This window comes from Adiantum capillus-veneris, chromosome 23 (assembly GCF_014529385.1).
Source record: "Adiantum capillus-veneris isolate H3 chromosome 23, ASM1452938v2, whole genome shotgun sequence".
In the NCBI taxonomy this organism is placed as follows: domain Eukaryota; kingdom Viridiplantae; phylum Streptophyta; class Polypodiopsida; order Polypodiales; family Pteridaceae; genus Adiantum; species Adiantum capillus-veneris.
The window spans coordinates 57,719,644-57,863,822 of record NC_140953.1 but is presented as its reverse complement, the minus strand read 5'-3'; the positions used below and the strand labels follow the sequence as shown (position 1 = coordinate 57,863,822).

The following is a 144,179-nucleotide window of genomic DNA, read 5'->3' as shown; positions in this document are numbered from 1 at the left end:
ACTTTGGTCCCATAGGTCATATTTGACCTCCGAGGAAGATAATAAAATCTATCTATCTATCTATCTCTCTCTCTCTCTCTCTCTCTCTCTCTCTCTCTCTCTCTCTCTCTCTCTCTCTCTCTCTCTTCTCTCTCTCTCTCTCTCTTCCCAACTTCTCTCCGGGAAAAGTAAAACTAGGCATCATTTTCTTGAAATCTTTCTATGTCAATACGGTAACCGGAAGGGCTAAGGGCCATCTATTGCCACCTATTTTTGAATGGATACTCGCCATCTTTTTGTAATCCATCCAGTTGAGTACTTATCGATTACAATGGACAAACAAGATTCTTGCCATTAGTGATTTTTTGGACACTACACACTTTACTTGTGAATGTCAAGTTGAGTTTTTATCTCTACCACGGTGTATGGATGAAGCCAACAGCACGACTGTTCACCAAAACCTAAGATTATGGTTTTTAAGGTGTGAAAAAATCTAGTTGTGAATATGATTCCAACTTCAGTGGAGCTCTTATTAGCACTAATAGTGTCTATATGAGTATAGTTTTGGGATAAGACCCAACTCGTGATTACTAACTCATTTAGTAGGGGTTGATGGTCCCTTCTTGGAACTTTCATACTTACAATTTTAAGGAAAGATTCAGTCCACAAACTGCCAAGGGGTAGTGGAAATATTTCAACTTCAAAGGTAATAAAATGCCACGGGCACACCCAAGGGGGGTCACGGACAAGGGCCAAGGGCCAGCTGCTCGTCAAGCAGTTTTCATGCAACGTTTAACCAAGGGGTCTAGATTGCAAAGGCAACACCCAAGGTTACATGTTCAAACATATGCTATACTACTTGCATTTTCCTAATTTTCAATTAGTGTTCCTAGGCCTTTGCGGGCAGGAAATTTGGACAGATGCCTACAAATAAATGAACACTATGTTCACCCTCCAAGTGCACATTTGCTTTGGTTTTATTTTTTTGGTTTGTTTTCCATTTTTGCTCTTCATAGAGATGACAAGGTCATGTAAGAGCCAAGACTTTGGGGCCGTAGTGTCCAAAATAAGTTTTTGAATTATGCAGTTATAAACCCATTTGTAGGGTTTATTTGGCACATGTTGTCACATGGGATGTAACATGGTCTAGGAACTCAAGGAGTTCGGTTTAGCCAATGCGGAGTAAGGCTAATGAGGGTCCCTCTCACTCCCGTCATAGAGTGTTTGCAGTTACCTCCACGCACAAGTACATTTTGTACTTGAAGGATGTTCTTTTTTTCTACATTCTTACATGAGACATCTTCCCCATGTGGAGAATATGAGTCTCTGGGACTGGCACTGGCGCCAGCTATTCAAGTATGTGTCACAACAACGTCCCTAGGTGCTGGTCAAATCTGTTTTCTTGACCATTTTCAGCACGACATATCAGGAGTAATTTCGATGGCTAGAAATTGTCGGATACTTAGAATGACTTGTTCAGGTACAAGTATTGCTAAACAACATTACAGATGGTTGTTTATACATATAGCAAAGCTATGAGTTGTTAATGAAAAAGTTTCATTGGTTCTACCTAGAAGTGATTACTATTTCACCTTCTATTATGGTTCAAACGTTTTAGCAAGGCTTGCAAATGATTGCAGCTGAACGTATTTAGTTTCTTTTGCAACTATTTACACTCCTCTTCAATGTGTGCTAGGAGTATCACATTCGCCATAAGTATTGGCAAGGATGATTATGGATATACAGGTTCGGATTAGTTTTTTGCTAAATGCATGCACACTAGGTGTTATGGGCCCTAGTGTTTAGCAAGGCTAATTTGGAACGGCATGCGTATTCATCAAGTTGTTGCTTATGAAGCATGTTGCATGAATCACGCATCGTCTCTCTATGTGTAGTATCTCTCTGAGATTACTTTTGGGTCTACTAATCACCAATAGAGGTCATGGCTCGGTTTGGGTGCTTGTGGATTTTTCAAGTTAACCAAGATGGTTATTCAGGACATTGTTGTTTGCTCAGCAATGTTGTATGATATTGTGATCCTCGTTTACGAGTCATCTGGGACGACTGTCTGTAAACCGTGGGGATAAACACATCTCAATATTGTCAGAATCCAAAGAGGATAGGCAGATTACAAGTTACAAGTGTACTCTTGTGTTGAAGGATATGCAAAGCACGTACGTTAGTACCAAGCAATCTAATTCACAAAAATGTATCAGTCTAGTTGGTGTTGCTTACAATAAGGTACAGCATGTTTGTGACTCGGTTTAGTCCCTTCATGTTTAAGTCAGGTTCTCAACCTTGAACACTAGTTATGGTGGGGTTGTTTACTGATGAAATTTGAGAACAAGTCAAGAATTTAAACTTGGCTGATGAGTTATGTCAGCAAGTTACTTTCATGGAAAGTGATACTCTTTCAGGTATAACTTTGTTGTGATAACTCGTTTAGCATGCTCATGTGCATTCTAAATGGAGTCTACACATTATGATTGGATTGGAACTGGCAACACAACAGGGTTGTAAATGGACAACAATGTGCACTATTGAGATGATTATTCTTGATTTCATTGGACCTCCTATTGGATTGTGTTTCGCTCACACAAACAGCTGGTTCCTTTAGGGATGCCACTATGGAAAACATTAGTGTTCTTATGAAGATCCTCCACTTTTGTTTTCGAGGACGAAAACGCTTCTCCAAGGGGGGAGTAATGTCAGGCCAAGGGCTAGAGGGCACGGCCCAACCTAGGGGGGTTAGGGACCTAGGCCAAGGTCCGGACTGAAGGTGTGGACAGGGGATCCATTTAGGACAAAGGGCCATGGGCCCTCCTATAAAAGGTTGGTTGGGAGGAGGATCCGGCATTCACTCTTCCCGCAGTCTCACATATAGTCCCTTTTTAATCATGGTGTTGCAACCCTTGATCCACTCATGTATGGATTACCTCAATGTACCCATGATTTTATCATAATTGAGATTGTGATGATATCTAAAGAGGTGACTCTAGACTATTGGCACTACTAGTCCCTAGTTAGGTTCAATAGTATATGTGTATGCATGTGTATACATATCTATATGACTATGTATATACATCTATCTACCTCTCTCTACACCTAAGCAACTTCTATTATGTGTAGACATATAAAGGTGCATAGATTAAGTATAGGTGTAGATTAGGTGTAGAGAAGTGATGTACATTAGGTGGATAGTAGGTCCTTGAAAAGCAGTGTCGATTGGGTGTAGACATTTTTAGAGGATGTAGATCCAAGTATAGGGAGATTATAGAGAGTCTAGGCCCTAATACCTACAAACTAATCTTTTGTAGATTTTAATTGAGAGACCACCTATTGGGGAGTAGCCCTCGCATTCTTCCTTTGGTTGGTTGATGTCCCAGATGGGTCCCTATCTAGGGTGTACAACCCCTCCAATGGACTCAACTCTTGGGGCTGTAAGTCCAAGCAATGGATTTAAGTTTATCTATAGCTAGTGTTTTGTATACATGAGTGTAGACTTGTTTAGCTTATTTGCAGGCATGGCCCTCTTACGACTATGGATATGCCGATCCATCTACTTAGGTTCCTATGCAAGTGGTAGATCTTGACCTACATTGTGCACTATCTTTACGAGAGGAGTACCTTTGTTTGATGCAAGGATTGTCTGGATGCTACACTCCACAACAACTAGCAGCCTATGATCTTTCATAGTAGACCGCACCAATGAGGGTTAGGGAGGGACTCCATATGTCTAGAGTCTCGCACCAATGGCACCTCCTTCTATCGCACATTCTTACTGACCCACCCCCCTTCCATTGCACAGACCCATATAATTCCATCCAACTCCTTCTTTGCCTAAGCCTCATTAATAGTCCATAAGTGGTCAACAAACATCTTCTAGCAATGCACACAAATGTTCTTCTCAAGGTAGCAAGCATCGTGTGACAGGTGTAGGGGTGCGGGCCCTTGTTGGGACACTAGTTTTGGAGGTGGAGGGGGACATGGTTACCTGTTTCAAAGCATATCATTCCACTGTAGAGGAGGAGGACATTGATGCATCCATGCCAGATACACACAAGTGCTACTATAGGGTCAAGTATGGTCGCAAGGTTGACTTTGGTACTGTGCAAAGTAGTGTATTTTGGTACCACCTATAGATTCTTATACACTCAACGTACAAGAATTGTTTAATTAAATTCAAAACAATCAAGTGAACGGCGTGTAATGGCCAACCAAGTCACAAATCTAGAGCGGAGCCATTGTGGCAGCAACAAGGTAGATGCAGAGTGGGAATGGGCTTTAAGAAAAGGGCAAGAAATCTGTAACGGGCTCATCCCACATTCAACAACACAAAGCTCAAGCCAAACAAACTCCTACGCGTACTATGGTTCGAAAGGCAAAGTAGCTTGAAAAGATAAATATGTAAGTAATTTCAATTGTGCAAGTTCTTTATAGAAGATGTTTTAGCTTATGAAACTTTTTTGGTTATTGTTAACTCAAGAAAATATCACTCTGTCCCATTCTACTAGAGAGGTAGTCAAGTATCGAGTCGGACACACGGAGTTTGATAGTTGGTGATGGTTGTTGAAAAACCATATATCTCTCGCCGGGGATGTGATTCAGCAGCAGTCGGATTGCTATAAGCGGTAAGTGTAGATAATGAATATTGTATTAATTGTTTTGGGTTATTGATTTATCTAATTTTTTTTGGTTGTTGTAGAGTTAGAGCGATCAAACTTATGTACCTTTGGACAAGGACGAGGAGGACGAGAAAGAGATGCACTTTGGTTGCTCATGGTTTTGAGCGTGTAGTCATTTTGGTTATTGGTTTTGTAGCCGTTTTGCTAACAAAACTCTGGCGACATTTTCGCAGCAGTTTTATGTGCATTGTTGGTGAGATCGAGATTGCAATTTCCTGTAGCACTCAGGATTTGCGTGCAATGTTTTCTCTTTTGGGTGGTGCATCGCGAGCGTGTTTTGCTTTGCATTTTTGGTTTTGAGCTATGAGAGTGATCGGCCATTTGGAGCTTCCAGTTTTGACTCCCAGCTATAGGTTGAGTCTAGTACTCCCATAGGTGTTTCCATTTGCAGTTGAAGACATCTTCTGCAGTGTTTTAGCTTGCATACTGATTTTGACACAGCAGGTGTCTTGAGCTTTTGCTTTGTGTATGCTTTTGTGGGATAGTGGCTAGAGTTTACTTGCCATAGTTTGTGATCGAGCTTAGCTCTCACATTGACAGGTTTATAGGCAAATTTGAGGGTCATTTGTGAGCTGAATTTTTCAGCCATCGTTTCCTCTTTATAGGTGCCTATGTATGGCTCAAATGTAAGCTAATTTGTGGCACAGTTGTGACCTGTTTCTTCAGCTATTTGAGAGATGAATTTGGGGCTGATTTGTAGCCATACAAGAACTTGTTTTCCTCTACAAATACATTTCTTGTTACTCTTGAGAATGGTTGAGTTTTGACTCCCACTTTTACACAGGTTGTGTATGCTTACGGTTTTCTGGCCACATATTGGCAGCAATTTTTTACTCACATCATATGTATGTCATTTGTGGCGCCGTTGAATGATACTGAATGATACTCCGGTTAGAGCAGTTTGGATTTGTGTATGACTTTGTGAGGTGATTCTGAACGAGTACATTCCCGGATTGGCCATCTGGGAATTTGTTGTTGTCTCCATTACAATTTACTGTTGAGTTTTTTGCTCCAATTTACAGGGGAGACTCTGCCAAAATTTTGCCAGTATGTATGCCTATTGCAGAGGCTAGTGAGCTTGATCGTTCGCTCACCTTCTTTACTTGAGATAGTGGTTTGCTCTTGGGTGGGAGAGTCTTGTGATCTTGAGCATTGTTCTCCATAGTTTTGGCATGAATATGGAGATGCTTCACGTTAGAGGCGGTTCTCGCTCACGATCGCGAGACTGACATGTTGGCACTATGGCCATGATGGGCATATTAGGCGTCGTTGCTTCAGGCGTATGAGGCAGTGGAAGAGGCAGCTGCATGGTGCTACTATGAGGACGGATGCTAGAGAGTATGCATGTGACGGGCATGTCACTTTTGAGTCTAGCTTATCGCTTATGCGGTTGGTGCATTTGCAGTGGGAGTTGTTAGTCATGCGATGACTGACACTGGCATTGTGCATTGTGAAGCCATGTAGGTCGTCTCTCGATACCTGCATCGGGAGTGTCATCGTAGCTCTAGCCCTAGTGGTATGCATGTTGCATCTACACTAAAGTGGTTACAGAGTGATCCAGTGGGCATAGGTTGAGATCCGCCTTCTCTCACCTCTTGTATATACTAGTTGTAGGCTAGTCTTCTTGCCACTTTTCGATAAACAGCCTTTAGTGGAAGAATGTTGGGTAAAGACGGTGTACCTCATCGTGATTTTCTTGTGTCTATTGGCCAGTGTCTGTCGGCCCACATTTATCTCATTATTCTTTATACATACAAAGAATAAGGAGCTCTCACTCATTCTCACATTGTGCTCATACACTAAGATTTGGGAGCTCCACCCACATTTCTGTGTTGTGCTCTCTCTCATTTTTTTCTCTCTCTATTTTACTTTGTTAATCCACCGCAATGCTGGAAGTTCTAGACTCTTTCCCTTATAGTGCCATGCAATATATAAGAGGTGTGTGTGTGTGTGTGTGTGTGTGTGTGTGTGTGTGTGTGTGTGTGAGAGAGAGAGAGAGAGAGAGAGAGAGGTTGTGGAAATGTATTATGGCAACGCTTGCACATATAAAAGGGAAGCATCACAAAATATTGCAATAATGCATGGCAATAGCGACCCTCATTTCTAAAATCTAGCAAGCTTGGCACTACAAATCCTTATATATTGGAAATTTGCATCAACCGCCTCCAAGGACAATTGGTAAACATTCATTAAAATGAGAAACCTTTTTCCATGAACTCCTATGGAGAAGATAAGAGATGTCCCAATTCAGCAATAACACTGACATTTTGAGAAGACAGTTTAATCAGTTCAAAACATATTTAGTACTTATCTATACGAAAGTAGGGACTTAACAACCATGAGGAAACCTTTGGGCTTGCCAAAGGATGTGTACCTTACCTCAACCAACTGGTTGCACATATGATGAATGGTATGAACAAGGTCTTACGAGACTTTATTCCTCAAATCACAATGCCTTTCATTGATCATTTGCCTTTCAAAGAATGTGAAGAAGGTGAGAAAGATGAAACATTGGATTTGAAAGGGTAGATAAAACTTTGGCAGCTTAGACTCTCAAGCGCCAAATGGATTAGTCATCAATTTTGGAACCATGTTGTAGGGTAAGATAGGGATGCTCTACCCGCTAGAAAAAAGGACTAATGAATAGCTTTATCTTCTCTACCCTATAGTCGAGGACGACTATGATTTCAAGAGAGAGATAATATCATAAAATTAATATCTAATTCTCCTAAATGACTTTCTCATGTTAAACTGATTATTTAATATGGGGAAGTACCAGGGGAGAAAAAGCTAGATTATTGGTAAGGCTAGCAGACTGGTCACATTAGGGATCCAAAGGAGGGAAAATAGGGATCCAAAGGGGGACCATCCACAGAAGAGCAAATGTGCAGGCAATGGGCTTCAAAGACCTAAGGTTCAGCCCATTAAGACTTCCAAAATACTAAGGTTCCAAAATTCAAAGGTTAAGTCCAATGGTCATTGCATAGGAAAATTGGATGCTTGGTAGTGTGCAAAAAGTCTTCAAAGACTCAAAGAGGAGGGGGCGAGCTCTGTTTGTAGGGGATGAGAGAGAAACACACACACACACACACACACACACACTCACAAGCTCCCTTACACAAAAGGAATAGAGGACACATAGCTCCGTAGCCCAATTGTCCCCAAGGTGCATTCAAATCCTATTGGTGGATGGACATAGAGGTGGACCAATGAGAATTAGGCTAGAGTAAATTTAGTTTACTTCATTTCAAAACACTTGATAAAAGAACCAATAGAAATTAATCTCTCTAGAAGACTATTGGACCGTTTCCCAAGGGGTCCAATGAGCATTCAGCAACCCAATGGCTTGCCTAATTCCTATTAGCTAGAAGACAAAGGGGTCCAATGAGAGTTTAATTGCATTAATTAAATACCTAAATCTCTCACAAAAGGGGAAAGGGGGACACATGTCAAAATGCTATGACTTATGCTTCTCAATTATCATTGGCTAAGCTTTGCAGAGTCCGATGGGGTGCCAGCATGAGTAAAATCCAAGAGGGGTCGACCAAGAGAGAGAGGGGGTTGATTTTGGCAAGGAATTAACACAAAGACTCACACAATCTCATGTGTTAAGAAAAGAAGACTCTCTCTCCTTCTCAAACTTTAATGGAAAGCTCATTATCTACTCCAAGCTTGTGAGAAAGGAGGCCTACACCAACAACTCTTGGCTTTGTGATGCAAATCCAACCAAGATCCAAGCTCCAATGCATGCTCATCTCCTCTCCCATGCTAATTTCTAAGCTATGCTAAGATTTTATGAGTGATTATGTGAGGAGATAGAATTCTTTTGTAAGAATACTCCTTCTTCCTCTCAATCTACTCTCATACCCAACTAGCTCTCACCATCTTTGAAGGTGTGTGAGGTCTTGGGTCTGAGAACATGAGGGAATTGATGTTGTGTTTTACAAGTGTTAGCTTGGTGCTCGAAGCTTCCATCTTCATTGCACCAGCAAGTTATTGAAGGAACACAAAGTATTGTATTGTAAAATGTCTCCTTTGATGGGGAAAACCTATAATACAAAGCCTTTTGGAGGGGGACCGGATCCATGAAAATTCGGTCCTCAACCGTTGTCAATAGCTTAATTTCTCTCTCTTAAATTTGAAGTATTGTTCATGCCTATCTAACTAGGTGTTATGTTTTTTGTTGCTCTCTCCATCCAAGCACTCTTGCTATGCTCATTAGGAATCTATTCTAATGAAATGCTCACTATGTTTATGTTATTTTCCGCTACACACAAGTTACTAGGCCATTAAATGTTACATTGGTATCAGAGCACAAGGTTTCTCTTTTCTTGCTCAAGAAAGGAGGTCCTCAAGCTAGCTATAAATGGTTGGTATTATTAATTGCAATTGAGTAAGTAGAATAGGGATTTTTTAGCCTTGCAATGTGTCTGCTTCGTGCAAATAACGGGCCACACACCATATCTGCGATCATACACCACACTATGGTGGCTCATGATTCCATTTCCAACAAGGGGCTAAGAAAAATCTCAAGCCCACGGAGAAAAAGGACCATAATAATGAGCCTAAGGGGAAGGACAATGTCCAAAAGTCTCATAAAGGCAATGCCAACAACAACAAAGCTAAGGAGAAGCGAGATTAAAAAGGCAAAAATAAACTCTCTCCTGAAGAGCTTGAGCGTTATCGTAAAGATAAATGGTGCTTCAAGTGCGGGGAGCAAGGGCATGCTTATCGTGCTTGCCCCCACAAGAATACACAAAACGAGCCTCCTAGAGCTACCTTGGTCAAAATCCAAGAAGAGGAAACTCACCACAAAGGATCTCCTCTATGCCATGCTTGGGGAAAGGTAAGAGAACATGATGCTTTAATTCTCTTTGACCCTGGTTCTACTCATAATTTCATATCCACAAAGTTGGCCACCAAGCTAGGCATCCAAGCCTATGAGATGGGAGATGTCCTACCCACCAATGGTGCTTTCAAGGGGCAAGAAGCTTCAGTCATTCCCTTAATTGGGAAATTGAGGCTCCATGTCCAAAGCTATGTGGACAAACAGGACTTCTTTATCTCTCCTCTCAAGCACGAGGATGTAATCCTAAGGGCACCATGGTTTGATCGCATGGCTGCCAATGTTAAATTCCCTGAAAGAAAAATCTACTTTAGGTTCAGGGAAAAAGATATGTACATAGATGCTAAGGAGTTGGGTAACACCATACCCATTGTATATACGCAAGCTTTCAATAAGTCAATAAAGAGCTCTATTTCCGTGTATGTGATTTTTGTTAAAGATGATCAAAATCAACCTAATGCTTTAGCAAAAGAAAATATAAATAATCACAAGGAATTTGAGTTATCCAATTTTTTCAAGGGATTTCAAGATGTTTTTATTGACAACATCCCTTGTGAACTACCTCCTACACGAGGCAATGATGACCATGCAATTGAACTTCTTCTAGGAAGTTCACCGCCTAATAAACCTCCTTATAGATTTTCTCAAGCTCAACAAGAGGAGATTACGCGAAAAGTGCATGAGTTAGTTGAGAAGGGCATGGTTAGGCCTAGCTCATCTCCGTTTTGCTCACCCGTATTATTATTGCAAAAGAAAGACGGCACATATCGTATGGGTGTCGACTATAGATCACTAAATAGGATCACTATCAAAAATAGGTTTCCCGTTCAAGGGGTAGAAGACCTATTTGATAAGCTACAAGGGTCGACCTATTTCAATAGAATTGACCTAAAGGTGGCTACCATCAAATAAGAATAGTTGATCAAGACATTGTAAAGACCACATTTTGCACTACGTTTGGTCTTTACGAATACATTGTCATGCCTTTTGGCTTGACCAATGCACCAGCCACATTTAACCGCTTTATGGAAAATCTATTCAAGCCTCAGCAAACCTTTACTGGAGTGTTCTTTGATGACATTATCATCTACTCTAATTCATTAGACGAACACAAGCAACACCTCTAGGTAATATTTCAAGTCTTACAAGAGAATAAACTTTATATTAACTGAAAGAAAAGTGAGTTTTTCTTACAAGAAATTCAATATTTAGGTCACATTATCTCTCAAGATGGCATCCAAATGAATTCATCAAAGCTAGAGGTAATAAAAGAATGGCCTAATCCAAGGAATCTTCATGAACTAAGAAGCTTTATAGGTATGTGCACATATTATAGATGCTTCATAGAAAAGTTCTCACAAATCGTGGGACCATTACATGATCTAACCAAGAAAAACTTTATGTATACATGGTCTGCCAAGGAGAACAATGCTTTTGAAAAGCTTATCTCTCAACCTGTGCTTACATTACCGGATCTCTCAAATCCATTTGAGGTCCAATGTGATGCTTGTGGTGATTGCCTTGGAGCTGTTTTGCTCCAAGAAGGACATGCCATAGCTTATGAAAGTTGAAGGCTTGACCCTGTTGAGCAAGCTCTACATATATGGAAAGTATCTATCTTCTATGATAGATGAGTATGCTATTGATCCCGATTTTAGAGATGTGGTTTTAGCCCTTGCATTAGGGAAGAAAGAGGAACCATCTACTTTACAAGATGGTTATCTTCTCTATGGCAATAGACTATACATTACTAACGCACTACGTAAGAAAGTAATGTATGAATCTCATGCCCCTCCTTATGCGAGGCATAGAGGGATTCAATCTACCCTAAAAGGGTTTGAAACATTATTTCTATTGGCCTGCCATGAAAGAAAACATACAAGAGTATGTTTCTAAATGGGTGGTATGCCAAAAGACGAAGTTTGATAGAGGGAAGCAACTTGGATTGCTTCAACCTTTGCCAATCTCTAATTCACCATGGGAGAGTATATCCATGGATTTTATCTTTGGATTGCCTAAGTCTATCCATGGCAATACATGAATATGGACAATAGTAGACAAGTTCAGCAAACAAGCTCATTTTATACCTGTCAAAAAGATAATCAAAGCCCATCAAATGGCAACCCTCTTCATATCACAAATCTTCAAGTACCATGGCTTGCCAATGTCCATAGTGTCGGATAGAGATCCTAGAATGACCAGTAATTTCTGGAAGGGTCTCTTTGAGAATTTAGGGACAAGGCTAAATTTCTCTTCGGTCTATCACCCACAAACGGATGGCCAAAGTGAAATAGCTAACCTAACAATTCTTGATCTACTAAAAGCCTATGTAACGGAAGTAGATCAAACGTCCCAATGGGAGAAGTAATTACCCGTAGTGGATTATGCCTACAATAATAATGTACATCAAAACGTAAAAGCCCGGCAGGCCTTTTGTGGGTTTCCATCAATCACCTTGTTTGTGATCATGTTAAGTGTGATTATGTAAATATGTTAATGAAACCTTGTGATCACACAAAATTTGAAGTAATTACGTAAATATTTAATTCTTGTTGATGAACAACCAAATGCCTTGCGCAAGGCAATCTATCCAAACAACCATCTTCTTTTCCCTCAATATCATTTTCTTTGCCATTTTCTATGAAAAATATCATGCTCTATTTTGTTTTGAAAAATAGAAATACGTACCTAAATTTGAATATTAGCTTCAAAGTGTTGCACAGTCATGCTAGAGGTAATAATGATAGTTATAAACACGATAATAAGAGCAATAAAAGATATGATAATTATTTTTAATTTACAAATCGATCCCCTCTCTCCTCTTTGGCCATCCCATTTTGGACTCTCTCACTACAAGACGCGGTAATAGCCACGAAAAAATTTGAGAAAGTTTTATAGTGTATGGTCTAGAGTTCAATTTTCTACGAGACAATTGGTGCTCAAGATGCCATTCTATTCAAATAGGTTAGTGGATGCATAACTGAGGTGTATCCACCAATAGTAGACAACACTTTTGGGGTATCCATGGTAGTTTCTTCATCTCTCTACATATGTCCACAATGAGCTGCAGAGAGGGTGTTAAAGTTATATCATCTCAAATAAATAGCCCAATGTAATCCTAGTCTTTATTTTGTCTTTAGACCTATATATTTTACTTAGTTAACTAGACTTTGGTTAGGGAAATTATGTGAGGAGGTAGTAAAGGCCCCCATACTGGTATATAAGAAGGACCCAATGCTCATTGTATTGTCATCTATTTCATTGCCCAGTTGGTTAGTTCAATCTTCTCTCTCTCTCTCTCTCTCTCTCTCTCTCTCTCTCTCTCTCTCTCTCTCTCTCTCTCTCATATAATATATTCCCAAGTTAGTATATAAGGTCCCCATACTCGTATATAAGGAGGACCCAACCCTCATTGTATTAGCATCTTTTTCATTACCAAGTTGGTTTGTTCAACTCTCTCTCTCTCTCTCTCTCTCTCTCTCTCTCTCTCTCTCTCTCTCTCTCTCTCTCTCTCTCTCTCTCTCTCTCTCTCTCTCTCTAGCTCTATGCTTCCACATCCTCGACTCTAACACAACCCTTATTGGAAAACATTGCAAAGAACCTTCTCTTTTAATCTTTCTGTTTGACTACAATAGCAAAGTTTGAGAATTAGAACACAAGCATCCACTGCAAAGGTCACAACATATGATATATATTAGGCTTAAAAAAATTTAATTTGGAAAGATAGATAGAAATCATGAATAATAGTGCAAGTTCGGCACTTCAAGAACATTTTAAATCTCAAGATTTCATAAAGATATTTAATACTTTAATCATGTGAATGAAACTTGAATACATGCATCATATATACATAATACTGCCAATGCTCTCATGAAAGGGCTTAAAAATTTTGTAGATGCAAAGGTAGCAATGTTATTGAGAGGAAAAGAGAAGAAGAGAGATTTAAGGTTGTAGGAATAATCCCAAGCCTAACCTTAGAGATCTATCGCACGGAGGTGGAGAGTAGATGGAGCTGAGGTTTCTTCTTCTTCATCTTTTTCTCTAGCCTACCCCGTGTCTGCAACCATGTTGTTACCATATACATGTGGTAGTGATGTGTGTGAACACACTAGGACCGCCGGGGCATTTTTTCCCGCTTTAGGAGGTTTTTTCCCCTGTGCATTGTATATACGCCCATCACTCTAGGGATATCTATCTTTCCATTGCACACTAAGTAACACACTCTCTATTGTGTGATTTGAGCTTCCTTCATCTTCTCCAAGTTGTGTGCGTTTCTTTGCAACCCTAATTCCAACAATAGGTATCAGAGCAGGTTACATCCTCTCGGCCTCAGTCGCCAGCTGCTCCAGCACACGCCTGCTCACTTTCACCGATTACAGAGAGGTTTGGTGAGCGTTTGCAGGTCTGCTCAGATTTCTGATTCTGGCTTGTTTCAGCCTCCATTTTCACTACAGGCAGGTTTGCACAAGCAATTTTGTCATTTTGTGTAGAATTTCTGTCAGTGTCGTTTTCTGCATAACAGGTGTCTTATAGTCTCCTACGGTTTGTGCTATATAGCATGTGTTGTTCCAGATCCGTTTCTCCTATTTTTGGGTAGTTTTCACATCAGGTGCAACATTTACCATTGCTAACAACAACACTGATGTGTTCAAGATGTTTGCTGCTAAGGACAGGTTGGATGGGGACAATTACCCTATGTGGACTTACATGATGCAACATGTTCTTGTGTCAAAGGGCGTCTAGAATATTGTGCAGGGCATTGATGTACGTCTTGGTTCTGAGGATACAGGCGATGTTGAGGATGTTGCAGGTCTTGCTGCAAGGATTGCTGCTATTAGAGTTGTTTTGCCTACGGCAGAACAATCTCGTTGGGATGTAAAGGATGCGCAGGCTCATTCATTGATTGCGTTGTCTGTGAAGCGCACCATTGTTCCTCACATTCGTTCAGCAAAATCTAAAAAACAGGCTTGGGACATATTGGTTGGTCTTTATGCAAGTTGTAATGAGGCTAAACTTGCTTTGCTGCGTAAAGAGCTGGAGTCGAAGATTATACATGAGGAAGATGATATGGACACTTTCCTTGCTAGTGTCAAGGATATCAATGAGCAACTTATTTCTACAGGTGAAATCATTTCAGGCAGTTCCCTTATGCAGACTGTTCTTGATATCTTACCAGACTTTTGCTAGTACTTGGAGACTTATGACCCAAGGAAATCCAGAACTTGTTAAGTTTGATGCATTCTGCACATTGCTGTTGCAAGAGTCACTTTCCAAAAAAATAGGACTAGACAGCGTGCAATTGAACAGGCTTATATTGCTTCTCAAAGAAAGGGTGGTAACAGCAATGCAACCACTTCTTATGGTTCTGCTGCGAGTGGCAAATCTTCTGTTCCCAATGCTTCTGCTGGTAGCACTTTGTCTAGCAATTCTGGTGATAAGGGAAAAAAGAAGATGCGTTGCCATTATTGTAAAGCTAATGATCACTTGATCAAGCAGTGTCCTAAGTTGAAGGCAAAAGAGGCTAAGAAGAAAGAGGGTGGTTCCACTGCAAATGCTGGTTCCACTACAAATGCAGCCATTGTTGAGTCTTCTGTGAAAGGAGACTGTAATGCTGATGTTGATGCAGAATGGGATTTTAGTGTAGAGTGCACTTACAATCCTTCTGTCCATGACGCATGCATGTCAGTTTGGTGCAAATTCACATGTGTGGTATTTCGACAGTGGTGCTATAAAGCACATTACCTCACATAGTGAAGTGTTCACCTCTCTCGAGTCTGTCCCTCATGGGAATTCAGTCACTTGTGCCAACAATGCCTCATATCCGATTTAGGGAGTCGGGGAAATTGTGCTTACTGCTTCTAATGGCAGTTCTTTCACACTTGTTGATGCACTTTATGTACCTGGGATCAAGAAGAATCTTTTGTTTGTATCCGCACTTGCTCGACTTAGACTTGTAGTCAGCTTTGTGGATGACAGATGTACAGTTCATGATCTCAGTTTTGGTGATGAAATTGTTGCATCTGGCCTTTTGTGTCGTGGGCTGTATAAGCTCACTTTGTATGACAAGTGTGGACAAAATTTTGCAAATGCAGTTCAGATTCAAGGGCTATTTCAGATGCAAAACTTTGGCATGCACATTTTGGTCATCTGAATTTTGCCAGTTTGTTGCGTTTGCAGAAATCTGATATGGTTGCTTCTTTGCCTCCTCTTGAAGCACCTATCAAACATGTTTGTGAAGGCTATATTCTGGGTAAAATGCAGCATTCTAAGTTTTCAAAGGATGGTTCAGTTAGGGCCACATGCAGCTTGCAGCTTGTGCATAGTGATGTTTGTGGGCCCATGCAAACTCCGTCCTTGGGCAATTACATGTACTTCGTGACTTTCATTGATGATTACTTCAGGCATGCATGGGTATTTCCATTTAAAGCAAAGTCCGAAGTTTTTATGTGCTTCAAACAATTTCTGGCTATGGCTGAAAATGTATCAAAATGTACTATGGGTACCCTCCGTTCCGATCGAGGGGGGAGTATATGTCTCATGAATTTAATGCATTTTTGGCTAGTCGTGGGATAAAACACCAATGTACAGTGCCTTATATAGCTCAAAAAAATGGTGTTGCTGAGAGGAAAAACAGGTCACTTACGGAAATGGCATGATATATGGTCAAAAGTCAAGGTTTGCCGCATTCTTTTTGGCTTGAGGCAATCATGTGTGCCATTTATGTACTAAACAGGTGTCCTACAAAAGCTTTGCATTCTATTACTCCATATGAAGCATGGCATGATAGAAAGCCTTCTACTAAGCACATGCGTGTTTTTGGTTGTTTGGCATATGCTTTGGTGCCACAAACACAACACATAAAATTGGATGAGAAGGCTATCAAATGTATTTTTGTTGGTTATAGTGCTGAAAGCAAAGGTTACAGGTTGTATCATTCGCAAACAAAGCGTATTCTGGTTTTTATGGGCTGTAGTGTTTGTGGAAGATTTTGTTCAGCCCTTGTTGTCATGTACTAGAGACAATAATGTAAGCTCATAGGACATTTATGACACTTTGTTTCCTCTTTTCAATGGTCGAAGTTCGAATGTAAATTCCAATGAGGCAAATGTACAGCCTATAGGGGTTTCCGAAAATGTTACAGATCAGCCTATTACTGATGCAGATGTACATGATGTACTTGATGATAAAAGGGTTGAAAATGAGCAGGCTGGAGGTATGCCAAAATGGCAGGTGCATACATTGCATGACAGTAAATTGGATGCACCTTTGTCTAGTCGTACTCGTTTAGGCTCTCGCCATGCATCAGATTGTTATGCTTTGGCTGTGTCTAGCTTACATAATGTTGAGGAACCTCTATCTTTTGATGAAGCACAAAACTCAGAAAATTGGATGGCTGCCATGCAATCAAAATATGATGCACTTATAGAAAAGGCCATAGGTACGAAGTGGGTTTACAAGTTGAAAGGGAGGGGGGTATCATATTGGGGGCGGGGGGGGGGGGGAGGGGGGGGGGGGGACGGGGAGAGAAGTGAGTAAAGGGAAAAATGAGAGGAAGGTTTTGTGTTCCAAAATCATGGCTTCCCAAAAGAGTCTGCTCCCGAACATGTGAGTCATTAGCTACAAAGATACATGTAAGAACTAACACTGCTCTGTATCCATTGCTTGTTTTGTGATTATAGTTTATTTGTGGAGGGATGAAAGCTATAAAGAGTTTGTATAGATGCAAGTTTACACGGAGAACCTAACACAACTTTATAGCCATGTTTTTTAAGTAATTTAGATGGGTCAAAATTGGACAAGTAGCCAGAGTGCAGGCTGATTGGGCACATAGTCTGAAAGTCAAACTAAGACACATTGAGGATACGTCTAGTTATCAATAGAAGTGGTTCCTTAGTACATTGCCAGCCATTATGCTACACACTCTTTGACTAGTTTTACTCTATTAGATTATGCAAGACCTAAATTTTATATATAAGATAGGGGTATGATAGTTTTATTCATTGATTGTTATATAAGTGTAGAAAGGGGGTCATATTTCCTAATATGATTTGTATATACGGGTTTTATCAAAGTTTTCTGCTCACAGGTGGCATCCCGTTTTGTATATAGAGTGAATCCCCCAGGGAGCGAGTGGATACCCACTTTTCAATACAATGGACTACCAACCCATGATTCCGAGGCTAAGGATGGCACATTGGAGTTAGGGATATCCCCTTTCCTCTATCCCATAGGAAAATACAATTACCAAGGTGAAATGGGATTTAGCGAGTAGTTAGAATGGTGGGAAAATTTCTTTTCAGTATACACATTATACAAGCCTTATTTGCTCATGATGGTCAAATTGAAACAAGCTATCATGATTGCAAACTCCACCAATAGCACATTCCTACAGAGGGACATTGATAACTACAAATGAATACACAAGAATGCATCTATCCATGATACAGTGAAGCAAATCATTCAATTCAACCTCCCATTAACAATGTCAGGTGCTCCGTCGTGGCATCGATGGAGCTTGAGAGACCTCATAACAATGGTGGACACATGGGGACTCCCAAATTTGTTCTTGACATTCACTTCCGATGAGGTTTCATGAACTTGATGACAAGAGGTCATTACTATTGAGAAGCTTTCTCAAGGCTACAATCCAAATTGAACAATTGCCCTGTTGAGTGTGCGGCTCTATTCCATCACTGCTTGCACACATTCCTAAATAGATACGGCATTGGCAGAAGCAATATGCCGGGATGTGTAGAGCATCACATGGAGGTCTACCAGATTTAGAAGTGAGGCTCATTGCATGCACATGTAATATTATGGGTTTTCAAATACAATTTGTCTCGAGTAACAAATGAGATCACTACGTACATACCGGAAGAATCATGAGAGGGCTTCTCCACCAAGCTACAAAATATCATTATCACAAAACAAATACACAAGTGCAAGGATTCTTGCAAATTAACTAAATGGAGAACGAAAAGTGTGTAAATACGGCTTTCCATTTGAACCACAATACAATACAAATCCTATTAGGTAAAGGCGGTGTGCATCATCGTGCTTTGCCCATGTCCGTCGGCCAGTGTCCGACTGCCCTCATTTATCTCCTTATTCTTTATACATACAAAGAATAAGGAGCTCTCACTCACATTCTCACATGGTGCTCACACAGTGAGATTTGGAAGCTCCACCCACATCCTGTGTACTCTCTCTCCCCCCCTCTCACTCTCCGCACACGCACCACATTCGCACACTCACAAATGGTATCAGAGCTTTGGCGATGCACGTGCGACGGCTTTCCGGCAAGGCGGAAGCGACGGAGCTCGGCTATGGCGGCTTGAGCTCGGCGGAGGTAGATACGGCTTGATGGTGTCAAATCTCAGGTTAGGCTTGTATATTCAGCTTGAGTAGAGCTTGGGTAGCAAGCCATTGCTGAATTTTGTAGAAAAAGAGTAGGAACAAGAAGTGTTGCAGCTCGTTTTTTATGTTTTTGGCTCCCGAAACAGTGTGTTTTGCATATCTCCGTCACACAGAGTCAGATGGATATAGTTCAGGAGTCTAGATTGGGGTTTTGGCACATTTTGCATGTGATGGTGATGTTCATTTTTTGAGATTCTGCTCTGAATTATAGCAGGTACAATAGTAGCAAGTTTATGTTGCGTTTTTGGGCCAAAAATGAAGGTTTTTGACATATCTCTCACACCTAGACTCGGATACATGTGATCCACGAGTCTACCCTGAGGGTTTGGAATGTTTTGAACATGCTGGTCATATCAGAATTTTGAAATTTTGAGCGTTGAATTTTTTGCAGGAGTCTCTCAACAATCTCGACATATCGAGGTTTTGTAGTTTGATTCCTACATTGTAGAGAGTGATGCGGTTTGCATCTTTGGCTATGTATGGCACACTGTGGTGCTATTTGAGAGAGAATTCACCTTGTTTTTGCGTATTCAAGTGATGCTTTGGGATGTGAGTTTCGGATCGTTACATATTCGGATGCGGTTTTATGTGCATTGTTTGACTGTGTGGGACATTTCAGAGAGCTTTTTTAGCACTATTTTGTGCAATTTTATGCTATGTATGCATTACGTGGATACAGTTTGAGCTAACCATAGCTCACACGTTGAGCAGCTATTGCAAGTGTTTGCAACGATGTATGCAAAGTGTGGAGATTGGTGCATGCATTTGGCGTGCGGTTTGATCCGCTTTGGTTGCTCATGGTTTTGAGCATGCAATCACTTTGATTACTGGTTTTCTCACATATGTATGTCATTTGTGGCGTCGTTGAGTGATAGTCCGGCTAGAGTGGTTTGGCTCGTGTATGACTTTGTGAGGTGATTCCACACAAGTACATTCCCGGATTGGCATTTGGGCATTTTTTGTTGTCTCCATTACGATTTACTGTTGAGTTTTTGCTTCAGTTACAGAGGAGACTCTGCCAAAATTTTGCCAGATATGTATGCCTATTTTTGCAGAGGTTACTGAGCTTGACCGTTTGCTCACCTTCTTTGCTTGAGACAGTGGCTTGCTCTTAGGTGGGAGAGTCTTGTGATCTCGAGCATTGTTTGCCATATTTTTGGCATGGATATGGGGACACTTTAGGTTAGAGGCGGTTCTCGTTCACAATCGCGACTGACATGTTGGCAATGCGGCCATGATGGAAATATTAGACGCCGTTGCTTCAGGCGTATGAGGTAGTGGAAGAGGCAGATGCATGGTGCTACTATGAGGACAGATGCTAGAGAGTATGCATGTGACGAGCATGTCACTTTTGAGTTTAGCTTGCCTTCAAACTACTTTGTGTCTTAGGATAGCACACTGTCTATGCGTTTTCTACTAGACGAGCATGCAGTTTTCACGTGACGCCATGTCATGATTTTTTTTGCTCTTTCTCTAGTGGGAAACTTGGTTGTGTGCAGTTTGCTAATGGTTCAGCATATGACATAGAGGGTGCTAGAGATATATGCATGTCTTTACCTAGCGGTGCATTGCTTACGCTACGAGATGTACGTTATGTACCAAGACTCAGCCAAAGTCTCATTTCAGTGCATCAGGTATAGAGTAGTGGATATTGTGTACTGCTCGGAGAGCGGTCATTTTAGATGCATAGGGGATCATTGCTGATAGCCAGAGGAGCTAGGAGTGGTCTGGTATACCCTTTGCATATTTTTGACACATGAGGCGGTGTAGTCTCTGTGTATTTGCAGCCATGTTTGGAGCGAGAGACGAGGCGTGTCTCTTTTGCAAATATGCTGCATGGAGAGCAGGTTGTGCATTTGTCTTGTGGTGACGTTCACGCAGACAGTGGTATCTTTGGGAATGCACAACTTTGTCAGTCATCAGTTGAGGTGATATCAGTTGAGCCAGAGACCGATGCATTGTTCTATGATGCGTCTGATACATTTGAGGGTGACAATGTCCTTCAAACAGTTGTGTGTGATTATAGTGGTGCTGATTTTTTGGTTTTGCAATCATTCTCATCAGATATGCCTTTGCCAGACGATCCTGACATAGTAATGCATAGTCAGGTGGTTCCTGATGAGGATGCATATGGCTCTAAGGTTGCTAACAGGGATAGGTTGGCACACATAGTGCATGTTTCGTCGATTTCAAGTATGAACAAGGGTCTTCATATCATTACATGTGTGCCAGGGTGCAGAAAGACATTCCTCATCAAATACTTGACTTCAAGGTTCATAAGAGATAATAAATATGTTATCCTCACTACATCCACTGGCAATTGGCCGACTCAGTAGCCTAGAAACAATTGTTCACAATCAATTTAATTTTTCCATCATCAAAACAACATTTTCCACAAGCAATAATCCCACTAACAAGATATTTGTGTCCATATATGGTTCCAATGTCATTATCATATATGAAATATCAATGTTGACAAGTACAGTTTTCAACATGATCGTTCAACACATTGTGAACATTAGTGATGGAACATTACTTGACCCATTCTTTCAAAAGCTCATCCTATTGTTCAGGGATTTGGTACAGCTACCACCAGTGTGCCACCATCAGATATGGTTATGCCATGTATGTAACATACAAAATTTGGGATACATTGCTGCGGCGGCCACCACCCACAACATGACTTTCTCTGTTTGCAATGCAGTGGACCCCATGTACATTCAGTTCTTGGACACAATCAGTGTCAAGCAACCCACAAAGGAACAAATAGTAGAGATAGTGTCATAGTGTGATGTCGAACTCCTAAGAACAATTGATGACTCACCCACAATAATATGCACACATAGGGAAGATGTCTATAAGTACAACAACTTGGTTCTACAAAAGTCTTTCCCAACATCCGATTTGGTCACTGTTGCACTCAAGACCAATGCCCATGATGAGCCATTTTTGCAGTATCGGCTACATGATAAGGCTTTTTATCAGCTCAATAATTTTGTGATTGGCGCTAAGTGTATGATTATAGAACACATTAACTTGGCTATCGGTGCAACAAATGTTTTTTGCAAAAAAAATCAAAGCTTTTAGGTAGGGGACTCATAAGGTGAGTTTGGAGCTTCAAAATTTGCATTTCTGGTCATCATTGATCTTGGAAAAGCTATAGCAGCCTACGGGTAAAATCAAAAGCCAATTTTCAAAGTTTGGTACAAAATGGGCTTATCATCTCCCCAATGATAGATGCATGCTAAAGTGAGATTTGTTGGCCAAAAGTACTTACAATAGAATGTGCAAGACCTGAATGCCATCAAAATCCCAAAAAAGTGCAGATTTTGTCCACCTGTAGATAATAAGCACTTTTTTCTCCAAGCTTGAAATTGAACCTTTTTTCACATAAACATCTTGTTGGTGTGATATGCTAACACTTTTGTGAAGGCTCAAGAGATTATAACTCCATTTGGGGGCAAAATTGGGCCAAAACAACCTTCACTCTGAGTAGACAGACAACCAGGGCTAAGAACAGTTGATTCTGAACAGAACGAACTGTGAAAAGTGAAAAAAAGTTACAAAAATTGGCAGCTAGATAATAAGCACGCTTATGATCTTAGAGCTTAAAAGATAAAATTTTGACAATTCCTCAGATATCACTAAAACTAGACTATAGACACAAAATTTGGCCTAGGAACTTCAAAATTGAACCAAATGTCATGATTAGGATGTATCTAAAAAAGTTGAAAAATTTCTTCATTTTGACCCTAGAGATAATAAGCGCGCTTAATATCTCCTATCCTAAAAATTCAACTTTTGTAATTTTTTCCAAAGGGCATTGGATTTAGAGTAGTAAGAGTACTTGAAAGAAGTTTCAAGTATTTAAGACATCAATTGACTTGCATGACCACCTAAATTGCAATTAAAATTGCTAAATATTAAAAAAAAATGAGTGGACCGAACTGACCAAAAATTGAAACAACCTCATTCAGGGCTTATTCGATACATGATTGACCAATGTGAACCAATAAAAGTGAAAAATGATCATTTTTAGATAATAAGTGCGCTTATTATCTCCTCTTAGCTAGAGAGTCCTTTTTTGACATTTTTTGGTTCGCAGGGCTGACAAACACCTTGTACAAATAGCCTAGCAAGTTTGAAGTCATTTGGATATTGCTTGCTACTTGAAATTGAGTCTTTCCAATTTGAAGGTTGCAAATTGACTTTGTGGCTACTTTGGCAAGATTGAAGCTGAAATTTTGACCAAGATTCCTTGTATATGCTTACTGATCAGTAGATTGACTTTATTACCCTTAATTTACAAGATTGATCAAGATCTATCTTGGAAATCTACCAAATTAGATTTACAACAACAAAAACGAGTTGGTATTGGTATTGGTATTGGTATTGAAGACAAGGAACTTATTTCCATTCAGTATTTTGAGTCTTTATGTACCTAAGGTCAAGCCGTATTGTAGCAATTCAAGGCTATAATAGAGAGACTGAGAGTAGAGTATCTATAGAGGAGACTGTAAACCAAAGGAGCCTATTAGAGACTATAGTGGAAAAGTGTTTGATACTTACTCTGACTCAAGTTCCAAAGTTTCTTCCTTATCGACTCAAACGGGGACTGGAACCTCTCTCAGGTTCAAGCACATTTTGACCTTTCTACGATACTAGCAAGCACAGGGCTTAGATTTACTGAGAGTGGTAAGTCTAGTTGGGGCTTAAGGGGGGGATTTTTGGGTTTCAAGCCCTAGTATGGTGTCAAACCCATGGGAACATGCCTTATAGCATGCAATTACATCTCCAACCCATATGTGGAGTTAGCATGTAGTTTGCATGGCTAAAGATTTTTATACATGTAACTTAGCCTCTTTTACAAATCAATACAAGCAATATAGCACATTCAAATTTTATATTGTGTCAATCTCTGCTCTCTCTACTCTCTCTCTCTCTCTCTCGCTCTCCCCTTCTCTGCACATCCTCACCTGCCATGTCTTTTTCACAATGGCACCTGCCACAACTTCCAAAACCTTTCACGCGGAATGTACTTTCTTATTAACGAGGTGATAGAAATGTTCTTAACGAGTTTATGGTGATCCATAACAAAATCGTGCCCTATCATCCTCGCGCAAATGGCGAGGCAGAACATAGGAACAAGATCTTAAGTTCGGTACTTACTAAGATTGTAAGCTCGAGAAGAACTGTCTAGGAGATGAATCTTCACTCAGCTTTATGGGCTTACAAAGTGTCATTCAAAACGGCTTTGAACACCACTCTATTTAACTTGGTCTATGGACTTGATGCTATATTACCGATGGAGTTTTTGTTGCCAACTCTTAGAGTTTCACATGACCTAGAGTGAAAAGGTCATGAACTATCAAAATGACTTGAGGATCTAGAATAACTAGATGAGTAGAGACTAGCCGCTATTGCACATATATATGCTCAGAAATGAAAACAAAAACAACTCGTTGATTCACATTTGTTGATGAAATTCTTAAAGCAAGGAGATTTGATATTGGTTTACTTGCTAAACAAACACATTCCTAACGTCAAGAAAAAAGGACACGGTCCTTTTTTAATTGGGAGTGTCTCACCAAGCGGGGCAATTAAACTGATCACCTTAGATGGAGAAATAATGGAAAATTGAATTAGTGGATGTCCCTTAAGAAAGTACCATCTGCCATTGACTAATGATCTTTTGCAAAGAATGCACACAGCTAAGGAACACAAGCTCAAATGACAACAAGTTATTGAGAAAGTTCAAGAGGAGATACACATTAAATTATTGAAGTGAAAAGCCACCATGGGACCAATCCTTGAAGTTTTTCTAGTCAATACACGTCAAATTCACCCTCAACACTTTAATGAGTCTTTAGCAAAAGATGAAGTAGAGAATGAATGGCTAGATGGGTTGGACATGAGAACAACAATCACATTGAAAGATGGATTTAAAGTCAAAGCACTCGTAGACACACGTGCTTGGCTCAATGCAGTAAACTATTCAACCTACAAAAAGGCGACCACCCAACTATTGGAGTACTCCAGGGCTAAATTCAAAGGCTATCATAAGGAATTCACTCCAACATCGATATTGATCAATCTCAATCTCTTTATGCACAAATTTTTGTGCCCACATACGTTTATCTGCATTCTTGATCAGCATATGAATGAAGATATAATACTAGGAGTTCCATGGATGAAAACGTACAAAGATGTCCAGGATTGGGATGACAAGGTTTTCAGTTAACACTTAAGGGGGGACATTTGTGCGTACCATTTTCTCACGGCAGAGAAGAGTGGAAAGCCGCTCTTTGAACTTATAAGTTGTTAGAGAGACTTCTCAATTCACACCAATGTCAACTATTCACCATCAAATTCATCCTCATAGCACATGCATGCAAGGAACCAGGCAATTTTGGGTACCAAAATCTCGGCTACAAAACAACCCTAAGCTGATTTGGGTGCCCAAATAGTAGTTGATCAACCGAAAGCAATCACAATAAGCACCTCCACAACCTCAACCAAATAATGTGCAGTAGTTACATTAACCTAAGTGGATGTCTAGATACCTAAGAGGTAGCTTGCAACCACTGTACAAATGGAAACCTAAAGCTATTTTAAAGTCATTGACACCAAGCTAAGTGGCTTCCAAATGGATACCAAAGCTTCAACAACCACCAAAACAACAACCGACCTCGTTTCAAAACGATCCAGTGAAAATTGATGGTTGTTCGCCACAGACTACCAAAGAACCAGCAAAATTGCTCTAGGAACTACTTTTCAAGAGAGTTAGCCAATAGGATGCTTCGACATCGACAACCCTTGAGCTATCTGCTCAAGACCCTCCTCTTGCATAGCATAGTGTTTTGAATTACATTGGCATTGGTAGCATGGTAGAGCCAATCATGGCTATGCATCGACACAAATTGACCACCCATGCATTGCACTACTCGGGCTACACCCTATTGTTCTGGAGGACTCCGATAATGGGGGGAGGGGGGGGAGGGGAGGCATTATGAATGCGGACCAAGATAGATGAAACAGACTAGAAAAAGGGCAATGTTTTGAAGTGTTTGTATTTTATGTGTGAGCTTTTGCAATCTAAGCAAGATGCACTTATAAGTAAAGAGAATGGGGATAATGTAATATGGTAACCCACATGTGTGTGTAAATAGTGTAAATATCACCAAAAAAGCCATAAATATTATAATTTTTACTCATTTTACGTATTTTGGGGCCAAAATAGTGATAAAAAGGGGCAATTCCACAAAAAGTGTTTATGTGTGTTTAGATAATTTTTGGATTGGTTTTTTATTTTTTGGGTTAGCCTCATACTTTTCTTTTAACTTTTTTACTAAAAAGGGTCAAAAATAAAAAGTAAATAGTAAATAAGCTCAAATGGAGAAATGGATGATACCCTGCGGATCAGGAAGGTAAGACGGACAAGCATGTCAAATCCTGTCAATTTCGACGACGGTGACAAAAAGCCTAAATTGGGTCTGCAAAGCCTAATTTGGTGAAAGTCTTAGAAAAGGAGTAATCAGTGTCCAAACAAGGAGATTTTTGAAAGAAAATGTATTTCCTAATTGCTTCAAAAAAATTAAAAGGTATTCCTAATTCAAAGATTCTCTCAACAAACCACAACAAAAAAAATGATGCGCTAGTCTATAATAGCAATGAGCAATGACAAAGCACGTAGATTTGCAACAATAATAGCTAAGAAGGACGGATATAACATTGAGAGAGAGAGAGAGAGAGAGAGAGAGAGAGAGAGAGAAGAGAAGAAAACGCTAAAGAGAAAATAAAGGAGAAGAGAAACACCTCTCTATATGGACACAAAAAGTATTTTGACTTTCAACCTTCATATGCCTTTTGACTTTCCACCTTCACTTGTCTTTTCATTTTCTAAACTCGCCCTTCACTTATGCACTTAATATGTTTTGAAAGAATTTTTATTTTTTTGAGATTGGGGAGACCTAATCGGGGAGTTTGGGAGAAAATGAGTCGGGAAGCCCAGGTCTGTATAGCCAAGGTAGGCCAACACTACTCTCATTTCTACTTTGTCTTTTTACAGAGAGCCTTGAAAGCCCTATTTCATACATGTTTTTGACTTCTTCTATCGGCTTCCACGCTACACACTTTTGCACAAGACATGAGGAGTAAGTTCCTAACTTATTAATGAGCCTGTTTGAACTTACTTTTGAGGTTGGGGTAGCTTAGAAAAACCCTAGGGTAGCAGAACCTTCTCAGAAAAGAACAAAGTGAAGAATGATTGTAGCAACCAGATCTGTGGACCAAACTTGAAGGGGGTCATAGAGGGTTCTAATAGAACATTTCCAATGACTCATATAACCATTTGACTCAAGGATAGGGGGTCTATAGATAATAAGCTGAAATTTGGCCCGGAGTCGGAATCACAATCTGACCTCATAGGAGGCTTCCACAAAGTTATCATAACCAATGTACCTAGGTGGAACCAAAAGGAAATCCAAGTTGGGGCCTTGAACACAAGAAATCGGCTCGGACCACCACAAAACATCATTTTTTAGCCAGGGACTCAAAACCACTCCAAAAGGCACCACAATTGACAGGCACACTCTCAAGATATATGGGACACCACCCCAAACTTGGATGCAAGAAAAGTAACCCCATCAAGTGTCGGGAGAAACTAGGCTTGTAAGACAAGTGTGTAGCATTATAAGTTGAATAGGCTAAGGGTAGATAATAGACGCGCTTATCATTTTCCGACCCCAAAATGATCCAACTTGGCATTTTCTCCTCATGCACCCTGTCCACATGATGCATCAAGGCTCTGAAACCCCTCACATATCAAAAATCATTCATATTATGATCACACCAAAAAAAAAAAACCGCACAGACCTTCTAAATTCCAAAAATTAGTCCAAAGGGATCACTTTCAAACCAAAAAGTGTAAAACTACATTCAAAGTAGGGAAACATCAAGTGTAACCTCTCCAAGCCAAAAAAAATTACAAAAAAGATGAAAAAATTGCACTATAGATAGTAAGAATATTATATATTGGTGCCAAATGAGTCCAAATTTGCAAATTCTTATGCCACTCAGCTTTGTCATGGCCTCACAAGGTTGCACATCAATTTTGGGACCATTTGGACACAATGAACATTTGCACCAACACTTAGTCATTTTCAGAAGCCTTTCAGGCAAAAATTAATTGCAACCAAGCATACATGCACCCAAATTTGAGATCCTATGTATTTTCAATGTCTACAACCCCTATGCACAACCCAACTCCATTTTTGAAGCCAAAATCATGTCCTAGATAATAAGCACGCTTATTATCTTTGATGTAATTTTTTTGCGAGATTAGATTTTTGATGTATGCAATTTATATTTATGGATTAAAGTAGTAATTATTTGGCTTTAATTGTGAAATTGATCTGCAATGTCTCAATTCTGACTTAACAAGATATTTTTGGTGTACTTACTCCAATATCAATTCAAAATCAGTCGTCTACACCAAAAAATAAGACCCAAAAGTAGAGGCTTCTCGTACTTTTCGAGAACCAGCTGAAAGAGGAGTCAATCAAAGAGGTGAATAAAACTTTTGTGGGTGATCTCCTTGACAAGAATCATGTGACTATCTTTCACGACCGATTCAGAACATGAATAACTAGGTAGTAGAACTACCGATGATGCCAAACGCGATGTACAATGTGGCTCAAGCTCCAAAGCTTAGAGAGGCCCACGCGAAGCTTGGCCTTGAATTATTTTACCAGATGGAACCCTGTGGAGTAGATTTGAAAATATCTTATAAACAACTCAACTCCATACAAGAAGATGGGACAACTCAGGTATCAAATTCTACGGGCTAGCCAACAGAAGTAAACATCTCAAAGGACATAGTGGCAGAAGCTCTAAAGCTACCAACTGAAGGGGAATCAATGAGGTCCAAGGAAAAGAAAAGAATGGGGATATTTACAAGTAACACCACTATGGTAACCTTTTATGATGTGATGCACAAGCCTATGGAAGAATCCACTTGTTTGTTCCACCAACGTTTCCACTTCTCCACCAAAAGACACCAAGATACACGTGTCTGAACCATGCAATAGCCTTGGCATTTACTATTTCCTTGAAGATCAAACTACCCATGCTGATAGATCATGCCTCCTACATGCTCAACACATTGAATAGCACCAAAAAGACAAAAGTATCAAGTACTTGTTGGCACCAGAGGTCCTAACTCGCATTACCTACCATGTGGTGGAAATGGCAAATAGTTTACCGCCAGCATCAGTCCAAAACACTTGGTTTGAAGCAAGATTGAAGAATGAAGAAAGAAAGAGAAGAAGATGAAGATGAGCCATCACCACTTGTTTGGAGGTCCAAGAGAAAACTGGCTCAACAAGCTTTGGTCGAGAGTGATAGGGAAAATGATGAGGATCCCATGGAGGAACCTAAAAACCAAGTTATAAAGAAAGTGATCATGATCCAGAGTTAGAAAAATAAAATAAGTGAATGGCCAAGGGAAGAGAGAAGATTGATTAACGGCTAACAAAAAGAGTTTGAAAGCCACCACATGTCATTATTGAAGAGCCGTCACAAAGGGCAGCCATACTAGAGAGAGAGAGAAAGAGGACTACAAGGAGACTTTGAGGAGTTTCGGCAACCCAACCCTCTTATGAAGCTGCGAACGAGCAATGCTTTCTACAAAATGGATGCTTTGGCCAAATTAGAAAAGATTTACCGAGAAGAGGATCTAGAAATAAAAAAGGAAGATGAAGTTGGAACCTCTGATCAGGCAAAGACTCGATCAGCTGACCAACCTCCTTCTCCCATCACTGTAGATGTACCCTCTCCACACCATATAGAAGAGAACAAGTCAGAAGAAACCTGGCAAGAGGAGACCTAACATGAAGAGAAGTTGGAGCAACGAGTGCAAACAATAGCAAGCATTGTTGAAGCAATAGAATAAGAAGGTAAGATGGAAGTGATGACAAACATAGAGCTAACAAAAAATAGACAAGAATCTGCCTAACAAGTGGAGAGTCAAGAAGAACTCAAAGAGGCAAGTCTCAAAGATATAGCACTTGCTTATTTGAAATAAGAAAAAGTCGAGAAAGATACATAGGAGGAAGATCAGCAAGACAAGGCTAGCACCTCCCAACCTACGAGCTTCGAGGTGAAGGAGTACGAGCGGAAGTGCGACGCGAGAGAGAGTACGAGAAGAAGAGCACGACGATATGGTGAACTCGCTCTACTGTAATGTGTAGAGCATAGTGAGTTCTTATTAGGTTTTTACAAAAGAATATGTGTACATACCTGGCGGCCCGCCCACTTACCTGGGCAACCACATTGGGCTTTATACCCCAACAACCTTCCACTTAAAGTCCAATGTGGTACTTTAAGTGTGAGAGAAGCTACTATACAAGCTAATATACAAGAGATGTAGAGAAGTGATGTACTACCCTACACCTAACTGCTTGCAAAAATGCGCAAAGCTCTCTGAGGGAAGTCCTTTTGTAAGTAGATCAGCAGGATTTTCTGTGGTGTGAACTTTGACAAGCTGAAGTTGCTTATCCTCGAGCATTTCCCTGATGAAATGATACTTCACATCCACATGCTTTGTCTTTGAGTGATAAACTGGATTGCGAGCCAATTGTATAGCACTTTGACTATCACAATATAACACAGGCATCTCTTCTTTGATTCCCAAATCTGTTACTAGTCGATTAAACCAAATTGATTCTTTGCATGCCTTTGATGCTGCAACATATTCAGCCTCTGTAGTAGACTAAGTAACACAATCTTGTAATCTAGAACACCATGATACTGCTCCACCAGCCAATGTAAAGACATACCCTGACGTAGACCTTCGGTTGTCTAAGTCACCTGCATAATCTGAGTCTGTAAAACCCTTTACACTTAGCTCCTGACTCCCATAGCATATACGCATACTCTTTGTAGCTTTCAAGTATCTCAATATTCCTTTCACTGCCTCCCAATGTTTCTTGCCTGGGTTTGATATGTATCGACTTACTACTCCCACTGCAAATGCAATGTCTGGGCGAGAAGCAATCATTGCATACATCAAACTACCCACTCCAGACGCATATGGAATATTATCCATTTCAGCCTGTTCTTCCTTAGACACAGGACAATCTTGTTTGCTAAGTTTCACATATGGTGGCAATGGAACACTCAATGCCTTTCCCTTCTCCATATTGAAACGTTGCAAAACCTTGTCAATATACTCTGTTTGAGATAACCAAATCAACTTCTTTGATCTGTCTCTCTCAATGCGCATACCAAGTATATGACTTGCCTCACCCATGTCTTTCATGTCAAACGATTTTGCCATCTTTGACTTCAAAGCTGAAATTTCTTCCAAGTGCTTGCCAGCAATCAACATGTCATCCACATACAAAATAAGGATCATCCAACTACCATCCTTAGCCTTCTTTGTATATAGACAGTGATCGAACTCACTACGTTTGTAGCCTTGAGAAAGCATAAACTTGTGGAATTTATGGTACCATGCCCTCGGTGATTGTTTTAAGCCGTAAAGACTCTTTAACAACTGGCATACCCAATCTTCCTTGCCTTTCTCAACAAACCCTTCTGGCTGCTGCATGTAAATTTCCACATCTAAATCACCATGCAAGAACGCTGTCTTGACATCCATTTGGTGCAACACGAAATCTAATATGGCAACCAATGCAAGAAAGCATCTCAATGTAGTCATCTTGACCACCGGAGAGAAGACTTCATCAAAGTCAATGCCTTGTTCTTGCTTAAAGCCCTTGGCAACAAGCCTTGCTTTGTACTTTGGCTGACTATCATGAGTGGTGATCTTATACCTATAAACCCATTTACAGGGTAGAGCCTTTTTGCCCCGTGGTAATTTAATTAGCTTCCATGTCTGGTTTTTATGCAGAGCTGTCATCTTTGACTGCATGGCCAATTGCCAATTCCCAGAGTCCTTCATTTGCACTGCTTCCTTGTAACATGAAGGCTCATTGCAATCAGTCAACATGACATAGTTCATAGATGGAACAAACCTATCAAGAGGTCGCGTGACACGTCCAGATCTACGCACAATAGGTGGCTCAGGCTTAGCCACAACCTGTGGTTCCACTCTATCCTGTCCTTGCTCCTCTTGAGCCCTGACATTTTTTCTTGCACGTGCACATCCATCTTCTTGGAAGACAACTCTTCTAATCTCCTCAACCCTTTCTGGTTTAGAATGATATTTGGATTCATTAAAGTGAACATCATTGCTACGGACAACCTTTCTGGATTCGGGATCCCAAAGTCTGTACCCCATCTCACCAGAATTACCATAGCCTAGAAAGATGCACTTTCTACTCTTTGGCTCAAGTTTGTTCCTAAATTCCTTTGGAACGTGAGTATATGCCTCACAGCCAAAGACTCTGAGATGCTTGTATGAGGGCATTTTGCCTGACCATACCATCTCTGGCACTGAATCCTTCTGCAAAACCTTGCTAGGAGATCTATTTACAAGATGAACAGCTGTTGATACAGCTTCAGCCCAAAACCCATTTGGCAGCTGTGCATTAGACAACATACTTTTGACCTTCTCTTGTATGGTCCTATTCATCCTCTCAGCAACACCATTTTGAGGAGGATTGTAAGAAGCAGTAAGTTCACGTTTTATACCTTTTGACTCACAAAAGTCCTGAAAGGCCTTTGAAACATACTCTCCACCATTGTCAGTGCGTAAGCATTTAAGCTTCTTGCCACTCTGATTCTCCACAAGTGTCACAAACATTTTGAAAACACTAAACGCTTCATCCTTGTGAAGCTCCCCCTAGAGATACGTTAGGCATAGGTCCACACAAATCACTATGAACAAGTGCCAACTGTGTATCTCTTCTACTGCTTCTATGCTTATGTGGCTGCTGTGTTTGCTTACCATACAGACAATGTTCACAGAATTCAAAATCATTAAATGAAAAGCTAGGAAAATAACCAGAACGAGACAAGATTTCCATTCCCTTCTTGGACATATGTCCTAACCGGCTATGCCACAAAGAAACGTTCGGCTGCTCGGTTACATTGATTACATTTTTAGAGACATTTCATACATAAATCATGTAAAGTCCTCCAGACTTTACTCCATGTGCTACTGTCATAGAACCCTTGGATATCTTCCACATGTTCTGTCCAAAAGTGGTGACGTAGCCAGCATCATCAAGTAAACATGTGCTGATTAAGCTCTTTGTAATTGAGGGAACATGTCTCACATTATTCAGCGTGAAAGAAGAGCCATTCTGAAACTTCAATTGAACATCTCCAACACCTAAGATCTCACATGTCTACCCATTGCCTAGCCGAACATGATCTTTAGTGGTCACATAAGAGGTAAACCACTCCTTGTTTGGAGACACATGAAGTGATGCTCCTGAGTCTATAATCTAGTCACTCAGTGTATTTCCATCAGATGCTGTAAGAAGAGCTGAGTCCATTGTATTCTTCAAGAAGTAGATATCTCCTAACACTAGACTGTCATCCTCTGCAACAGTGTTTGTCACATTTATTTCTTGAATCTTCACTGAGGACTTGTTCTTCTCACCATGGTCTTCAGCTTTCTCTTTGCCTTTTTCTGCTTTCCATTCTCTGCAGTCTCTTTTCATGTGACCCTTCTTGCCACAATGGTAGCATTCTATGTCACTCTTGCCTTTAGCACTGCGGGACTTGCTACGAGACTGATTCCTCTTTCCACCTTTGTACTTTTTTTTGGTCCTTCCCCTGACAACTAAGGCTGTTCCTTTGCCTTTGTCCATTGTCTTTCTATTGGTTTCTTCAGTAAGCAGACTTCCTTCTACACCTGCTATGTTCAAACCATCTGGAGGTGCAGAATTACTCAAAGCTGTGCGAAAAGTGTCCCAACTTTCCGGCAATGTGATCAACAGGAACATAGCTCTAACAGGTTCATCAAACTTGACACCTTGAGCTGACAATTGATTGTAGATTGTGTTGAATTCATTCAGATGATTGGACATAGGTGTCCCTTCTTTCATCTTCAAGTCAACAAGCTTCTTAAGCCAGTATACCTGTGAAGCTGCACTCTGCTTCTCATAAAGATCACTCAGCTTTAACCATGCTTGATAAGCCGAAATCTCGTCTGCTACATTGAAGTAAACGCTTTCTGCCAAAGTCAGCATAATGGTAGAAAGTGCCAATTCATCCATTTCGCTCCATTCATCTTCGTCCATATCTTCTGGTTTTATCCCCTTGAGCTTTATAGGTTTTATCTGCTTCTTTTGTACCAACACGTGCCAAATCTGCTTCTTCCACAATGGGAAATTGGTTCCATCCAGCTTCTTGATATTGTAAAGAGCAGTGTCCTGTGATCCAGCCATAGCTACGCTTCACAATGGTTTACTTTCCTGGGAAAAATTCGGCAGAGTTTCCCCTATAAACTGACCTCTGAATCAATATCAACCTGATGAACTAGTGGATGTCGCCTACGATCTGTGTGTAGATGCACCCGTGTCGTATGTGACACGCCTCCAAGAAATGTGAGCCGTCCTTCGATGTGTAGACAGCCACAAATCAACACTCTGGGAGTGTCGATATCCTCAGCACCTGCAGTCGTAGGCCGAAAACCCCAAATTTGCAGAGTCGGATCTGCACCCGTCGAGACCACGTAGTCGAAAATGGCCTGCGGAGACCTTTGTGGAAGTCGAACAGTGGCCGAGATGACCTCAGAATGAAATTCTGAGAACACCAAGCCCTTCGGGCTTACCACAGGATTTGGGGCCGTGTCTTCGCCTGTCGAATCTCACTCCAATCTGAGCAGGTGACTTTGGCTACCTGCAAGTGCTGCTTTGAGCCTCGATCTGAGCTCTGACACCAGTTGAAGGAGTACGAGCGGAAGTGCGACGCGAGAGAGAGTGCGAGAAGAAGAGCACGACGATATGATCAACTCACTCTACTGTAATGTGTAGAGCATAGTGAGTTCTTATAAGGTTTTTACAAAAGAATATGTGTACATACCTGGCGGCCCGCCCACTTACCTGGGCGACCACACTGGGCTTTATACCCCAACACAAGGAAATAGAAGAATATGCACAATTTTCTCACCATATAGTGGAAAATATGAAAACATCAGTATATGCGAAAGGGGAAAAGATCAAGCAAGTGGAGGCTGCTAATATAGATTTGACTGCCAAGATTGAAGTAGCTTATGCATTTGTGAAAGAGTATAATAACCTATACAAGAAAGCACGAGTAGAGATTGGAAAGCCAGCACTCGCCAGCTGGATAGAACTACAGAACATGACCACATTAGTAGAGTAGTTGAAAACTGCAAGTGAAGGCGATGAGAAGAAGTTACAATGGGTCAATGCCACTCTGCTAGATGACAATGCTCATGCTCAATGGATCCAAACCTAATTCGATGTAGAAAACCTTCAAGCAGCACAATCAAAAGCCATATTGAAGGACCAAGTGAGCTGTTAGACAAACTAAAGGCGAATTCTCAAGTCCTCACATTGCAAGGATCCAACCTGGCATATCAAGCCATGGACAAAAGAAACAAGGACCTTGAGACGAAGCTCAAGCTGGAGCATATGTAGAGAAGAGAGCTCTCACACTCTTTTATGACAAACGAGGAGGCTTATCAAAAGCAACTAACTGACATATTCGTTAGTGAAATATGAAATCCTCAAGGTAAAAGAACGACTAGTCAAAGATCAATCCGTAGAAACTGTAGATCAACACCCGGCTTGGAGGATGTATTAAGCACTTGGTCATCAAAAATTACAACAGAGCATGTGTAGTTTTGAATGCTACAAAAAAACTCAAAAATAGCAAAAGTCAAAAAATGAGCTTTTAAGCTCGCAAGTTTTTTTCCAAAAAAAAATATGGCTAGGAAAACTTAAACTTTTATGTCATGCTTCATTTAACAATGAAAGATCTTGAAAACATTAAAAGATTGACAAATTTATAATCACATGTTTAACTCAAAAAGTTTACATCTCCATAATCACATCACTTTTTGACCAATTAATAAAACATAAATTTTGTGATTTCACTGTTGTGATAAAAAAATGCAAATGACTAACGAGCTTATAATTTACAATCCCCAAATCTTGCAAATAATTTTTAAAAATGGTAGCTAACAAGATTACCTCTACTTTTGAAACAAAGCTTCATAAACAAAACTAACAACTAAACTTAACTTTTAATGCAAGATATATTTAAACTTGCATAAAAACTAAAGTTTTTCTAAAAGTTAAGAGAAACCATTACAATAAAAATAGGCAATCTATTTGCCAGTTCTTCACACCAAAAAAAATTCAAAACTTGGGCTTAATACTAAATCAAGCCCCAAATATCTATGGATTGATTGAAACTCTTATTCTTCCTCTTTGTCTTCCTCATCGTCTTTATGATTAGTTGGAGGAGAATCATCTTCACCACCACCACAATCACATGACCACTCCCATCTTCTGTATTCACCACATTTGGCTCCTCATAAGGTTCCAAATCAACAATCTGCACTGCTTCATCTGGTCCCAAGGGAGGTTATGGTTCGCATGATGTATCCACAACCCTTGGATGTGTTGCCATGTTTTTCATACTAACTTCTTGAAATTCATCTCGCAAATCCTCGAGTGCAATAACACATTGCTGGATGAATCTTACTTGTAAAGAATCCATCTCAACCGCAACAACATTTCTAGGCCTTTCTTCAAATCACTCACTGTAGTTGTCCCTATATCAACAAATATACAAAACATGACATACCATTATTAAAACAAATATCATCAATGTATTTATTTTAAAATTGAGTAGTACCTTTTCCTACAGAAATATCTAAGATCCATTCTCCTTTCATTAAGATAAGATCAATAAAATCCATCATCAACAATTGTGGCTTTTGATATGGATTCATGATCTCACTAGAATCACAAAAAAATCTCGAAGTTTTTTGCACACCCCTAGTCTATCAAAAATATTTGTGCGATTTGGTTTTGCAGCAAAATTAAAGCTACCTCTACAATCAAGACCAGAGGGAGAAAAGAATCCCATTGTAGCAAACTCTATAGCAAAGGATAACCTATCCAATTGATAGCCTTTTATGTTAGGTTTTGTCATGTCAAAAAGACAAAATTGTGAGGTCCCCAACCCGCCGACACCAAAGGCGTGATGGGATCCTTGACAGGTCTCTAGGCCTATTAAAGTCACAGTCGCCAAGTAAGAAGGGTCCAGGGAATAGATCTTTACCATTGACAATGGCTTGGGTCTATAGCCCTAGAAGAAGACCTAGTCCTGTCTCACAGCGGAAACTAGAAAACCTCAAAACTTTTTTGGCCCTATAACTTCCACAAATTGGGCTAAGGTATTCTCAACCAATGCTTTTTTCACCCTAATAGATGTGAGGGCACAGTGGCTCGTGAACTCCTCTTCCAAGTGGAAAAGTTTTCTAAATGTTTTTAGCGCACGGGGATGGATAGTTACCTGATTAATCAGGTCCATTCGTCCATGATTGACAGCCTTAGTCAATCCCCACTTACCACCCCGCACTCACACATGATTCTTTTGTTTTGTAGTTACTATCACATTGTTTTGACATTTAAAATAATGGTTTCTTTTAACTTTTCCTCACAGTGATTCCTTCAATCAAGTATTAAAGATCGCATTGAAAAGCATTCTTTTAGCAAACAGACATCTTTAAACTTAAGACAAGCTACTGTCAATCAAAAACATTGACCATAAAAACTATGACCAGCACTCTTCTTGTCTCAAGACCCACTAAGGGTGATAAAATGGGACCCATTCCTTGTTCGTAATCCGGGGTTGAAACCCATCACCTAAAGTTTGGGGCGCCTATAAGCCAAACCAATTTTCCATACAGTCGGGTGGCTCCCCTAGGATAAAAATGGTATCCTAACTTATGTAGACACAGCAAGACATGACACAGAGTAGAAAATCATCATTCATGGGGGTAACCGACTTATCCGTGGCTGAAAATCCATCATTATTCATCAATTTATACCAAGGAGTCGGAGGTGTCTTGACACAAGCTGTCTTAAGGATGATCACCAGCCTTAACCCAAACAGTTCTTTCCTAATTTACAAACGATTGTACGTTGGTTTCTTGGAAGATGCCTTCCATTTTCACCCAGTTTCACTTTTCCTAATTCCTTACACCCTCTTTTACGTATGCAATGTTAATACTTAAAGACGGACTTCAATTATTCATCTTAAATTATAATGAAGACCCACCTAGGACTGGTCGCGCATTTGCTGCAATGCTAGGGTCTGAATGCTTTCATCAGTAGGCTGACTACTAGGCCTGGCCTCATCGTCGTACGACATTCTAGCCCTCTTGGAAATATTGCCCTCTTCATCACATTGAGGATTTACTCGGGTCCTCTTTGGTGCCATGACTTCTATCCTTATAAAAAGGATGTCTATTTATTAAATAAATCATCAAAAAACTTGACTTTACCTTTGTATTGAATCTAATTCCTCTTTTTCCCTAACTAAGGTTAAATTTTTTGTCCTAGATGGTAATTCTTTGGCCTAATAATTTCTTATTTGCTTATATGGATAAGATAATTTTATCTTAGCTTCCTTAAGGGTTTTGTAAGCTCCCTTAATTTTCTTATAAATTTTTGCATCTTTTTTCTAAATTTTCCTTCTTTATGAAGCCTAAAATCTACTTATTTTTTGTTAATATTTATGAGATTCATTATCTCCTAAAGATTAAATTTCCTCAGCTTCCTATCAATGGTTTATACGTCCAGTAAAATTAATTATCTCCTAAAGAATGAATTTCCTCAACTTCCTATGAATGGTTTATACATCCAATAATTTTTCTAGAAACTTTTAAGAGTAATTTCTATTTATCTTAATGAGTTTTTATCTTAAAAAGGGTTTTTTATCTATTATAATTATTTGAATTAATTAACTAATTATGATATAATTATTATGGCTATATGATGATGTTTCCTACCTTTGATAATTACCTTGTAATTATCCAAGTTAGTTATCTAATTTTCTCTTTTAATCTACAGCTAAAATCAATTTATTTTGATTCAAGTAATTAGCTAAACTAACTTTCTCATCATAAGATAATTGTAATAGCTTACTAGTTATGTTTACTAACTCTGACAATTATCTTATAGTTATCTAACTTGATTAGCTAATTTCTTTCTTTAGTTTATAGCTAAGATTAAACTATTTTGGCTTAATTAAATAGCTAGATTAACTTTCTGGTCATAAGCTAATTATCAAGGCTTATTAATGATGGTTACTAACTCTGTTAGTTATCTTAAAGTTATCTAACTTGATTAGCTAATTTCCCCCTTTGATTTACAACTAAAATCGATTTATTTTGGCTTAACTAAATAGCTATATTAGCTTTCTAGTTATAAGCTAATTATCACAACTTACTAATAATTTTTACTAACTTTGACAATTATCTTATAATCATCTAACTTGATTAGCTAATTTCCCCTTTTAATTCACAGCTAAAATTAGTCTATTTTTGCTTAGTTAAATAGCTAATCTAATTTTCTGTAAATGAGATAATCACCCCATGGTTTTAACAATGTTCTCTAGCTTTGATCATTATCTTGTGATTTGTTAAGTTGTTTTACTAAGTTTCCCATTAGTTTTATAGCTAAAAGTAGCTATTTTTTGTCTAATTAATTAAAAAATCAATCAAAAAATTATGATATAATTTTTCTAGCTTTCTAATAGTATAATTAAGCTCTAATAATTATCTTAGAACTAAGTAAGCTTTTTTGATATAACTCCCATTAACTAAGACCAAAATTAATCAATTTTAGTCCTGATTAGGGTTAGTAATTAAGTAGATTATTAATCTTCATTAAGATTAAGTAATCAAGAAATAAATAATGTATAATAGAGTGTTTAATAGTAGAGAATAATCTAGTCTTCTTTAATTAATAGATTAATTTTAAAAAAATAGATTTAAATTTTTAATTAATTGAGATTACCATAATTACCTCCCTTAATCACTTAGATTTTGCTCTCTTAGTGATTTTTGTGAAGTATCTTCCTTGCACAAGAGATTTCTAGCCAGGACTACAAGTCTGACTGAAAATGAGAAGCCTAGGGTCCTATTTAGAGCTTTTTCAGGCCCTCACACGCTCTCACAGGCTGAAATTGACAGTTACTTGCAGGTCAAGCAGCCCTCAACCTCCAGATAGTGCTACCTACTGCTAAATGTGTCCCTGGCACGCCAGTGATGGCCTCCCCTAGCACTTGCCCAACTTGGTTGGCCAATTTTACCATTTTTTTATGAATTTTATGCTATTTTTGTAAATATATGGTGAATATCTAAGAGGTTAAGGTAAAGTCTTTAGCTTTAATGATTACTAAGAATCATTCAATAATTATAGAAATTTAAAGTGGCAATAAAACTTCCAAAGAGGATAGCGGTATCAGTTTTTACCCGAATTCAGTTTTGACAGTTTCAGCTATATGTTTGTTGTGCTTAAGAATTTTAAAATACCAATTTTAACTGCTTTTGAGATAGAGGTTACCCGTTTGTACGTTCAATGCTCTCCAGTAAAGCTTAGGGTTCATTCCCCTACTGCTGAAAAGGTGGAAACCATTAAAAAACTACGTCATTATCATGCAAAAAAAAGCACGTTAAAAAATTATGAACCATCCGACTTACCACATGCATAATTGATGGGTCATGGAGCTATCTGCAAAAGCCTTTTACAGCAACAAAAATCTGATCATGAGCATGAAAGAATACTAACACCCAAGATTCAGCAATTGTGACTTTTTTGAAAGCTTTTATGACCTTCTTCTATGCACTAAGACCATATTTAACATCATCATTTACAGAATGAGGTGCTTTGAAGCCATTAGGAGCATCTGCAATTCCAAGAGTGTAGTGGCATTTGGGAGCAAAGCTTTCTAAATTTTCCTTCAAACACATCGTATTGGACATGCAATGTAGTAACATCATCTGAAATAAATGTACAAATGTCACGAGTGCTAACAATGTTTTCAGCATCCTCAAGTCTTCACATCAAGTGTTCTCTCTCTCTCTCTCTCTCTCTCTCTCTCTCTCTCTCTCTCTCTCTCTCTCCCCCCCCCCCCCCCCCCTTCTCACTCTCCGTACACGCACCGCATTTGCACACTCACAATTAGTATCAAAGCGCATGGTGATCGCGGAGAGCACGACGATTTTGAGAGCTTCGAGGCGATAGCTCTCTCGCTCTTGACAGTGGAGAGATCAAGAAAGCTTGGAAGATTTGTGAGAATGTAATGGGAGCTTGTGAGCTTATTGAGAGTAGTGTATGCTCTTGTGGAAGCTCAGAAAGGAGTGTGGAAGATTGTGTGTAAGTGAAGGTGCTGCCCTAAAACCTGTGTGCGCGGCAGCACTGTTTTCAGATTCGTTTTTCTCCTTATAGAATGCAGATCTGAGAAATCTACTTGGGATACCCATATGTTTCAACGTGGTCTACAACTTTGCAGAAGAAACTTTTTGCAAATTCTTCACCGTTTTGGTGATAATCAACTCAGACTAAGTGTATACAAAAATTGCAGATTTTCTGTTTTTGCATAGTGTGCGAGTTTGATGCACTTTTGGAAGCACAGCACGTGCTCGAAGTTAGGTGCATAAATTTTGAGCTGAAGATGTAATTTTAGCTTTTGCAGAGCTTGTGTTTTGAGGGCTTTTGGTAGATTTGGGCAAAGAGTCACGAAGGCGTTTACACACCATCGAAGCGGTCTCTTGAGAGACACGGTTTTTGGAGCACACAGGTGGAGCTTCTTTCACAGGTTTTCACTGGATACTTTGGCAGTGATTTTGTGCTTGGATTCATGTTCTTTACGGATGGTTTGCATATGGTGATGGCACATGGTTGGTGCCCATTGTACATGCATTTTGGCAAGCACTTTCAAGTGTCGGTGAGCTCTCTTGAGAGCATTGTTTTTGCATTGATCAAGTTTTCAGATTGCAACTCTTTTTTTGGCGCTCCGTTGATGTACGTTGAGTGAGGATTGCCATTGTATGTGAAAATGTGGAGCCATTTTGGCATTTCTACTCATTCGCATTGAGTAGTGTTATGGTTTATGGTAGAGATTGCACTTGAGTTTTTGCTCAGTTTTCAGGGGAAACTCTGCTGAATTTTTCCCAGATTCTTGCCATGGTTTATGTGTATTTGCAGTTTACTCTCTGATGATTTAGTGGTCGAGTGGACTCCCACTCTATCAGGTATCTGCAATTTCTTTGCTTGCGGTTTGCGTTGAGTTTTGGCTCATTTTGCAAAGGAAACTCTGTCGATTTTTCCCCGTCTTCTTTCCATAAAATTTTGCAGCGCTATGCCATCTTGTACAGTGGTCTATATATTTCCACTTTGACAATGATCGAGTATTTACTCTCATTTTGACACTTGGACACAAGTTTAGTGTTCTTGTATCCACTCTCGTAGGAGTGGATTTATGGTATGCTCGTAGTGGTCACAGATTTCCTTTGATTTTGCTTCATGTTCTCACCCGAGGGTGAGACTATAGCATGCAGGTTATAGGTTTTCACTATTGAGCTATTGGTTGTTTTATGCTTGATTAGCGCAGTGGTTGAGTGATCTCCCACTTTTGATGCGTATGCATTGACATAATATGTGACACAATTGAGTCTACATTTAGAGCTCATGAGAGATGGAGGTCTCGATCTTGCCGATACTTGCGTTGTTGGCATTGTGGTCACACAAGGCACATTAGGCGTTGTTGATTCAGATGTATGAGACAGCAACGGAGATATATCCAAGATGCAAATACGGATTTGGCACATGTTAGAGAGGCAATTCTAGTGGCAGTCTATGCCAGTGACGGTGATGTCACGCTTGCCTCCAGTGTACCTCTTGCAGATTTGTCTATGGATAGCACACTTTCTCCACAATGATTACTAGATAGCAATGTTGCTTTCCATGTCACACCGCATTGTGACTCGTTTAGCACTTTTTCTAGTGGGAGACTTGGTTGAGTGCACTTGGCCGATGGTTCGGCATTTGACATAGAGGGTGCAAGAGACGCTTGTTTGTCTTTTCTCAGTGGTGTGTCATACACGCTATGACATGTGCGCTTATGTTCCTCAGCTGAGACAGAGCTTGATCTCAGTGAGACAGTTGGAAGCTTTTGGTTGTCAGGTACTGATTACAGAGCAGTCTTTGTTTTGTTGCTGGCATGCTTTGAGTGAGAGATGAGACGTGTCTCTTTCACAGGTGAGCTCCACCGTGCTCACGAGACAGAGCATTTAGCTGTGTAGGACGTGCCAGTAGACTCTGTCGAGACAAAGATAGAGTGGCAGTGCTCTAGTAAGACACAGCAGGTGTTGTCAGACTTTGTGCAAGCAAAGGTAGAGCAAGTATGCTCCCTAGAGACACAAATAGAGCTAACGGATATGAAGTTCTTTGATATGCTCATGTTAGAGGTTGATGAGTTGGTAACAGGAGGCAGAGTTTTACCTATGGGTGATACGGACGTAGGTTTCCAAGTGTTGGTGTTGACACATCCATATGTGATGGGTAGTCTTGATGATGCAATGATTGCAGATAGCACAAGGGAGGCGAGTACAACCAGTTTTGCACAGATTTTGTCAGCATTTGGGTGTCTCATGCTCAACTTGTTACTGTCGAGGCCGGATCCTACAGCTGCAGTGGAAGCATTTGCAGTAGGGATTGTCAGGTGTACGGTGGCTGACACTAGCATGACGCTTCGTGGAGCTTTGCAGACCATATAGAGTTTTCTGTGGGATTTACATGCAGGCTCTAGTGTGGGTACGCAAACTAGCCTACCACTAGAGCCGATATGACTGCATGTAGATTGGCAGAGTGAGCCAGTGGGCATAGGTTGAGAGAGTATCTCACCTAGTTTCTTGTACATACTAGTAGTTTAGCTCACTTATCGGCACATCGCCTTTAAGTGGGAGATTGTTGGGGTAAAGGCGCTCCGCCTTTTGCCCGCCCAGACGTCCAGTGTCCGGTCGCTCGTCCACTGTGAATACACACTTCCTTATTCTTTCTATAGATAACAATAAAGAGCACCTCACTCATACATTGAGTTACTTCCTAGAGGTTGCTCCACCCACATCCTGTGTTCTCTCTCTTTCTCTCTCCTTCTCACTCTCCGCACGTGCACCACATTCATGCACTCACATGGGTGTCACTACTAAAGATTGGTAGTGATCTACTACTAACCACTTCTTTTTACAAGTGGTCTCAATGCTTACATGTGGCTTAACATCCCGTTGGGCATGCGTGTGTGGCTCAGCATGGCACTAAAGTTGACGGCACTGCATATGTGGTTGTTTTGTTCCACTATTTGCCTGCGAGTGGTTGTCAGGGTTGGCCTTTTCGGCCCCTGTCATGTGATGCATCTGGCCGAGTGAGTGAGAGATAAAGGGGGTTGATTACTCATACCCCAAACCCCCACTAAAGCAAGAGGTGGGAGATGTGGGGCGGCTACATGCGTTGAAAACAACTGGCTGAATGCTTGTTGAGTTTGAAAAGAAAAAAAATAGATTAAAAATGGATGCCACTATTTTGATATCGGCTGTTGGTAGCTGTTGCCCTGCATGATTCTCACGACCGCTAGCTATGATGGCATGGAATGGCAATTGGTAGCGATGATCAACTGGTCTAATGTACTTATCGTCGCATGACGACAACAATGATGCACACAGGGAGGAGCTGGTTGGGGCGCTTTGGTTATTGCATGTTGCCAATTCTGCTGCCAAGAGCAGTAGATTTAGTTAATTACAACATATATTTTTATTTATTTATTTCACATTTGAATTGTTGAACCCTTGTCAAGGTTGGTTCTCGCTATGACTCAAAGACGAAGTTCGCTAAAGAGTTTCCAAACTAATTGTTCATCAAATCAGTTTCTAGAGCCTCCTCGAGCCCTTGAGCTCAAAGCTCATGGAAGATCGGATCTTCAAGATCTCTTTGGATATTTCTCCCATCGCAAAAAGGCCTTTTTCTTCAATCTTGGGAATAATTGAAGGGACCCTCGGGATTTTTCCAATAGTGCTGAAACTTCTTTGTTTCTTCTTCATAACTGGGACAAACTTCTTCAAGCTCGAACATACCTCTGAGGTTTTTCTTGGTCTTAATCTCTCATCACTTTCACACATTAGTGACCACAAGACCTCTTATTTAACCGCTTCTAAGTTGAATCCTTCACTAACACAAGATCTTTCTTCTCTAGACAATATTCCCCTTGAATTTCATGCATAGCTCGATATACATGATTAGGATGATTCTCGTTGGATAACATAATGCACGATTTGGAAAACCAAACAATCTAATCGGATAAATCATACAAATGAATCTTATATACAAATGTGAATATGAAGAAGGAAATTTAAGGAGGAACATGACTTAGCTTTGATTTCTCTAGGAAAACCTTTCCATATCCATGGTGGTTTCAAACCCAAGAGTGTAGCCCTAGCTCTGGTACCACTGCTACAAATGAGAGTGCGGTGTCCCTACAAAACACCCAAAATAACATGTTGCAATCGATGAAAAGCACAAATCTGCATACATGGCACATCCCATAGCGCATATACAACGCCGTATGCGAACAGAGAGAAACATAGAGTGTGAGAGAGAGAAAGAAAGCTTGCAGGCGCACCTCCTAGAGCGGAGTGCTACGCCGGATGGCAGTAAGAGAAGTGAGGGAGGAGAAGAATGACACAGACGCTGGGTAAAATCTCCCCCCGTGCAAGAGTCAGCATTTTGCTCTTGCACATTTACTTATAGATATTTGAATGCTCAAAAATGAATACACATTGTCCGCCCAGACCTAAAGTGACTATAGCTCACAAAGAGATCTTTAATAATACAGCGATAATGAATCGGCTATCCTTTGCACATTCCATAGAGCAACTATGCATTTTCCACCTGTCAGCTGCAATTAATAACAAAATATTAATTCCATTACACTATGTATGTCATGCCAAGGGCAAACCCAGGCGAGTAGGACTCGGCCGGCTGCTAAATGCGGACATGGAGATTCTATTCATAGCGGCCAAGGGCTATATAATGGGGGGTTGGGCAGAGAATCTAAGTATGCAGCTCTTGGGTTCTTACACTCATATCAGAGCTTGGCTAAGTTTAGAAGGGCGTGGTCTTCCCCTACATGTTCATGCAAGAGTTGAGGAAGCCGAAGGGGGACAAAGCCGAGAGCAAGGCGCGTGCAGGCCCGCTAGTGTCGGGAAGGGAGGACGAGTCAAGTAGGGCGGATTTGCGTGTTGTGGGCATCATTGAATTCACCCAGGGAAGCCAGTAAGAATTCCTCACTAAAGACGGGTCAATCAATTACACTACAGGGCGTGGCAACCTCCTCTGCCTCTGGCTCGTCGCCTGCAGAAGTCGCCATAGATGTCTTCGTTTTTTGTGCTTCTCACATAAGTGGCCGCCCACAGTTTAGGGGGTGGCCACTCCTCAAAAAACCCTAAGAGGGTATGCACACCCTCGCCATGGCTTTGGCAGATAGCGTATGATGCACCCGAGCAAATTTGCTGGCCAACACAAATTCTGAGCAGAGCAAATGGCCAATACCAAAAGAGCAGGCTAATTTCAGGGGATTTTGCAAGCTTTTGTGATTTTGTATCCACGGACTTTCGAAGGAGGACTTTGTCATCAGTCAAGGCCGTTTTGCTACATAAGACCGCAAGCATGCAAGGCCAACATAATTGTGCCATATAGAAAATTAGGTTGAAGGAAGCTTGAAAGCACGGGTTATGTGGCCAACATGGTAAGTCGATTCATGTGATGAGGGATGTTCACTTGTCAACCTGAAGATTATATGTACTCAAGCACGGCTCAAGATTCAATAGGGCAAATCCGCCAGGATCCAAAATGCTTGGTCTGCATGCTCATGCATCATGCAAGAGATTGATAGTCAGGCACGTCGAGTCACGTGAGTAACAAGGTATAGATTTTTATTTTGTTTGGAAAATCTTTCAACACATGTTGCATAGTTCAATCCTGGACCAGCAGCAGCAGAGAATGTACTTTCGCACTCCACGCACAAGCATGGCTTGTGACAATTACCATAAGGATTAAAATTTTGTCGCATACATTGCTGGCAAACGGTCAATGATTCGTGGCAAACCTGTATCAAGTACGGCTTGAGTACAAAAAATCTCGACAGCACATGCTTGTCGGAGGTTAAATGGTGATGCAAAAGCAACATGAACTGGATCTTGTGAAGATCGGCAAGGCCTGTACCTCGACTTGATGAAAGGTGCAATTTTTTTTGGCATGGCCGACTCTTTGTAGGACAGACAGAGCTCTCTTTCTCATGTCTTGGCACGCCGATAGTGGCACACATGCTCGGCATGGCCGACTAGTTGTCACCACTTCTATAAATCGGCAATTACAATGATGAGATATTCGACATGGTCGTTTGGCTGAAAATGTTTAACAAGGTCAATTTTCTTTTGCCAAGATATCTGTAGGTCGGTAGCCGCATTTTTTGACTACAAGAACACAGTTTTTATGTGAAGCAAGGCTTCAATTTATGCATATTGCATTGAAACTTCCCACATTTGGCATATGCTATGCGCATACGGCCTTGGGAGGGATTTGGCACTATGCTTGCAGGATTTTTCATCACTTGTCCGACTGGCATACTTCATACATCAGGGTGTATATGATGCATGCGACAACTCTCTCTCATTGCGAGAGTATTTGCTATGAGCCGCATTTGCGCGAGGTTTTTCTTCGAACTTTCAAGATAGCTGGTTATTACAAGACGACCATGTTAAATAATTTTAAGTTCTGCTTGTTTTCCCATTTGCTTTGGACAATATTGTCTATTTTGCAAAGCAAAGTGCTTTAATAGTTTCATGTGAATCAAGGCTTCTAACGCGTGCCACGATACTACCCATTGACTTGATCTCACGGGCATTGGCACAACACTTTGGGAAATTGACAAAGATTGGGATATCACCTCACAGAATCCCTACGAGTATAGATTGTGCAAGGCACTTACGATTTGGCAGGGTAAGTGCCTTGCAGGGTAAGACCCAACTATTTGCATTCCCTAGGTGATTGTTCTCTAGCTTGAAAAGATTTACCTAGGCGAGTACTCATCGATGTTAATGTCCAAGCAAGAGTATTGCCATTACATATGTTTTTGGGTATTTTGTAAGCACTACATGTTTTTAGTGCACAAACTGAGTTCAGTTTTTGTTGCACTTACACTCGCATAAGCTGATCTATAGCACGGCGTATAGATGCAGCAAGAATTTCCAACAGCATGGCTGTCCACACACACTAGGAATCCCACCCTGCGTGTAACTTTTGTTTTCTCTATGGCACTAGGCGTGTCTATAGAAACACAATTTTGAGGGGAAAGACATTCTCCATCTGCCAAGGGGCAGTAAATACGTGTTGGTGGTAAATTTGGGATACCTTCACGCTTTTGTATTCGTGGGGAAAGAATTTATTCATCTACCAAGGGGTAGCACATAAGTTCTTTCTAGCATCTAACCAAGGGGTTTGGATTGCCAAGGCAACACTCAGGGTTACAACTTCAATTTATTTATCTCTAATTTTAATGATTACCAGGTCAAAGAAATTTTGATATGGTACGCTTATAGGTTGAGGGATGTACTTGACCTCCAGGTAAGTATCAAGTAATTTCCACCTCATTGTAAGTATATGCTTTTTGGGTTTATTTTCCTTTCCAATTAAGTTTGGTTAAGTTCTAAAAAAGGGATGTTTGAGCTAGAAGGCTTTCATCCAACTTGCTCTTTAGCCACGTGACAAGGTCATGTAAGCGCATAGCATTTTGAGAAAATAGTGTCATTTTCTCTCTTCCATGTTCATCAAGATACAGTGATGGGTTTGACTCTTGTTGAAACAGTTACAGACCTGCATGATACAGTTATGTTTGGCACATGTTGTCACATGGGATACAACATGGTCTAGGAACTCAAGGAGTTTGGTTTAGCTAGTGTGGAGCAATGATAATGAGGGTCCCTCTCACTCACGTCGCGGAGTGTTTGCAGTTACCTCTACACACAAGTACAAGCTCGCACTTGATGGATGTCACTTTTCCTGACATCCTTACTTGAGACATGTTTCACATGTGGCGAATATGAGTCTCTGGGACTGACACTGGTGCCTAATTCCTAATGATATGTTGCGATGAAGTCCCTACGTGCTGGTCGCACCCATTTATTAGACCATTTGGAGCACACCGTATCAGGAACAATTCCAGTGGCTAGAAATTTGTCGGGTACTAAGTACAGACTTGTTGTGATTACAAGTGCTGTGAAACCACCTTAACAGAGGGTCATTTCTACATATAGCCAAGTATGCTACGTTCATGAGAATGTCTCATGGTTGGTACCTAGGTGTGACTGAGCTTTCACATTCTGTTATGGTCCAACTTATGTTGCAAGGCTTTCAGGTACGTCCTATGGAAAATCTCGTCATGGGATTGAGGTTCGGATCTGTTTGTGTTAAATGCATGCACACTAGGTGTTATGGGCCCCAGTGTTTAACACAGATTTATTCAAAGCAGCATGCAAATTCATGAACTTTATTCTTTCTGCATCCTTTTGCACTGCCAGTGCAATCTCTCTTGTAGATTTAGTATGATTTTACACCCTGCCATACAAGGTAATGGCTCAGCATGGGTGTCTGTGGTTGGTTGGTCTAAACTCTATGAGCTTACTCCACTCCAACCCACTTTCAACCTAGTTGGTTGTCTTCATTCCATATCGAGTATATGGCTGGATACTCAATGGTTGAGTGATAGTTTATTATCAGCCGTTGAAGACTGTCTGTAAGTGGTTGGGCGAAAGTACCTCACTCTTAATGCTGCTATTCATTCCGCGTTGGATGGGCAGCTTATACGTATTCTTTGCTAAAGGATCTGCTAAGCGCATACGTTAGCACAAAGCATTTTGAATGGGAAATTCTCTCCCTATTATAGAATTTGCTTAGATAAAGTTTTCAACTTTGAACACCTGTTATGGTGGGGCTGGATACAGCTTCAATAGTTTCATAAGTCAAGGACTTAGTAGGTGTGTTGACAAAGTAGGTTGTCATGTAACCTTCATTAAAGGTGAACATGTAGTTCTATGTGCTCCAAAATGTTCAGAAGTCTGACATGCGGACACTCTGTATCTTATCCATTAGTAAATATGAGCTTTTCAAGAAACTCACGCGAGTTAGAAAACTGGCTCACAATTTCATGGATTCTGCGCACTCTTGCATTTATCCGGTATTTCATGTAAGCCGTTTTCGTAAATGCTTGCATGGGGACGACAATGTCATTGACCAATAGATTTTGGTTAGTTTTGTTGAACCTCCTACCCAACCGCATGAACCTGCGCTAACCTTAAACTATCATGATTTACGCGTCATCATGTAGGTTGACACATTTTGGTAAAGTGGAAAGATTGACCTGAAGAATGTCCCACTTGAGAAAACACTAGTGTTCTTCAACAAAAGTAACCCACTTCCGTTTTTGAGGACAAAAACACTTCTCCAAGGGGGGAGTAATGTCATGCCAAGGGCAAACCCAGGCGAGTAGGACTCGGGCCAAGGACCGCGGGCCAAGGGCCGACTGCTAAATGCAGATAGGGAGATTCTATTCATAGCAGCCAAGGGCTATATAATGGGGGTTTGGGTGGAGAATCTAAGTATGCAGCTTCTGGGTTCTTACAATGTAGGCATCTTACCAGTTGCCTTGCTTTCATTGCAAGTTGCATCCCTTGGACGTCTTGAAGAGTCGAAGCTTTCAAACCCTGTCAAAGCTGCCCAATTTACCAATTCTAGCCGTTATAGCTCTAGTCGTTATAGAATTGTCCCTTCTGCACGGCCATTGAATGCAACCTTACGGGACTTCATAACCCTCCCATGATCCTTTGCTTTAGCCGAGACCAACCTCATTCCCATGCCCTAAATCCCGTAGTGTCCATCCTCCTTCATGTGTCGGCTCCTAGACTTGCATGGTGCATATCGAGCTGAAATTCAACTTAAAGCTTGAATTTGTTGTATTTTGCGCAATTTTGTGACACCTGGTGCCACCATTTCCTTGATTGCATGCCCTTTCCATCACTGCGGATGGTATGTGTCCTCTTGCGACTTGCATGGGGGGTGAGAAGGGGGCCCTTATGGTGACCCTTGGTCACTTTAGGGTGCCCAAAATATACCTCCCACGTAATGGAAATGGCCTATGAACTTTGAGAATAGCGGAATTAAGAGAACTTTTTTGTGAAACTACTTTGAGAGCATAGAGGGTGAACTTAATTGATGATAGAAACATAAAACATAGTTCTTAATTAACTTGGCATGAACAATACTTTTGCAAGAGAGAGAGTAAGAGAACTTGACAATAGTTGAGGACCGGATTTATGTGGAGTCGGTCCCCCCTCCAATAGGCATTTGTATTATAGATTCTCCCATCCCATTAAGAGAGACTTGGTACAATACAATCTTTGTGTTCCTTGTTACATAGATGATGCAATGAAGATGGAAAGCTTCATGTATCATGAGCATAACATAAAGTTTGTAAAAAGCATTAACTATCCCAAGCCTCGGGCCCAAGGCCTGAAACACCTTCGAAGGTGGAGAGAGCTAGCGGGGAATGAGGGTAGGGAAGAGGAAGAAGAAACATTCCATAGGAGAAAGAAGTAGTTCCTCACTTATCATCACTCTTCTTGCTAGCATACATAATAGCATAATAATGAAGATGGAGAAGATGGCAAGCTTAATCATATTGAAGCATGGCTCTTGGTTGGATTTCAATTCCATAGCCAAGAGTGTTGGTGTAGGCTCTCAACTTCTCTACTAACTTGGTGAAGGAAATGGAGCTCTTGCACTTTGCACTTCACACAATGAGACAGTGTGTGTGAGTGTGTGTGGGAGAGTATACCCCCCAAGCAACCCCCCCTTCTTGCTCTGGTCGACCCCCCCTTGTAGCTCATGCTTGAAGCTCATTGGTCCCCTACAGGCGTAGCCAACCACATGCAAGAGGCATATCAAACAACAAGGGTAGTCTTGGGACAAGTGTCCCCCTTTCCCCTTTGAGAGAGAGGACTTGATAAATGAAAAATCAATTAAGTAAATCAACAAATTATCATTGGATCCCTTGAGAGCTATCCAATAGGATTCAGACACACCTTGAGGGTAACCTCGCTAGGGGTTTGACATGTGTCCTACTTGCCTCTTGAGCAAGGGGTACCCTTTGGGGGAGAGAGAGGTCAAGCAACCACCCTCCCTACCTGCATGGCTCACCCCCTCCTTGTAGGGATTTGTGTTGACTTTTGTGATACATCAAGCCCCTCAACCTTGGGCCCAGCTCTCACCACAAGCTCGATCCTTAAGCCCCTCAAAGCTTGGGTTGGGTTCCCACCTCAAGTACAACCCTAGCATCTCAAGCATGACAAGCACCTCAAGCATCTCAGTCATCAAGCATGTCAAGCACCTCAAGCATCTTAGTCATCAAGCATGTCAAGCAACTCAAGCATCTCAGTCATCAAGCACAACAAGCACCTCAAGCTTGGGTCGGGTTCCCACCTCAAGCACAGTCCTAGCTTACCTAAGGTCAAAGGACTTTTACACTAACCTTTGGAGGTCTTCAATGAAGCTAACCCTAAGGTCTTTAAGCTCCATTTTCTAGCCTTGCTCTTTGACAGGTCATCTCTCATTTGGACCCCTTTACCATTGGCCCCATGTCGAGATAGACCCGTAATCACATGTTCATATTCTAACCCTTGTTCCCGTCTATTCTCCCACATTAAATGATCATTTTAATATGAGAAAATCATTTGGGTTGGTTAAATATTAGATTTTATGACATCCCCGTATGAAAATCAGAAAAAAAAACATGGTGCAGCGCGCACGAGAGAGAAGAAGAGGCAACGCCTCATGCGATGCTCGATAGTCTGCACGATTGAAATGAAATTTCACCAGTTTGGCCACGCAAATCCATCAAGCTACTTTGCGGCCAATTCAAAGATGTTCGCACCGGCCTCCTTGCCCCCCCACAAAGCGGCCGTTCTTGGTTGCCTTCTCGGTCCCGATGAAATCCTCCATAACTGCGGGTTGTAAGAGAGAGAGAGAGAGAGAGAGAGAGAGAGAGAGAGAGAGAGAGAGAGAGAGAGAGAGAGAGAGAGAGAGAGAGAGAGAGAGAGAGAGAGAGAGAGAGAGAGAGAGAGCTTCTTTGGCTACAAGGAGCTTGCATGCCTCATGCCAAGCTCATGCAAGGCTTTCCCCCTCTTCCATAGCTTCTCCGTGCCCTGAGCTCTGATACCGATGGAAGACAACAAGGACTCAATCATGCAACTCTCCACCCAACCTCACCATAAATAGGCTCCTAGCCCGCTAAATATGGCACCCCTTGATCGAATGTGAGTATGGCCCTTGGGGTGTCATGCTTTTGTTGTTTCTAGTGTATGTGATGAAGAGGAACCTCTTTCTTTTGATGAAGCATAGAATTCATAAAATTGGATGGCCCCAACGCAAACAAAATATGATGCACCTATAGAAAATGAAACCTGGACTTTATGTGATTTGCCTCTTGGAAAAAAGGCCATTGGTACAAAGTGGCTTTGTAAAGTTAAAACGTAAGCCGGATGGCGAGATTGATCGCTACAAGGCGAGATTTGTTGCAAAAGGTTATGCACAATAGAAAGGCCTTAACTATTAAGAGACTTTTGCTCCCACTTGTCCTATGAATGCTTTTTGATTTATATGTGCATTGGCAACCTATTTTGGATGGAATTCACATCAACTAAACATTGTTGTTGCTTTCTTGAATAGTAACATATTTAAGGAAATCTATGTAACGCAGCCTCGCGATTTTGTCAAAAAAGGACAAGAAAAGAAAGTCTACAAATGCAAGAAATCTTTTTATGGGTTGAATTAATCTCCTCGTGCTTGGTATGTGAAAACTGACACTTATTTGGTTAAATAAGGCTTTCTTAACAATCCAATTGAAAGCACTTTGTGTGTCAAACATGTGTAAAGAATGAGGATGCAAGAGAGCTACACAAGACAAGCACAAAGCACACAGAGATGGAAAGCTTCTTCTTCTTCTTCACAGAAAAGAGAGTACAAAATGACTAAGTGCTAAAGCTGAAAAGTAGCACATATGTACATGCGGTCACTAAGTGTGAATTCGCTAGAAGCGTACTAAGCTGGCACTATAAGTGTAGTCCAACTGTAGAATCACTGGCAGAGATCCTCCGTGTCGGTCACCTAACGCGCCAGTGAGTAAATGCCGTAAGCGGCCAAGACCCGTAGTGGATGCCAGCTCAAGGTGTAGAGCTCGACATCTCAACACTCCCCCTCGAGCTCTGCATGTCGCAGAGTCCAAGCATACTCCGGAAACGTCGAAGCTTCTCAGCTCCGAGGGCCTTGGTAAAGATATCCGCTATCTGCTCCTCTGTGCTGACGTAGACCAAGTCGATGTCGCCCGCCAACACTCGTTCTCGAACGTAGTGGTAATGGACCTCTATGTGTTTGGTCCTGGCATGGAACACTGGGTTCCTAGCCAACTGCATGCTGCTGAGGTTGTCACAATGGAAAATCTTCTGGTCCACCTGCACTCCCAAGTCCTCAAGTAATGTGCGTAGCCAAGCTACCTCGCACGCCGCAACTTCTGCACCTCTGTACTCGGCCTCTGTGCTCGATAAAGCAACCGTAGGCTGCTTTTTGCTGCTCCAAGTAACAACAACACTCCCAAAAGAGAACATGAAGCCACTCGTAGATCTCCTATCAACAATGCTACCTGCCCAATCTGCATCTGTATACCCATACAATGCTAATGGTGCATGTGCTGCATAGAACAATGCGTAGTCAAGAGTACCTTGCACATACCTAAGTGTGCGTCGTACTCCATCCAAATGTGGCTTCCTCGGAAGCTGCATGAACTGACTCTCCAAGCCTACTGTGTAGCTCAAGTCTGGCCTCGTGATAGTCAAGTAGATTAGACTACCCACAATCTTCCTGTACATGTTGACATCCTCAACAACATCACCCTTCTCTGCACTCAGCTTTGCATTCACATCCAAGGGAATAGAAATTGGCTTACAATCAGCCATACCATACTTTGACAACATGTCCAAAGCATACTGTCTCTGTGATAGCCATACACCCTTTGGAGTCCTGATCACCTCAATGCCAAGAAAGTAGCGCAACTCGCCTAAATCTTTCATTTCAAACTCCTGTTTGAGAAGACCCTTCACATGGTCAATATCCATAGCATTGTCACCAACAATAATAAGGTCATCTACATATATGGTAATAACCACAATCCCCACATCACTCTCACGTACATAGAGTGAATGATCAGCATGAGCTCTCCTAAAACCAATACTTACAAGATACTTGGAAATCCTGTCATACCATGCTCTAGAGCCCTGCTTCAAACCATACAAAGCTTTGAGAAGTCTACATACATAATCTGGGTAACCTAGATCGACATAACCAGGTGGCTGATCCATATACACTTCCTCTTGCAACTCACCATTCAAGAAGGCATTCTTTACATCCATTTGATGCATAATCCATCCTCTAGATGCAGCCACTGCTATGACAGCTCTCACAGTCGTCATCTTTTCCACTGGAGCAAAGGTCTCCTCATAGTCTATGCCATATGTCTGTGCATAACCCTTTGCGACCAGCCTTGCCTTGTGACGCTCAATGTTACCATCAGCCTTATGCTTGGTTTTATACACCCATTTACAGCCAATAGCTTTCTTGCCACTTGGCAATGGCACCAACTCCCATGTGTCGTTTGCTTCCAATGCAGCCATCTCTTCATTCATTGCATCATCCCAATGCACGTTTCCAACTGCATCCTCAAAACATGTGGGCTCCACATCCTGTATCACCTTAGCCATGTAGGCTTGGTGATGCGCTAGATACCCATCATAAGTCAATTTCTGAACTGGATTTCTGACTCTATTAGATCTGCGCGGTCCTGGGTCACTCCTTTGCCCTCTAGCATCTTCTTGTATTTTCCTTACACCGGGTGTCCTGACAGCCGGAATTCCAAATTCCTCATCAAGACTTTGTTCAGAACCATCTGAATCCATGTCTACATGTGAAAAACCTGATGATGCATCAGCCATATAGGGAGGTTCATCAACCTTTTCCTTTCCTTTTTGTGATACATTCCCTGTACCTGTTGGTGGAGTAACCTGCGTACGTAGTCTACCATTCCATGGTTTCTCAACAGAGCCACGAGAAGAGGACTCTTGTGGTCCACTCAAAACCTGTGACTGTGGCCTCACATTTTGTGCAACCACATCATCTTTTACATCAACCCCAATAGTGCCATGTGCATTACTGTACCACCTGCTCATCTCATCAAAGACTACATCTCTGCTCACTCGTAATTCTCGTGTAGTAGGATTGTAGCACCTGTACCCCTTTTGTTCAAGGGAATATCCCACAAGAATACATTTCTCTGCTTTAGGATCCAGTTTCCTACGCAACTCATCTGGTACATGCACGTAAGCTATGCAGCCAAACACTTTCAAGTGTGCCAAATTAGGCTTTCTACCTGTAAACTTTTCCTCAGGCGTTACATCATGCACCGCAGTTGTAGGCGTCCTGTTCATAATGTACACAGCTGTATTTACAGCTTCAGCCGAGAAATGATGAGGCATGTTCTTCTCATTCATCAATGCACGTGCAACCTCTGCAATGTGCCTGTTTTTCCTTTCTGCGACCCCATTCTGCTGTGGAGTATATCTGCATGTAAACTGCCTGCGTATACCATGCATTCGCAGAAAATCTGAAAAATCATTGGAGAAGTACTCTCCCCCTCCATCTGACCTCAATGTCTTGATTTGCATATCTGTCTCCTTCTCAATCATGACTTTGAAGTCCTGAAAGTGACCAAACACTTCACTTTTGTTACGCATGAAGTAGACCCATACTTTCCTTGTATGGTCATCAATGAAAGAGACATAATACCTGCAACCATGTATACTTGCAGTATCCATTGGACCCCAAACATCTGTGTGCACCACCTCAAGTGGCTTTTTACATACATTGCGCTCATGTGGAAATGAGCCCTTTGACTGTTTTTCAAACTGGCATGCTGCACACACTTTATGCATTCCATCCACCTTGAATTTGGGCAAACCTTTTACAATCTATTTTGATTGCATGCTGCGCAATCTCTGCTCATTGACATGGCCAATGCGTTTGTGCCAAATGTCAACATCAGCCACAACACCTGTGCCCTGTGCAAATAATGCACCTTTTACCTCAGGCATGTCTACATTCAGCGTAAACATTCTGCCCACACATTTGCCCTCTGTGATCAGCTTACAGCCATTCTGGAAATCTTCTACATAACAGCCATTCGGATTGAAACGATTCTGCAAACCCTACTCAACCATTTGTCCAACAGAAACAAGATTCTTTGTAATGTTTGGGACATGAAGTACATCTGCTAAGTACTTTGATTTCCCACTCTTCGTATTTAGAGGTATGTCCCCTACATGAGCAATGGGGTGAGCTGTGTCATCTCCTGTCTGCACATAGCCTGACACATCTGGTTTGCGCATATCTCTAAACCACTCTCCACGAGACGTCATGTGATTAGAGGCACCTGAATCCACATACCAAACATCATCTTGGGTGGAATTCTCTGCAGTCATTGTATTCATTACATGCTGCATAACAAACATGCGCTCGTTTTTGCTGTTATCTGCATCTCTGCTAGTAGACGCATAGTTTCCATGTTCTCTCTTTCCACTTGCTTTTCCCTTTGGACAGTCACGTGACATGTGACCTCTTTCACCACAAGTCCAACATTCTCTGCTATCTCGAGTATGTTGCTTCCTGCTTGATCCTGCACCACGACCTCTTTGACTCCCCCTGCCTTGAGACTGGTTTCCCCTGCCACCTGTATTGTTTTGATTTGATTGACCTTCCAGAAATTGGCCCCTGCAACCCCTTGGGCCTCAACCACGACCTCTACCTCTACCTCTGTTGGAGTTAGAATAGAAGGCCTGTTCAGAATTATTTCTGCCATGAAAAGAAGATGTGTCAAGGTTCTTCTCCTCAAGAATAAGCATAGAAATCAAATCTTGGAACACGGGGATGTCGTCTCTTGTATTCATGGAAGACCTGAAATGTACATACTCATCTCCTAGACCATCCAAGCATACACGAACAATGTCATTGTCTTCCACTGAGACTTTAATAGATCCAAGAGCCTCAATGATACTCTTGATCTTCAAAGCATAATCATTGATGGAGAGGTTGTTCCTCTTAACCTCATTTAGCTCCGACTTTAGTTGAAGCTTCCTGGCCTTGGTGTTCACCTCGAACACTCTGCCTAAGTTTTTCCATGCAATGGCGGGGGTTTCAGCATCCTGTAGATAGCCCATCATGCCATCTGTGATGCTCATAGAAAGCCAATACATCACTTTGCTCTGGCCTTGTTGCCAGTCCCTCAAAGCTTTCCTTTGTTCTGCTGTAGCATTTGCTTCGGGAATCTCTGGTTCCTTTTCATTGTTTCCTTCTACATAATCCCAATAACCTTTTCCTTTTAGGAAATTTGTTATTCTGAACTTCCATGTAGGGTAGTTATTTTTCTCAAGCTTCTCAGTAACAATCTGACTGAAACCGTCAGACATCTTGAAGCACTAAGACAAAATAGATGCAATCTGCAAAAACCTGCAAATCTGCTGAACCTGCTATCGTGGTACTTGTAACGCTTCCTACACTCAACGAGTGTCCACAATCAAGCGTACATAAAACCACTGTACTTGTACAGTAAATCTCTGTATACTGCACTTTGGAGACCTGTTCAGAAACTTGTGCGAAAAATCCCTAAAAAAAATTTCGTTGCGTGAGGCGCCTTCGGCATCTGGTTGTGGATTGCGAACGAAGGGATTGTGATGCTCTTGCTCTCTTAGCCTCTCTTGCCTGCACCAGGCTCTGATACCATGTAAAGAATGAGGATGCAAGAGAGCTACACAAGACAAGCACAAAGCACACTCTTCTTCTTCTTCACAGAAAAGAGAGTACAAAATGACTAAGTGCTAAAGCTGAAAAGTAGCACATATGTACATGCGGTCACTAAGTGTGAACTCGCTAGAAGCGTACTAGGCTGGCACTATAAGTGTAGTCCAACTGTAGAATCACTGGCAGAGATCCTCTGTGTCGGTCACCTAACGCGCCAGTGAGTAAATGCCGTAAGCGGCCAAGACCCGTAGTGGATGCCAGCTCAAGGTGTAGAGCTCGACATCTCAACAACATGAAGGTGATGTATATCTCATCATCATTTTGTATGTAGACGATTTTTTTATTATGGGTTTGAATGAGACACACATTGCTCAATTCAAAGGCTGAATTGAATAGTACTTTCAAGATTAAAGACTTGGGACTTTTGCATCATTACTTAGGCATACAATTTAAGCGGTATGATAGAGGTATTGCCTTGTGTCAAGCAAAATACATAGAAACTATGTAAGTATGGACTTGGCTGCAAACATGTGCACGATTAATTATGCTTCACGTGACCACTTTCCACAGCCAGTGAGCACGCTTGGGGTGCTTAAAGACCTAACACTTCGTTTTGAGATGGCTTTTGATAAGAGGAGGGTCGGGCCTACACTTCAGCCAGCCACATAGCTAGTTCCTCAAGAGTGGAGCACAGATAAAGAGTTATGTTGGGATCTTATTTGCAGTCTGACATTGTGGTTCATCTGGTGAGAGCGTTGCTTCAGCATATTCGATGCTCAAAGACTATCTGATATTTGGCTGGAGTTGGTCCATACCCTTAGGGGCCAGCTCTGACCGCAAGCGGGAGAACCGTAGGGCCATTCTTCACCATGAAAAAAGGCGCACCTAGATGGTAGCACCATCCACCAGTGTCCTCCCCCCATTTCCCGATTTAGCCTTCATTGTATATATCTTGTCTTTTCATTGAGAGTCTCCCCAGATGTTGATGTAGCCCTCTCTTAGAGGGGCAGTTTGTAGCCTAGTGGGCAGTTTTTCTTAACTAATGGAAGGATCTTTTTCTTGGGGGGGGGGGGGGGGGAAATAATATGCCAAAATCGTAAAGACTTGCATAGTTATACAATGACAAATAGCTGGTGCACGGGTTAACTATGGTTCGCGTGACCACTTCCTAGTCATAAGGTTTGACTAATAATGAACACAATAATCGTGGAACAATTTTTCAACCGTTCCGACAAGTGAGCAGAAGCAATGGAGGTAGTGAGGAGATGCAAGAGAGGATACGCACAATGCAGGCCAGGTCAAGAAGATGAAGATGGAGGGGAGGAGGTAGAAGCAGAAACAACAGAAGAAGAAGAAACAGGAGGAGGAGTATCCACGAGAGCTAATACTAAGCAGCAGGAGAGAGAAAACACCTCCTTAGAGCAATTTCTTGGTTGCTCTGAGATCCCTCCATGGTGGGATCAGATCTCTTTCCGGGGAGTTTTCGTGAGTGCCTTCCTTGGCGCCCTCTTCTGTGTTGTCGTGCACAAGCTCAGCTTGACCACGGGAATTGTTCCCTCCCTTAACGTCTCTGCTGGACTCCTTAGCTTCTTCTGTGTACGCACGTGGATTGCCTTGATCGAGCAACTAGGCGCACCATGCAAGCCATTTTCTAGACAGGAGAACACGGTCATCCAGACTTGCATTGTGGCCTGCTATGGGGTAGCTTATAGTGGTAAGTTCTCTCTTTTACTGTGAACTGTTTTGCATGTACACAACAATTGCACATGATGCTCGTACGCAAGGCAGTCTCTTTCATGTGCGAGCAAACTTTTACTCGTAATATGTTATCTTCTGTGAACACCTATTGTATAGGTAAAGCTTGAGTGGTCTCCCAGTTGGGTTGAAGGACTGTCTATAAAATCCTTTTTCTTCTTGATGGGGAAAAGAGTATGTTCTATATGGATGCCACTACACATCCCCATTCAGCCTTAGGTGGCTGAATTCAGCCTTGTAGATGGAAAAGAGTATGTTTATTATATGTTGAATCTAGCACATGAGATTTTGTCATTTGTCTATGGCCGGATCTTTTAGCGCAAGCTTTTAACATTTGCATCAAGGAATGGATTAGCGACCTTATATTTGAATGCACACTATTTTGAACCTCTATCGACATCTTTGATGTAGAGGGGCGTGCTGATATGATTGCTATACAATTCCTCGTGCTCTATTTTTCGCCTACAAGATGATTTGCACTATTCAAGGTCCACATTTGGAATGTAGGGAGTTGCAAGGCTAGTTGATACCTAATTGAGAAAACTAGGCAGTAAAGAAAAAGTAGCAGGACTTGGTTTTCTGGGTATAACTTTGTATCATATATATTACATTGTATTTAGTAGAAAGTGGCTTGAGAGTACAATGTGTGTACACTGCACAAGTAATCACCAGGGGTTTGCGATCCCATGTGTGCATTTTCATTCTTTGCAATCTGTTTTTCCCAGCAGTGTGTCACAGGTTGCTATATGACCGATTTCAAGCAGGCAAATACGTCTAAGTTGAGGAGTCCAAACTGTTGAATACATGCTGATGCAACTTTGTTTTTGTATGCTTACCCTATTATTAGCTGCATGGCCACTGGACTACCAGAACATCAGCTCTCGAGTCTTTGCACAGTATTATTTGAAGTGTTCCCTTCTCATATCAGTCTTTGGGGCACCATAGACTTGTATGTTGCATCTCTCTTTTGTTGTGTTAGTACGTAAGAAACAGAGCAGAGGAGGAGAGTACTTCTCCAATGAGTTAAGCAGGTTTTTAAGGAAGCATGGGATTCGGAAGCAGGATTTTATGCAGGTTCTGAGTAAAAACACATAGAAGACATATATATGTGTACATGGTACTGGAGTTCAGAAAAAGAAGATAGAAGATTGGAATAGCTAAGCTATGTTCTATGACAGACTGATCGCAATCATACCATCTTCCGTAAAGAGGGTACAAGAATATCGTAGCTGGTCTTGTCACATGACTAGTATCTATGCATAGAATTGCATGCATTGTGTTTGGAGTAAGATAGCTCAATCAAGATATTGAGGATTGCATGCAGTGATATTTAAGGCAAAAATCTTAGCTTACAACCAAGGGTTTCTTGTCTGACCTACAAAAACAAGTTAGGTCAACTTTCCACTGGCCAAAATCAGAAATATGAGCTATTTTCTACCCTCTAGAAACAGAGTTTTTAGGGACTGTGGTTGTGAAATAAGCTCCTTTGTGAAGCCTTCTTGCCCTTTGTAAGGCTGAGCAAGAATTGAATTTTTGTGCCATATGCATTTCAAGAGTTTCTTTAAGCAATGGGATGAAGACCAGGATTGGCAGCACAATTTATGCACAGTGCACACAAGTAAAGATATAAGTAGGATGTGTACATGTAAATACTTGCAAGGCTGCACAGAGCACACATCGATGAGGCAGTCCTGCTTATGTTCCTATAGTAGAGCACTTGGAGGGGGGGCACTACAGACTGCTCCTGAACCTTGAGAATGATGGGCTAGGCTACCTAACCTGCCACTGCAGTGATATGCTTGTAAAAAAGGCTTTCTTGGTGGTTTAGCATGTTTAAATTGTCGTAGAGACACCCATTATCAACCTCCTGTGTCCCAGCACCGTCCTAAGCAGTTCCCCCTTCTTTCAAGCTCCTCGTGTAGACAAGGTTATACTCTGAGCCTATCCCTTTTTCCCTTTCCAACCTGTACTGGACGTGTTCCATCATCTATGGTACTGTAGAAAGAATACTCTTAGTAATGCATGAAGTGTGCATATGGTTTTGTGTTTGCTAAACACTATCATGCCCCCATAGCAGTGATATGCTTGTAAAAAAGGCTTTCTTGGTGGTTTAGCACGTTTAAATTGTCGTAGAGACACCCATTATCAACCTCCTGTGTCCCAGCACCGTCCTAAGCGGTTCCCCCTTCTTTCAAGCTCCTCGTGTAGACAAGGTTATACTCTGAGCCTATCCCTTTTTCCCTTTCCAACCTGTACTGGACGTGTTCCATCATCTATGGTACTGTAGAAAGAATACTCTTAGTAATGCATGAAGTGTGCATATGGTTTTGTGTTTGCTAAACACTATCATGCCCCAACAGCAGCGCAACGAAGGACCATTGATTTATCTATTTTGTTGTGCAATTCATTTTCACACATGAACTTTCTTGTATATGATAGAACTGGCTCTTTTTACAGGTGGATTTAGCACATATCTCTTGGCGATGGATCAAAGGACAAGTGATATTGTCAGTACAGGTGGTTTGATTAGAACGGACTCATCCATGGATGTGAAAAACCCTGGCTTAGGTTGGATGATTGCTTTTATGTTTGCTGCAGGCTTCCTTGGCCTTGTGGCCGTTGTTCCTCTTCGCAAGGTAATGTCCAGTTGGTGTCATGATTCAATTGTTTGTGGCTTTTTTTAATTTTCATCTATTTGTGATAATATTTTCTCTTTTGTTTCTGAAGATCTTGATCATTGACTACAAGCTGACTTATCCAAGTGGTACAGCAACTGCAGTTCTCATTAACAGCTTTTTTACGCCTCATGGTTATACCAAGGCTCAGTAAGTGAGTGAGTGACCAAGTTGGTTTTTCCCCTTGATAGGTGAAGTTATGATGATGTTACTTTCTTAGATTTACATGTAGATGCATACCTACACATATTTCATGTATGTATCTATAGATTCACACTTTGAGGAGATAGATAGGAAGATATGTATGTACCTACACACAAACATATATTTATTTGAGGTGCATATGGTTTCGACTCAACACTAGCTACTACCTTTGCCCACGCTTAAGCCCATAGGCAAACAAAGACAGGTTCTCCCCCTCCCTCCCTCTGTCTTTGTGTCAATCTTGATATAGAGCCGGATTTTCTCCACAGCATAAAAAGGCATGAACTATGTATCAGCATGGCTGATAGTGCCATCTCTATCTCTATATGGTAGGGTGGGTACAACAAGCATACTTTGAAGTTTGAAGTTTGTATATGCCTAAGAGGTGCAAGATTAAAAACATAGGCCCTACTGTTGAACCCACGTGATAGGCATTTTTTGTTTATAATGACCCCCAGAGCTTGAGGTGGTCAGGTGCTCTTCTACTTAGCATCATAAAGTCCCGAGATACTCCATGTAATCTCACTCGGAACACCCAAATCATACAATCCATGCATCAATCTTGCTCTAGGTATTGTATCAAAAACTTTGCAAAAATCAAAGTTACCCGGAACAGGATCAGGAACGGGAGGGTCGGTTACGGGACAGGAATGGGGGGAGAAAGGAAGGCTGGAATGGGAACAGGACCAGAACGGTCGACTAAAGAATCTACCCTCAAATCTGCTCCTAAACAACTCCAAAACTGCCCTCAAACAGCCCCAAATGTGCCCCCAAATGGCTATTTTTGCCCCTTCCATTGTTCTAGATGCCGTTCCACTCTGTTCCGGACCACAGTTCCGGTTACACCCCATTCTGGAATGGCGTTCTGTTCCCGACTACATTCTAGGAGCCGAACACGTCCGGAACGTCATTTCGGAACGTTTAGGCTGCATTTTGCTTGTTCCCTGTTACACTGGCAGAAATCCACAAAGGAGCAATAGATATGCCCCATGTGTTCGACCCTCCTCAATGACGACTCGAAGTGAAAGTATATGATCAAGTGTAGAGAATCCTTTCTTGAATCGAGCTTGTCTGCGTGCTTGAACACCCTCTCTCTCTCTGCCCAACAACTTAGTTCATGCTCTATCACAAAAGCATAAAGCTTGGCCAATGGGTGGCCCATCATGCTTGTATGATAGGTACTAGGGAGCACAGGATGTTCGGCCTTCAATATAGGCATGATAGTGTTAGTGTGTGCCATCAGTGGTGCCAATGTATGCTGAGCGTGACAAAAATGCTCAGCAACTAGACCATCGTGATCTTGTGTTTGTTTGTGTGTAGTCTATCAAGTGCATCGCGAGACATTGGTGATAATGGTAGGGGAGGATGAGCTGGCATTGTATAGATACTAGTCGCATATCGTGTTCATGTATCCTCTTAAGTTATGGGTGTGGGTGGTCGCTGCTCCGGAAAGAGTCTCCATCATAGTTACAAGGGATGGCCATTTTCAGGCTTCCATTCCCCGTTCCCATTCAAACTTCCCGTTCCAAATCCCCATTTCGTGTCTTAGACATGAGTATCAGTAATAGGGAATGGCAATTCATACCCGTTCTACGTTGCGGTATTCCATTCCTTGTAACTATGGTGGATCCTCTCCATACCTGACTCAAGAATAGCTCGTACAACTCCTCAAGCCGAGCTAGATAGGCTCTCTTCTTTCGCCTCACAAAAGCATCGAAAGGTAATCTGTGCGTGTCTGTGTGTGTTGTCCCAGAGAGAGAGAGAGAGAGAGAGAGAGAGAGAGAGAGAGAGAGAGAGAGAGAGATGAAATGGTATATTAACGTCTTCAAGAGGCCAAAGTGACCTATGAGACCAAAAAGTACGATCTGAATCTGATACAATGTCTTGAGTACAGAAAGTACAAAGAACTGATTAATTAAAACTGAAACGAAATAGGTGGGGGGGGGAGGGGGGGTGGGTTTGTGATGGGGTGAGGGCCGATATAATGGGTTAGCTGATACAAAACTAAAACAAAGATGGATACAGATAACTAGTGATACAAATGAGATACAAATCATTAGAGGTAGGCGGGTCCAAGCTCAGATGAGATCCCTCATCGGTCGCTGCCGAATCTCATTAATATCCTCTGTGGTCAATACTCTGACTGGTCGTCTCGCATGTTGAGCTAGGATGATTTGAATCCTCTGTTGCCACCTGCGTCTATGATGTGAGGCCCCCCGTGGTCGTGGGCGCCTGGATCTACCTAGCTCAATGGCTCGGATCAATCAGCGTACCTCTAGTGTGGATGGGATCTGAGATTTGCTCTGAGGACTGCTCCTCTGGCTGTTCCCTAGCTGGTGTAAAGAAGTCTGTGATCTGTCGCTGAGACTGGCTCTCCCGTGATGTCCTCAGCAAGCTCTCTCTATGTCTGCGCAGCTCTAGTAGAAACAATCCAAGACATCTCTGATCCTCGTAACTCATGACTCTAGAAAATGGTCCAAAACCCTCTCTGAACAGACAATAGAAGCGGTCTCGTATCTCATAGTACACCGAACAGTGTAATGTGTAGTGCAGCTCTGGCTCTAGGCGACATAGATGACATATCCTAGCCTCTGCTGGTACCCCACGAAATCGGCCAGTCTCAATCTGAAGCTGATGTGAGGATGTGCGTATCTGCCCAATAGCACACCGTATCCCGTGAGATAGGTGTGTATCCATTATGCAGGCCTAGTCACAAAACCGTCCTCACGTGAGTTGGAGAAGATGCTCTCTATAGAAAGCCATCTTCGTGCCCAACTCATGTGCCGGCTGTATCTATGTGCTCCTAGTATCTAGCTGAATCAGATCCTGACGTATGAGTCTGGTGATCTCTGTCCGTGTGAGAGATAGGGAGGGTGCATTCAAGGAGTACTGGAACGGAAGCAATCTATCCATGCTGGAGCCATGTGACTGAAACCATGATGTCATCTGCCCATACCAACATGTTGTGTCACCTTGCAGTGCTAGCTGTCGGGATGACTCCAAGGCTAGCCGAGCGTATCTGTCTCTGGGGAGGTCCCATACACTATGTATAAAGGATATTGATCTAGTCAATACCTCGACCACGAGTGGTGGGGGGCCTAGCTCGGCTCGGATATATCTCATGTGGTACTGAGGCCTTAGCCCGAATCATCCGAGAAATCATAGAGACCAGAGGCCTCTCGAGTCTCCATACATCTCCATCCATCCGTGCTGCCAGATCTGCCATGATGGTCTACTGAAGGTCCCCATATCTCTGAGAGAGAGAGAGAGAGAGAGAGAGAGGTCTTATCAGGCATTATTCTTGCAGGAAACAGATTCGTTCTCTCCTAAAGTGGTTCTCTCTGAGTTTCCTGTTCAGTTTCTTCAAGTGGAATTTTAGTGGACCTCAAGGGCAGTGTGGCTTTGATAATTTTCCAAGTTTTGGATTCAAAGCGTATGACAGCAAGTAAAATCTCTTCAACAATTCAACTGCTTGTAAGGAAATGAATAGCCAACCCACTCTAATTTTGTGTTGTGCTTCAGTTTCTGCTTGAGATACTATGTGAATGAAGCTCAAGTATTGTGTGGTGTGTGTGCATACGTTGTATGAACTCCGACCTTCCCAGGCAATATTTGGTTTACTGGCAGGTTCTTTTTTGACTTCAACTTAACCTATGTGGGAGCTGGCATGATCTGTCCACATAATGTGAACTTCTCTTTACTATTTGGGGGAGTTTTTTCTTGGGGCATCCTGTGGCCTTTTATCAGCAGCCGGGCAGGAGACTGGTATCCAGCTGATGCAACTGGCTCTAATTTGCAAGGCCTTTATGGTTACAAGGTATAATTTTGTCCATCATTATATCTTTTGTTAATTGATAGACCCCTTTCTTTTTGGATTCACTGTCGACCTTGGCATCGATCTTACTCAGGTTTTCATTGCCATTTCCCTTATCCTTGGTGATGGTCTTTACAACTTTGTTAATGCCACTTATGCGATGTTGCCTGCCCTGTACAAGAAGAGCTCGAGAAGATACTCCAATTTGCCTATAGCAAATAATGACACAGGTGATATTCCATTGCTATGATTGAATGCTACATGAGTAATTTCTTGCATACAATGCAGAAGCTTTTGATTAATTAATGTGATTTGATATTAGCATTCTTTGTTCAGGTGGCGATGAAAGTTCTTATGATGAGCAACTGAGAATAGACTTTTTCCTCAAAGATAGTTTGTCCTTAAAAATGGCAGGGTTATGCTATATTGGGTTAGCGCTGATCTCTGTGGGATTAGTCCTGAATATCTTCAAAGAAATGAAATGGTATTATGTCCTTGTGAGCTATTGCATTTCTCCAATCCTCGGTTTCTGCAACGCATATGGTTGCGGCATGACGAATTGGAGCCCTATTTCCAGTTATGGGAAGGTTTTCCTCTTCACATTTTCATATTGGGCTGGAAGCCAAGGGGGCGTTATTGTTGGCTTAGTGTCGTGTGGGCTTGTGATGGTCATTGTCTCGTCTGCTGCCGATTTGATGCAAGACTTCAAGACAGGATACCTGACACTGACTTCTCCCAAGTCAATGTTAGCTAGCCAGGTCCTAGGAACAGTTATTGGTTGCTTTGTTGCGCCCACGACATTTTGGATATTTTGGAAAGCTTTTCCAATTGGAAAAGAAGATGGAGATTATCCAGCTCCTTATGCAGTCATCTTTCGAGAGATGGCTTTGCTCGGAGTGCGGGGCTTCTCTTCTTTACCTCAGCATTGCCTTCTCTTTTCATCTTTATTCTTTGTGTTGGCCATCATTATCAATATCGTCCGAGACTCTGTACCTCCGAGGGTTGCCCGATTCATTCCCATTCCGATGGCCATGGCATTGCCATTCTTTATTGGATCATACTTTGCCGTAGACATGTGCATAGGTAGTATCATAGTGATTGTGTGGGGAAAATTGAACTCTGTGAAGGCAGATTTATGCGTTCCTTCTATGGCGTCTGGCTTAATGTGTGGGGATGGTGTCTGGACATTGTTTTCAGCCATATTGGCCTTGGCAAAAACACAAGCTCCCATATGTATGTACTTCATTGCCAGTGAAACGTTTGCCAATTTAACATTACCAAGCTATTAGCTTAGTGTGTATGCAAATGCTGAACCAACCCATATTTGTCCATCCACTTCATTTTTGGTCTACTGAAATGGAGTTTAGACATTCAAGCAAGCTTCATTTGAAATTTCTGTACAGCCAGAAATTGAGCAAGCTATGAGTCTAATGAGGTCCATTATGTGTATGCGCACACCAGTGTACTTTCCAGACAGTCTTAGTGTTTGGCATTCTTTGTATTGTAACATGGCATTGTTTCGATACAGCCCATTGGAACAATAATTAACATGGACATAAAAGCTGGTTTTGTGAGGTCTCTCAGGATTTATGATGGATGAAAGTGGGAGAGCAAAGGAATCTGAGTTTCTATGGTGCAGCTGCAAAATGAAAATATGCCCTTCCTTTCTTGGTACTTAGGACACTTGAGCATTACATTGTTACCCTCAAAGACAAGCCTGGCTTTATTTGTCTCCTAATTTATATATAGCTTTGATGCTCGAGAAATATGGGGCATTTCTATTGTTTATGTGAAACATATGATTGTGGGCAGAAAACAAATAATATCTCATCCATAATTTTTGCAATTAGCTGCAGATCTTTTGAGGTTAGAGCCTTTGTAATTGTTCTCTGTTTGATTTGTAAAGGTTTACCACACCTAATACCTTAGTCCTTCACCTCTTGAGGTTTCTACCTTGTTTAAAGATTTTTGAGAGAGATTTGATTTTTTTCAGAGATTGTAGAAATCTAATTCTTTGAGAAATAATTGGTCATAGAGAACAAATAAGAGCACCAGGTTGACTAATACAATACTGTATTTTTGGATTTGATGTTGCCGTGGCAGTAGCGGTGAAGTGAAGCAGAGATTGTTTCCGAGCTTTAAGACATAATATTCTAATGTTTTTCCTCTTGTTTGCTCTCTCATCTTACAAAGAAGCAGCTGCGATCTAGAGGTGGCATGTTTCCATGCATCACCACAATGTTTGATATGATAATCTAGAAAATTACTAGATCCACAAAGACCATAATTAACAAGGTAATAATGAGCACCATGTGCTTAAACAACAATGTTAGAATTTTATGTCCCTATGCGAGAGGTAGTCGAACAACAAGATTTGACACGATAAATGCTCGTATAAAGATTTAGGTTCCATATTTATGTTTGGTTCCATATGCACAATAGAACATCATCAGCATCACCATGTGTTTATATAGCTGCAACTTGGAGGAGAAGGATCACATGGCAAACCGCAACCCACTACCATGAATGGATGCTCAACACAGCAACCTCTCTCTCTCTTTAAGGTCCCTTGGGATAATTTCCTATGATGTTAAAACTCTCTTTTTCTTCTTCTCTCCCTCTCCTTGCTCGCCCAGAAAAACTAGTTTGCCTTGATTGATGCATTGTGGAAATGGTGTGAATTAAAGAAAACGAGCATTGTTGTACCTTTCACCTTATATCGTCTCTTATTTTGGAGGTTTTGTAGCATCTCCTCAAAGCTTTTACCAAAAGCTCCATGACCTCGCAAGACAAATGAAATTTGGCATTAACGGATGTGCGGAGGAGAAAATTTGCAAATAGTAAATTTTAAAGATGAAAGAAAATGCATTTCGTGCATTGGGATGCTTGTGGCATCAGAAAAAAGAAAACCATACATATGTATGGTGTGGAGTTGGCACCGTTTTCCACATTTATAATAATACCGTTGGAAATGTGCCCTTCCCCCGCGATTTTTATCCCCTCTAGTGTTGAAGGGCTTCTCCTCAAGTGTTTGAGGGACTCTCTTATGGTAAAAATATCGCATTTGCACCAAGACGAACTCATTACCGATAACATGTATCATCCTAGGTTGCCATGCCGTGGTGTAATCCCTATGCATCTCTTTGTCAGACATCGCATAAGTTCTTCAGTCCTTGTCACCTTCATCTACAGTGTTTTCAATAAAACCGATGTAAATTCATTACATTAATGTGCACATGATGCTTTTGAGATAACTTAAATGAAATCGAAATACGGAATATAAATGTACCTTTGGTATTGGTCATTTGCATCAAAGCACAATCTTGGATGGATCGGCTCCTAAACCTTCCTTACGTTGTTGTACCACCTTGCTAGTAGTATGTGTTTTGCGTCATCGTTTCTGTGATATCTATGGCATCCATGGCCAAACCTACAACCAGCGGACCAAGTGAGTTTCCTAGGCAAGATTACCGCCACCAAATACACCATGACTCAAACAGTATATACGCGCTCTCTCAAAATGCACTTGCCTGATTGCTGCAAATTTCTACTGTAGGCCATCTCCATTCCAATAGACGATATTCCAAACAAGAACCTTCTCAAGCACAAAAACAAATTTCTACTGCAGGCCATCTCCATTCCAATAGACGATATTCCAAACAAGAAGCTTCTCAAGCACTTTTTGTGCTTGAGAAGCCTACCACATTTGGCATACAAATCGAAAAAGTGCTTGAGAAGCCTACCACATTTGGCATACAAATCGACCAAGGCAGTGCCAAGCACGACATCTTTTTCAAGAGCTTCTGACTAACAATATAATTGTGAATTTTTGTGCCCATATCAGCACCTTGCATAGATTCATATACCTTCTAGATGCATGCATAGGTGATTGCATATGGAGAGAGGTCCTCGCTTTGCGTCTGTCGAAAACAGACTAGAGCTTTCTGGCCCTGTCCCTGTGGGGAAAATCTTGCAAGTAGTGCTTTCCAAGAGTCCACACTCTAGACAGGAAGCTCCTCAAGCACTTTTTGTGCTCTCTGAAGTGCACCACATTTAGCAAACATGTCGACCAAGGCATTTCCAAGCACGACATCTTTTTTCAACAGCCCCCAACTAACAATATTAGTGTGAATTTTTATACCCATATCAGCATCTTGTGTAGAGCCACATGCCTTCAAGATGCACGCGTATGTGATTGCATCTTGAGAGAGGCCGTCACTTTGCACGAATCTCGCAATCAATGCACTCCGAGAGACAACAATCTAGACAGGAAGATCCTCAAGCACGTTTTGTGCTTTTTGAAGTGCACCACATTTGGCATACATATCAACCAAGGCATTGCCAAGCACAACATTTTTTTGCAACAGCCCCTAACTAACAATATTAGAGTGAATTTTTAAGCCCATAATAGCATCTTGCGTAGAGCCACATGCGTGAATTTTTATACCCATCCATATCAGCATCTTGCGCAGAGCCACATGCCTTCAAGATGCATGCATATGTGTTTGCATATGGAAAGAGGTCCTTGCTTTGCATCCGCTGATATCAGCCTAGAGCTTTCTGGCCCTGCGCGTATTCCCTAATCAATGCACTCCAAGAGACGACATTCCGGACAAGAAGCTCCTCAAGCACGTTTTGTGCCTTTTGAAGTGCACCACATTTGGCATACATATCAACCACAACATTCCCAAGCACGACATTCTTTTGCAACAACCCCTACTAACAATATCAACGTGAATTTTCAAGCCCACATCAGCATCTTGCGTAGAGCTACATGCCTTCAAGATGCACACATATGTGATTGCATATGGAAAGAGGTCCTTGCTTTGCATCCGCTGAAATCAGCCTAGAGCTTTCTGGCCCTACGCCGCGTATCCCCTAATCAATGCACTCCAAGAGACTACATTCCGGACAAGAAGCTCCTCAAGCACGTTTTGTGCTTTTTGAAGTGCACCACATTTGGCATACATATCAACCACAGCATTCCCAAGCACGACATCCTTTTGCAACAACCCCTAACTAACAATATCATAGTGAATTTTCAAGCCCACATCAGCATCTTGCGTAGAGCTACATGCCTTCAAGATGCACACATAGCTAATTGCTTCTCATTTGCTGAAAACAACGCAGAGCATAGGTAATTGCTTCTCATTTGCGCAGAGCTACATGCCTTCAAGATGCACACATAGGTAATTGCTTCTCATTTTCAAGCCCACATCAGCATCTTGCGTAGAGCTACATGCCTTCAAGATGCACGCATAGGTAATTGCTTCTCATTTGCTGAAAACAACGCAGAGCTTCGTGGCCACGATCAAGGAATTCGAAGAGATGGCAAGAAGCCCCTCAAGCACTTGTTGTGCTTTATGTAGTACACCACATAGAAGCCCCTCAAGCACTTGTTGTGCTTTATGTAGTACACCACATTTGGCATACATGTCAACAAAGGCTGTGCTAAGTACGACATCTCTTTTCAACAGCATCTGAATTTTTGTGCCCATGTCAGCATCTTGCATAGAGGCACATGCCTGCAAGATGCACGCATAGATACATGCCTGCAAGATGCGAGTGTAGGAGATTGTGTCTAGGAAGAGGTTCTCGCTTCGCATTTGCAGAAAACAATGCAACGCTTCCTGGCCAAGGTAGCACTCTCTCTCTCTCTCTCTCTCTCTCTCTCTCTCTCTCTCTCTCTCGGCTAAGTATAGCTTTGACTCACTTTGCGCACCAAAATTAACTTCCTCAAATCAACGGATGCCAAGTCGCATGCCTCCTCTTGCTCCGTTCCAGAAATTGGTATTAGATAATCAAGGTTAAAAAATGCATCACTAAAAACAAGTGAAGTCTTTGTACATCTGGCTAGAATCTTTGAGAAAACCCTTGCCAAAAAGATAATACAAAATTAAAGAGATGAAGTTTGTTTGGCCTAAGAAACTTTGTTTTGTACTTTGTTGACAAATAAAAACTTCCCAAGACTTGGAGATTACTAGGAAATCACTTATCCAAGATACTTGAGGAACTCATTTATCCAAAATACTTGATAAAATGGGAAACAACTCAATTGCTATTCTGATACACATTTGAAAACTTATGTATGAGACAATATATAAGACCATAAATCACATAAAGGTTGTGGATTGTATACTGAGTACCTTGTTCTTGTACAAACACCATTCATTCCAAAGCCTTTCATGTTAGAGATGTTCCTTTGGAACATATAAACAGGACACATCAATCAAATTCTCCAAAAAGCAACGTAATTTCCTCACAACCACCCCATAAAAGGACATACAAGATTGTCGTAATTGACAAGTACAAGGTTTTCCAAAATTCCACAAGTTTACTTGAAGCAAGAGGCTAGCAAAAAATGTCCAAAACAAGACTCCATACAATACACAAGGGCAGTCTAAGATTAAAGTATAGAAAGCATGTCAACGGGTGCTAGCTCAGTTGGTAGAGTCATAGCCTATGTGCTTAAGGTCTTGGGTTCAATCCCCCCTTGGTGATCTGAAGACAAGTTCTAAGTCCTTAGGGACTGCTCCCATATGCGGGTGTGTGTGTGTGTGTGCGATGGGATGCCTCTCTCCCTACCTGTGAGGCCGTTGTACATAGGGTGTGTGCATGTGTTTCAAAGTTCTTGTACTCTCTATTAAAAAAAAAAGAGTATAGAAAGCGTGAGAGGGCCATAACAAAATTGAATGAATATCCTTGCTATATACACAGTATAGTATAAAAGGGTAGAGACCAAACTGCATGGATATCCCTACTTGGATATTAACCACGTCTTAGCTTTAGCATGTAAATGAGGAGTGTTTCAGAAGGCTTGCATACGCCTTACTAATCAAGTCTCTTTCTACTTAGATAAAATAATATGGTAACTTTATTACTCTAGAGAGTGTGAATATGCATCTTTACATACACTCCTACTGAGTAACTAGCCCTCATCATAAGAAATAACTTTTAGCATCACCACATTTTTGCGCATATCCCTTATCCACTACCTTATTACGAGAGCCTTCCCGTTTACAGATACATTTTTTGGCATAAACATAGCCTTGTGCATCCCCCTTGTTTTATTTCACTCTCAACAAGCTTAGCCTCTGGTCTATTATTGGAAATAGATTCTTGTGCTTTTTGCTGACATACCGCCTCTGCTTCCTTCTTTAAAACACATTCTGGATCTTGTGCATGTGTCTTACAATCCTCAATTATTTTGTTGCTTTCACTGCACGCAGCTTCTGACTCCTCTTGCTCAAGAAGTTTATTCTCTGTTCTTAATGCTTTCTCTTTCTTGATAATTATCAACACAGCCTTCCGGTAGATATCCTTGTACATATTATCTACAAACAAGGCATTTTGATCTGCATAGAACACAAGAAGTTTTGGACAGCTTCTCACAATAATTCTCACATTATGACTTACCTCAACATCATGAGCTTCTGCTCGGGAGGCACCGCATACCTAGCTAGGTACGATTGGGGGCAGGGGGACCGCCTGCTCATGATGTTATGCATTATATAATGCATATGAAAACACTGAAAAAGTCTCCCTTTTCCTACACAAGAAAATTTCTAAATCTTCTTGTGGAATGCCGTAGCAGCTTCGGAAATGCCGCATAGTGAGGTGCAATCGGTTTCAATTGACGGGCAGAAGAGTTTCGCATTACCATTGTACGGCGCGGCGCAGAATAGAAAATCATTGTAAGCCTGTGTAAAACTCAGTACTTTCTCTTGCTTGGCCCATGCCAGAAACTCTGCCAAGGGCTTGGTGTTCACGGGCGATAATAGGGCCTTGCTTCTCTCTGCCTTCCTCGCCTTCTTTCCCATGATCACGTGAGCGAGGAGCAGCACGAGTTTTAAAAATAGCAGCGAAAAGCAGAGCAATTGCAATATAAGCAAAAAGTTTTGGTGTTCATTTAGAGGTATTTTGGAACGACTAGAAGTTTTTTGCAAAAATCTAGAGGTATTTTGACAAAAAAAAATACACTGAAACTGTCTAGAATGTGTGGGTTTTTCCACCTTCAAAAGTCATTTTTAAAGGTAATCTCTAGAATTTGAAAGTCGGATTACACTAAATCTAGGTTTTTTTCGAGCATTGCAAACAAATCAGAGGAGAGAACATGAACTTGCATTTTTAGACCTGCAGACAACCCTCGTCTTGACCATTGCATCGTGTAGATAGCAAATATATGCACTACTCGTAACTAAGTCACAAAAATATTGTGTTGATGCTATTAAAAATGTTCATAAGTGGATACAAAGCATATGCACAACAATGACATATATGCAAAGCTACAAAATCTTGAACCTCTAGGCAAACGAAATTACCTATGCTTATACCTTGAAGGCCTTTGGCGTCATGCAAGACGTTGTATGTGATGCTTGCCTAATTTACATGTATGTCAAACATGGTATCCTCACAAAAACACAAGGAGGTTCATGTTCTAGTATGTTTTCTCTTGGAGTGCATTGATTTATGTCCAACATGACCAGAAGCTTGGGGTGCTTGGCAATGTTGCAGCCATCATGTATGTCACAAGTAGTACACTTACAAGGGCATGTGTGGTGCATTAAGCAAAGCACAATAAGTGCTTAAAGACCTTCACTTGTGAGATGTGGTTTCTTGAAGAACTTCTTGTGTTGAAGCAGGTTCTCTTTAGGCATTTTGACGGCATGGGGAATGGAGTGATTGCAAGACTTCGTTTTGACAAATGGTATTAAACTACGGTGGGCATCTCACATGGTGTGCATAGAAGTGCAGAGGAATTGAAATGGTGAAGATCTACGTTTTACACTTCCACAAATCCTTTTGTTTTCCTTGTGTTAGTGATTTCTTTTAGCTTGAATGATGGTTCCTTTTACCTTTCCCTAAAGAGAGGGAATGGGAGAGGGCGATAGAGATGTGGAGAGAGAGAGAGAGAGAGAGAGACCCGATGGGTCCTAACCAACCCTCTCGAGGGTCCCCGCATACCGTTGCTAATATGGTATTTGCTTTAGATTGTATAAATGGGTTGTACACACATGCAATACCTCGAGTGGAGATTCTATTGACTTGAATGGTGAATGTAGCCACAGTAACTCCTCAAGACGAGGCACCTCCGGGGCTCATTTGATGCACCTTTGGATCCTTTTCAATGTGGGATAACGAATGGCCACCAAGGGGTAGATCTAGGGCTGAATTGCGCTCTCGATGTGAGAGGAATGAAGGGCTGAAAATGCAGATCTCGATGAATTAGATGTTGATGATGGACAACAATGGGAGCACTCGATGCGGCGAGGGAATGGCCGAGGAGAGACTCAATGGGCTGCATAAGTACCGGCCCGCATCTGAGAGGGCTAGCATTAGCAGATCTTGTGCGTCTCCGATGAGGGAGTGGCTAAAAACTAAAAACTGAAAACACTAAGCCTAATCTGCTGGTTGAAGCAAGTGCTGGCTATTTTGGCCTAAAATGCTCACTCATCTGTTGCAAAAAATGTTATGGCTAATGTTGAGCAAAATGCTAGAGAGTTGTGCACTATTGCAATCTGATCCAAACAATGGGTTAAGTGCTCCATTTATAGACAAGGTTTTGGACTTATAAATCAATTAAGGTTGAGGTAGGGCAAAACCTCTGTCAAATTCCTTGAAAATAAATCATAAAAATGATTTATTAATAGGTTTGATTGGAGGTCCGATTGATGTAGGGAATGGCTCATTGTATTCTTCTAACCTAAAACTACATGTACATCATGCCAGATGTCCGTAGTGTAATAGCATCTGTCAAAATGTGTGTAAAAACCATTTATGCAAGAGGGTTCCAAAATTGGCAAACCTAATCTAATGGACTCATCTAGACATGCAGGTCCTACGAACAGGCTCATAAAATTGTCGGTACTGATCCTCCGAGGACTCCAATCTAGAAATAGGAAAAATTTGACTCTAGAAGTCAATGAAGCATATCCACGTGGCACACAGAGTCATGTGCAAGTGACATCCCCTCCTACTTAAGGTGAGGTATGGGTACCGAGCTGCATGGCCTCCTTGTATGAGGCTAGCAAATCTAAATAGTCGATGAAAAGTTTTTCGTCCACCCAAGAAGCTTTATGTGTCCCTCAATCCTTGAACTTCAGGAAGTATTGATTTGCTTGCTTTTTTATTATGTGCTTGAATCAATGCAGAAGGATTTGTTTCGGCTTCCTCAATAATCACCGGTCGCTCCTCGTCGGTCTAGAATGCTCCTTGGAGGTTCACGCGAAAACAATTTAAGCCAAGAAACATGGGAAACATTATGCATTGTCCAAGAAAGTGGCAAATGTAGTTGCATGGAAACATCATTTACCTTTCTGATGATTGAAAACAGACCATATGTATGAAATGCGAGTTAAGGACACCTCTCACCAACTTGCTTGAGGCATTGCTTCATGATCCTTAAAAACAGCCAGTCACCCTCCTTGAATGAGACATCCTTTCGATGCTTATTAGTATGCCTAGAATCGGACTCTTGCCTTGCTAAGCATGCCGGAGCTTAAGACTCTCGAGGACCTCCACATACATTGACTAATACAATTAGCATTATTAAATTTGGAAATGAACATAGTCAATATAGATTGAAAAGGTCGGTCAAACACCACATCATATGGAGTACGACCAATTGCACTAGAGAATGAATCATTGATGACAGCCTGAACTAACGATAAATATTGTTCACACTAAGATTGTTTACAAGAAAATACGCTTTGAGAACATGAAATGCCACATGGTTGTAAATTTCAGTTTGCCCATCAGACTGTGGATGAAATGCTGACGAAAAGTTTAACTTAGTGCCAAACTTTTCAAACAACGCACACCAAAAATGGAATGTGACTTTTGGTATTACGATCCGACACAATTGACTTGGGTAGACCACACTATGGATACCAATGCTTTATGAACAACGGTACAACATCTTGTGCAATAACATTGGCCTTGCAAGGGATTAACATGCAAAATTTGCTAAATATATCAACATTAGTAGACATTGCATGTCCATGTAAATGTGAAAGGAGGTAAATTAGTTACAAAATCCATATGTCACATGGTTGTAAACAGTACAACATCTTGTGCAATAACATTGGCCTTGCAAGGGATTAACATGCAAAATTTGCTAAATGTATCAACAATAGTTAGACATTGCCTATTCCATGCAAATGTGAAAGGAGGTAAATTAGTTACAAAATCCATACTTATGTCATCAAATGGTATGCAATGGCATGAGTAGCCCCTTGTTGCTTACCATTAGGAACTTTAACTTTTTGACATACAACACACTTAGTAACATAGTTGTATACATCCTTACGTATCTTTGGCCAATAGAAAACTGGTTCAACTTTTTTCAATGTAGCATTGATACCTCTATGACCACTCGTTAATGCATCATGTGTGTCATGCAAAAATCGGTGCTTTATGAGAAAATAGCATATACAAATGGTTTGTAAAGAAAATCCACCTCTTACGAATGACATAATTACACTACCTTGTGCATTGAGTGCTTGTAATCAATGCTTTTCAAATTCAAAAACCATGTAATAATCTTTTAGATCATCAAAACCGACACCTTGATTGGAGAGAAAAAATGAGTTTCCAATGAGAGAATTTGATCTTTTCTACTCAATGCAATAGCAACATGGTTAGCTTTGCCAGGGACATAATCATACCCCAAAAAAATGAGACCATCATGCTTGTCTATCACTCCAATGTGCAGTAGGCATAGAGTGAAGCCATCTAGGGCTTGATGATCTATGTGAACAACAAACTCGCGTCCATAAATGAAATGCTTCTAATGTTTTAATGCATGAATGACAAAGAGAAGTTCCTTATCATAGACAGAATAATTTTTCTCAACACTATTTAGTCTACGATAGAAAAATATCACTAGATGATTGCTTTGTTATAACACTGCGTCAATGGCAATGTTACTAGCGTCAATCCAAACCTCAAAGGCTCATCCCAAGAGACAAGAACGAATCATGGTGCCTCAGTGATTGCTACTTTGAGCGCTTCAAAAGCACTCTTAGCGACATCAATCATGACTACGTAGTTACCATGAGTCTTGACACCTTTCAACAAATTAGACAATGGTGTGGCAATATGTGCTTGATGTGAGAATTGTATGCTTAACACAAACCCAAAAATGAGAGAGCATCATATGCTGTCTCAAGCATAGGCCAGTCCCTTATCTCACTCACCTTAGCGGGATAAAGTCGAAGGCTGTCAGGAGAGATCATGTAAGCCCAAATAGCACATGATGATTAGAAAAAAATTTGAATTCTTTGCTGCAATATAAACATCCAATCGGGCCAAAATTATCTCTATATCTATAACATGTTGCTTCCAATAGGTGAAGAAAATGAGAATGTCAAATAAATACAAACTTACCGACCAAGTCAATGAAGATACTCATCAACAAACAATTAAACATACCCAGTGTACCTGTCAGACCAAACGACATAACAATAAACTCGTAATGCTCGTGTTTGGTTCTAAAAGCGGTCTTATATATGTCTCGCTTTGTGATTCTTACCTGGTGGTAGCCACTCTTCAGATTGACTTTCGAAAACACGATAGTCCCATTGAGACGCTCCAAAATGTATACGATGCAAAGCATAGGAAAATTGTTCTTGACCGTCATCTTATTGAGGGCCCTCTAATCCACACACACATAACAACAATGAGCCATATTTCTTAGAGAACAAAAATAATTATAGCATCAAAAGGACTTACATTGGGACGTATATAACTCCTATCCAACAACTCACCTATTTGGCACTCTAGCTCCTCTTCATTAGCCTTGTTCAAATGATATGAAAACTTACTTGAGTTCCATCCACTAGGTCAATGACACGATCCTCAGGTCACTTGAGAGGGAGTGTAGAGGGAAGATCATCTTGGAGAATCAAGTGCTCAAACTTTTCAAACAACTCACCATATCTCTCAAGAATACCCAAGTTCCGTGATGTGGGGTTAGCATAGATAACCGCCGCTTGAGCTCTTCGACGTAGCTCTCTTTCTTACTGAACGTGAGAGATGAGGAAGAGGGAGGGAATGCCGCTCTTTCCTTGAATGAAGATGGGTTGCGACATGTTGTCATTGATGAGAAGCGCAAACTTCTTCCAAACGACAATGGGCTTAACATGCGAAACCAGTTCTTGCCCAAAATGATATCACATTCTGCAAGTTTAAAGACTCAAAAACAATGATTAACTTGATTTTTTTTAATGACCCATTTGACATCATCATTCTTGAGCGATTGAAGCATCCATGCCTTCAGAGAACCCTTGCACTGAGAGGGTGGGAATAGGAGAAGTTTGAAGACGTACATGTTGTTGTGCAGTAACACGTGCATAATGTGAAACTAAAATAGCTACCTCACTCTTAATTTTTTTGCTATGAGGGACTAAATTCTACAATGTATATAGTGTCATACAGTGTGAGAACGGTTGCCACATTTGTAGTCGTATACATACCTTGCCAGGCAGGCGAGGCCTTGGACGTGGCACTATGATGTGTTTGATCACATTAAAATATGCCCAATTTTGTTTAGAAATGTACATATGTGAAGTGCATGGAGATGGCACATTCGTTTTGCCTAGAAAGTTCACTTTGGGCGATCTTGTCTAAAAATAGCAGGTTTTGTGTGCAGCTACAAACAATGCATCTAAAGTGATTACCAAGTGGAAAAATCAGGTTTAGGATGTAATTTGAGCCAAAAAGGATTTTCTATGAAGTTAGGGATTTTTTCCAACTCGTTTGGGCTTTTTTCATGCAAATAAATACATTTTTGGGCTAAAAATGATCATAAAATGGTATTAAAAAAACCCCAAAATGGCCAAGAATAGCACAAACTTCCACATCAACAATGGTGGATGTGACTACCAAGAAGGGGAGAGATTTTTTGAAGAATAAATGAGCTCATTAAGCCTCTCTGTGAAAGGATACACAGGCTACCTCTATGGTGTGCTAGTGCAATCCCACACTATTCCTACCATGTATTCGAGTGTGGGGGTGATCCAATTAGGGTTTTCTCTCCTCAAAAAGGTGTGTGTAGTACTTGTCTATTGAAGGGATGAAGCTTCCATAAAATGGCCTCAATGAAGAATTGAAGAAGGAAGAAAAGGTTTTTGATAGAGCAAACATGCATTGCACTTATGCAATTGGGAGCAAGGCTACAACAAATCATCACACAGACAAGAGTTTTGAGTTGATCTTGTTTCTTTTTTAGAGTGAAGCTTTCATGGCTGGATTTTTGTTCATTTTAAGTGTATCTTTTTTAATCTTCTGCGATTCGCTTGATTTCATTGTTGTGCGAACTCTCATTGTCAGAGGCCCGCCGGCGCTTTCCTAGCCACACTACACATTTCTTGACAATGTTTCACAAGAGATTCACTTATGACATTAGAACTTCACTTATGACATTAGAACTTCCAAAATCAAACAACACAATGATCATTTGACCATTAACATGTCCATTACATTTTATGAGTTCATTCTCTTCGAAAGCTCCCTCCAACTTCTTGCTCAACCACACTCATAGCATTCACTTGAGGAGGGGAGTCACAAGTTGACGCAATAGAGGTTTTCTTTTTAGATTCTTTCTTAGGACACTCTTTTTGCATAAATGGAATGTACACATGCAATACCTCAAGTGGAAACTCTAACGGCTCTAATGGTGAATGTAGCCCCACGGAAACAAGCTCACAAGATGTTGTCGTGCGATTGCATGTCTAAATGGGGAAAATTAAGTGAGACATAATTTTGTTGTCCTCACTAGTCGATGGGAAATACCCGCTAATCCCCTTGATTGAGATGCTTAAATGTGTAATGCAATGTCGGGAAAAGTTTTGGTTGTGGTCAAAAAATGTGTAAGAAGGTGGTCAATCAGAGGAAGGCAAAGTGGGTAAGCCAAATTTTCTTTGAAGATTTTGCCAAGTATTCTAACAATAATTCCACATGGGAGGGTGCTAAGGAAGAGGGAAGGGTATAAGAGTGGAGTGGGGAGCTCCTCTCCAACAACTTGAAGAGAGGAACTCTCTCTTTGGGGCTCGTGGTTCTTTGGCTTAGTCTCCTTAGGTGCATGTGCAGCTTGCCATCGTTGCCCATGGCACTTGGCTGCTAGTGTGTGCATGCTTTGTTGCATGTCTATGTGGGGTTGTTTCACATGGTGGGCAGCTTTGTGGCCGACGGCCCTCGCCTATCAAGGAGCTATTTTTATATAAAAGAGGGAGAGGAAGATGAGGGTAGTCATGACGCTATGATTGCCTCATCAAAAATATGTTTTTTAATGCTAAAATTAGGGGGAGGCGCGCCTCGGCACTATTTGACATGGTTTATTGAATAAAGTGCAAGCAATGGGATCTATGATGTTGAAGTGAAGCACAATTCCCACGAAGCTCGTATACCGTCCGATTTGTCCTTGTTTACTTTTTTTGTCCATGTTTAATATTTTGGTCCGTGTTTACTTCTCCCCTTGTCAGAGTTCATTTTATCAGAGAGTGGTTTCCCCTTGAGGACAAACAATCCCACGCAAGCGCATGGTCAAAGCATCGGGCTGCCAAACGTGAGCCCCTGGGTTTGAGTCTCCGATGGAGGGGGTCGAGGGTCAATGGGCTGACTTTTTCCCCAACCGTCTATCCTCCTCAAGATTCGCACAGTGAGCTCACAGCCCTTGATCCCACTGCCATGGGATCATTAAGACCCCGTGTTAGATAGTGTTGTTGGCAGGCGAGCTCAATGCTTTGTGGAGGGGGGGGAGGGAGGGATGGAGCCAAAGCTCAATCTCACGCTTTGGATAAGACACAATCATGAAGGCATCTCGATGTGATCGTGATAGAGCTTAAGGAAAAAGCTCATGGGAAGAGGCAGAACCATTCTTAAAAACTCTCTCGCTCTCGCTCCCCCTCTCTTATCGAGGACGGGCTCATGAAGGATGAAGAAAAATGAAGGTCGTGAACAAGGTAAGATCAGGCATCATCTCTCGCTCTCTTTTTGTGCATGAGTACACAAAAATGGATAAGATCAACAGCTTGCATCAGAGTACTAGGAAACACATGTGTGCAACAAGAATCATATAAAGATAACAAGAGGTGCTTGTGTAGACACAGGAGTGGCATTGCAAAACCTACAGTGCCATTATGTGAGGGGGTGCACCCCCAATATCTAAGGCCACCAACCTTGCTAATTTTCTCTTACTGGGAAACATCTCCTATCATTTTTAATGATTCAAAGGCCAAACGCATGAGAAACCCTTTCTCTTAGTCTTTTGTCATGTAATACTAATGCATCTTCTGTCATCCTATCCCTAATGAGAGACACAGGGTCTGTATGATTAAACTTAGAAGCATCCTCAAATACATGTGCATTTTTCATGGACCAGATGAACCACAAAAACCAAACTCGTATGAGTAGATTGAAAACTCCAAGGCATCTGCACGATCTTGATGAGTATAAACTTTGCAGAATGTCAACTAAAATTTTGTGAGTTGTAACCCCCATGCTTCTGATCACATATTGATTGACCTTTTCCACCATTCAGCTACAAGTTTACAATGCCAAAAAACATGTATGACCGACTCATCTTTCTTGCATACATTGCATATATTTCCCATTAGTGAACCCCTTCTTAGACAAGTTAAGAGCAATAGGAAGCACTCCAGTACAGACTCTCCACAAAAATAACTTGAATTTAAATTGTTTGGGAATAGACCAAACGTCAGATGGACAAGTGTTTGTGTGTGTGATCAAGAGCAAAGCAAATGAACATGTATTGAATATCAAGCAGAAGATCAATTTGATCCTTGTATTAACTTGTCGAGGACACTTTGTATCCTGCTCCCCCCATAGGTCTTGAGTTGATTTTCAAGTAGCTTCTAACATGTAGATCAAAACTCTCCTAAAGGACTCTCCTCCCTCCGTGGGGCACCAAAAGATGTGAAAGATCTAGGGATGGCCTCTGTAACACCTCCTATCTCCACAATCGAAGAGGATCAAGAAAATATCTCTCCCAAAAGGATATGGGTTGGTATCTCCTCACAAATCGAAGTACTCTTCGCACAAATCATGTACCTACCCTCGGCTAGCTTCCACTATGATGAATTGCACCCAAGGAAGCCAAGCGATAACTAAAATTAAATAAAAATTTGATTAGAAAAGGTGGACAACTCTACACTTTTGATGATAACAACCACGGGCGTTGTACAATCTCAAACGCCTTTACATGCCCTAGTAGAGACTCCGTTTACGCTCTCATATATACACGTCACGTGATAAAAGACCACTCGAATCAAGCCCTATTCAAAGCCACACCAACTTTAGAAAAGAAAAAGTAAAAAAAAAGTGATGGAAAATTGGGGGAAAACCCCTCCCATTCATAGGCAAACCATAGGGCTTCAATTGTCAAACCCTAGTCAGAAACAAGAGCATAGAAGAGAGTTCTAGATTATGTAGCTTCCATCACCAAACCAACATGAAGAGGGGTGAAATTGCAGAGCTAAAGGCCCATGTTCATGGCCCTCTTGATGAGACACACCCTCTAATCAAGATCGTAGGCCCTCGTAGACACATGGGCACTTCTACTCCCAAAAACTTACACTGCTCCGCAAGCTGCACCTGTGGTGTCGCTCCTTCACCAAAAACTCAAGCTCACTCACGACCAAAAGATGACTAGAAGCTTACAATTTCACAAGCACTTAGTGACTTTTATAAATGTGTCCACTTGTATGTATGCACTTGTATCCCTTTAAATAATTTCTGACCCTAGTAGCCCATTTTTGGTACGGAAAGAATACGTCTTTTTGTGAAAATCGTGAAAAACAAACAGTCAAACTTGGTCTAAGCTGGTCAAACTTTGCCAAATTGTAGTCATGAACTCGTCTAGTCATGAGAAGACAATTTGTCAACTTGCTTTTCATTAAAATGCATCTAGAAAACACAAAATAAAGATGATATTTCTACCATACACTCGTCTTTTGGTCCTAACATGATAAATGTCAGTGTGACTTCAAGAATCACTCATCTACAACCGTGAGATCGTAGATCATGTATCCTCCCACACTCGGAAGAATTCAAGGTGTCCTCACCTCGACATGAAATCAAGATCAAGGTAAGCATGTCAAAGCATATCTTCACATTCCCTAGTAAGATCTTTAAGAAGATAAGCTGATTTAAGTAAGATCGTAGTGTGCTTTATCTTGTTATAATTTTTTTATGGTACGTGAGTAAAATGGCAGTGGCCTTCTTAGACATCCTTGTGAATAACCGCTCAGGAAGAACATTTAGATCATCATCGTCGGGTTTTTTATTTGCTTAGGAAGCGTAGTTCATATGCACAATTTATTTGCTTAGGACCAACTAAAGAGTCAAAAGTCGTGAGTTTACTTGGCAAGTAGCACAACAAATTAGTCTTGATAAGCTTAAGACAGCTTTAGCAATTGCTCCTATTTTGCACATTGTCAATCCCACGAAACCTTAGTAGAGACTCCGTATGCGCTCTCATATATACACACACATGATAAAAGACCACTCGAATCAAGCCCTATTCAAAGCCACACCAACTTTAGAAAAGAAAAAATCAAAGAAAACCCCTCCCATTCATAGGCAAACCGTAGGGCTTCAATTGTCAAACCCTAGTCACAAACAAGAGCATAGAAGAGAGTTCTAGATTATGTAGCTTCCATCACCAAACCAACATGAAGATGGGTGAAACTGCAGAGCTGAAGGCCCATGTTTATGGCCCTCTTGATGAGACATGTTTATGGCCCTCTTGATGAGACACACACCCTCTAATCAAGATCATAGGCCCTCGTAGACACATGGGCACTTCTACTCCCAAAGACTTGCCCTTCTGCGCAAGTTTCATCTGTGTCGCTCCTTCACCAGACACTCAAGCCCACTCACGACCAAAAGATGAAGAAGTTGAAGTTTCTTAAAATTTCACAAGTGCTTTGTCACTTTTATAAAATGTGTCCACTTGTATGCACAAAAACAACAAAACTATGTATGTTGCACAAATACCACCCATGCATTAAAAAAACCTAACATACACCGCTTATCATATACACTTTGTACATTCATGTTTAATGTACGTGTGTGACTTTTCAAAAGCATAAAAGAACATCAAACACCTCACAGATCACCTTCTTACAACATCACATGAAGTCTGCAAACCTGTAAAATCTATTTTTTCACAGTAAGTTCATTTTTTATCCCTTTAAATAATTTCTGACCCTAGTAACCCATTGTTGGTGATGCTGAATACGGAATGAATACGTCTTTTTGTGAAAACTTGGTCAAAATTGATCAAACTTTGCCAAATTGTAGTCATGAACCCGTCTAGTCATCAGAAGACCATCTGTGAACTTGCTTTCCATTAAAATGCATCTAATTGCACAAAATAATGTGAGCTTGTTTTCCATTAAAATGCATCTAAAATACACAAAATAAAGATGATATTTCTATCATACACTTGTCTTTTGGTCCTAACATGATAAATGTTAGTGTGACTCAAGAATCACTCATCTACAACCATAAGATCAGAGATCTTATATCCTCCCACACTCGAAAGAATTCAAGGTGTCCTCACCTCGACATAAAATCAACGTAAGCATGTCGAAGTATATCTTCACGCTCCCAAGTAAGATCTTTAAGAAGATAAGCTGATTTAACTGAGATCGTACTGTGCTTTATCTTGTTATAATTGTTTTATGGGCACAATCCTACAATCTACATGAGTAAATTTGCAATGGCCTTCTTAGACGTCCTTGTGAATAACCTCTCGGGAATAACATTTAGATCATCGTCGTTAAGTTTTTGATTTGCTTAGCAAGCGTAGTTCATATGCACAATTTATTTGCTTAGGACCAACTAAAGAGTCAAAAGTACTGAGTTTACTTGGCAAGTAGCACAACAAAGTAGTCTTGATAAGCTTAAGACAACTTTAGCAATTGCTCCTATTTTCCTCAATGTCAATCCCGCGAAACCTTTTGCTATGGACACGGATGCCAACAATTATGCTATTGGTTTGATGCGACTTCAAGATAAGTCTGATTGCCTTTGGAAATAAGAAATTAAATGGTGTTCAACAAAATTACTCTAATCGAATGCCATTATATTCATGCCCTTCATCGTTGGCAGCATTACTTGTATGGTGCAGAGTTTGACATAAAACTCGTATTGACTTTACTGACACCCCCTTAACATATTAGCACCAGCTACACACACACACACACAGATACACAAGATACTATGCTCTCAACCTTCTGCAGGTTAAAGAGAATGCAGGTGGATGAAGATAACATGGTAGATGAAACCTGGCAGTAGGTGACTTAAGAGAGGAAGGTAAATCTCGCAAGGATTGGGCACTGAGAGAGAAGCAGGCAAGGCATAAAATACTTATAACTCCTCAACTGGACATGGGTATGCATTAGCCTTGCAATCTGTAAACTCTTTCGTTCTTTGAAGCTCAAGAGTGTCCAGTCCAACGATGATACTTCTCTAGTTAATGTGCCACAAATCATCTAGCCTAAGTGCAATTGCACAGGAATAAACATGCTGAAAAGGCTAAACAATTTCAGAGACTTCCGTTTTGAGTAGGGTTGTGGCAAGGAGCGTAATTTAAGCTGTTGTGCAAAAGCTTACGCCTAACAGCATATTTAGCCATCAACAAATCTTCACATCTTCTAGCTGTTTGATTTCATGGACAAAAACTAGACAAGTCTAGTACATGCTGAGGTTTAACCATAGTTGAAATGTGTTAAGACGTGATCTGCACAGGATAGTAGAAAATCAGACACAGTTTTACTGCAAGACCAAACACAAGCCCAACTTCCAGATACTTGACCCTTTTGAAGTCTTGAAATGAAAACTCACTACAACTCACTACAACTTCAGCACACGGAAAGATAATAAAGCACATCTACCACGTTCAAACTTCAAAGCACCATCTCAATTTGGCAGAGAAAGAGCCCCTCTTACAATTCCGTGAGGAGTGTTCAAAGAGCTTGCATATAGAAACCCAAGCAAAAACAGTTTTGAGCATTCCCAACAGCTGAGAGGAAAAAAAAAATAGAGAGAGAGAGATTGACAATACAGATGAATAAGTAGTACCCACTTCAATATATTCATAGCTGTGAGAAAAATGGAAAAAGAGAGTTGATGATAAGCACCAACAACATCAACTGATCTCCTTCCAATCGAGCAAACCACAGCCCATCGGTAACTCACTAAGCACAAACAATGGCACCACGGTAAGCATAGACTACACTTGTTTCTTTTACATGGGCTGGCTAGGCTGGCAACCTTCAGACCAACACTCTCCTCCGCAGTGACGCCCATCCAGGCTGAAGGCGGCTGAAGTGATAATAGGGTATATAAAACAATGAGCTTTAGGCTTGAGCCAAACATTCGTCCCCTGCCATAGACTCAAGAAGGTCGAGGCAGCTAGGTTGTGATAAGAAGACGGCATACACAAAGAATGAAACTACTTCCACAACTTGACAATCTTATCGTGGCTTGCAGAAGCAACCATGCCTGTGACTGGTGACTGAGCAAGGGCCGCAATCAAACCCTCATGAGCAGGTATCGTCATACTAGTCTTTTCTTGCATACACCATAGTTCGAGAGACTGAACGCACAGAAAAGTGAAACCACTTGGAACCATAGTCTTGAAGGAAGTGGAAGTTCATAAACTACATTAACAGCAGAGCCAAAAGGTCGCAAAATGATACCTGATAGCAACCAATAACAAGAATCTGTGGGTATGTTGGATGGAATACACAAGAGTGGAACTTGTTGCCGTTGCAGCTCAGTTCATGTAAACATTCCCCATCAGAACCAGGTCCAAGGGCCCACACACGGACGGAATCTTCGCTGACAGAAGCAACATAGTCACCCGTGGCATCCCAACAAACGGAGTGGACAGGCTTTGTGTGCCTCTGCAATATCCACACAACATTAATGGATTCACCGAAGGAAAACGAGACAAATGCCAAAACCTTTAGCGACATAACGATGGCACTGTGGAATATACAATCATTTCCTAATGTCAGTAATCTGCAAAGCTATTCATCAAGCAGAACAGCACAAAATTGAGAAATATATTGACCTTCAATTTGTACTACTGTAGAACAATCCAACTTACCTGCAAGGAATGCACAAGTGTCTCTGACTCCACATCAAAAATATCTACCACATTCTCTGTAGCAGCAGCTAATAGCTTTCCTAACCTTGGCTGGAATCTAACTTGGCTCATTCCTCCCTATCGCATGAAAAAGCAATGAGCTACTATTCAAACCCACCAATTGACTTGAAGGATAGCTTAAGCCAGAAATGACCAACCTGGAACGTTCTTGTACAGACACCCTGGTTGACACTCCAATACCGGATCTCATTCTCTCCATCACAAGAACAGAGAAGATCCTCATTGTTGGGGTGGAAATCAAGGGACATCACTGTGCCTCTATGGCCTGAAAAACTTCTCAAAGAATAGCTTGTCTGTATCAAAACAGAAATATTTTAGCCGTGAAAGAAGAGGGTGAGAGAATCCTCCAACAAAAACATTAATTTACTTTTTCAACATGCACTCACATTATCTGCATCCCAAACCCGAACAGTTTTGTCAAAGGATGATGTGGCAAGCCGCGTAGAATTAGGACTAAAACGGACATCTGTAATCAAAAAGTTATGCTCTTCTAGAGTGCTTTTTAGTTTTAGTGTGTCCATATTCCACAGAACTGCCTGAAGCACAACCAAGAAGGTCGTTAAAACCCCATCGAATATGCCAACAGAACCAACATAACAATCTATACTGCTTACACCAACATATGTGAATCGCACCTTTTTATCATGCCCAGCACTTGCAAGCAACTTGCCATCAGATGAGAAATGGCATGATACTACTTTGCTATTGCTAGCCTGAAACCGAAAAAACTCTGAGAAGGTGAAGCCTGCTTGACAAAAGGAAAAATAAACAAGTAAATAATTAAATATAGTCAGGTTTTATTAAATTAACACAACCTAAAAATGGGCATTAAAAAGACGCAAATAGGTATAGACCTTTGCTCACATCCATACTCTGCCCTGTGGGACTCCTTTTACTGCAATTAAACATTGGCTCTCTTTGGTCTGCCTCATCATGGGATAGAAAAGATTCCACGTTGTCATCTAAAGACCCATCTTCCCCAAAACGATCCAAGTCAGCCTACACATAGACATAAATCTGCTTAGTGTTGTAACTCTGGGGAGAAAACGAGAGCCAGATGGCAATGCTTACCAATTGATTAGACGATCCTCCAAGTGGTCCGGCACCATCTGAACCATAAATCATCAGCTGCTTTGAAGTTCCACCACTATGTTGCATTGCGCTAGCCATGGACATGACGTCACCTGGTGTATGGGTAGAAGGGGTAGACGGAGCTGAATTTGGACCGGCAGTATTTCCAGTTCCCGTGCTGTTTGCTGGACCTGAAGATGATGCTGGCTGCTTCCTTTTCCTGCCAGTTTGCCCTTTCGAAGCAGTCTGTTTTAGGAAAGATAAGCCTCTCAGTATCACAAAACTTCTTGAATTACAGCAAACAACTCAAAAACAGGTGAGACTATCTTTAAACTTCTAGAACTGCTTTCCCCGAACCTAATGAATAATCCTTCACGTCTGCTAGAAGAAAACATCTACTCTAGTGCTACCCCTCGTATTCCTTGCAATACCTGATCGCCCGTTCTGAAATTATTGGCAAGACCACCATCCATGCCATTGCCAACAGTGACAAGCCTATCCTGTTGTTGCTGCGGTGTGGCAGCTGCTTGTTGCTGGGATGTTTGTGCCGACTGGGGAGGCTGCCCTTGACTGCCACTTGATAGCTGCAGTTGCTGTTGCTGTTGCGGTTGTTGCTGCTGTTGCTGCTGCTGCTGCTGCTGATGTTGATGTTGATGTAGTTGTAGTTGTTGTTGTTGTGGTTGTTGGTGTTGTTGTTGTTGTTGTTGTTGTTGTTGTTGGTGATATTGAACAATCTTCACCTGAAAAAATGAGCACCACAAAAAAGCCTTCAACAAACAAGCACTCTTCAGAAAAATCTACAAAGTATGGAAATAAAACCCAGAGATTGACTGTGCTCTCTCTCTACGAGACCACACCTGGACCTTCTCAGCTTCAGAACTAGAAGCAAGCCAGCTAATAACTAATCACATAAACACCAGAACGGGTTGCGCAAGGGAATTAGCAGGGGATTGGGAACAGCACTACATTGGCACATCGCCATGCAATGAAAACTGAAAGGGCAGTATTGGTTTTCACCACTATAAACACTAATCATCTGGCATCTGCAGGACCGCTATATAGCTGGCATATAGCCAAGATTAATCCAAGGTAAACCCTATACTCACCTTGAAAGGAAAGTGCACGTAGATGACTCACGGTAGTCATCTACGAAAGAACATAAACATACTCTTCATCATGCATAGGGTTGACTAAATCCTAAGACATCCCCACCGAAGTCATCAAAAACAAATGCCCCTCTCCCACACATGCACACACACAAGAAGAAATAAATACGAAGGCCTAAGTTCCGGTCATGGCCCAAAGTGTTACCAGTCATCAACCTGATATCCTCTATGTACTTTCTATTACTGTTCAGAGTCATCAATTTATTGCCTTCAGAGGGTATAGGATGGGCTCAGGAGTCAGCGCTATGCCAATCCTAACTCCTCTTAGAAACATAGCCATTAGACCCCACTCCAAAATTATAAGATAAGATTCCACAACTTTCAATGGACTTTCTCCCAAAGAAATAAATCCGGATCTCCCCTCCTCGGGATAACGAAGCCACAAATATTGCCCTTCATGCTGGAAGGCCAGGTAAAATAAATCCATCCGGGAATCTCCAACCAATCTCACAATGCTGCACATCCCGACTCCTCCACTCCTCCAAGGGTTCCCCTCAATGATGAGAGGTTGAAGATAAATAAGAGTAGAAGACACTGAAGTTGAAGAAGAGCGTCCACAACCTCTGCACACCCGAATCGGCCCTCTAGAGAAAATGCATGTTCTCTCAATCAAGCTGCGTACCGCACCGAATCAGCCTACTCCCTGCAGTAAGAGGTGGTCAAGAAGCAAGGGGCCAGGGCTCCAATACCATGCCAGAATAGGCAGGTTGCTCCAAGTTCATTCCATAATGTCAGCCCCCAAAAAGTAAAATACCATGCCAGAATAGGCAGGTTGCTCCAAGTTTCTTTTGGTTCTTCCTTTTTATAGCTCTATTTGCTGCTCTTTCGATAATGTCAGTCCCCAAAAAACCGTTGCCGGTCACAAAGTGATGACGTTTTTCTCATTTTTGCCACTTTTTACCATTGTTTAGCCCACCTGTGATGTCATTTGGTGCCTCTTGGTGGACCCAAGTCTAGGATATTTTTGTCACCTAAGACACGGTTTCATTGTTTACCCTATTTTTTGCATCGTAAGGTTTTTAGGGGAGGTCGTTAGTCGGGTATCTTTTTTGGGTCCTTATATAAAGGAGGGGTGCCCACCTTTGTATCATCTTACTCTCTCTCTCTCTCTCTCTCTCTCTCTCTCTCTCTCTCGTAGATTGGTTATGCCATTTCCCTCTTGAATAACAGGTCTTGAGTTCAACTCTCCTCATCGGCTAGATCTTTGAGGTCTCTGAGGATAGTTTCCTACGACGTTAAAACTCTCTTCTTCTTCTCGGGTGTGTGTGTGGGTGTGGGTGTGGGTGTGTGTGTGTGTGTGTGTGTGTGCGTGTGCTAATAAAAAGAGGAAAATGGTATAACCTTTCTATCACCCAGTTGTGGTAGATTGGTTATGCCATTTCCCTCTTGAATAACAAGTCTTGAGTTCAACCCTCCTCGTCGGCTAGATCTTTAAGGTCTCTTCGGATAGTTTCCTATGACGTTAAAACTCTCTTCTTCTTCCTCTTCTCTCTCTTAGTGTTTTGTTTTTCTCTACCGTTTTTGTTCCGAATCGTCCTCCCTCTCTCTGTGCCTTTGCATTTTTGCAAGTTCTGTGCCTTCCGTTCCTTCTCCCGCCCTAGGCGGCCTCTCCTCTTGGGCGTCTTTGTCGATCGAGGAGATCACTGTCACAAAATAGTGATGTGGCAAGACATAAGGGGATTAGGGTATTTAATCCCTAATCCTTACCAACTTTGAAGGACCCGACCTAGGGGTCTAAACACTAAAAAGTCAAGATCATAAAAAACTGCTAACGTGGCACCTATACAGCTCGCCTATGAATGGTGTTGGCTGGTTGCTAACGTGGCAGGCAAATTTTGTGGAAGCTTTTGGAGGCCAAGTTTTTGGAAGTTTTCACAGTTGATGCTTTTTATGGCTCCATGTAATGTTCATATGCAACCCCAAGGCTTCACTCTCACACACAGTAAAAGCGAAAGCTTGTTGAGAGTTGGAACCTCGGATAAATTGTACCTCGCTAAAGCAATAAAGAAATGGGGCCAGTGCATCTAGAAGCAGAACTCTCTCTCTCTCTCTCTCTCTCTCTCTCTCTCTCTCTCTCTCTCTCTCTCTCTCTCTCTCTCTCTCTCGGGTGGACGAGATCACAAAGACTCAACAGAAGGCAGATGAGGCCAAGAAATGGATTGAGGTTGCCAAGAAAGAGAAAAGCAAGGAAACAACGTCCACACCCACCATTATTAACCTGACACTAGAATAGGAGCAAAGAAGGCGTGTGTACTCTCTGCATGTGAGAATTTGCGGCCTTAGAGACAAAGATAATGTGGACGAAGAGGTAAAAGAACTCATGGCTTTGATGGGGGTTCATGAGCCGATGCACTCAAGAGCTTGAAGAGTGGGCAGCAAGAAAAATGGGAGCAAGGGGGGAAACCTCGAAAGAAAGGGCACTCATCCTTTGTTTTTCCTCCATGGAAGCCAAGAAGGACTTTTCTGAAGAAGAGACCGACTCTTAAGAAAACGGGCATCTTTCTCGAGGATGACCTTACTCTCTCACAGATCGCTCATATGCAGGAGGTAATGCCAGAGATTAGAGCAGCAAGGGAAAAAGGGAAGATTGCCTTTTACCGAGATGGGAGAGAAGTAATATTAGAGCCACGCTCCACATGACGGTGTGAGGCCTATGGGACCACACTCAAAGTTGCGACCTAAAATTGTAATGGATCTATGCGCCTTGATGTGGGTGCTTTTGAAGATAGTTTTACGGGAAGAGACATCGTCTTCTACTCTAAGACACATCAAGCAACTGGGCAATCTATGCCTCCCATTAGTGGATACAGGAGACACGATCAAAGCATAGAGGACGGGGCTCAGGAGGAGTGGCACTGTTATTCAGGGAGGAGTTGCAACCATTGATACATATAGCTCGCACGGATGAGCAAGCTAGGTACATGTAGGTGAGATTGAGAGCAGAGACATGCAGATATCTTTACATTGCTATTTGCGACTTTTCCTTGAGTACGTCAATGTATACACCACCCAGAGGACAATCCCCCTTTCTATTTTGGATGATGACAGACATTTTTTTATGATACTTCAAAGGAGATGCTGAGAGAGTTGGATGTTGCAGAGACGGGCCTATCCAGACTATCACAGGATGGGGAACATACTGAGTACGTGTCACAAAAATACGAAACATAAACTGACTTTTAATTGATTTCAAATACTCAAGAGAATTAGAGAGAGAGAGAGAGAGAGAGAGAGAGAGAGAGAGAGAGAGGAAAAGCTTGACACTTCATTGGGGACCAGAGGATGGGCCGGTTCCCCCCATAAAGAGATTATCTTTATTACTAAGGAAAAATCACAAGAACGAGGCAATAGCCCGTCCTCTATTCTTTCTTTTCTGCTTCTGACTGAGAGAGTGCGAAAGCTACTCTCTGAATATTTTTCCCTCTCCTAAGAGATTTTGGGAAGCTCTCGAAAACTGTGTCAGCTAACTGTGTCCCTTTATGCATAATCATTCTTGCAACAAAAACAAGGGAGAAACACGCAAAATGCAGCACACATGCTTGCTGTAATTTTCTGCACATAACCTGAAAATGTTACCTAAGCACCTTCCAAAGCCGAAATAGAGACCTTTTTAGTGATGGAATTGCACCAAACTTTGTGTACGCGTAGTGTAGGTAGAGAAGAACTAGATTCTATGTGTATTTTGCTGAAATTCACCCTAAAAGAGATGATTAGGGACTGAAAACTGAGAATTTACAGCCAACACACTCTACGAAGAGAGTGCCTGCTACAACTTCTCGCGATAAAACTTCACCAAAAGCTTGCTATGGCTATGAGAACCCTTGTTCTAAACAATGGGAGCACGAGGCCACCACATATGTCGCAAGGGACTGCTCTCAAGCTTCCATGGAGAGCTCCAATGCGTAGAGCATACTCACAATAGGGGGGGTAGAAGCACTACCAACACTGAGAAGTGGGGTAGAGGATGCTTTTATCAAGCCAGCAGAAAGAGGGGGTGCTAGGAAGAGAGAGAGGGTGAGAGTGAGAGTGAGAGGGTTAGTTTCAATTGGTAAGTGTGCCACTCGGCACACTTACTTAATAACTTAAAAACCCTTCAACTTTCACTTTTAAAAGTTCACAAACTATTAATGAAATGTGCAAATTGAACCACAACTGCACACATAGATGCAACCAATGAAAATGTTAGCTGCTCCCCAGTGCAATGCCGTACCGACACTGCTCTGGCAATACTTGTCCGGCCATTTGGTCCAACATAAACAATTTAAAAATACTTTAACTGACTTATCCTAAGGCCGTAAAAACAATTCAAGCATTAGGATTACTGTTGTTCTAAGAACCCCATCTCATTCTTGTGCTTGCACTAACGCACGTAATTTTTTGAGCCTGAAATCTGAGGCTACTATCTAAATCGTCATTCAAGACCCGATTTCCCAATCACTAGGGCTTCAGGGTATTTTCTGCTAGGGTCTCCCTCAAGTGCTCTGGCCCAAACTTGGGCACATCTAAGGCCCCATAACTACTAGATCTATTCTGATATGCACACAACTAATTAGATAATTATTTTCTCGTAAATAAATTAATTATTTACAAACCCTGACAGAGTTACATCCCTCTTGGTGTTGACCTCAACTGTAGAGCGTCAACATGACTGTGCAAGATGTCTGGATAATCCTTGAGATCGGACTCGGTCATCCACTTTGCATCTAAAGGAATGTAATTCTTGAACTTGACTAAATACTTTCAATGTAGGCTCCCGGACTTTAGTTGTCTCTCAAAGTGGTGTATTATTTGTTCAGGTTGAAAGATTTTCTCAATCTCTTCGACTTCTGGAGGATCTTCTTGTACTGGCGCCACTGGAGGAGGTCCAACATATGGTCCGAGGAGACTGACATAAAAAGCACTATGTATGCACCAATGAGAAGGCAAATGTCACAAGGACGTGGCAACTGCTAACTTTAGTTGTTGGTTTCTTTTCAATGATTTTTGTTTACTTTTTGAGACCCTATTTTTGAAGTTGCAAATGGTCGGACATTGTATGACCAATGTGAACGGTAGTTTCACCCACAGACGAGAAGTGGGTCGGCACTGGAATTCGTATAGTAAGAGGATGTCTAGGCTCAGTGCAAGGTCAAGTAGGTCCCCCCATCGCACTTAGCAAGTTGGTGGATACTAGGAAGTGAACTCAATAAAGGCATAAAGTCAAGGTGGGATCACCAACAGAAAGTATCCGACAGTTGGGCCACATTGCACTTTTGGATGCGATCCCGATGAGGATAGATGGTCAGATGACCAGTGGGAGCCCAACGGAAGCATCTCCTAAAAATTAGGGAACTCTTATTTTGGGCCCCACTGGTAGAGAACAACTAGGGGACTGTTTGGGACTGAAAACAGGGCAAAAACCAGTACATACAGCATGCTGAATTTACTGTTTTTGGGCAGGAATCAAAGGGTATACGCCAGTAGAAGTGAGTTCTAGCAAGGGAATTGGTTTTTCGCAAGTTTTGGGATTGTTATGTTGCTGAAATTTGGCCAAAACAAATGGTATCTAGCTGGATACAAGTGAAGGATTCCCAAGACTCTTCTTTGTAATTTACCCTCCTAAAGAATAAAGAAATACCAAAAGGGGCGCCAACTTTGGCGCCTAAAGGATATCGGCGTTTGCTCGAAGCATTCTAGCTTTCGATCCGTGTGTGTGCTAAAGTGTTAATTCCCGTCACAGTTTTCCTTTCCACGTTCTCTCTGTGTGTTTAAAGTAAAGAATTTCGAGTGAAAGCCAAAGCCTACCGCCCCACGGGCCAGTTTCAGCAAATCCAATCTAAAAGTCACGTCATTGACTTTATCTGTAATCTTGAAAGGGCCGTAAAATCTATGGGAGAGTTTAACAACTTTCCCTTTTCCAACCCGCTTTTTCAATCTAGCTTTAGCCTTTCTCAAACTTTAGGACATATTGTCCTTTTTCAAGCTTGAGATTCCATTTGTGCTTGTCTGCTTTTCTTTTCTGCCGCTCTTGAGTACGAAGGATTGATTGCTTTACTTATTGATAGGTAGTATCAATATTGCGCACAAATTCATCTGCGGCAAAGATGTTTTCTTTGGTGACCATAATAGGAAGTAAGAGTGGCTTCCCATAAATAATGTCGAAGGGAGCTTTAACAGTTGAGGAATGTATGGTATTATTATACGCAATCTCAACTAAAGGTAAGTATTTTTCCCATTCGGATTGTCTTTCCGGAACATAACACTTGAGGAGGTCTAAACCGGTGGCATTAGCGATTTCGCTTTGACCATCTGTTTGAGGATGATAAGCTGAAAAAAAATCAAGTTTAGTTCCCAAGTTCTCGAACAATGCCTACCAAAATAGACTAGTCATGCGAGGATCCCTAGTCTTTGGCAATCCATGGTATTTAAAAATGTGAGCTAGAAATATTCTAGCCATGTGATCAGCCTTGATCGTCTTCTTAAATGGAATGAAATGTGCTTGCTTACTGAAACTGTCTACTATAGTCCAGATTGCATACATTTCATTCTTGGATCTAGAAATATCCGTAATAAAATCCATGGCAATACTTTCCCAGGGCGTGTTAGGCACAGGGAGTGGTTGAAGCTTACCATAAACTTTATGTCTATCATATTTCACTTTTTGGCAGACTAAACACTCGTATACATATTTTTTTCAATGTCCACCCGGAGTGTTGGCCAGAAGAAATATCTTTCGAGGACACTAGTGGTAGCATCAATTCCTCGAAGCCCGGCATAAGGAGAATTATGTGCCTCATCCATCATCTTCTGTCGTAAGGGCTGAGCTATGCATACTACTTATTGACGATATAGTGTATTATCCCTAATGGAATAAGGTGGCCTTGAGTGACCAGCTTGAAGATCTACCCAAATTATAGCGAAGTCTGGATCTTGAGGATACATCTCACTGAGAGATTCTAGTTCCTCATGATAAATTGTTGTCAATGCATTGATCTTTGGACGCCTGGAGAGAGCATCCGCAACTGCATTCTTTGTTCCAGAAGTGTGAAAAATCTGAAAATGGAACATTGAAAGAAAGTTGGCCCATCTTATCTTCTTTTCTGATAACTTTCTCTGTGTGAGAAAGTAGCGAAGACTCTGATGATCTGTCTTGATAATAAAATCAGCTCCTAACAGATAATGTTTCCAAATGGAAAGAGTATGAATTACTACCATTAGCTCTTTCTCATATATGGAAGCATGCAACTCTGCATCTTTAAGGCACCGACTTTCGTAGGCTATGGCGTGACTCTTGGTTCAAAATTGCTCCTACACAATCTCCAGAGGCATCGCAGTATACCTCGAAAGGTTTGCGAAGATCAGGGACAATGAGAACAAGTCCATGACTAAGTAGATACTTAAGCTTTTCAAAAGCTTGTTTTTTGTCCAGACCCCCAATGGAATGGAATCCGCTTCTTTGTCAGATTATGGAGAGGACCTACTATGGCGGCAAAGGCTCGAATGAAACGCCGATAATAGGCACAGAGGCCGAGAAAACTTCGTACATCATGTACTGTAGTTGGCGTAGGCCATGCTACAACTGCTTGAATCTTATCAGGGTTTATTCTCACTTGGTTATGAGATACTATATGGCCCAAGTAGTGAATTTCATTTAGAAAGAACTCACTCTTCTTAGCATTCACAAATAATTTGTGTTTGCGTAATTCTTCATACATTAATGCAAGATGCTTATAGTGTTCGTCTTCCGTCTCTGAGAAAATTGAGACGTCATCGAAGAAAACTCTTGTAAATCTTCTGTATGAGTGAAAGATTCTATCCATCATTCTGTTGAATGTGGCTGGTGTATTAGTGAGTCCAAAAGGCATCACTAAGAATTCACACAACCCGAAGGTTGTTCGAAATGAAGTCTTATGCACATCCTGAGGAGCTATGCGGATTTGATGATACCCGCTCTTCAAGTCTATACGACTAAAGACACTTGCTCCTTGTAACTTATCAAGAATGTCATCAATACGAGGGATTGAAAATTGATTCTTGATTGTGGTATTGTTTAGAGATCTATAGTGTATGCACATGCGAAATGTGCCATCCTTTTTCTGTACTAGCAAGACAGGCGAACAATATGGAGAAGTACTAGGCCTTATTAAGCCCTTCTCCAAAAGTTCGTTAACCTGCTTGAGGATTTCCTCTTACTGCATTAGACTAACTCGATAAGGGGGCTGATTTGGAGGAGAACTTCCTGGGATCAAATCAATTGTATGATCCTCAAGTCGAGAAGGTGGGAGTTCATTTGGAAGCTCGTTTGCAAAACAATCTTTCAACTTTCTAATAACTTAAAAGTCTTTTTTGCTCTAAAGAGAAAGAAAGTTGTGAAGCACACACATCTCTCTCTCTTGCAAAAATCAAGTACGCTGAAACACACTTTTTCATTACTTTCTTGATTGCAATGTGATTGGCGATGGGGATACACCAATCACCTGCATCCGCAAGTACAAGATATTTCCTTTTCTTTATGATCAAAGGATAAAGTTTTCTGAACATAGTCAAGAATGGGATGCATCTTGTAGTGCCAAGGCATTCCCAAGATGACATTGCACTCTTCAAGTGAAGCTAATAAGAAAGACTCTTGATCTTTGTAGTTGTCTACCTTTAAATTCAACTTCCCTATGATTAGAGTAGAGCTGGAGTTCTGCCCTTTGAAAGCAAATTGTGCTTGAATAGAAACTCCAAAACGGTTGGGCTGTAAATTCAAATCATCAACTGAGATGAAATTGTCTGTACTGCTAGGATCAAACAAAATAAGAGCCAGTTGGTTGTTGATACTACCCTATGCTTTGAGAAGAGCTCTTTCTTTTCCATCCTTGGTTGTATTCCCCTGTACATCTGGGACTGCATTGGGAGAGGGTGGTTGCAGGGTTTTGGTAGGGCAATCACCCTTCATATGTCCAATTTGTCGACACTTGAAGCATCTTCCTTCGCTATGTAGGTTCTCAATTCAGCATGAGAGAGATATTTCCCTTTCTTGGGCTGATTTGGCTTTGCTTCTACATCGGAGGCGGTTCTTTTCTTCTTTTGAGAAAAAGAACTAGAAGTAGGCTGCTCATGGTGAGCCTTCTGCTTGGCATGATAGGTGCTTTGCTCCATCTTCCTGGGAGTACCCTTGTCATGTATTCCATCAGCTATGCGAGCAATTTCCATAAGTATCTGCATGCTTCAAACTTGCGCATCTTCTCCGAATCTTCAATCTTCTTGAGTGGAGTGACTTTCAAGAGAACGTCCCAAAACCTATGCACATAGCGTGGAACAGTTTTGTTCTCTGACTGTGAGAGTCTATCCCATTCTTTCTTTACCTCTTCCTCATAGTCTGCAGGAAGGAACTGTGCATAGAACTCCCTTCTTGAAAGCAGTCCAATCTTGGGGTTTGCTTTTTTCTAGGATCAGGGTTAACCACCAACTGCTGGCGGTGCCTTTCAGGTACATGCTTACATGGCGTAGCTTGGATCTTCCTTTAAAGTTTCCTTCTGCAAATGCAACTTCAAATTGGCGAGTGAAAGCCAAAGCTTTGTCATTATAACGACGTCCATTGTAAGTGTCGAATTTTACATCTTTGTCTCCTGACTTGAATGTTTTCTACTTGTGGTGCTTCCTCTTATGGTGCTCCTTCTCTCTATGCTTAGACTCCTTGTGGACACGAGTCCTTTCCCTTGAATGCACTTCTTGCTGCGGGACAGATCGTCAAGAAACATGTCTTCTGGAGCGACTATGTCATCCAGATCCTTCATGAAAGAAAATTGAGGAGAATCAAGAGGATCCTACTCTTGAACCTTTGGATTAAACCGCACATGACGTTCAGGAGGTTTCTTCTGTCTCTCGTGCATGCGGGAGGTTCCAATTGAAAATCTTTCTTTGGTTCTTGCATCTTTGGGTTCTGCGGGATTTCTCCCAACCCCATCGGCACTTTCTCCTTCCCTTTCTCAAGAGTATGGAGAATCTTTTGGACTTCTGGATTGGAGAGAGCTTTTTGCAACTCTGCCACCTGCTATTGATGTCACGTGACACATCCAACCCTATGTGTCCATGGACAAGCTACAGCATGACCAGGGTTTAGTTCAATCAAGTCGGTCTAGAATAGGAAGTGATATGGCACTTTTGTGAGTCTGTTCGCAGACTGTGCATGTCCAAACACTTAGATTAGATACATATCCTCTGGTTGCACACAGCATGATCATCAGATTTCCATCGAAACCCATCAGGAGCATTTTCACAATGCATAGACCTATTTTCCCTATTTTGGACATTTTTCACTTATTATTTTTAAGTGACTTTTGTCGAAAAGTAGGTAGGGCAATTTTGCTAAGTTTGTATAAGTAAAAACCTAGCGCTAGCCTTTCTGGCAGAAGAGGTAGCAGGGACTCAGTTCAACGGGCACCTTCTCAACAGGACCCCCAACATGCTAGTGTTTTCAGCATCAGCGGGAGACCCTAGCGTTTTCAGTTCCAGATCAGCCTTGGCGTTTTCGCATTGCAGAGCAGCCTCGGGGACTACAAGACAGTAGATCCCTAGCGTTAGCAGTTGCACCAACAAAACAACATTTTTCCTTGCGTTTTTGGCAGCAGCAGATTTCAGCCATTGGCAATTTTGGACAGCAAAGCAAGTGCATCAGTTTTCAGCCATAGAGTCTGTCTCGTCATCCCTGTCGTCGACATCGACATAGCCCTAGCCTTGCATCAATTCTCGTTCATCCACTTGTACCAATTTAAGCAATCAATAGTAGACAACTCTCGCCAACGAGTGGGGCCTTCGGAGGAGGGTTTTACAATGTCTCTGGTGTCGTATTCTCTTCTATCTCTATCTCTCAGTCTCATGTATTTTCTCGCACAATGTCCATTCACTTTGTGTGTCCATTGCACTCTCTCATTAAGAACGGAAGGCTCTCCCTTCCATAAGAAAAAGGAACATTGAGCACAGTTCAGTGCACTCATCTTGAGCAAAGATCAAACATTCATTCCGCAGCACCTTACAATTGAAGGAGAGAGAACTCTTATCTCGATTCCTCCCATTTCTGCAGCCTGCCAAGAGTCCTCAATCCCTTAAGAAAGAGAGAGATTACCTTGCTCTGATACCACTGTCACAAAAATACGGAAGCATAAACTGACTTTTAATTGTACTTCAAATACTCAAGAGAATTAGAGAGAGAGAGAGAGAGAGGAAAAGCTTGACACTTCATTGGGGACCAGAGGATGGGCTGGTCCCCCCTCCCCAATAAAGAGATTATCTTTATTACTAAGAGAGAATCTTTACAAGCACAGGAACGGAGCAATAGCCCGTCCTCTATTCTTTCTTTTCTGCTTCTGACTGAGAGAGTGCGAAAGCTACTCTCTGAATACTGAGAGGATTTTTCCCTCTACTATGAGATTTGGAAAGCTCTCGAAAACAAGAGTCTATCTTCCACAAAACTCAACGGAAGCTCTCGAAAATGAGTCTACCTGCCGCTAATTGTGTCCCTTTATGCATAATCATTCTTGCAACAAAAATAAGGGAGAAACACGCAAAATGCATGCACACATGCTTGCTGTAATTTTCTGCACATAACCTGAAAATGTTACCTGAGCACCTTCCAAAGCCGAAATAGAGACCTTTTTCGTGATGGAATTGCACCAAACTTTGTGTACGCCTAGTGTAGGTAGAGAAGAACTAGATTCTATGTGTATTTTGCTAAAATTCACCCTAAAAGAGATGATTAGGGACTAAAAACAGAGAATTTACAGCCAACACACTCTACGAAGAGAGCGCATGCTGCAACTTCTTGCGATGAAACTTCACCAAAAGCTTGCTATGGCTATGAGAACCCTTGTTCTAGACAATGGGACACAAGGCCAGCACATATGTCGCAAGGGACTGCTCTCAAGCTTCCATGGAGAGCTCCAATGCGTAGAGCATACTCACAATGGGGGGAGTAGAAGCACTGCCAACACTGAGAAGTGGGGGAAGGGGTGCTCTTATCAAGCCAGCAGGAAGAGGAGAAAGAGAGAGAGGGAGAGTGAGAGTGAGAGGGTTAGTTTGCATTGGTAAGTGTGCCACTTGGCACACTTACTAACTTAAAAACCCTTCAACTTTCACTTTTAAAAGTTCACAAATTGTTAATGAAATGTGCAAATTGAACCACATATGCACACATAGATGCAACCAATGAAAATGTTAGTTGCTCCCTAGCGCAATGTCGTACCGGCATTCGCTGGCAATACCTGTTCGCACTTGTCCGGCCATTTGGTCCAGCATAAACAATTTAAAAATACTTTAACTTACTTATCATGAGGCCGTAAAAATAATTCAAGCCTTAGGGTTACTGTTGTTCTAAGGACCCCATCTCATTCATGTGCTTGCACTAGCACGCGTTATTTTCTAAGCTTGAAATCTGAAGCTACTATCTAAATCTTCATTGAAAACCCAATTTTCCAATCACTAGGGCTTCACGGTATTTTCTGCTAGGGTCTCGCTGAGGTGCTCTGGCCCAAACTTGGGCGCACCTGAGGCCCCAGAACTACTAGATCTATTTTGATGTGCACACAACTAATTAGATAATTATTCTCTAAATAAATTAATTACTTACAAAGTCTGCAGTATGAACGACACTTGATAGACATGGGAACTACACATGGATTGGTCATGTTGAATGGCCTACAGAGATTTCCTGTTGCGGGGGGTTTCACATACTTTCCACACAGACATGGAGCCAGCACAGGGGATTATGTCATGGCACAACCGAGTCTCGTCTCTAGTATCCAGGATCTCACAGTTGGACCAAACCTGTTGGTGTGGCAATGGATCATGCTCTTGTGTCGTTGACAATCTCTTTCTAGTTTAGTGTAGCACACAGGCCACAGGCAGCAGCCCCTACTCGCTACACCTTCACGCGGGAGATGGTCTCTGTATACATAGATGGGATCTACAGACGCCAGTGTATAGATGCGCTAGAGCGACCTCTGAAGGAGCTTACTACTATTCTGACACACACATTACATGATGCAGCAGCAAAGGCATACCCACACACCTAACCTGAGCAGAGACGCCTTTCTGGGAGCATGCCCCAAAACAGTTGGTATGATGAGGAATGCAACGAGAGTAGAGCTAGACTTCAGAGGGAGGTCCTTTTGGGGGACATCACTCACAGACAATCACAGATTGACTTCCGACGCCTAGTGCGACGGAAGAAGAGGGCATCTTTGGCTTGCCTAGAGCAGGATCTATGCCAGCTATTCTTGAGTCAGGACTCACGTGAGACATGGAAGCTCTTTCCCCAAGGCTCATATTTAAAGGCCCAAAGCCTAAAAGCATCAAATATGAAAAGCTGAACCCAAAAAATCACTTTCCTAAAATTTCGGGATTTTCCTAAAAATCCGCCGCTAATTCCGGGACGTCCGTACAGGTGCCACATCATCATATTTTGATGTGCAAAGTCTTTTGAGTGTGTTCTGCTTTATTTTTAATGCCTTTATGTCACTTAGGGCCCCATCGGACAGAGTCCCCATAAGTTGGCAGGACTTCTTCTTCTGTTGCTTGTTCTTCTTAGGGTTTCTAGAATTAGGGTTTGCAGGTTTTAGGGTTAGGGTTTCCAAAATTAGGGTTTCAACACTTAGGGTCTGGCAAAAATTATGGTTAGGGTTTCTGCTCTCGAGCAACCACATCATCTGTAAGTTGGCTCCATTCTTTAGGCTGACACGTCAACAGTTTATTACAAGATGAGCAGAGAGGGAGGGAATACACGCAGCCGGGCAAGCAAGGTTCATGAGAGGTTTTTCTACTCTTGACCATATCTTGACACTCAGAGCCATCATTGAGGAGAGCAGATCACATGCGAAACGAATCTATTGTAGCTTTGTGTACTTCCGCAAAGCATTTGACACAGTACCCAGAGCTAGATTGATGCGCAGATTACACGAGATGGGAGTACCCACAGAGCTCATTTGGGGGTCATGGCATTATACAGGTCAATAGTGGGGCATGTATGCACCTCAGAGAGTCTATCTACACCGGTTCACTCCACTATTGGGGTGAAGCAGGTTTGCCCGCTCTCTCCTACTCTATTTGGTATGTATGTGGATGAGGTTTCTGACTACATTGAGAGAGATGGTGATAGAGGTGCACAGCTGGCAGAGACATGGATTTCACTATTGTTATGTGTCGATGATATTGCGTTGATCTCCGACTCTCCAAAGGGGATGCAAACCTCAGAGAGTCTATCTACACCGATTCACTCCACAATTGGGGTGAAGCAGGTTTGCCCGCTCTCTCGTACTCTATTTGGTATGTATGTGGATGAGATTTCTGACTACATTGCGAGAGATGGTGATAGAGGTGCACAGCTGGCAGGGACATGGATTTCACTATTGTTATATGCTGATGATATTGCGTTGATCTCCGACTCTCCGGAGGGGATGCAACGTCACTTGGATGCTTTGCATAGGTTTGCCCATGAAAGTGGTTTGTCTGTCAACCTTGGTAAAACCAAGGTCATGATATTAAATACCACCCCACAGTGGATCAAGAGGTCAACGCCCGCATTCACATACGACAAGAGACAGTGGAGTATACTGATGCTTACACTTACCTTGGAGTGGTTTTTAGTGGACCAACATTTTCATTGAGGAGAGCAGTAGAGACTAGATTGACCAGAGCCCATGCAGCATTAGGTAGATTGGAGAGGATGTGTTCATAGGTTCAGTTTCAAGAGCCTCGGACGAAGCTCTGGCTCTTTGACACTTTGGTGGCTTCTACGTTACTCTATGGAGCTGAGATTTGGGAACCTTCATTGGATCATCAAGGAGGACAGGTCGCACTCATGGATCGGGGGACATGGAGAAACCACTAGTCTCTATGATCTCGCGGCTCATTAGAGCCAAGGCTTCAGTACCACGTGCCATTATCCGAGCAGAGCTAGCTGCCTCCCCACTAGTGGTTGAGGCGCTTACCAAATCTGTCTCCTTCATACACCACATGTGGGAACTTCCCAGACAGATATGCCCGCCTTGCACTTGAGTCCTCTCGGCAGTTAGCCATGGAAGGAGATACAGCATGCTGGTATGGGGAGATGACATCATGGTTTCAGGCACATGGGCTCAGCATAGACAGATTGCCCCCCTTCCAGTACTCATTGGATGCACCCTCTCTTACTCTTACATAGTCTGAGATTACCGGGCTCATCCACTAGGACCTGACTCAGCTAGACACCAAGAGGACATGGATACAGCCAGCACAGAGGCTGGGCAAGAAGATGGCTTTCTACAGGGAGCATCTTCTCCAGCTTACGGAGAACGGTTTTGTGACGAGGCCCAGATACATGGACACCCACTTGTCTCATGGGATACGACGTGCTATTGGCCAGATACGCACATCTTCACACCAACAGCGAATCGAGATTGGGAGATACAATGGAGTACCAACAAAGGCCAAGACATGCCTCCTGTGTGAGATGGAGCCTGAGACAGAGTTGCACTACACATGCCACTGCCCCGTCTACTACGAGATACGAGGCCGCTTCCATTGCTTGTTCAGAGAGGGCTTTGGACCACTCTCTAAAGTCATGCGCATAGTGGTCTCGTACGGTCACGAACGTTTTGTACACATACGATGATGTGTGGTACAAAAATTAAGATGTACGATGACGTTATGTACGTTAAAAATAAAAAAACATATAATAGAGATAGAGGGTAGGGAGGGAAGGGGGGATGGAGACGTGAATTACGAGAACTTGAGAGGGAGAGACCCAAGGGAGAGAAGATGGAGAGGCAAGACTCTAGTCTCTACAACTTGTCACTTGAGAGCTAGAACATGGGAGCATTGAGCAATGAGAGCATGAGCATGAGAGAAGTGGAGCCCTAGCACATAGAATCTGTAACAAACTGCTGACGTGTCAAAGCCTAAAGAATGGATCCAACTTACAGATGTGGCTGAGGGGACTAAACCCTAATTTCTGCCAATACCCTAACTACCTAAGCCCTAATTTTTGCCAAAAACCCTAATTGCCTAAACCCTAATTTCTGCCAAAAACCCTAACCGTTGAAACCCTTATTCTAGAAACCCTAACCCTAAAACCTGCAAACCCTAATCCTAAAACTTGCAAACCCTAACCCTAAAATTGCAAAAACCCTAACCCTAACCCTAAGGGCAGTAAGCAGGTTTTCGAAAATTGCGTTGGCTGATGACATGGCAACAGTGTGACATAAAAACACGTTTCATGCAGATGAAACCCCGAAACCTATGAAACGTTTTCCCGAAACGCATAAAACGGACAAGCATTTTTTATGAAACGTTTAAATTGGGGCTTTTTTTCCAGAAACTTTGTTCAATAGAAGTACTTTGCTAAATGAATCAATGATGCATCAGATATGATTCATGAAACCAGTGGCTGTGTTTTAACTTTCATCAATACTGAACATCTCTTTAAACGTGCTCGCTTGAAGTCGCTTCTAAGCAGTGAGCACGTCTCTCTCTCTCTCTCTCTCTCTCTCTCTCTCTCTCTCTCTCTCTCTCTCTCTCTCTCTCTCTCTCTCTCTCTCGTGGACATTAAAGTCTAGAGTCATGTGTGCTACATTGTATACATATTTATCATATTTTATTAATATAATTTAATGTCGTTTATGAAACCTGTTTCATGTTTTTGACGCTATGAAACGAAACGATTCAAAACCTCGAAACCCTGAAACGACCGAAACCACAAAACGTTTCATGTCACACTGCGTAGCAGGCTATACGGATTTCCGTGATTTACGCCGGCAACATTTTGGCTTTGTTGTTGGACCAGATGCTTTTGAGTTTGAAGGCTTTTCACTGTAATTGCTTTTTAGGCCATGTCACGAGGACGTGGCAGTTATTAACCATGTCACAGAGATGTGGCAACTGCTAACCTTGGTTGTTGGTTTCTTTCCAATGGGGTTTATTTTATTTGTTTAAGACCCTCTTTTTGAAGTAGCAAACGGTCGGACATTGTATGGCCAATGTGAACGGTAGATTCACCCGCAGATGGGAAGTGGTCGGCACTGGAATTCGTATGGTAAGAGGATGTCTAGGCTCAGAGCAAGATCATATAGTTCCCCTCGTCGCACTTAGCAAGTTGGTAGATACTAGGAAGTGAACTCAATTAAGGCGTAAAGTGAAGGTGGGACTACCAACAAAAAGTATCTGACAGTTGGGCCACAATGCACTTTTGGATGCGGTCCCAATGAGGATAGATGGTCAAAAGACCAGTGGGAGCCCAACGGAAGCATCTCCTAAAATTTAGGGAACTGCTATTTTGGGCCGTGAAATGTGTTCGCGTCATTACCTCCGGTATGACTAGGGGAACACTTTATAACTCTGCCGCGAAGTCAACTGGGCAACCGGTCAGGATATTTTTAAGCGGCAAGCCCGAAACGGGCAAATGCTTGTAAATGCGCCAAGTGTCAACTTTTCATGCACTTTCCTCTTGCAGAAGAATTGGCGCTGAATTTAGAGAAGGGAGAGGCTTCATTTGCAACCTGTCACAGGTTAAGAGCTATGGAGTGCTTTCTTTCCCTCTCATGTACAGTGTGGTGCTAGGAGTGATGCCCTGCACACTACACACTGCTCTCTCTCTCCCCTACGTGCAGTTATGTGATGCCCCACAAGAGGGCTACTCATTTGACTGATGTACAGTTGTGTGGGTTCATGCTTTTGTGCTGAGGCAAGAGCCTCCTTGAGCAGGAACAGGGGTAGCTAACTGCTGCTCCAAAGCAGGCACTGGTGAGGGTCATAACCTCACCGTACAGGTGCAAAATCAGCGCTGTGTATGCGCTGTAAATTCACTGTTTTTCAGCCGTACGGACGCCAAGATCATTGGGAATCGTGCCCCACTGGCAAAGGACAGTTAGGGGACTGTTTGGGGCTGAAAACAGGGCAAAAACCAGTAAGTACAGCGTGCTGAATTTACTGTTTTTGGACAGGAATCAGTGGGTATACGACAGTGCAAGCGAGTTCCAGCAGGGGAATTGGTTTCGCGCAAGTTTTGGGGCTGTTATGCTGCCGAAATTTGGCCAAATCAAATGGTGTCTAGGTGGATACACGTGAAGGATTCCCAAGACCTTACCTTGTAATTTACCCTCCTAAAGAATAAAGAAATACCGAAAGGGGCGCCAATGTTGGGGCCTACAGGTTGTCGGCGTCTGCTCGGAGCATTCTAGCTTCCGAGCCGTGGGTGTATTCAAGTGTTAACTTCCGTCGCAGGTTCTCTTTGCAAAGTGCTCTGTGTGTGTGTTTAAAGTAAAGAATTTTGGGTGAAAGCCAACGCCTACCGCCCTACGGGCCGGTTTCAGGCCAAGGGCCTTTAAATATGAGGTTAGGGCTCATTCTCTGGCATGCTTCCTGGAGAAGGTGCAGAGTCTGGAGTACCGGCTTGTATTGTGTTGATGCAATATAAAGAAATACCGAAAGGGGCGCCAAGGTTTGGGGCCAATACTCTCTGGGGTGGAATTCCGCCACTCCGTGTCGCGTGTGGTCTCTCTCTTTCAGTTCAGTTGTTATTGAAGTGTTAAAAGGTTGTTCAGTCTGTTCTTTTCTATTGACACATGGTGCCCGTCTTGTGACAGTGGTATCAGAGCATCAAGCGTGTGCTTTTCTGAAAGCATACCGGTCCTACAAAAGAGCTATTGGAATTTTATTCGAGGTATCTTCGGCCTCCAACACGGACTATTTAGCCACTCCCACCCTTACTTCATCGCGCGTCGGGCGCGCTCCTATCTTCACCGCTCATGTCTTACAAGGCATAAGCCAATTAAGATCACTTGCGAGAGAAGGATCCAGATTTGTTTCAAGTCACTATTTTTCTTAGAAGCAGTGTCATGCTTTTATGTCTACAGCTACCAAGCAGCATACTCCAAGGACTTGGCAAGCTTTCAAGAAAATTTTTGCCCGAAGTTATATGGTTTCTGACATCTTCCTTCGAAGTGCAACTTCTAGTAGAGTGGGGTATCCTGAAATGCTTGCCATGGAAACCCTAGCAGATTATATCTTGAAATTTCTCGACATCTCTCAATAGATGTCTCTTCTCGAGTTGATAACCTTGGAAGTTCAGTGTGATTGCTCTCTTTTGGGACTACCATCGCCGCCAAAGAAACATTGTCTGTCCAAGAGATGATGGACCATGTTGTGCTCGGCTACGACCTCATGGAAGGAACCTAACCCTAATTTTTAATGCAGGTTTCAAGATGGAAAGTCAGTCGACTTTTCGAGCTCGATTGATGTCAAGATTGCTTTTTAAGTTTGAGTTCTGTTTGATCTTGTTTGGTGATCCTGTTTGGAATTTGTTTGAAATGGATGGTATCTGTTTTGAACCTGTTTTGGTGCCGATTTGAATTGTTTGACTCTGGTTTGATAGTAGTTTCAATGATTAGTGATTTCACTCCCTAGTGGAGAAGTGAGAAATACTATTTTGGTATTGTTTAAACCTCGGAACGACGAAGGCCGATGCCAAGGGAGCGTTTCATTGTATGATTGAAAACCTCGAAACGACGCAGACCGGTGCCTGGGGAGCATTTCGTTGTATGCTAGAAAACCTCCGAACGACACAGGTCGATGCTTGGGGAGCGTTTGGTTGTATGCTTGAACCTCCAAGCGACGCAACCTGCGATCTGGGGAGCGAGCGTTTGGTTGTACAGTCCTCTTAGCTCATGGCCCGGACCCTTTTAGGTTATTTGCGGGGGGAGTGACAAGATAGTCCTTCCGTAGCTTCATACCGAAGACCGTTTGTCTCAGAGGAGTGCTCAATGGCACTGTTTGTTGTGTCTTATAACATGCATATGTGAGCATTTGTATTGCATTGTGATGTGTCAACTACTGAATATTCCTAATTGGATGAGATTGCCTAGTTTAGTGCATCAAGACAACCGTGGAAGATCACTACGGTCTTGGTGTGATGGTTAATTTTACTACGCCGGGATATCAAGAGTTCCGATATGAACAAAAGGAGAAGCTAACTCCTTGATCAAAAGAGCAGAAAGGAGAAGCTAACTCCTTGATCAAAATAGCCAAAAGGAGAAGCTAACTACTTGATCAAAACAGCCGAAAGGAGAAGCTAACTCCTTAATAAAAAGAGCAAATTGATTGTCCCTCGGAATGTCCCTTGGAATGACCCTCCGAAATTTTTGAGCTAACTTGAATTGTTTTGCAGATATGCTGTAATCGCGGACAATTACTCTCTTTAAAGAAGTAACAAACTGCTGACGTGTCAAAGCTTAAAGAATGGAGCCAACTTACAGATGTGGCCGAGAGGCCTAAACCCTAATTTTTGCCAAAAACCCTAACTACTGAAACCCTAATTTTAAAAACCCTAACCCGAAAATCTGCAAACCCTAATTTTGCAAACCCTAACCCTAAAACTGCAAAAACCCTAACCCTAACCCTAAGGACAACCAACAGGTTTTCGAAAATTGTGCTGGTTGATGACGTGGCAAGCTGTATGGATTTCCGTGATTTACGCTTGCAGCTTTTTGGCTTTGCTTTTGGACCAGATGCTTTTAAGTTTGAAGGCTTTTCACTCTAATTGCTTTTTAGGCCAAGGGCCTTTAAATATGAGGTTAGGGCTCATTCTCTGGCATGCTTCCTGGAGGGGGTACAGAGTCTGGAGTATCGGCTTGTACTGTGTTGATGCAATATAAAGAAATACCGAAAGGGACGCCAAGGTTTGGGGCCAATACTCTCTGGGGTGAAATTCCGACACTCCGTGTCGCGTGTCGTCTCTCTCTTCCAGTTCAGTTGTTATTGAAGTGTTAAAAGGTTGTTCAGTCTGTTCACTCTGACTTTGTATCATATCCACCACATTGTAACCTTTTGAAGACGTTGATATAACATTTCATCTCATCTCATCTCCTCTCTCTCTCTCTCTCTCTCTCTCTCTCTCTCTCTCTCTCTCTCTCTCTCTCTCTCTCTCTCTCCACCTCTACTATTGATTTCTCGCTTGGATGTCCAAGCCTGTTACAATCATCGCGACACAGTTACGCGTGTAAGTATCTGGTGGTTGCTGTTGTTCACCATCAGAGAAGAGAGGTGGCTCACATCTTGCCACTGATGTAACAGACTTGGACACTCCAAGTCAAGAATCAATCACCACAGCATCAAATAACCACTTCAAAACAAGTCACAGATCACAATAGATTTACACTGGCCCGACGGAGTTCTGTACCTAGAGATATTGGCCCCAAAGACTGGCGCCCCTTTCGGTATTTCTTTATGTATTAAAATCAATGGAGTACAAAGAGCGGTTAGGGTTTCACTCTCAAACTCTGAGGCCAGATGCTCTGAGAAGTGAGGCCCTCACCTTGAATATAAAGATTACAAGGGATGCCCAAAAGCAGAGCCCCAAAAAGCTTTCTGTTCAAGAGCAGTCTCTCTCTCTCTCTCTCTCTCTCTCTCTCTCTCTCTCTCTCTCTCTCTCTCTCTCTCTCTCTCTCTCTCTCTCGGAAAAATAAAGCAATTAATCTCTCTCTTGCCAAGCGTAGAGAAAAAGCAGTGAATTGCGTGCGTCGCCCATGCTGATGCTTTTCACTTCCGCAAATGCCGGAAATCCGTACCTGCTGCCACATGGCATTTCCCCCCTGATTAGGGTTTCCAGCCAGCAGTTAGGGTTAGGGTTTCCAGAAATTAGGGTTTCTGAAAATTAGGGTTTCTGGCAGAAATTAGGGTTTCTGCTGTCAGTAGCCACGTCATCGCTGTGACAACTAATTTCAGCCATATCCATCCATCTCATCATTTCAGCCACAATATTTTGTCTGATGAATATTTAAACTGAGTGCATCTAGACATCTGTTAGAGATCAACGAGATCTAGATGTGATGGCTAAGTGAATGAGAACTCAATGAGATTCTAATGCATCAAGATCAAACTACCGTGTGAGTGCATCAAGAGTTCCGGAAGGATGAGACGGTTGCACAGTGATCTAGGTGCACCAAGAGTTCTGGACAGAATGAGATGGCTTGATTGAATGATTGAAACGCAAGTGTGTTCAGTGTGAACTAAGTGTGTGATTTGTGTACAACATGCTATATGGATGTACATCTTGTGGGGATGGGATGGTCATGGGCATGCTTTGCTTGATTGAAATGTGAAAAGAAAGAATATGAATCTAATAGTAACAAGATTTAGGAGATCAAGACACCGTTAAAAGATCAATGCAGTCTCGATGTGCTCGCTAAATACGTTACAATGATCATGATTTATATATGAAATCCTCAACAAAAATGTGATTGATCAATGATTGATGTCTTCGTATAAGTGCTAGATTGGTGGAGTTTGGTGCATGTAGATCTCTCTCTCTCTTACAAAATTCCGTGTTTTGCGTTGTAGGTGATGACGTGGCAAACACTACAGATTTTCACTTTTTATCTTGATGGTTGTCGGGTAGTTTTGCATAAGCTTTTGGAGAGCAGGTGCTTTTGGGTGCATTGCTTTTGGAGCTATGCTTTTGGGCATCCTTGTATTGTTTATAAGTACCCCCACTCTTCTGTACAACATTTGGCCGCAGAGTGTCAAGAGAGTTGGACTTTGCGAGCATAATAAAAAAGAAAGATTGGCTTGAAGCTCCGCCGTGCCGTGTCCTCTCTCTCTCTCTCTCTCTCTCTCTCTCTCTCTCTCTCTCTCTCTCTCTCTCTCTCTCTCTCTCTCTCTCTCTCTCTTCAAAATCTATGATTTTTGAATTTCTGATTAGTGTCCAAGCTTGTAACAACTTATGGGGGTATATAGGGGAGGTCAGGGGTACCAAAGTGTCAAAAGGTGCAACGAAAAAGGGTGAATCGAATAAGAAACTCATCTGCAACCGCGATCAAAACGCCTCTTCGTGACGGGCAACCAATAGATCTCCTTTCTATAGCGATGGATCTCCTCACCGTCAAGGTGCTAGCACGTACCGCCCACAAAACGGGCATTGGATCTCTTCGCACACGATGCAACATCGAAAGGGCATGTACACCGCACGAGAGAGGGAGCACTAGGTGTAGAGAGAAATCGCTAAGCAAAAACGTTGGAGGAGAGAGATCGATGGTGGTGTCACAAAACGCTAGCAATGCAAAACGCTAGAGAGAGAGAGAGAGAGAGAGAGAGAGAGAGAGAGAGTGCCCCAAACGCTAGATCTCTACACTGAATAACATGCCAAAAGTACTCGCGGGGGGGAAGAGGGGGCTATATAGGCAAACTCAAAGTTTTCCCTACTCCTCAAGAAAACCCCACAATCCCAATGAATGGCTAAAAATGCTAATAAATATGTAAACTCGCTGAAAGAGACCTAGGACACATACGTAGTAGCAAACCTGCACGCTGCAGAAGACTCGAGATTGTGTGTCATGAGGACATGGCAACTACTAACCTTAGTTGGTTTCTTTTCCTTGATTTTTGTTTAATTTTTGGGACCCTCTTTTTGAAGTTGCAAATGGCTGAACACTGCATAGCCAATGTGAAACGGCCAACAACAGAGCGTTTCACCCGCAGACAGGAAGGCCTTGCCGCCACGAGTTGGTCGAGCTGACCGGCATTGGAGTTCTAGTAGTAAAAGTATGTCTAGGCTCTACTCAAAGTTTGAAGAGAAGATCACGTAATAATTGGGCTACATTGCATTTTTCGATGTGGTCCCAGTGGTGATGAAATATTTTGGGCCATGAAATTAGTTCGTGTCATTAGCTCCGGAATGACAAGAGGAACATTTTATTACTCTGCCGCTAAGCAACCGGTTGAGATATTTTTAGACCAGAAGATACAAAACGGAAAAACCATGCATGAGTGCCATTTGGCACATTTTTGGGCACTTTCCAGCTTAAGAGAGAGAGAGAGGCGTTGAAATTAAACATGGGGCTGCATTTTCAGCCATATGGTGGATTGTTGCAGGTACCAAAGCTTTTATGTGCTTGCCTACCCTCTATGTACAATGAAGTGCAAGACCTGAAGCCTTGCACAACATTCACTGCTCTCTCTCTCCCCCCCCTCCATGCAATTACGTGATGCCTCACAAGAGGGCTTTTCATTTGACCTATGTATAGCTGTGTGGTCATATGCTTTTGTGCCGAGGCAAGAGCCTCTTTGAGCAAGAACAAGAGTAGCTAACTACTACTAAGCAAGCATCGGTGAGGGTAATAACCTCCTTGTACAGGTGCATTTTCAGCACTAGTTATGTGCTATTTTTGGACTGTTTTTTGTAGTTTTGTTGGTTTTTGTTTGCTTTTGTTGTATTTCAGCCATAGGGATGCCAAAAGCATTGGGAACAGCGCCTCATTGTTAGAGGAGAGTAATGGGGGTGATTAGGGCTGAAAATAGATGAAAAAAAAATTACTGTTTTTGAGCTGAAAACGGAGGGTAAATGCCATCGAAAGTGAGTCCCAGCATGGGGGTTTGTTCAAAGCAAGTTTTGAAGCCGTTATATTGCCGAAATTTTGCTAGAACAAGTGCCATCTAGCTGGGTACAGGTGAAGATCTCCATGACTCAGCTTTGTAACTTTTTACGCTCTTAAAGAATAAGGAAATACCGAAAGGGGCGCTAGTCTTTGGGGTCAACAGGTTGTCGGCGTATGCTTGGAGCGCTCCAGCTTCCAAGCTATGTGTGTTGAAGTGTCAATTCCCGTTACAGGTTTTATTTGCAAAGCTTCTTTGTGTTTTAATGTTTTAAGTAAAGTTTCGGGTGTGAGCCAAAGTCTACCACCCTACGGACTAGTTCCACTCTTACCCCGGAAAACCCTAGAAACGGGGTCCAACCTCATGCCCACCTATCGCGTGAGCGACACAGTGAAGTGCAACGTCAATTACAGGTACGTTTACCTCAAGTACGGCCAGGGCACAACCACAAAACAGCCCCCACTCCCTAATCTGCTCTTGGGAGATACCAGAGCTACCACCGGACTGGAAACTGAACTCTTAACACCCCCTCTCAGCTCATGGACAGCAAACGAATACAAGGGACCATGAGAGGATAGTGTTGCCTCTGGAAGAGGTTTGGCGAAGATGTTAACAAGGTTATCCGAAGTCGAGATGTACTCTAGTCCAATAGAGTCATTCTTGATCTTCTTACCAACAAAATGGTACTGTATTTCTATATGCTTGGTCGGGGCATGGAACATGGAGTTCCTCGCAATGGCTATACGACTCTAGTTGTCTGAGTACATCATGGTCGTTTGCTGCGGAAAGCCAATCTCCAAAAGTAGCCTTCGAATCCACATCGACTTACATGTAGCACTGCAAACAACATCCTACTCTTACCTCTATAAAGACAAGGCAAATGTTGGTTGTTTCTTGTTGCTCCATGAAACTGCTCTTGAGGCAAAAGAAACGGTATAACTTGTAGTCGACCGTCGTCTGTCAAGATCACCTCCCCAATCCTCCATCCTCATAGAATGATCTAGGAGCTCGTACCTCCATCCGCATAGTGAATGCCTAATGACTTGGTCACCTTCAAATAACTCAGGGTTCGAAGAGCTTGAACGAGATGTAACTTGGCGGGTTTCTGCATGAAGGAACTGAGAAGACCCATCGGGAAACTGACATCAAATAGGGTGTTAAGAACCCAAATAAGAGAACCAACCAGTTTCCGGTAATGAGTAGCATCTGCTAAAATAGGGAGATCAAATTGTAACAACTTTTGATTCGGATCCATGGGAGTAGAGATAAATTTGCACTCGGTCATACCAAATGCTTCCAACAATTCCTTGGATATACCGCTCCTGAGAGAGGAAGATGTCCCCCTTGTCTGCCAAACCTCTAATCCAAGAAAATCATGAAGCTAACCAAGATTTGTCATCTCAAACTCCTTTGCCAAGGTTGCCATAATACTGCGGATATGCTCAACATAGCTACCTATAATTACAAGATTGTCGACATAGAGGATAATGAGTGTCACTAATCCTCCCTCTCGATAAATATCAGCAAAAGATCGTTGAAAGGAGTGTCGTAGGAATGAATCAATCTTTTGGTACCACGACCGAGGGGATTGCTTGAGGCCATAGAGGGCCTAGAGCAACCTACAAACCATGTCTGCAAAGTCTGGATCCTTAAACCATGGAGGTTGTTCTACGTAAACCTCCCCCTCTAGATCACCATTGAGTAATACCGAAACCACATCCATCTGAAAAACCGACCACCCGAAAAAGGCAACAAGGGCAAAAACAATTCATATGGTCGCTATCGATACAGTTGGCGCAAAGGTCTCCTCATAGTCTACACCAAGTTTCTTGGAAAAGCCTTTGGCAACTAGTCTTGCCTTGTGCTTGTCCAAAGAACCATCAGCTTTGTACTTGAACCTGTAGACACATTTGACCCCAATCACTTTCCCCTTGGCGGGCCACGGAACCAACACCCATGTGTTGTTCTTCTTGATGGAATCAAGTTCTTTCTGCATAGCCAACTTCTACTTTGGTTGTGAAAGTGCCTCCCCAATTGTAAGAGGAACTCTGTCCTTGATCATTGTAGACATCAATGCATAGTTCACTTGAAGTAAAGGGTCATCCACCGCAACAAGTCAAAGTCGCTGAGAGCCTCGTGTGATACCGACTTAACGCCAATCCGATGGAAAATCTGAGGTTGCTGTATCTAGCAAAGTCTCCAATAGCCACTTCAGCAACTTGTCGGACTTACTCCCGGTGGGAGGAGCTACTGGTATATCTGGCTCTTAACTCCGCACTATGATGAGAACCACAATCATCTGCATCATTGGGAATGTGCATGCTCCTCCGAAGCATGAGGGACAAGGGTAGGAGAAGCGGACTCATAAATAGGCAAATAAAAATCCGAGTCTCCAAGTATCGACAAGTCAAGGGTTATAGTGGAAGCCTTGGGAGCGGAAGCCCCCTCTGAAGGTAAGATCTCGTCGAAGGCAACATCATAGCTAAGTACAACGTCCTTCTCCAAATCATAAAGTCGATATCCCACAAAAAGAGAGTTGTAGCCGACAAAAAACGTTCTTCGGGTCTTGGGGTCAAACTTCCCTCTTTGCTCCTTCGCCAGTACATGGACATAGGCATCGCTCCCAAAAATCCGAAAATGAGAGACACAGGTTTCTTACCATAAGAGGCTTCGAATGGTGTCTTCTTTGGAATTGAAGAGGTTGGAGATCGGTTGATGATGTGGACAATCATCGCAACTGCCGAAATCCATAAAGACTTAGGTAAATCTCGATGCTCAAGCATGTTTCTACCACTGTCCTATTCTTCTGCCCCACGACTCCATTCTCTAAAGGTGAATGGTATCCACAAGCTCTCACTTGATACCATGGTCCGAACAAAACTGAATAAAAGAATTGGAAGTAAACTCCCCACCTTTGTCCCATCGAATAGTCTTCGACACTTGATTGCTTTCCTTCTCCAAGAAAGTACGCCAATTCTTGAAGATATATCTTCATAAGTTCAGAAAAGTCTGAACTCGCGAATTATAAGAGGGAATAAAGCACTCATAAAACTATAAAAGAAAGGGACACAAGGAAAGGAAAAAAAACAAAAACAAACAAACAAACAAACTAACTAAATCTTTGTCCATGCACTTAAGGGTAGTTGCATATCCTCTTATTGCAAACCCAGTATCATTCAACATATGCATTGTCCAAGCAAAAAGGTCCAAATTCCGGCCAATTTTGGGACATAACATTTTACAAGAATTTTGGCATTTATTATTTGATTGCACCAATTTCTAAGGTCGTGGGGCTGTAGGGATGACTGCTTCCCAATCAACTTGTGGCTTAAGCTCATGAAACGTCACGTGCACATCTAACCCTATGTGCATGTGGACAAGCTATAACTCCTACATCTAGGGTTTAGGACAGCCTAGGAAATGTTCTGTCACCCTTTTGAGCTTGTACGCAAGACATGCATGTCCAAGCACTTAGAGTAGTTGCGTACCCTCTGATTCCGAACCCATTAGTACCTAAGCATAAGCACTAGCCCAAACGTAAGCTTTCCACTGCATGTGAACCGCCTTTAACCGCGTGCGGGAACCACCTCTTATAAGGCACTTAATTAATAAGCGACCCTTGGGACATTTTATGAACTTTGAATCGTGGACTGATCTGGTTGCTGCTCGACTCGGCTTTTTGCACCTATAAAAGTCTCATGAAACCACTTAATGCCTAAAATACAGAGAGGAGAGAAAAAACAAACTTGCGACAACAACATACATGACACAAGCTTGCACCTTAAGATAGTCATGCATGTACCAAGAGCAAACCCAGAAACCAAACCGCAAGGGATCCATTAAAATAGCTTCTAAGCATGCACGCTTCACAAGAGTCACTAATCACATCATACATACTGTCAGAATCACACAAGATCACAATGCATTGACCATTGACATGACCATAACACTTAATGAGAAACTTATGGGTGTTGTGGGTTCTCTTCTTAGGACAATCTCTTTTCATGTGACCTTTTCCTGCAACACTTAAAACATCTTCCTTCTTTTCTATACTCGATCTGTTCTTCAAACTTAACGAACCTCCTATTCTTTCGATAGATTTTTCATCGGGTGTCACCTTAGACGTGTTGTCATGTCAAACTGCTGACACGTCAAGCCACTGAAGACCTGAGCCAACCTGCAGATCTTGATTGAGGGGCCTAAACCCTATGTCACGTGACACATCCAACCCTCTGTGTCTGTGGACAAGCTACAACATGATCAGGGTTCTCAGTCAGTCCAATCAATCTAGATTAGAAGTGATATGGCACTTTTGTGAGTCTATTCGTAGATCGTGCATGCCCAATCACTTAGCATAGATGCATATCCTCTGGTTGCACACAGCATGATCATCAGTATTCCCATCAGCATCCATTAGAATCAATTAGGGAAATTTTCCAGTGATTTAGCCTATTTTCCCTATTTTTGACATTTTTCACTTATTAATTTAAGTGACTTCCCAACAAAAGTAGGTAGGGCAATTTTGCTAAGTTTGCATATAAGCAAACCCAAGTTAGCACTAAATGGCAGAAGAGGCAGCAGGAGCTCCCCGCTCAACAAGCACCTTCTCAACAAGAACCATCAAGAGCATCAAGCCCTTGGCGTTTCCCACACTCAGCCTTGGCGTTTTGATCATCAACCACTGTCCCCTAGACCCTAGCGTTTTCAACCTTGCCAGCAGCGCCAGCCTTCCCCAGATCCCTAGCATTTTTGCTAACGCTTTCAAGAGCTGCCAGCGCTTTCTATTTTCAGCCCATTCTGCAACAGATAGTCAGCGTTTTCAGCAATTAAGGACAGCAATCAATTCAGCCTTAGACATTTGCAAAAGAACCTCATTTTCAGCCCTCAAAAACGCAGCCAAAACAGCGTTTTTCAGCCACCCCAAAACAGTCCCAGATTTCAGCCCTAGCGTTTTTATGGACAACAGATAGAAGATCGCAGATTTCAGCCCTTGACTCGTCGTCGCCATCCCCGTCGTCGTCACCGGCATAGTCCCAAGTTGCATCAGTTTCCATGCATCATCATTGTACCACTTTGTGCAATCGATAAGTAGACCACTCTCGCCGACGAGAGTGGGGCCTTCGGAGGAGGGTTTTACGTCTGGTGTCGTATCTCTCTTCTCTCTATCTCTCAGTCTCATACACTTGCACGCACAGTGTCCATTCACTTTGTTTGTGATCATAGCATTCTCTCATTAAGAACGGAAGGCTCTACCTTCCATAAGAACAAAAGGAACCTTGAGCACAGTTCGGAGCACTCATCTTGAGCAAAGCGCAAACATTCATTCCGCTGCACCTAACATTGGTATCAAAGCTTTGGCAGTGTTCTGTATCACTCAAGGAAAGAATCACAAGAATTTTTTTTGCTTGTTGCGGTCGCACGAACCCAAGTTCGCTTGGGCGTGTCGATTCCTAATCGTGTTTTTGAAGAGTGACAGGAATCCCAGGAAAGAAGGGCTTGTCCAGCCTCCCCTTGTGTCTCTTTTCACTCATTGAGAGCGAACCGTGCACTTAGCAGCCGGCCAATCGACATGAGGTGGGAAAAAGCAACCTTGGTGTGAGCGCAAGGCAGGAACTTAAGAACCCAAGACCACAAGAACCCACGACTTCAGTCGATGGTCATCACTCGAAGCAAAATGGATACTTCGCTTGGAGGCGATGAGCATGAGAGAGGCGAAGAAGAATTTTCCCCACCATGAGGTTTTTCTGACCCTTCCCCGTCTACGTCAAGGATTGCACTAACCCCTATGGAGGCTTTGGAGCAATTGTTTCTGAAACAGAATTTAGAACGCGAAGCAAGAAATGCAAAAAGAATGGCAAAGTTTGATCGTGAATGCAAAGAAAGAAAAGCAAAAATGGAACGCAAACACGCAGAAGACAAAGCAAAAAGAGAAGCCGAAAGAAAGGCAAGACAAGAACGGCGCGACCGACACATGCAAGAGTTCTTGCGACTCTTGTCTCAAGTGCCGGCACCGATGCAAGAGATTCAGGGGACGGAGACTCTCTCAGTCTCTTCTTCTCCAAAGCATGACACACAGGATTTGCATGATTGTGAACAGCATGATGATTTGAATGACAATGATTTGCATAATGATGATTTGAGTGACAAAGATAAGCATGATGATTTGAATGATATTGCTAAGCGTGATGATTTGCATGATCACGATGTGATTTCTCACGAGCATGATGATTTGCATGATCACGAAGTGATTTCTCACGAGCATGATGATTTGCATGATCAAGATGTGCTTTCTCACAAGCATGATGAGTTGCATGAAGATGATGTGATTGTTCACAAGGATAATGTGTTAGTGGATGCTTTTTCTAGCGAAGCTAACCTCGTTGTAGATTCGATCAATCACGAAGAACCGATCTTGGCTTTCGAGTCGAGGTCCAAAGAACCCCCACAGGACGGTTCGTTCATTCAGGAAGAACCGATCTTGGCTCTCGAGCCTTGGTCCAAAGAACCCTCACAGGAAGTATTATGTATTCGCATGATTGATATGCACGCATTGTTCGAATGTTTCAGTCGTGATCGTTTCCTGTATTTTAGTCAGCATCTTTATGTGATCCCTTTTCCTAGGCATGACATATTGTATGTTGAGCACGTTTCTCTCATGGATGAGCACGAATGTATGCGGATTTCTAATGAAAAGCTGAAAAGTATGTATATAAGGGAGTCACATTCCATGTCTCTTCCTTGGCATGACACAGTCGTAGAAATAGCACATGAAAGTGTGAGCACCAAGCATGGGCATTTCCGTTGTGAATTGCCAAAGTTGATTGCTCTAGATAGTAAGAGAAAGATCGATCTCATTGTTTGCATGTGTTTGATGAACGGATTGTCACTCCATCTCTATGTTCATCTACATTGCATACGCAGTCTTTAGCAAAGACAAGATTTTTTCCACTCACTTTACATGGAATAGGTATGTTCATGGTTTTGTGTTGGAAATGGTTTCAGGAATTTTCAACCATGGAGATTCTTGAAGAAGAAGGAAGCATGACTCTCGACAAAGATGAAGCATTGAAGGAGCCACAGAAGACTTTGTCACTTTCGACGCGGCCCAAAGAAGCAAGCGTTGCAGACCTTCATGAAGTTCAAGTACCGCACGACCCACACATCAGAGTGGGCCGACAAAGAGTCCCTTCCAGGATACCGGATACTATTGGCGATCTCCCTCGACGCCATACAGTTCAGTACCAGTATCTCACTTTGAAAAGAAGGGGATGTCATGTGACACATCCAACCCTATGTGTCCAGTCACTTAGCATATCCGTGGACAAGCTACAGTATGATCAGGGTTCAATCAATCCAATCAGTCTAGATTAGAAGTGATCCGGCACTTTTGTGAGTCTATTCGTAGACCGTGCATGCCCAGTCACTTAGCATAGATGCATATCCTCTAGTTGCACACAACATGATCATCAGTATTCCCATCAGAATCCATTAAAATCAGTTAGGGGAATTTTCCAGTGATTTAGTCTATTTTTCCTATTTTTGACATTTTTCACTATTAATTTAAGTGACTTCCCAACAAAAGTAGATAGGGCAATTTTGCTAAGTTTGTATATAAGCAAACCCAAGTTAGCACTAAATGGCAGAAGAGGCAATAGGAGCTCCCCGCTCAACAGGCACCTTCTCAGCAAGAACCATCAAGAGCATCAAGCCCTTGGCATTTTCCACACTCACCCTTGGCATTTTGATCATCAACCACTATCCCCTAGACCCTAGCGTTTTCAACCTTGCCAGCATCGCCAGCCTTCCCCAGATCCCTAGCGTTTTTGCTAACGCTTTCAAGAGCTGCCAACGTTTTCTATTATCAGCCCATTCTGCAGCAGATAGTCAACGTTTTCAACAGTTAAGGACAGCAATCACTTGAGCCTTAGACATTTGCAAAAGAACCTCGTTTTCAGCCCTCAAAAACGCAGCCAAAACAACGTTTTTCAGCCACCCCAAAACAGTCCCAGATTTCAGCCCTAGCGTTTTTATGGACAGCAGATAGAAGATCGCAGATTTCAGCCCTTGAGTCGTTGTCGCCATCCCCGTCGTCGTCACCGGCATAGTCCCAAGTTGCATCAGTTTCCATGCATCGTCATTGTACCACTGTGAAATCGATAAGTAGACCACTCTCGCTGACGAGAGTGGGGCCTTCGGAGGAGGGTTTTACGTCTGGTGTCGTATCTCTCTTCTCTCTATCTCTCAGTCTCATACACTTGCACGCACAATGTCCATTCACTTTGTTTGTGATCATAGCATTCTCTCATTAAGAACGGAAGGCTCTACCTTCCATAAGAACAAAAGGAACCTTGAGCACAGTTCGGAGCACTCATCTTGAGCAAAGCGCAAACATTCATTCTGCTGCACCTAACACCCTAGAGGCAATAGAAGAAGCAAAAGTTCTATCCAACTTACGGATCCTCGCCGAGTGCAAAAAATAACAATAATAAAGTTACCAACTTATGGGACCCCCTTCGATGGGGCCCAAGTGACCCATAGACATCTAACATAAAGCAAGACACACAAAAGACTGGCATATTCAAATGTTGTCGTGGGTTTTCCTAAACCCTAGTAGTAGGAGTTAGCTTGTCCACATGAACATAGGGTTAGATGTGCACGTGACAGCACCATTTAGCCATATCCGTCCATCCTTTTCTTCCATTTTCAACAAATTTTCGCACAGATACGAGTTTGGGACAAAGGGGTTCACAAATGACTCTGTCAACACCTACTAGCACCAGCAAGAAGAGCTCATCTTTCTCAAGATGCAGATGAGGATGTTAGTCGACCCACATACGAGAATGAGGCTACATGTGTTCCTAGACACACTCTACCTTCACATGTTCATGATCACTCTTGGGTAAAAGGGCATCAAAAGATTGCACTCTCATAGAGTGCACCATATGTTTTGTGGACAGACCAATGGAAGAGGATGGTTAAGAGCAGTCATAAACAATGTCCCCAACAACAATGCCATAGGAGTCGAGTGCAATGGAAGGGCGTCAACAGATTGCACTCTCATAGAGTGCACCATATGTTTTGTGGGCAGACCAATGGAAGAGGACCGTTAGGGCAGTCATAAACAATGTCCCCAACTGCAATGCCATAGGTGTCAAGTGCAACAGAAGGCTGGAGTACTCTGGGAGCATGATGCCCCTAGGGCCTACAGGTACTGGCAAGCGATCTGATGTTGGAGTAATGAGCCAAGGGCTCTCTTATATAGGATTTTAGCCATTTGACCTACCTACTTTTTATAAATGTCATGTTAAAGTCACTAATTAATAAATGACTTAAGTGTTTGTTCATATGCCTATATGATTAGGTGACTATATTGTGCTACTGAAGGAATGCAACTATGACTTGCCTTATCATGTACATCCTAGAGGCTCACAAAGTGACACGCTAATGCTGACCTATAGCAGTAGCGAAGTGCAATGCGCACATGACAAAAGGAAATTCTAGAAGCTAAGTTCCCTCGAATTATGTAAGGAAGCTCCTTGCCATGTCAACAAGCTCCTCAAGCAAAGTTTGCTTACTTAGCAACTTGTCACACTACAAAGTCAAGGAAGTTGGTGTATTGTCGAGCGAACATGAAGCTCGTGGTAGTTTCCATGCTTGGGTGTTAGCAAGAAAAACACATATTCTCTATTTATTAGAACATAAATAGTCTTAGTGAATAGGAACTTGACTTCACACTGGTCAACTTTTTACTCTTGTCAACTTTTGGACAAGTAGATCCGTCCAAGTGACGACGGGGAGGCAAGAGGGAGATTCTGTGAGAGCGTCGTTAAGACCTTGAGGTCGTGGATAGGCGAGTCACTAGGTCACAAGCACGGGCTTTCGAAATCACTCTTCGTCTACAGGTTGCAAAGCCCAAGAGAGGACGACAAAAGCATTCAACGAGGGTTGCTACCTCTGCATCATAACAAGGGTTGTGCAAATAAGGGGGAGCGTCTCATTCACACTTCAAAGCAAGATGACCCAGGAAAGAATGACCCACGCCATCATGAGGGTCTAATGCTGCAAGGCCAGAATTTGAAAGGAGAGCAACGTCTTGACAGATGGAGACATGCCGCTCTTTTGGGTCAGGACTTGGATTATGGAGATATCACACTTTTCTGGATTGCGGCATTTTGATAAGACTATGACACATGTCATGTGGCATGCTTTTCAAGTTCAAGAATTACCCTCAAAAATATTATAATTTATAAATGAAGAGAAGTAGAGAAAGACACCACTTAAATCACGGATTGTCTCTTATAGGATAATATTTCACATATGTCAAACAAGTCTCAAACATTCAACAAATGAAGGAAATCAAAAGAGTAAGTACCCACCTTCATCAGCATTTCTTCACTTCCACGTGTCACTGGAGAAGCAGCTTGCATTGGAGAGCCGACGCCTTGCATAACATCAATAGCACCAGGCTGGCCATCTTTACCAGCAATGCCACTTCTGTTCAGCAACATTTTGAACCTCCTTGTTGAATCCAGTTCCGGAATCAACGGAGAACTTGTGGATGACAGATTCCCTTGGGCAGCCTGCTGAGCCTGAAGCAGAAGTTGCTGTTGTTGTGAACTGAGCATCTGGAGTTGGTGATACTGCTGTGGTGACTGAATGAAAGACTTTGACTGCACCAAACTTGGGCGGAACTGGTCAAGCCCCTACAGCAAAAAAATGAAATGTAAACAAATCAAACCAAGAGGTCAAAATACGTGATCTTGAAAAGAGAAAACTATTTTTGTATCATGTAGGGCAATTCACTACTGCAAATCAATATCATGCAGTAGCCTACCGTCAAAGGCCAGCCTTTCAGCGGTAAAGCGTTGGAACCTTGATTTACACCTAATTAAATTCACAAAGCCCTAGTTAGTGCTGTTATTAGAATAACCCATTCTTGCACTCATAAAAATCAACTTATATCTCCCAAACATCACCACGAACAACAAGCCCAGAGAGTGAAGGTCAAGAGCGAATGGTTCATGACAGCAACAGAAGCATAAAAAGAAAATGGACATGAAGGAAAACCTGGACTTAGAAGGCTTGGTTTTGAATGCCCAACACCTGCCATTCCGAAGATTGATGGGTCTGTTGCAGGTGGCCGCTGATTGAGCACTCCACTTATTTCACTCTTGGAGTCCTGCAGTTTTTCGAAAAAATGTAATGCGTGGAAAATACAAACACTCTAAAGAATGTGCTAAAATTCTTACCTGACCCATTCCAGGTAACGGCTGGTTACGTGCTTGTACTTGCTGAAGGGCACTCATATTACCAGCTGCATTGATCAGCATTTGACTGGAACAAATACAAAGATCAACAAAAGTTCCGAGATGCATAATCAAACAGCGAACATAACCTTCAACCATGGACAACACCAACTAAAAATATTATCATGACAAAAATATCCTCGTGACCACGACAACACTTGGGAAGGCCAGAGCTAATTTATCAAAATGTTGAACAAAACTACAAAAATAAATACCCAGTAAGCTGGCCGCTTGTAGCTGCAGCCTTTAAAGAAGGAGATTGATTTGCATCTACTAACTGATTAGGAGTATCTCCATACCTCTGCCAATCGAATGAAGAAGAACAGTGATCACTGAGAGATACACAATAAGGGTTTCATAGAGTAGACAGACTCAAGTAAAAGTTCAATGCCTCACCTTCAGAGCCACATCTTCAACCCCTTCGCGTTTTGGCGGATGTTTTAAACATTCTTCATAAATCTTTGTCGCCAATGCATTAGCCGTGGTCTGCTGCCTTAGCATAGTATCGGCCCCAACACCATTTGCTGCTCCATTGATAGCAAGGTGCGGACCATCTCTACGTGGAGGTGGTTGTTGCTGTCGCAAGAGGTGAAGCTGTTGTTGCTGTTGGTGTTGCTGTTGTTGCTGCTGTTGCTGCTGCTGCTGCTGCTGCTGCTGTGGTTGTTGTTGCTGCTGCTGCTGCAGCTGTTGTTGCTGCTGCTCTCGAGCTTTAAGTTGCTGGGTCTGCATGCAAAAGAACACCAATATAAAGGACTGTCATGCAGCCTCAGATCACATCCTCACCAAAAGTGCACATTGCATAGAATGTCAATCAAGCACTTCTAAAGAACAGCTGGAAAAGAAGACACTGTCACCTCAATGTAAGAGGCTGCCACCTCTGAATGCTCTCCATTAGTTCGAGCAATAAAAATATCCCAGAATACAGACCACCATTCGAAAAGGAAACCACCAGGTGCATCAATGGCTGCACTCCCAGAAGAGATTATTGTTCAGCAAGCAAATAGAGCCAACAAAAAAAAGAGAAAAATGATCAAATAAGGTGTCTTTAACCTTTGCTTTCAGTAACTTCTGTCATTCACAAAGAGAAACCAACATGCTAGTTTCAGCACAAAAGCTTACCAACTGGTTCAGGAGAAACCTTGCCTTCAGCTTGAAATGCCTTGGCCGAGGCCTGTAGATTCTTCTTTACGAGGTAGTCATAAATATACACATCTAGCCTGATTGTGAGACATGTCAAGTGAGAAACGCGCTCATTAAACTGGGCTCCATTCTACAATAACTCGAGAAAGTAATGATGCACTCACATCTTATCAGCTTCCCACTTTGTTTGCGCCATAGTTGCCAATTGAGAAATTCTATTAACACGGTGAGCGTGTTATACCATATTTGCAGATTAAGCCCGCTCACCCCGAACTTTCACAAATTTACTGTGGCACAGCACACAAACATGCTTAGAATTGCAATCCTGAACTGAATCCTCTAACATGAACGCAGGGTGAAATGGGCATCCTCATGGCAGCCAACACAAGGTTGCATGTGAATGCACAAAGCTTTCTTTGAGCAACAAAGCTGTCAGAAAATTTCAAACTGAGGTTTCCATGGCATCTTCCAGGTAACATATAACATGGATATGAGGCCATAAGCCACAGGCATATGAGCACATGTCTTAGACAGACCTGTACATGTTAGAAGGCAATACTGCAAATTTTTCACAGGCAAAAAGGAAGCCTTTCGAAGGCAAAGCTTGAAGTAAAAAACCTAGTGGGCAAGAATCCACATTGAGTAGGTTCAACTGACAGAGAACAATGAGCCACATAGACTCACAAAATCGATGTTAAGCAAGTTGAATACAAGACTAACAGTAACTTGCCTGGAAAAAGGAGCACAAGATCACCATTCAACACCCACCACCATCGCAGCTCGAGTAAGCCCACTTCTCTGCGTTTCCTGCTGAGCCGCAGCCTTGATTGTTTGTGTGGTAGACCAAAGGCAAAAACTTTCCCAGCTAAGAGGACGACCAGCTCTCTCTCTCTCTCTCTCTCTCTCTCTCTCTCTCTCTCTCTCAAACAGCCCACCTCTGCTTCTACGGAGGCAAGATCTCTCTCTCTCCCTCTCTCTCTCTCGGTCGGCAGGGGGCGGTGCTCTGCGCCTTCAAAGTTCGAACACGGGATATTGTAAAACAGAGCAGACAACACTGAATCGCGATCTACTGATAAAGCATTTTGGTTTTGTGGGAGTGATGACTGCCCAAGCCAGCATTACCGAGCCTACCGAGGCTGTTACCCGTACGACATCGTTACCAGGTTTGGTATCCGCACCTCTCTCTCTCTCTCTCTCTGTCTCTCTCTCACTCTCTCTGACTGATAATTTTGATTTTTCATTTCAGTCAATCCCATGGCAGCATCTTAGTCCAGATTCACACGACACAGCACACAAAACAAAGATCTTGGCACAATTTTATAGTTACATTCTATGCTTTCTTCTTCGTACCCACGTTTAAAACAAGTGACCGGTCTCGGCTACCACAGCCAATCACAGTATAGGCTAAGGGTCAGGCTAATAAGGGTGGACACTAGTTTATTCGATGCGGAGGAGGTTTGACAGAATAGCAGAGGGCTCAGCAACAATTGAAAATTTCGCTTTGCAAATAAGAGGTTGTCAAAATCCAACTACAAGTCTTGTCTCCTTAATCTCACCTAAATCTAGCCATAATCTCCGATGAGGTCATCAGATACATGAAAAACACACTATATTTTCCAATCAAATACATAAAATCTCAAAAGTGTGAATCTAATGTAAAGACGCGGTCTTGTTGAAAATAACATCCGAAGGAAAAGTAGTGGGAAAGAGACTATATATAGGCTATGTCACTTATATGGGATGGTTGAGTGAATAAGGGTTCAAGGCAGCCACTCGAAGGTGATGGCCATGGATTTAGCTAGGCCATTGCTCTTACATCGATGTTAGAGCTACATTCCAACTCAAGAAGCCTCGAGGAGTCCAAAGAAGGATGATGGAGATCCAAATTGATCACATGGCTTAGATTGTAACTTGTAAGGTCCCCAACCAGGATGGGTCGATTTGATAGGTAGGCCTTCCTTTGTACTTGGGCTCGTCCAATAACAACGCCTCTCCCAATTTAGAGAAGCAAGGATACAAGCAACAAAAGTGAGGGAGGCCTCTATCCTTCACGGCCATGGTTGTAAGGGTCCTGCACCACAAGCCATGTCGATAACCGAAGGGTTTTTATGGGAGTTCATATCCTACAACAACTAGACTTAAATCTCAACATGCTCGAGATCTATAGATGACACCTTTCCAAACCCATTTAGATTGGCCACGTGGTGGATTTAGGATGCACCTACCTCCCGAAACTTGTTTAGAATGGCCAAAATGGTGGACTTAGGGTCTACTTATCCTCCACATCCTGATTAAAATGGCAAAGTGGTGGATCTCGGATACACCACATTCCACAACTTATGTGCTCTTTTAATTGACAAGTTCCTTCTTGTGGCTTTACAAAGCTATTTTCTTCATGGATATCATCACATTTTTTTCCCATGTTTAAGGAGCTCAACCTCTCGTCGTGACTTGTTCACTTCTCTTGATGTTGTCCTCGATGGGAATACTGTCATTGTGCCAAAAATGCCTCTTATCTAGTTCAAGGAGTCAAAAATATTGCACTTCCTACATTTAATGGAAATTCCTTCACACTTTCTAATGTACTTCTTGTGATTGGGATAAAGAAAAGTCTATTGTCTGTTTAGCAAGACTTGGTCTTGTTGTAAAGTGTGTGAATGACATTGTGGCATCATGTACTTTGTCTCGTGGATTGTATGTGCTTGATTCTTATGACAATAGATAGGGAAACTTTGCAAATGAAGTTATAGATTCTAAAGCCATTTCAGATGCTAATGCACGTTTTGGATATTGAATTTTCCCTGTTTGATGAATTTGCAAATATTTAATATGGTTGCCTCATTGCCCCATTTGGAGGCACCATTTAAGCATGTTCTTGACGGCTATATATATGGGGAAAATGCAGCGTTCTAGGTTATTGAAAGATGGTTCAATGCGGACTACTCGCAAGTTGTACGATGTAACATTTAATGCACTAGTAACTTGTGTGTAGCGAAAATTGATAACATAGTGAGCATTTTATTAAGAACAAGTTCCTAATGAGCATAGACACTACAACACAACATGGAGATATCGACACGTGTATATCGACGAAATTAACGGGCGTTGATATACGCGTCGAAATGTGCGTCGATATACACGTGGAAAGGCTTTATTTCCCATGCGCATATCGACGCGTATAGCGACGCAAAAAAATTTAGGGGAAAAAAGCGAAACCTGCGAGCAGCAAGGGCCATTTTCGCCTGCGCTCTGCTCAAATCTTGGCCTCCACCTGCTGCGCAGGTATTATGCCCCCCCCCAAACCCCTCTCTCTCTCTCTACATCGTGTGTGTGTGTGTGTGTAGGAGAGAGAGAGAGAGAGAGAGAGAGAGAGAGAGCGGTGTGTGTGTGTGTAGGAAAGAGAGAGAGAGAGAGAGAGAGAGAGAGAGAGAGAGAGGTGTGTGTGTGTGTAGGAAAGAGAGAGAGAGAGAGAAGTGTGTGTGTGTGTAGGAGAGAGAGAGAGAGAGAGAGAGAGAGAGAGAGAGAATTAATGTATGCTTAGGAAATTAAAATTAAAGAAAAATAATTAAAGAGAGAAATGAAATGAAATGTTATATTAACATCTTCGAAAGGCCAAAGTGACCTATGAGACATGAGACAAGAAAGTTACAATGTGATGGATCTGATACAAAGTCAGAGTAAGAAGATGACAAAATAAAATATTATGGAATCCTAAACTGCTGGGTATGGACTAATCGGCTAAGCCAGCTAGCTAGGATAGGTAGATCATAGGAGATCCAGCAGCTATCGCTGGCGGATCTCATCAATCTCCTCCATGGTCAGTAGTCTGACCGAGTGTTATGCATGTCGAGCCAAAGTGACCTAGCTAGATCCTCTGATGCAGCCTCTGTTGATGTTGTGTAGTCCTCCGCAGTCGTGGACGTCTAGATCTCCCTAGCTCAGTCGCTCGTTCGATCAGTAGAGAGATAGGGAAGTAGAGAGCGAGAGAGAGAGAGAGAGAGGTAAGTAGAGAGAGAGAGAGAGAGATGGGAAATAGCTAGAGAGATAAAGAGAGTTATATATATATATATATATATATAGAGAGAGAGAGAGAGAGAGAGAGAGAGGTAGGGAAGTGAAGAGCGAGACAGAGAGAGAGATAGGAAAATAAGGAAATAGAGAGAGAAAGAGAGATAGTGAGAGCGAGATCGAGAGAGAGAGAGAGAGAGAGAGAGAGATAGCGAGAGTGAGATCGAGAGATCGAGATCGCTTTTTTGAGCAAGAACCATGCAAGGCTTCTGAATCTTTCTCAAGTTGCTCATCCATCTCCACATTATCTTCTAGCTTGGACATGGAGGCCCCGTCCGGTTTACAATCAGGTAGAAAACTTTCATTGGGCTGAGAACTTCCATGGCTTGTGCATGTGGTGAAAAAAACACCAAGATGGGCATAATATCCTTGGAAAAACCTGTGCAAAAAATTGCAAACAGACGGAACATTACAAAAATGACAAAAATGGTCATGCTTTAATATATGATTCATCAAGTGCGGCATTGGAAAGCTTTCCCTGACAGGCTACCTCGAAATGGATGCAGGTGGATTCGTAGACAGAGAAGAAACTATGGAACTAAAAGAGGCAAAGGGGTTTTGTCTGCTACATGCATTGCCATGTACACCTGGGAGTGCACGTATGTGTCTACCCATATAGGATTTGACCAATAAAGACGAGATTTTGACCCGGTGGTCCTGATCTCCGTACACCTCTGGACCGAGGTGTACGGAGATTGGGCAAGACTAGAGAATGCGAGGTAGTTTACATTGTGAGGAGTATATATATATATATATATATATATATATATATATATATATTAAAACAACATTCATAATCATTGTAGATGGCAACGTCATCAACTAACATGGAGGAAAAGATTGCATGCTCGTGCACGCTCTGCAAGTATCAAATCCTGCGCAAGCGTAGGATATGTAATGAGCATGTGCACAAGTACGGAGAGTTTGCTAGAGAAACCGTACAGAATCTGCGATACGACTCCTACGGAACGGGCATTGATTTTCGCGACATAGCACCTACATCTGAGAGAGAGAGAGAAAAAAGATTATGCGTGAAGGTCCGACCAATATAGAGCCACGGATGGAAGCAGAAAAGGGCTTACATACAGAAGACGACGGCATGGAGGAGATGCTGGATGCCTTCTTCCAGAAAAGCGAGGAGAACGCGAACGAAGCAGCACCAGAAGCTGTGTGCCTATCTCCTGAAGACATGTTGAGGAAGTTGGCATGTCAACCAATCTATGAAGGCGCCAAAATATATGTGCTTCGTACTTGTCTGGCGTTTTTGAATCTTCAGTCAGTGTACGGGTGGTCAGATGCAAGCGTCACTGCTTTGTTCAGGTACGTAATTTACAAAAGAGATTTTCCGATTGTAACGGTGATGTGCTCGGAGAGCTTTTTAATATAATGTGGCTTAAACAAGTTATTGCGGGAGCAACTTCTCCCAGCTGGCAATGAAATGCCCCCCTCCAGGCTAGACGCAAAGCAACTTCTGACCTCAGTTGGCTTGGACTACAACAACATTCATGCATGTTCAAATGATTGCATTCTTTTTCGCAATGAATTCACAGATTGTCTGTCGTGTCCTAAGTGCGGAGCAATGCGCTACAAACAAGATGCAGTTGGCGAAACAGTGCTAGCTAAAGTGTTGCGACATTTCTCTATTATTCCTTCGATAAAAAGCATGTTTCGTTGTGGTTCCATTGCAAAGTTGATGCGGTGGCATTCTACGAATAGATCCACTGACGCAACATTTAGGGTGCCCGCTGATTCGAAGGCTTGGAGGCACATTGAAGATACCTGGCCACATTTTAAGAGTGAACCACGCAATTTGCGCTTGGGCATGGCAATGGATGGAGTCAATCCATTTGGCTTGAGAAGCTCGTCATGGAGCACTTTGCCTGTGTGCCTTATCAATTACAACCTCCCGCCGTGGCTTGCTATCAAGAAGGGTCATTTGATTTTAAGCTTGATTGTACCTGGTAAGTTCAAGGCAAAAAACATGGATGTTTATCTAGCTCCACTAGTTGACGAGCTCCAGGAGTTATGGCATGGGATCGACATAGCAGATGCGGTTGAACCAGTAGGACAACAGCATGCAAGGATCCATGGACTTCTTATGTGGACTATGCATGATTGGCCAGGATACGGAGAAGCTTCTGGTAATGGTTATTGATTTACAAAATTCTCGCTATTCGCAAGTCCTTTGCCTTGGCCTGATTCATGCTTTGATATATGCAGGACTAACAACTTCGGGATACAATGCATGTCCAATTTGCGGGCAGTCTTTGGATGTGCGCTATTCTACCTCTCTTCGAAAGACAATTTATCAAGGCCACCACCGCTATCTTCCAGATGGCCATCACTTGCGCGAAGGCCAGCTTGGTCGCGTCGAATGTCGTCCTATGCATGTACAAGAGTGACGTCGCCGATGGGAGCAACATGAGGGGCAACTTGTTCCAGGAATGAAACGTTTGTCCATTCTCCATACGTTGCCGTACTGGGGTGATCTACTAATTAACCATTTGCTGGATCCAATGCATATATTCAAGAATGTGGGAGAGCTCCTCTGGAAGACAATCATGGGAATGAAAGACAATCGAGCTTCACGAGATGATTTGTAGTCGGTTGGAAAGATGTCAGACCTGTGGCCTTTCACCAATGCAGCTGGTCAAACAAAACTTCCAAGAGCGCCATGGGTATTGCTAAAAAACGAAGAGCGACAAGTGAAAAGGGTGATTTCAGAGTTCAGGACGCCAACAGGATATATGCGATGTCCTATATGCGATGTGAAAACTTGTGCAAATAGATTCTACAAAGACTTGGACAGATACGAGCGACACATTTGCTCTCCCCGAACATTGCGAGCAAGTGGTCTTTGTACCGGACCCTCGAGAGCGACAATGGTGGTTTGTGGTTCAAGTTGCTCCAAGAAATAAACAAGTATTTGAAGGGCAAGATCTCCTGGAGGAAAGTCAGTCATACGACGTCCATACTACTGTGACATTAGATGAGATGGACGAAGGTATGGCAGAGGAAGCTGACAGATATACGAGGGATGACGTAGATGAGCCAGAATTGACACTTGTAGATGAAGATGCAATGGATGAAGACAATCTGCCAGAGCGAGTTGGGGCAGAGTTATGTTTGCAATTAGAGATAGACGATGATACGGTGCAAGATCTTATCGATGATGCCTCACTCGTCGAGGCCTAGGCCTGTAAGTGTTTGTGTGAAGACTTTGATTTAAAATTAAGCTTAAAGTTAATTTAAACAAGTGTGTTCTGACGCTTTATTTTACTTTCTTTGTGCAGGACTTTAGTATGGCATACGAGATTCCAGATCCCGCTTCCATGAGTGCAGATGCATTTATGGGCTTCGTTACACGGATGACGCCTGCTCAGATGGCAGAGGCTTCTGAGTACTGGGTAGCCAGAGGCACGGGTACTACGCCTCCGGGCTTCACACCCGAGGGACCGACGCCTAGGGGGGGGACGCCTATGGGTACGACGCCTTCTTCTCCCATCACGGTCGCTTCGACGACATGGATAGAGTCAGGACTGAGATGCGACAACGGATAGAGTCGGGATTGAGATGCGACAGCGGATTCGCCAACTCGTGGAGCTGTAGTTTTCGACCAGCATTCTGACGTCTTGGGATCAGCAAGAAAAGGAAAAAGTCACTTACATAGTGGAGACCATCCTGAGAGAGTACCAGCCTGCTCCGGGTTCTTGCGTTGTTTCGGCGCAGTGGATCAAGGGTGTTGCACGGGACACCATCAAACATCGACGAGAGGCAGCTCGGAAGGCTTTAAGGACCGGCTCGCCGAAGCCTTCGGGCATCCCACACAAGACGTGGCTGTAGATCAGGGAGGATGAGCGGACAGCGGCCACGCGGTTCATACAGCAGCGTGAGGCCGCGCAGGTACGACAGATGACTAGGGGGACATCTCATCTTGGCAGCGGAGGCTTCGACACCTTTCGCTATGAGTTTGTGAGTTTCTAATCCAATCTTAACTATGGCGTTTTTTAAAACGCGATGAATCATGTATTCTTATTGCTTTGATTTTTGTATAAACGCAAAATCTTGCGATGCATCGAGCTCCATCACGCGAGGAGGAGTCAGATGGATATCGCAGAGGTATCTATGAAGTACTGAATGATCTTGAAGCTTCAGGAGAGCCTGTAGACTGAGAGGCCTTACAGTTTCGCTGATCGCTTGAGGTGAGACGTTAATATGTGTGAGTTGATTTAATTAAGTCAGTATATGTGAAGTAATATCAATACTAATTTTGTGAGTTGTCCTATGTGCAGGTTGCGACGCCTAGTCATTAGTGGACCAGATTTCATCTATATGCTTTGTGAGACACAGACACGCTTCTGTGTCTCTTTTTTGTACAAACAGTTAGTGTTCAGACAGTTATTGTTTCCCTTATGGTTATGATTATTGTCATTGTCATTGTATAGACAGCTATTGTTTCTCTTTCTGGTTATGCTTATGGTTATTGTTAATTTTGTTTATGGTTATGGTTATCTGCATTATGGTTTTGATCAAAGTGATTATAGCCGGTTATGGTTTTAAGTTATGGTTATGGTTCGTTATGGTTATGCTTTTAAGTTATGGCTATGCTTTTCAGTTGGTACGGTTGTCTTTCATTGGCCTTAAATCTCATGTGAGATCCTACATGGATAGCATGTAGGAGGCGTATACATGATATGGTTTTTTTTTTTGAAAAGTTTATGTAAAAACAAAGGGAACTCTGCCGAAATTTCTGCGCGCGGGAGCATGGTTGATATTTTGGTGCTGCTCGCTTTCTTGGGTAGAGGGCAGGAAGTATGGATGTGGCTGTGTCCATCTTTTAACTGGGCACAGGCCAGGCTACCTGCCCTCTGCCCAAGAAATTTTTTTTCTGCTATGGTCGTCGCTATGTGCGTCGCTAATAGCGACTGGTTTCACAGCGACGCGGATAGCGACGGGCCGCGTCGATATCTGCGTCGATAACACGTTTTTTTGTTGTAGTGAGAGAGTATTTAATTTGAGAAAGCAACATAGCAATTTACACCTACCCAATTTGGCATTGACAATACTTGAAAGGAGAGAGAAATAGAACAATTGACAACAGTTGAGGACCGGATTTACATGGAGTCGGTCCCCCCTCCATAAAGGCTTTGTATTATAGCTTCTCCTATCAAAGGAGACTTTTGTACAATACAATCTTTGTGTTCCTTAACAAAACTAGTTGGTGCAATGAAGATTGAATCTTCATGCACCAAATTATACTTGAAAAACACACCTAGTGTCCCTAGCCTCAGTCCCAAGACCTCACACACCTTTGAAAATGGTGAGAGCTAGCAAGGAATGAGGATAGATTGAGAGGAAGAAGGTGTGCCTTATGAGAAAGAAGTATTTTCCTCACATAACCACTCTAATAGCATAGCTTAGCTTAGTAATTAGCATGGTAGAGGAGATGGGCAGGCCATTGAAGCTTGACTCTTGGTTGGATTTGCATTCCATAGCCAAGAGTTGTTGGTGTAAGCCTCTACTTCTCAATGCTTGGAGAAGGAGATGGAGTTCTTCTTGCACACATGAGTGGTGTGTGTGTGTGTGTGTGTGTGTGTGTGTAGCATAAAAGATATACTAAAATGCCAAGCTCCCTCTCTCTTGGTCGACCCCTCTTGCTTTTTGCTCTTGCTGGCATCCTATTGGCTCTTGCAAAGCTTGGCCAATCACAAATTAGAAGCATAATTGATAGCCTTGTGACATGTGTCCCCCTTTCCCCTTTTGTGAGAGCTTTAGGTAATTAAATAATTCATTTAAACTCTCATTGGACCTTTTAGTCTTCTGGCCAATAGGAATCAGGCAAGCCATTGGGCTACTGGATGCTCATTGGACCCCTTGGTAGGCTGTCCAATGGTCTTCTAGGGAGCTTAATTTCTATTGGTTCTTTTATCAAGCATTTTTAAATTAATTGGACTAATTTTACACTAGCCTAATTCTCATTGGTCCACCTCTATGGCCATCCAATAGGGTTTGAGGGGAGATTGGGGGCAACTGGCCTAGGAGCCTAACATGTGTCTAGTATTCCCTTTGTGTAAAGGGGGAGCTTTAGAGTGTGTGTGTGTGTGTGTGTGTGTGTGTGTGTGTGTGTTTCTATCTCATCCCCTACTATTAGGGCCCACCCCCTCCTTCCTAGGGATGTGGGAAGACTTTTTAGTCTTCCAACGACCATCAATTTTTTCCTACTTTGGCCATTGAACAATTAAGTTAATTTTAGGAACATTATCCTATGCAAGTCTTCATGGAGCTGAACCTTAGTCCTTTTAAGCCCCATTGAAGCACATTGCTCCTTTGCAGATTGTCCCCCTTTGGATCCCCTATTTTCTCTCCTTTGGATCCCTGCAGAAACCGGTCTGGCAGCCTTACCAATATTCTAGTTTTTACTCCCCTGGTACTTTCCCATATTAAATGATTAGTTTAATTTGGGAGAATTAGCTATTAGTTTTTATGACATTACCTCTCTCTTGAAATCATAATTGTTCTCGACTATGAGGTAGAGAAGATAAAGCCTAGTCATTAGTCCGTTTGCTAGCGGGTAGAGGATCCTTATTTTACCCTACGACACCATTCTAGAATGGATGACTAGTCTAGTCCATTTGGTGCTTGAGAGCCTTAGCTGTCGTAAGCATGTCTGCACTTTAGTCCGTATCAATCTTCCATAGTAGAGTGACAAACTCTACTTGGTGTTTGGGAGACGTCATCTCCACAAACATGATCCTAAGCATGCATACTTATTAACATTTGTGCACAATAAAGAAAAAGAGAGTCTTATAAGACAAAAACTTTGTTCATTTATACATATTTACATTTACTCTAGGGAATCATTATAAGCATTCACAAGGTTTAGGTTATCCTTTAATTGTATGCCTTGCATCCATCTTGCATCTTCAAAAGGATAATTTTTAAACTGATAAGATATCGTCCGATAGTCTTACCGCCTCGTAATACCTTGTCTTCGTGTCAGAGAATGGACTAAGGCTGTAACACCTCTTCTTGGTCCTCTCCGTTGGGTCTTCAATGATTGCTTCTTGAGGTGGCTCTCCTTCGTAAGGCTTTAGTAGGCTCATGTGGAAAGCATTGTGTATGAGCCAATGGTTGGGCAACTTAAGTTGATTGGTCATCTCATTGATTGGCCTAAGAATATAAAAGGGACCATAATACCTTTTTGCTAAGTTAGCATAGTACTTTTGGTGTCCTGTAGGATTCTTGCCTTGGGAAACTTAAGCAAGACCCAATCACTTTGTTTAAAGGCTAGGGCTCTTATGTGCTTATCAGCAGTAGCCTTTTGCCTTTGCTGAGAGATGGATATAGCATCCTTAATCTTTTGGAAAGATTCTTGCAGGTCTCGGCTATATGCAAGGAAGATCTTCCCATGTACCTTGAGCAGTAGGGGACCTTTTGATCTTCCCTCTATCACCTCAAAAGGTGCTTTTCCCGTGGAAATATGTACAACGTTATTGTAGGCATACTCCACAATGGATAAGTACTTCTCCCATTTGTGACATAAGCTTTTAGTAGATCAAGATTGGTTAGGTTAGCTATTTCACTTTGTCCATCCGTTTGGGGAGGATAGGCCGAAGAGAAGTTTAGCCTTCTACCTAAATTCTCAAAGAGACCCTTATTGGTCATTCTAGGATCTCTATCTGACACTATAGACATTGGCAAGCCATGGTATTTGAAGATTTGTGATATACAGAGGGTTGCCATTTGATGGGTCTTGATAGTCTTTTTGACAGGTATGAAATGCACTTGTTTGCTAAACCTGACTACTATCGTCCATATTCTTGTATTCCCATGGATAGACTTGGGCAATCCAAAGATAAAATCCATGGATATGCTCTCCCATGGTGAATTAGGGATTGGCAAAGGTTGAAGCAATCCAGGTTTCTTCCCTCTATCAAACTTCGTCTTTTGGCATACCACACATTTTGAAACATACTCTTGTATGTTTGCTTTCATGGCAGGCCAATAGAAATATGTCTCTATCCCTTTTAGGGTTGAGTGAATCCCCTCTATGCCCCGCATAAGGAGGAGCATGAGATTCATACATTACCTTCTCACGTAGTGAGTTAGTAACGCATAGTCTATTGCCATAGAGAAGATAACCATCTTGTAGGGTAAATGGTTCTTCCTTCTTCCCTAGTGCAAGGGCTAAAATCACATCTCTACAATTTAGATCGATAGCGTACTCATCTATCATGGAAGATAGATCATTATGAGTTGCTATCGCATTCACTCTCGATCTTCTTGAGAGTGCATCGGCCACTTGATTATGCTTGCCAGCAATGTGAGCAATATGAAAATGAAATTGTGAAAGGAAATTTGCCCACCTCATTTTTTTATCAGAGAGCTTGGTCAGTGTTATGAAGTACTTAAGGTTTTGGTGATCCGTTCGCACAATGAAAGGAGTCCCCAATAAATAGTGCTTCCACGAGTCTAGAGCGTGTAGAACTGCTAAGAGTTCCTTGTCATATATGCATAGAGCTTGCTCAACAAGGTCGAGCCTTCGACTTTCATAGGCTATGGAGTGCCCTTCTTGGAGCAAAACAACACAAAGGCAATCACCACAAGCGTCGCATTGGACCTCAAATGGCTTTGAGAGATCTGGAAGTGTAAGCACAGGTTGAGAGATAAGCTTCTCTTTAAGCTTTTCGAAAGCATTGCGCTCCTTGGTGGACCATGTATACCTAAGTTTTTCTTTGTTAGGTCATGTAATGGTCCTGCGATTTGTGAGGACTTTTCTATGAAGCATCCATAGTATGCACACATACTTATAAAGCTTCTTAATTCATGCAGATTCCTTGGATTGGGCCATCCTTTTATTACTTCTAGCTTTGATGGATCCATTTTGATGCCATCTTGAGAGATAATGTGACCTAAATACTAAATCTCTTGTAAGACCTAGGGAACTGAGACATAGGATCCTCCTCCCTACCGCCCTTTATGTAGGCCTAGCTCCTAGCTCTTGCCCTAAGTGGATCCCCAATCCACACTGGTCTAGTCCAGGCCCTTGGCCTAGGTCCCTGACCCCCTAGGTTGGGCCTTGCCCCATAGGACCCTTGTCCTGACATTACTCCCCCCTTAAGAAGAGTTTTCGTCCTCAAAAACAAAAGTGGAGAACTTCTCCTTAAGAACGCTAATGTTTTCCCAAGTGGCATCCCTCAAGGATCTAGCTGTTTGGTTGCCCGAAACATGGTTCCGCAGGAGGTTTAATGAAACCAAGAGTAACATCTTGATTTTCCACATTGTTGTCCATTTGCAACCATCTAGTGTATAGACTCCATTTAGAACGCACATGAGCATACTAAACAAGTTATCACGACAAAGATATACCTGGAAGAGTATCGCTTTTCACTTTCTGAAGTAACTTGTTGACCTAAATCATCAACCGAGTGTAAGTCCTTGACTTGTTCTCAAATTGCATCAGTAAACAACCCTACCTTAACGAGTGTTAAGGTTGAGAACCTGACTTATACATGAAGAGACTACCAAGTCGCAACATGCATTAACTGATAGTAAATAAACTCCAAGAAGAGCAATAAATGCTTACTAATTGGATCGCTTGGTGCTTGGTGCTAACGTACGCACTTTGCTTATCCTTCAGCACAAGATTACTCTTTGTAATCTGCCTATCCCCTTAGATAACTGACAGTACTGAGGTGTGTTTTCCTCACGGTTACAGACAGTCGTCCCAGATGACAGGTAAACGGGGAATCACAGTAGTGTATAACATTGGTGAGGAATCAACAATGTCCGAAATAACCATCGTGGTTAACTGGAAGAAATCCACAAACACCCAAACCAAGCCATGACCTCTATTGGTGATTAGTAGACCCAAAAGTAATCTCGTAGAGATATTGCACTTAGAGTGCAAAATGCTTCATAAGCAACAACTTAAGGAATATGCATGCCATTCCAAATCAGCCTTTGCTAAACACTAGGGCCCATAACACCTAGTGTACATGCATCTAGCAAAAAACATATCTGAACCTGTATATTCATGGTGATCCTTGCCAATACTTATGGCAAATGTGATGCGCCTAGCACACATTAAAAAGGAATGTAAATAGTTCTGAAAAGAAAGTAAATACTTTCAGTTGCAATCTCTTGCAAGCCTTAAATGTCTGAATCACAATAGAAGGTGAAATATTGATCACTCTTGGTACAGACAATGAAACTTTTTCATTAACAACTTATAGCCTTACTATATGTATAAACAACTATCTGTAAGGTTGTTTAGCAATACTTGTAGCTGAACAAGTCATTCTAAGTATCCGACAATTTTTGGCCACTGAAATTGTTCGCGATACGTCGTGCTAAAAAATGGTCGAGAAAACAGATTTGACCAGCACGTAGGGACTTTGTCGTGACACATATTTGAAATAGGGGCGCCAGTGTCAATCCCAGAGACTCATATTCGCCACATGTGGAATATGTCTCAACTAAGGATGGCTGAAAAAAGAGCATCCTTCAAGTACAAGATGTACTTGTGTGTGGAGGTAATTATAAACACTCTGCGAGACAAGAGTGAGAGGGACCCTCATTCATTGCCCCACACTGGCTAAACCAAACTCCTTGAGTTCCTAGACCATGTTATATCCCATGTGACAACATGTGCCAAATTGAACCCTACAAGTAGGTTCGTAACAACATAAGGCAGAAAGATTAGATTGGACACTTGGCCCAAAATACTTTGTGCTGACATGCTGTTGGCATGGCTCTGTAACATTCAAGCATACTTATACGTCTTGAAAAACCAAGCAAAGCATACTAAAAATGGAATAACACCAAATCAATAGATGTGTACCTAGAGATTTGAACGTAATGTTCACTTACCCGTATTCAAATGGAGAGGAGCACGTCCCCTACCTAAAAAAACAAACAACATTACACTGGGAACCCTGGGTGTTGCCTTTGCAATCCAGGCCCTTGGATTAGAATCTACGTAGTCAAACCCCTTGGTAAGACTCCTTGTAGAAACTGCTCAACTAGCAGATAACGGTAACCAACATAGTCAACCATGTACGGAATGATTGGAATCAACGTGAAAAGTGTGTTCGTCCTACCGCGTGGTAGATTGCAGAATTCTTTCCTTGAAAGTATAACTGGGAGGGATCAACTCTGATTCTCAATATAGATCAAACTGTGATCCTTAATGCCTATGGGGTGATGTAGCAATCACCCGCCGGGTCTTACCCCAAAACAGTATGTCCATAGGCACTCCGTAGTGCTATAGAGAGAGCAGGAGACCCACACAAGTGAACTGTCGAGCTCTTATGGACAGCCATGCTGTCGCAACTGATTTCTGCATGTAAACTTTCTTGTAGAGATCAGCTGCTGTGAGTTGAAGATTATCAAAAATGCAGCTTGAGTGTCACACTGAAAACATGTAGTGCAAAGATGACACCCTAAACATCCGTAATGACAAGAGTCTTGCTTGTCCATTAACGTCGATGTGTACTTCCTTGGGTAGATCTTGAAAACAATCACC

General features: G+C 42.1%; 2 protein-coding genes across 4 annotated transcripts; one reads left to right on the top strand and one right to left on the bottom strand.

Annotated features, from left to right (window-relative positions):
• The first annotated feature begins 60,091 nt into the window (after window positions 1-60,091).
• LOC147427829 (putative metal-nicotianamine transporter YSL6) lies at window positions 60,092-69,276 on the top strand. Of its 2 annotated transcripts, XM_086496455.1 has the most exons (8): window positions 60,092-60,606; window positions 63,105-63,164; window positions 63,246-63,283; window positions 63,375-63,472; window positions 66,834-66,971; window positions 67,154-67,343; window positions 67,435-67,570; window positions 67,677-69,276. In XM_086496455.1, the coding sequence occupies exons 1-8, from the start codon at window positions 60,141-60,143 to the stop codon at window positions 68,627-68,629; spliced, it is 2,079 nt and encodes a 692-aa protein (XP_086352581.1). In that variant the 5' UTR covers window positions 60,092-60,140; the 3' UTR covers window positions 68,630-69,276. The 2 variants fall into 2 exon arrangements, with proteins under 2 accessions (XP_086352581.1, XP_086352580.1); XM_086496454.1 differs by having other exon boundaries at window positions 60,094-60,606; window positions 63,105-63,283.
• Window positions 69,277-88,434: 19,158 nt separating this feature from the next.
• On the bottom strand, window positions 88,435-129,456 carry LOC147427828 (transcriptional corepressor LEUNIG-like). Of its 2 annotated transcripts, none has more exons than XM_086496612.1 (19): window positions 129,315-129,456; window positions 128,749-128,871; window positions 128,564-128,661; window positions 128,299-128,408; window positions 127,841-128,167; window positions 127,660-127,745; window positions 127,388-127,472; window positions 127,206-127,317; window positions 126,973-127,022; window positions 126,515-126,841; window positions 91,044-91,352; window positions 90,613-90,858; window positions 90,396-90,540; window positions 90,177-90,286; window positions 89,928-90,077; window positions 89,679-89,834; window positions 89,482-89,598; window positions 89,069-89,275; window positions 88,435-88,965 (listed from the first exon to the last, which is right to left on the bottom strand). In XM_086496612.1, the coding sequence occupies exons 2-19, from the start codon at window positions 128,778-128,780 to the stop codon at window positions 88,822-88,824; spliced, it is 2,811 nt and encodes a 936-aa protein (XP_086352738.1). In that variant the 5' UTR covers window positions 128,781-128,871; window positions 129,315-129,456; the 3' UTR covers window positions 88,435-88,821. The 2 variants fall into 2 exon arrangements, with proteins under 2 accessions (XP_086352738.1, XP_086352739.1); XM_086496613.1 differs by having other exon boundaries at window positions 127,206-127,308.
• Window positions 129,457-144,179: the final 14,723 nt, after the last annotated feature.

Excerpts from the sequence above, each read along its gene's own strand:
- LOC147427828 (XM_086496612.1), bottom strand. The coding sequence starts at position 128,780 with ATGGCGCAAACAAAGTGGGAAGCTGATAAGAT. Across the intron at positions 127,746-127,840 it reads TTGAAGATGTGGCTCTGAAG|AGGTATGGAGATACTCCTAA; the intron begins GTGAGGCATTGA and ends TTCGATTGGCAG. Across the intron at positions 89,599-89,678 it reads TCTGTACAAGAACGTTCCAG|GGAGGAATGAGCCAAGTTAG; the intron begins GTTGGTCATTTC and ends TTCATGCGATAG.
- LOC147427829 (XM_086496454.1), top strand. The coding sequence starts at position 60,141 with ATGGAGGTAGTGAGGAGATGCAAGAGAGGATACGCACAATGCAGGCCA. Across the intron at positions 63,473-66,833 it reads CATGGTTATACCAAGGCTCA|GAAACAGATTCGTTCTCTCC; the intron begins GTAAGTGAGTGA and ends TTATTCTTGCAG. Across the intron at positions 67,344-67,434 it reads AAGGCCTTTATGGTTACAAG|GTTTTCATTGCCATTTCCCT; the intron begins GTATAATTTTGT and ends GATCTTACTCAG.